At 30.9% G+C, this 144,179-nt stretch overlaps 10 protein-coding genes, 1 long non-coding RNA gene and 1 pseudogene across 44 annotated transcripts in view; 7 read left to right on the forward strand and 5 right to left on the reverse strand.

The window, feature by feature from the left end:
• LOC105153261 (uncharacterized) overlaps positions 1-3,017 on the forward strand; it is a 177,108-nt gene extending 174,091 nt beyond the window's left edge. For 3 of the 4 annotated variants that reach the window (XM_087405007.1, XM_087405029.1, XM_087405022.1), the window contains exon 13: positions 1-3,017. This exon is cut by the window's left edge and continues 2,515 nt beyond it. The gene's annotated coding sequence lies outside the window, so the exon portion shown is untranslated. The other variant, XR_015544707.1, reaches the window with a different exon arrangement.
• Positions 3,018-17,508: 14,491 nt separating this feature from the next.
• chic (profilin chickadee) lies at positions 17,509-41,115 on the reverse strand. The gene is made up of 3 exons (XM_011070945.2): positions 40,833-41,115; positions 32,049-32,318; positions 17,509-22,369 (listed from the first exon to the last, which is right to left on the reverse strand). Exons 1-2 carry the CDS (start codon positions 40,941-40,943, stop codon positions 32,049-32,051), a joined length of 381 nt encoding a protein of 126 aa, XP_011069247.1. The 5' UTR covers positions 40,944-41,115; the 3' UTR covers positions 17,509-22,369.
• A 1,444-nt stretch (positions 41,116-42,559) lies between these two features.
• Positions 42,560-53,206, forward strand: l(2)34Fd (nucleolar protein 10 lethal (2) 34Fd). 6 transcript variants are annotated; one of them, XM_087405037.1, is made up of 14 exons: positions 42,560-42,787; positions 42,869-43,181; positions 43,732-43,909; positions 44,296-44,575; positions 44,658-44,700; positions 45,242-45,456; positions 46,112-46,248; positions 47,919-48,128; positions 50,983-51,211; positions 51,478-51,900; positions 52,031-52,319; positions 52,550-52,790; positions 52,880-52,976; positions 53,059-53,206. In XM_087405037.1, the coding sequence occupies exons 4-14, from the start codon at positions 44,510-44,512 to the stop codon at positions 53,143-53,145; spliced, it is 2,037 nt and encodes a 678-aa protein (XP_087261163.1). In that variant the 5' UTR covers positions 42,560-42,787; positions 42,869-43,181; positions 43,732-43,909; positions 44,296-44,509; the 3' UTR covers positions 53,146-53,206. The 6 variants fall into 6 exon arrangements, with proteins under 6 accessions (XP_087261163.1, XP_087261183.1, XP_011069246.1 ...); XM_087405057.1 differs by lacking the exon at positions 47,919-48,128; XM_011070944.2 differs by lacking the exon at positions 43,732-43,909.
• Positions 53,207-53,311: 105 nt separating this feature from the next.
• Positions 53,312-60,713, forward strand: LOC105155051 (Gustatory receptor-like Holozoa). Of its 4 annotated transcripts, none has more exons than XM_011070940.2 (8): positions 53,312-53,483; positions 53,994-54,113; positions 54,243-54,478; positions 55,716-56,084; positions 56,180-56,360; positions 58,403-58,618; positions 59,295-59,351; positions 60,238-60,713. In XM_011070940.2, exons 1-8 carry the CDS (start codon positions 53,475-53,477, stop codon positions 60,478-60,480), a joined length of 1,431 nt encoding a protein of 476 aa, XP_011069242.1. In that variant the 5' UTR covers positions 53,312-53,474; the 3' UTR covers positions 60,481-60,713. The 4 variants fall into 4 exon arrangements, with proteins under 4 accessions (XP_011069242.1, XP_087261210.1, XP_011069243.1 ...); XM_087405084.1 differs by lacking the exon at positions 60,238-60,713 and adding an exon at positions 59,463-60,231; XM_011070941.2 differs by lacking the exon at positions 59,295-59,351.
• A 386-nt stretch (positions 60,714-61,099) lies between these two features.
• Positions 61,100-72,112, reverse strand: SCCRO4 (DCN1-like protein SCCRO4). 3 transcript variants are annotated; one of them, XM_011070939.2, is made up of 5 exons: positions 71,569-72,112; positions 65,050-65,191; positions 64,476-64,842; positions 64,152-64,359; positions 61,100-64,040 (listed from the first exon to the last, which is right to left on the reverse strand). In XM_011070939.2, the coding sequence occupies exons 2-5, from the start codon at positions 65,178-65,180 to the stop codon at positions 63,955-63,957; spliced, it is 792 nt and encodes a 263-aa protein (XP_011069241.1). In that variant the 5' UTR covers positions 65,181-65,191; positions 71,569-72,112; the 3' UTR covers positions 61,100-63,954. The 3 variants fall into 3 exon arrangements, with proteins under 3 accessions (XP_011069241.1, XP_011069240.1, XP_011069239.1); XM_011070938.2 differs by having other exon boundaries at positions 71,052-72,112; XM_011070937.2 differs by having other exon boundaries at positions 71,751-72,111.
• Positions 72,113-79,528: 7,416 nt separating this feature from the next.
• LOC147910919 (uncharacterized) lies at positions 79,529-85,016 on the forward strand. Of its 3 annotated transcripts, none has more exons than XR_015547445.1 (3): positions 79,529-80,057; positions 84,185-84,234; positions 84,561-85,016. It is a non-coding gene; the product is annotated as an uncharacterized LOC147910919 (long non-coding RNA). The 3 variants fall into 3 exon arrangements; XR_015547424.1 differs by lacking the exon at positions 79,529-80,057 and adding an exon at positions 83,563-83,702; XR_015547408.1 differs by lacking the exon at positions 79,529-80,057 and adding an exon at positions 83,606-83,739.
• On the reverse strand, positions 80,197-86,577 carry Nup133 (nuclear pore complex protein Nup133). Of its 2 annotated transcripts, XM_011070935.2 has the most exons (5): positions 86,055-86,577; positions 85,817-85,914; positions 85,386-85,725; positions 80,892-83,727; positions 80,197-80,397 (listed from the first exon to the last, which is right to left on the reverse strand). In XM_011070935.2, exons 2-5 carry the CDS (start codon positions 85,909-85,911, stop codon positions 80,264-80,266), a joined length of 3,405 nt encoding a protein of 1,134 aa, XP_011069237.2. In that variant the 5' UTR covers positions 85,912-85,914; positions 86,055-86,577; the 3' UTR covers positions 80,197-80,263. The 2 variants fall into 2 exon arrangements, with proteins under 2 accessions (XP_011069237.2, XP_087269158.1); XM_087413032.1 differs by lacking the exon at positions 86,055-86,577 and having other exon boundaries at positions 85,817-86,039.
• Positions 86,578-87,631: 1,054 nt separating this feature from the next.
• On the forward strand, positions 87,632-93,833 carry LOC105155047 (uncharacterized; annotated as a pseudogene). Its single transcript, XR_015547377.1, has 5 exons — positions 87,632-87,796; positions 90,107-90,402; positions 90,718-90,882; positions 91,049-91,830; positions 93,590-93,833. The product of XR_015547377.1 is annotated as an uncharacterized LOC105155047 (transcript).
• Positions 93,834-94,745: 912 nt separating this feature from the next.
• Positions 94,746-109,084, reverse strand: LOC105155046 (uncharacterized). 7 transcript variants are annotated; one of them, XR_015547334.1, is made up of 8 exons: positions 108,794-109,083; positions 107,917-108,006; positions 106,333-106,612; positions 105,815-105,987; positions 104,297-104,479; positions 102,329-104,224; positions 99,045-99,524; positions 94,746-97,309 (listed from the first exon to the last, which is right to left on the reverse strand). XR_015547334.1 is itself a non-coding variant. In XM_087413181.1 (7 exons), the coding sequence occupies exons 2-6, from the start codon at positions 106,586-106,588 to the stop codon at positions 99,180-99,182; spliced, it is 2,853 nt and encodes a 950-aa protein (XP_087269307.1). In that variant the 5' UTR covers positions 106,589-106,615; positions 108,794-109,083; the 3' UTR covers positions 94,746-97,309; positions 99,141-99,179. The 7 variants fall into 7 exon arrangements, 3 of the variants coding, with proteins under 3 accessions (XP_087269307.1, XP_011069235.1, XP_087269398.1); XR_847271.2 differs by having other exon boundaries at positions 106,333-106,615; XR_015547338.1 differs by lacking the exon at positions 107,917-108,006.
• Positions 109,085-113,890: 4,806 nt separating this feature from the next.
• LOC105155044 (uncharacterized) lies at positions 113,891-117,361 on the forward strand. Of its 2 annotated transcripts, none has more exons than XM_011070930.2 (5): positions 113,891-114,041; positions 114,619-114,844; positions 114,956-115,123; positions 116,109-116,945; positions 117,035-117,361. In XM_011070930.2, exons 2-5 carry the CDS (start codon positions 114,656-114,658, stop codon positions 117,209-117,211), a joined length of 1,371 nt encoding a protein of 456 aa, XP_011069232.2. In that variant the 5' UTR covers positions 113,891-114,041; positions 114,619-114,655; the 3' UTR covers positions 117,212-117,361. The 2 variants fall into 2 exon arrangements, with proteins under 2 accessions (XP_011069232.2, XP_087261326.1); XM_087405200.1 differs by lacking the exon at positions 113,891-114,041 and adding an exon at positions 114,368-114,494.
• On the reverse strand, positions 117,279-124,758 carry LOC105155043 (UPF0712 protein C7orf64-like protein). 2 transcript variants are annotated; one of them, XM_011070928.2, is made up of 6 exons: positions 124,603-124,758; positions 124,364-124,498; positions 121,452-121,642; positions 121,169-121,357; positions 118,863-119,354; positions 117,279-117,463 (listed from the first exon to the last, which is right to left on the reverse strand). In XM_011070928.2, exons 2-6 carry the CDS (start codon positions 124,469-124,471, stop codon positions 117,367-117,369), a joined length of 1,077 nt encoding a protein of 358 aa, XP_011069230.1. In that variant the 5' UTR covers positions 124,472-124,498; positions 124,603-124,758; the 3' UTR covers positions 117,279-117,366. The 2 variants fall into 2 exon arrangements, with proteins under 2 accessions (XP_011069230.1, XP_011069231.1); XM_011070929.2 differs by having other exon boundaries at positions 124,590-124,702.
• A 12,979-nt stretch (positions 124,759-137,737) lies between these two features.
• Positions 137,738-144,179, forward strand: part of Wdr62 (WD repeat domain 62) — a 55,133-nt gene continuing 48,691 nt past the window's right edge. For 4 of the 9 annotated variants that reach the window (XM_087408402.1, XM_087408515.1, XM_011070920.2 and 1 more), the window contains exons 1-2: positions 137,739-137,965; positions 144,174-144,179. The exon at positions 144,174-144,179 is cut by the window's right edge and continues 146 nt beyond it. The gene's annotated coding sequence lies outside the window, so the exon portion shown is untranslated. Of the gene's footprint in view, positions 138,079-144,173 lie in introns of all 9 variants that reach the window. The other 5 variants (XM_011070925.2, XM_011070926.2, XM_011070927.2 and 2 more) reach the window with 3 other exon arrangements.

The raw sequence follows: 144,179 nt of genomic DNA on the forward strand, positions 1-144,179 counted from the left end.
TAATAAATTTTGTAAGTGTCCGGACATAGATACATGTCCGGTCACTGGGATATTTACGTCGTATGATAAATTTATCAATTTAATCATTAACTAACTTTTGAAGAACTTTCGAAAAAGGGATTCCTCGATGATTTTGCATATAAAAATCATTTCAGAATTTTCACACAAAATAATGGGACGTCAATTCTATTGTCATTAATCAGCTCAGAGATTTGCTGAATATCAGGGAATCTCCCAATTACTTTCGGGAGAATGTGTCACGGTTAGTAGCTGGAACCAGAATCGTCTCGTATCGAAACGCTTCTTCACGCTATCTTCGTCATGCCATCTGTCACACTGCATTAAGTTTTCTCGCCATTTGTTATTGCGCGCCTAAAGAGACTTTTAAATTTCGTGCTCACGGCGAACGGTGTATAGACATATCGACGGGTTTTTTCGCCAATTGACGAATTTATCCTATTAATCTCGTTTAGATATAATTGTTTTTTACAATACTACGTAATTAATTTCTTAAAAAAATCAAATCTTAAAACTTTTAATAAATAGCTTTAAATCATTTTTGTTGTTTCAGACATTGGAACATTTCCGATAATGAATGCTTTCTTATCATAAGCGGCGACAATAAAATTTTCTTATCGCTGCAAACTGTATTTCATCGATTGGCGAAATCACGTCGCTTTCACAATTTAAATTTGTTTATTACTTTTTTTTTATAATCGAAAAACACACCTTCGCGTATGTAAAGATAAAACGAGAATAATAACAATAAATAATTAAATATGCAGAGTATGTATTTGAATATACTCGACTCTGTGTGTGTGTGTGTGTGTGTGTGTGTGTGTGTGTGTGTGTGTATGCGTGCGTGTGTGTTGTGTGTATTTATGTGTATGTACGTGCATGCATGTATTTGCATATATATGATAAGACAAGTGAGAGTGTAAGAATAAAAAGAAAAAGAGCGAAGATATGCAAGAAAATATAAAAAAGGATCATATTAGCATTATCATATTAGCATTATTATTGATACGATTGTAAGTTCATAGAGTCATTAACACGTTGTAATATTATTATTAATAGGACGATCACGCGCGTGTGCGCAAATGCGACGTACACGTAATAATTACATACGTACAAGCGTACATATACACATACCCACACTCTGACACGCGTTAATGCTAAAAGAAATATAATAATATTAATTGATTAACATTATTGCCAATAATATATGATTGACTTGCGGTTATAGCTGATAATGTAAACGAAGAGACCCGATGATAATGATGATAACTACGATCGTTTGTATTTAATAGAATTTTTAAGTCAATGTTTTACATTCATCCCCTCGGATATCCGACAAAGACGATCACCGGCTATAACAGTCGATCGAATGCCAAAGATTCGGTACATCGAGCTCGAGAGAAACTGTAGGAGAAACGAAAACTATCGATGAATCTTTTAATTGGCGTCGTCTCGTGCCATTCTAAAAAATATAGATGTGGATTTAATACCATTCGGTGTTTATATAAACACAAAATTGTATAATATTAATATCAAATGGTGTTAAATTTATACCATTCACATCCATATTTTTTAGAGTGTATATATTTGTAAAATATTTTCTATCAATTTCAAAATTCTCGCAACAACGATTGCAACATTTATAAGTGAAAATGAATAAAAGTATTGCGTTATTCTTTCCTGAAAATTTACGATCAAATCGTGAAAGAAATATCTTTTTTTGCAAATAATAATATCTGAACGTAAGAAAAAGTAATGGAAAAAACTCTCAGCAAAAGATATTCGATGCCATGGAAAGTTTCACCGAACGCTACCGAAGAATGATATAGCTTTTTATTCTCGGAATATATTCAGCTTATTTTTTGCGGAGAATTTCGTCAGATGTATCTTCTTGCCTCTGACTTCTGATTCTCGATTACTTGTTAAATGTTAGACAAATTGACAGACGCTTGAGAAATATAATTTATACTAAACATGTTCTATTTTATTATTTCTATATTATCTCCAGAGTTTATCGAACCGTTATAAGACAGATTGACTTACGAGCGATTTCTACGAATGAAGGTCGTTCTCGGGATTTCTATTTAATATGTCATTGACAATGATGCATATTCCGTTCTTTATTTTCCATTAAGAGGTTATAGAACTTTACAAATTTTAAAAAATCAAAAAACTTTTTTCATTTTCTAATTTAAAATTATAAAAATGCAGATATATAGAGCAATAATTGCACAAAATTATTAAATTATTTAAAAAATATATAATTTTTAAAATTATTAAAAATTCTAAAATTTACACAGTTAAACGTGTTTTTTTTTAAATATTATTTTTTAAAACGATAACTCAAATATGGTTTATATCAGTACTAGGATTTACTTGCACATTTCGGGCGATTTTCAGCTTGGTTCCTGTTTCTTACTTCACCAACCCGCGCGCAGCCTAAATGCTGATCGGCATTTAAGACTGCGCATGGATTGATGAAGTAAAAGATGGAAATCAAGTTGAAAATCGGCCGAAATGTGTAAGTAAATCCCAGTACTGATTTATATTATCGATTTGAAGTTTTAAAGTAACAGTTTTAGTAATATTCGGTTCTCCCCCCCCCCCCTTCACAGAAGCTTAAATTTCTTTCTACTTTTAACTTTTTTCTTACATTATGACAGAAGAAAAAGAATGAGATTTTTCAAAAAAACCACAATTCTTACATTTAGATGTGTCCTAGCTTCGCAAAAAATAAAATTTTTTTAATTTCTCCCAAAAATGACAAGTGTGAAGCTAAAAAAATGCTTAAACTTTTTTTTATCTCATGGAGCTAACATCTTGGTCACCATGCAGACGCTCGCGGGATAACTATTTAGGACGCCATTATTATTTATTATTTCCATTTTTTTGTTGTAATTTTACATCTTAATTTTGTTATTTAAAATATATTTTCCCAACAAAAAACACTATTTATATCTATCTCTGTAAATAAAAATTTTGTATGGTGTTGAAAAGTATCTTATTTTTTGATTCACTACATTCACTACATACCACAGATTTCTATAACCATATTCCAATATAATCTATATATGTTCCAAAATTGACTGCCTGTCTGAAAATCTATAATTTATGCACCGTTATAACTGTATAATGCACGTGACAAACTGACGATCAAATCGTGCATTTTCAGCGCTGACAGTAAATTTGGAACAGTCATATATGTACTGCTGGAACTGAAAATCTATAGTTCACGTTATGTATACTGTAGATTTTCAGTACTGAGCCTCTATTCTTGAAAAGAAGCGTAAAACTACTAAGGAAATACTGTAATATACGTTTCGTATACTATACAGGGTTGGCCATATTCGACGGAAAGATCTGGCAACACTGTACTAACTTTTGACAGAGATGTTAGATCGAGTAACGACGTTTCCCATGATTGAAAAAAAAAACATCTTTCCGTCGAATATGGCCCTGTAATATAGTATTTACCTATAATTATTCGTATATGTTTCTTTACAAGAATAGGAGCCCTGACAGTATATATCGGATACGGCTTGTATAGCATAGACTTTTATGGCCGGTATTCATAAGCCATATAATTATGTAATTATATAATGTTTCAATACACACTGCTAGTACTCCAAAATGTACAGTATACGTTAACGTAATAAACTGTAGATTTTTAGTATTGGCAGCGTATCTCGAAACACGATCACTAGTCAGTTCTTATATACCGCTTTCTTCTTCTTCTTCTTCTTCTTCTTCTAATTTTTGTGGTCTCGCGCCGTTGAAAAAACGACGATTCTGGCCAAATTCAAGACCATCGTTTTAAATTCAATCTTAAAATGCCATAAACTAATTATTAGAGGGCTGTATTTTAAGACGAAAAAAATATAGACTTAAAATAACAGAATCGACTAGGAATATCGGCCATAAGCTTGTACTAAAGATGCCTTTACATAGGAGCGTCAAGCGTCGAGCGTCAGAGCATGCGCAGTGATATGTTAAATGATTTTACTGAAATACATTGGATCCAATGGATACACTGCTGATGGAGGATCAAATCTTGTAGTTTATGTTATAATATATAAACAATTATAAATTTTCAGTATGTTAAGAGAGTAGTATATATTACAACATAACCTTAATTTACCATTTGCGTTGAGCATCTGCGCAGGAAATTATTATGCATGAATTTGTAACTATAGATTCATGCGCAATAGTTTCTGCGCAGATACTCGACACTCGACGCTTACAATGGCACGCTTGTAATGGCACAGTGGCACCTTAAGGATGAGCAATCTAATAGTATACAAGATGTTCCGAATTTAAATGGCCAAACTTCGGAAACATGTAGGGGACTGATAAATTGAGAAAAAAGTCTTTTAAAAATATATTTCTTTTTGCTTCGTTAGAGAAAATCGGCGTGCATACTTTCGCATCGCTTCTAAAACATTATCACAGAATCGAACACGAAAATAATAATATTCCGCATTAGAAACAATAATATTTTGAAAAATACATTTTATCTTTTTTTTACGTTTTTCTTCAAAATAAAACAAAAATGAGCATATCTAGGGATTTTTTCTTAATTTATTGATTCCTTACACTCTCCGGAAGTTTAGTTATTTAAATTCGGGACATCCTATATACATATAGAAGTCTGTGCTACATAGGCCGTTTTCCAACTAGGACATTACACTGTGTAAAATATTTATTGTTGGAGTTTAGTTTCATATAGTGTAACATCAGAATGCATTAATTGTATAGTCTTCCATTCTTGTTCTTAAAATCTCTCTTCATGTTGACGCTCGACATTCATTTTTAGCATCAAAATAGATCACATGATAAAAATGACGAATATCAAGAGTTAATTTTGATTATGTGACCTGTTTTGAAATGAGCGTCAGCAATGAAGAAGCTACATGGTTTATATATTATATTAACGAATCAATAATAAATTTACGATTTTAATTTAGACTTATAAGTATAAATCTTTCAGAATTGATCGTTTTTGACGGTTTTATTATAAAATAAGTATATGGCTATTAAATAACTTTTTTAAAAGTTGATAATATTGATATGTTTTACACGCTGCTATTATATATTTACCTTTTTACAGTGTAACACTGCGTCATAGTTGGAACACTTTTGTGTAAAACACAGTGTTACACTGTGTCATCTGTGTACATTGTTGGCAAACATCTATACACATTCTTATAATCCTTTAATAGAATAAGAAGAGAAGAAGCGTGATTCATACGGCGTTTCCTCGTGAATAAAATCTCAACCAGTCTCAGAATTTAAAATAATAACAATAGCGAACACAATGCGCGACAGGTTTTGCGATTGACGAAGGATAATGGGCATTTATGGAGCATCTGTCACTGCGAGGTACAAGTGTTAGCTAATATTTTGTCGCTCGTTCGTTACCGATAAGTCGCTTGAAAGATAAAGCCAGTTTTATATAAGATGCAGAACGCGAATCGCAGATCGCAAATGTGTTGCTTTAGCCAATCTCGAAGCATCATTTTTAAAATTGATGCATCGGATTGGTTGACGCAGCAAATGACTTTGCGATCCGCGTTCTGCGTCAGAACTGGCTTAATATAAATAAGCGTACACTGCCGAGCATGAATGCTATTGCCGCGTCTTACAAGTCAGATCAAATTGTATCAAGTTGAGAGTAATGTGTTGAAGGTAAAGTGAGATATAAATATATATACTTTGTAATTTAAGAAGAAGGACAGAATCTAAAAGTAGAATTGACCGATTTCTAATAAAATCGGATAAATTTCAATTGTCAATTCAATACTAAAATATGAATGAGATTAAATTAATTGACCAAAAAGTCTTCTTGGTTTTTGTCATAGACTACATTTACACGGACGTTCTTAATCAGGTTTAATAACAATAATTAGAAACTGGCCAATCATAGTCATTGATTCATTTTTCAGAAGAATAGATAATGATTCATAATTATGGATGTTATTAAATCCAATTAAGGGTGTCGATATAAACATATATAAATCATAGATAGCTTTAGTAATGTAAATATATGTATATATGAATATGCTTATTGTTAATTTAAACTTCAACACGTAGTCGACTTTAAAATTGATATTTCAACGGGTTATATCTAAAACAAGCGCTTTGATGAAGATTGTTTGCTTTTAATCTATTAGCGGGCATAAATTTGAAAATGAAACAAAATAAAACACATTTATTTTCAGCATATCATACTTTATTATTATTGAAAGAGTAAAAACATAGTGCAAAATAAAAAGAAGGTACGTATGTGCAATATATGGTTAAAATATCGTAAACGATTGTGAGCGCCAATTTTAGTTTACAAAATTGTGTGAAAGACATTCAATGCTCTTTAACATTGATAATGATCCCATTAAATCAGTAATTGAAAATAATTACATCAAACAATTAGAGAAATCGGAAAAATATTAAATATATATCAAAATCTTGCGTAACAAGTCATTTGCATAAGCCCGATTATATGAATCATTACAATATTTGAATGCATTGCATAAATTAAACAGAAAGAATTTAATGGACGATTTCTATCTGATAAGATTGATTTGTTATTCAAATGCAACGAAAATGATCATTTTTAAAAATAAATGTTAATAGATGATGAAAAGTCGTCATCAAAAGAAAATCATTACGTGTATCTGGTGAGATTGAAAGAGTATTTTGTATTACGAGCTCTCTTACTAAGCAACTATACGCTTAAGAGTATCCTAAACTGAAGAACAAACTTCAATGGTATCGCTGTTTTATTGATAAAATGCGATTTATACACATATTTATGAATATTGATACACTATTACATTCTTATATATTACTACATCATATATATTGTACACACACAAAAGAATGTATGTATATGAAGATATGCATTACAAAAATTATATGCGTTTAGCGATAAAACAGACGACTTTGCCCTTAATTTTAATAAACATTGCTCGTAATTAAACAAGTCAAAAACAGAAATCATCAAGAAACGTTTAAAATTAGTTAATAAAAAGATCATCGTATTCTGTCAAGACAATACCAGATCTGAAATTTTTTTCGTGAAAAAAATAAATTTTACAGTTTTTTAAGATTTTAGCTAGATATAAATCTAAAAATAATTTTGTTAGACTATCAAAATAATTGTGTAGAACATTCAAACTGATCGCATTCAAATTAATTGCTAGAACATCCAAACTTTTTTCAGCATCGCTCATCATGCTTAAAATTCCTACAGAATTATTTTGATGGTCCAACAAAATTATTTTATTCAGATCGGTATCTAACTAAATTTTTACTTTAATAAAATCGTTCTTTTCGTTAATTTTCTATTAAATTAAAATTATTAGAATTTGGTTGAAATGTTCTATCTCATTAATCATATTCATCGGATCTTTTTATCGTCCGAGTATTTGATTCAATTCTTGCAGAATTTTTTTAGAATGGAAAGAAATGTGAAAATCTAGGCCTCATAAAACTAACTTTAAAAAAAATTTACTCAGAAAAGTAGGAAGTATTTTGAGGAGTAATAAAGTTGTTTGAAAACAACAGAAGATCATCGAATTGAACAAAATGGTCAATATATTATTTAGGTAAGTTTTTATGCATATAAAACTTGACTTTAAATTTTTTGGAAAAAAACGAGAAAGCTTTTTGGCAAATCAAATATAAAAAAATATATAGAAAGTCTTGAATAATGCTAAAGAAAAGAATCCTAATTTCTATAGTCCCTCTCAGACAAGATACATAAAATTAAAAGACATCTTTTAAACATATAGTCTGAATTTTTCAAGATGGCGATTTTCTAAAGATAAAATAATAACTTAATTTATGATATCTAAAAAATTTTTTAATGTTATCCTTTTTTGATCTCAAAATGTTAATATTTAAATGTTAATATTTCAAATAGAGAATCGAATATGGCCGCCCAAATTTCAAAAAATCACTGCGTCAAACTGCATTTCTTTTAACGTTTTTATCACTAAATTCTAATCTAACTTCAAAATGTCAAAATTTAAGATGGTGAATTCAATTTGGCAGATATTAACTTCACTAAATTATGCAATCAACATAAAATTTATTTTTTAAAGTTTAAAGTACTATTGCAAAACAAAAAAAAACAAAATTTTGTAAAATTATAATATAAAAAGTTGTATTTTTTGATACTAGAATACTTTGAATTTTGGAATGTTTAAGTCTGATTCGAATTCACTCAACTAATACTAAATAAATAACTATTTATTACTTTAAGAACATTTCGCATTAGTTAGGCAGAACGATAAACCTTTGAGTACTGTATATCAGCCTATTCACATTATTTTTAAAAAGTATAACACTTTTTCATTTTTTTAAATATTTAGACATCTGTCATATCCATCACTGGGCTTGCCATTTTAAAATTGATAATTTTGATTTTACATTCGAACATCATCAAAAACTTTTAAAATTCAAATTTCATAAAAATCGATTAAGTACTTAATTTAAAAAAAAATAAAGATGCTCCAAATATGTATTATCCGTTCGGAAGAGATTAAATGCTTAATCGTTTTCGATGCCGCTTCTAAAAATTGTATAAGAATAAATCCATGGATTTATATCTTTTTTGCACACTGAATTTATCATGTTATCTTTAATTTATCTATGCATCGAAATTTTATCGAGAAATTAAAAAGACAATTCGGCACCATTAATATAACATCGTACTAATAAAACTATTATGGACAGTGAGCTCTATAATATACTGGAGCAAGCCACCCTTACACACACACACACACACACACACACACACACACACACACACACACAAAACTATCGCGAACGCGAGATACAGATTACTAAAGCCATCTATTGGAAAAATAATGGATTTCTTTTTACTACACCTAATATATATATATATATATATATATATATATAAACTATATATTTAGCGTATGTATGTGTGTAACTATAGAAAATTGCGACCCGATGCAGAAAAGGAAAACAACCAATATTGGTCTTTCTGAGATCTCTACTCTTCTATTTATGGTGATAAAACAACATTTAGCCAATCAGCGAATCCCTGACAAAGAAAACAGTACCAACTTTGCATTAGTGTCCTTATTTGACATTCCCGCCTCATTGGCTCGCTCCAGTATGTTATAGAGTTCACCGATTGTGGAGAATACGTTACGTGATTTCCCCACTATTCGCTGAAAATTCAATGTCATCTGCTAGAAGCTGTCTGACAAGCGCGGATCTCACATTGAAATTATAACTTACAATCATGCTCGCGATGTGATCTCCAACTAAATGAGAGACACGAGTTCGACACACTTCCCATGACATGTCAATATCGAGCAAAAATATCGATGAATATATTCAGATATTTTAAAATTATCTATATTCATTCCGAATGAATAGACATTATATCGAATATATTGCACAGCAAATAGATTAAAAAAAATTCTCAATTTTTTTAAAACTTATAAACAAAGATCTGTGATATTTGATCATTTGATGTAGGAAAGGGGGAGGGGGCTCCGTTTATTTATAGTCCCAATCAATATTACAAACAATAAATGGAACTCCTTCTTTTATGTCTCAATAACTAATCATTAGCCCTTAAATATTAACTCAAATCTAAAATAAAAACAAAAGTTAAGAAATATAATTGGTGAAAAATGTATTTAATGATCATTTTTTTATAAACTCTACACCACTTATACTGAGCGCTCCTGCATTTAATTGGCATATTTTGTTGGATCTAAAAGTAGGGGAGACCAGGATCAGTTAGATATAGGGATAAGTAGAATAATCGAAGCTACATTAAAAACAAAACACGCAAAACACATGCGTAAACGTATCTGAGCACGCAGCAGCGACTGGCGCTAAGTCTGCTATAACATCTGATTGCGAACACATCTATGATAGAAGTTATGCCACAATTTTAAAAAATCGTACACCTAAATAAATATTTTTATTCTTAAAATTTTTGTTTTACTATCGTATGTGATTATCTGAGATATTTGATTTCTACTTAGATAGTAAGTGTAGTTCTTACTTAATAAAGTCCAACAGATTTTTTTTTGTTTATGTGTCTCTGTTATCGTATTGTTAATGTTTTTAAAAAATGAACGGATGGGAATAGTAGCCTAATCACAGCATGGAACTGTATGACTCATTTAGATGACTTTTATAATATTTATTCAAAATTTTATTCCTTTAAAGAGATTTTCCTCAGTGGTAAATGTTTTAAGTTTAGTTCTCTCATATCCAATCTCGAAAACTAGGCTTATTCGACGTGTTTTTGCACGAAATGAACAAATTTTGCAAAAAGAAGTATTGTTTGCTCTGCGAAGCGAATGTTTGTGTTTAAAAAATATTTTTATAAAAGTTTTATTAATATGTAGCCAAAGATGTAGCTTAAAATACATTAATCTTTATTTTAATAATCTTAGTCGAATTATCCCGGACCCGGAGTTAGTTGAATCAAATGGAATGCATTAGAAAAATGCATTTTTTTTATATTAGTTATCAGTTTCCCCTTATTATTAAAATATTATTAGGTAATCAAATGTACGTAGTACCTGGTGTAGAATTCATTTTTTCGATAAGTCTTTTAATTTTGTCTGTAAAAATTCGAAACTGAAAAATGAGTCTATTAGTCCTGGTCTCCTCTACAACCAAACAAATGTAAGAGTTCATTGAGCGCTCAGTCAGGTTCAGTGTAGTACCGACCTACCGACTACACTTAAAACTCCCTGAGACCGGAAATCACAGTCCGTTATCTCAAGCAATGTCTTAAGATGCTAATATGGTTCTCTGATTGGTTCATGCACTAGCTTAAGATCATCTCGAATCTTGAGAATAATAAAAAAATATCTAATCAATATTCTATTCATAATTTTTTATTCGATATTTTTATATTGAGCAGCAAAAAATATCAAATATTTGATATTATTGAATCCCTACTTCCCATGGAATACAATCTGCAAAGGGCAAAAATTCGCATCTGTAAATAATTTTCCGTACGATCTTGTCTTTCAAAGTAATTTGCAAATTATAGAACAAATGCTTTATCCAAAAATATTATTTTACATTCTCATCGACGCGAGTTTATTTCGTAATTCTATATAAAATCGCAAGGCCATTATTCGTAACATCAAGAAACTAGCACGTAGTCATAGATCGTAGTTTTCATGATATAATCGAAGAGGTTTGCTGAATAATAAACAAATTATAATGCGAGAACTAATGTCGCCATTGCGATAATCATTTTTGCCTTTGCTTGGACGCACTCTCGCGTCTAGCGGTTGTTCGTTATGTCGGTCATCATCTTCATTATTTCACACCACGTGACGAATCTGGAAATCGACGACCGTTTAACAGAGTTACAGTTCTCTGTAGACATGGAATCGATGAAGAATGTTCATGCAAAAAGACATGAGAGAAAAGACGGAGAGTCGACCGTCACCGATTAAGGTCCTTTAAAAGAAAGTAGAAAAGAATTCGGTTTTGAGTAATAGTAACTAAGCGCCAACTCGTATGTCTTATATGCAAGGGTCTGTTGTGCTGATATCATTTTCAAAGATGATTTCCCCATCGATATCGATGAAAACGTCCCAATCATTGATTAGAAAAATATTGTGTGCGTGTGCCAGTTAATATTACAAAATTTTTATTAATAAATATAAATAATTTTAATTCGAGCCACAATTACATACGGAACAAAAGGATATGTTATCACAGCAAAACGATACCATTATAACATATTATAAAACTTTACTATTATAATTAATTACTCAACAAAATGTTTCGTTAAACAATTTCTGTCAAAAGAATTGTCTATAAAAATGCAAATTTACTAAAACAGATACATTTTGCAGATTTATTTGTAGCAAAATTATTTATAGCTTAGTAGATAATTAAATTTAATAGCAGTAATTTTTCTTAATTAAATCTTTTCATCGTCATAGAAATTAATAATGTTTATTATGATAGCTTAAAATATGTTGTATTAGTAGATTTTTTTCCGTATAGCAGTTGTTATTAGTTATGGAAGTAAAAGTAAATGCTAAAACATAGTAAAGAAAGAGATCAATATCTTATTCATTCGATAACACTTGAAAACAATACATACATGATTCAGTATACAAGACTATATTTTCCTTCGAATCGTCAAAACATCTACGGCGTTAGAATCATAAAACATATTTGATTCACATATTATGAAAAGTATTATTCGATGAAAATATAAATTCCAATTTGATACACAACTAACGCAAAGAATGCTGAAATATTTCGACAATGTCTCGATGAGGATGAAGTTATGGAATCAGCAGAGAAGAACCTCTTGGAAGCCATTGTAACACCGTACGCCGTCAGCAAAAAGAAACAATTATATATCTCGTGAAAGATTACATCAAGATACAATTGCGCAATTATACAAATTGCACGTGTACACAATGTGGCTTGGTAAGACACGTCCTTCGCGCGTCTTCATTATGTTATATAAATTTTGAGATTCGGCAGGTATAAGGGAAAATCATGTAGTATCAACTGCCCTAAGTTTTTATAGAATTTTTGGGCTAGATTTAATAAAAGGACAGAAATTATTTTACTTAAAATTGGATACAAAGATTGATAATTAGCAAAAAGAAAAAAGCTAGAATACGAATTGGAACAAATTGTCGTGCTAACTATAAATTCAGTTGATGTTTAAGTAAAAATGACTAATAATATAGCGCGAAAAATCATTTAAATTTTATATTATATTTGAGATATTATGTTGTAAATTATTAAGATTTATATTTAACACATATGAAATATGTTTTCCTTGTGAACCAAAAAATTACATGTATACATTATACGTACTATGTACATATGAATGTGAACGTACAGTGGGTCATAGAAAGGTTGCAACACTTTTTTTTCCTTGGATTTTGGAACGATCCTTACTCGTAGAACGGTTGAATGTAAATGGTTAGACCTGTAAGTACGAGAACCAATCTCTCCAGTGATCAGACTATGCATTCTGAAACCCATCGAAAAAGTGTTGTAATCTTTCTGTAACCTATTGTACATACATACGTGATTAAACGTTTTTAAACGTTACAGTTAAAAATCTTACAAGTTATAGCCGATGGTACACGAAAGATGACACGAGATTTTTTACTATCTTGCACTGTTGTATAAAGAAAATGATCATATTAATGCTTTCTTACAGCTAAAATTTTTTTTATCTTTATCAGCTATTAGACTAAATAATATAGTGTACATAATGCAATAAAATTATTTAATTATTTGAGAAACAAGAGATAAGTGAGTTTTGAAATATAACTTCTTTGTTCAACACATATGCTGTCAACAAAAGCTGTTCGCTACGATGCATAGTGGTGTGTTGTTCGTCGAATCTAACTGGACAAAAGTATTTCTACATACTTGTATGCATATATTCTACATTTTTCTTTAGTTTTATGCTTTTTTATATGTTACATACTTATCCAAATGTAAGCATTTAAAAGTGTTACATACTTATCCAAATGTAAGCATTTAAATTTTGTAAAGATATATATATATATATATATATATATATATATATATATATATATATATATACACACACTCTTATATCTCAATAAAACTCCTAATAGAATAATAGATATATTGATTATTTACAATACCTGAATTATACATTATTATATGTACTAATATTAAATTCAAATTAAATTAATATGTATAATTTGTAATAATATAAATAGCCATAAAACTAAATAACAATACAAAATATTAATATAAAACTAAATAGAATATTTTTGTCTCGCTAGATTACTGTACGTACATTAGATTTGGCATGACATAAAATGTTTTGATCATTTTCTTATTTTAAGTTTTTGTCAATGTAAAAAAAAAGAATTTATATAAAATAATAAAGTCAATTTTATAGCTGGGAAACCCTGAGATTCGTTTATAAATATTAATATAAAATATAAATATATGTATATATATCTTAGGTCTTGGTTTTTGTTTAAAATTTTGGAAATACAAATAATAGAAATAAAATTGTATAATTTAGATATTATAAACAATCAATATAAAAAAAAACAATATATCTATTTATTGTTAGAGATTTATTCAGATAAGATATGTGTCCTTATAGAATCCTTCAAATGCTTATATTTGAATTAAAAATGATATATGTAACATAAAAAAGTATAAAAATCTGAAATAATAACCTAGAATGTGTTCATATAAATATGTAGAAATATTTTTGCTAGCAGATTCAGCTAGATTTGGCAAATGGCACATGCGACGTATACGCATGATCACGGATTACGATATACATATAAAACAATAAGACGTATTCTTTCGTGCATGGACATTATCATAACGGGATAAATAAAAATGTTTTCATTTGAAATTTATTGAAGCCACGATATTTTTCAAAATGCAATATTTTGTAAGATTTTATAAAAGAATCGAAGTATAATAAAAAATTTTGAGATCTATTTTTTTTTTACGATGAAAGATTTTCATGAACATTCGATTTTTTAATTCATATTAAAAATTGGAAGGATGTTTTAAATAGAAATGTTCTTATATTTTCAGTTAATACAAAACTTTTCTTTAATTATCTTTTTCATGTATATATTTTGAATAAAATTACTTTCAGTTAATGTTCATGAATATTTATGTACAGAGAAACGAGAACAAAACAGCTAAATAAGAGGAAACAACGTAATCATGATCTAGTTATGATCTTTCGACGAACCACCGTTTCGCACGGAAATGCAGCAATCTTTCGCGGAAGTACCTACCGCAGTTTCCGTCGATGGAATATAGCGATAGATTCATATCTTTAAAATGTTAAAAATAATTATTCCTGTTTACGTTTTAAAGATAGAATATTTGTCAATTTTCTTAAAATGCTACATTTCTTATTATTTTAATAAGCATGTTACTTCGTCAAGAATACTGTAGTTTCTATTCTGTTAGCAATTATAGACAATATTTTACAATCTACATATTATAACATATAATTTTTGCTTAAAAAATATTGAATAATATAAATGATATAAAAAACAAATTTCTTATTTTTTTCATTTATTTATAAGAGGAAATTAAATGTATGTACTTACCTTGATTGCATTTCAATTCATAAAAAATATAATCGCATTGCTCACATTTCGCATCGATTTCGTTAGCACTTCACTAAAATGCCGCATTTAGACGTAAACATCAAACGCCTTGAAGTTTCTTTTCTTTTTTATACCACTTTATACAAATTTATTATTCTCTTAAACATAATTTTTTTTGTTCAATTGTGCGTCTCTAATCGTTGTTATCGACGACGAATGCAAAAAATCTTAAGAAATATATGTATTTCAGCTTTACAAAAGTTACATTTAGTTATCAAGCATGTATGTTCCTTACCCTTTTGTTGGCTCTTTTTTTCCTTCTATCTCATTCGTATGTGTGTGCGTAGAAATATAGATTGAGTAAAGTCCAGAACCGGTGAAATATTTTGAAAACAAAACATTTTTGAAAAAAATTCAGATTCAGATAAAAGTTGCAGGGTTTAAAAAGATCTATTTTTGCTGGTCACACCTGTTTCCCTTTGGATGACGTCATCAAGATCAGGTCAAGGTCATATCGATTTTTTAAGTTGTTCCTCTTATTTTTATTTTTATATTAAAAATTCGTTTTTATATAAAAAGATAAATAAAAAAAACAACCTTCAATGTCCTTAATCTTGAAATGTTATCTAGATTATGATCGTACACAATATTCAATAAACAATATTCAAGAGGTTTTAATCGTCATTCGAACACTTTGAGTATCCTATCTAATGCTAGTGTCAACGGACATTAGATTATTTACGGAGATTAGATTACTAACTGTATAACTTTTAAGTCTGATAATTCAATAAATACTGATTTAAAAAAATATGCTACAACCAAGCTTGACTGATAAGAAACTTATATGCGGAAGTTAATATCAAACCATGCTGCACCAGTTAGAAAGAACTAAGGTAAATTCCTAGTACTAACAAAAGTTCCACTTCGATGAAACGTATACTCCCTCTGTTTTTTTGCCAACCTTCGGTTGGCAGCAGTCGGGAGTAAAAAGACTTTATGAAAGCTTCGATCGTTACGGGCCTTCATTTCCTATTTCCTATTTTCTATTTAAGTGTTTTGAAAAACTCACGAAATCAGCTATTAGATTCTGGAATAAAAAATAGGGCGTTTCGTTTAAAAAAATTGATGTGACCTTGACCTGACCTTGGCGACGCCACCGAAGGTCAAACGGGGATGTAAAATCAATGAATAGATCTTTTTAAATCCTACAACTTTTTTCTAAAACATTTTTCTCAAAATGCTTACTTTCCAAGATATTTAAGGAGTCCTGGACTTTTTGTATACCCTGTATGTATATGTATATATACATATATATATATATTCTTTCGCCTCCCTTTTTGGGATCTTATCAACATCCTTTCTTTTCGACAATAAACGCATCCAATCTCGATCTCAAGATGGGAAAAGATGCAAAAATAAGACACGCGCTGTCCTCATTTATTCATGTATCAAATAAATTATTAATACTATGTTGCATAACATTGTTATAACGATTAGAAAATTTAATGAAGTATTACGAATAATACTTCATTAGCATATCTGTTATAGTAATAAGAGGTCAATATCAACAATTTTTTCATTAAATCATTTCGTCTTTGAAGAATTTTGAAGTAAAAGACCATGTATATCAATAAAATATTCAATGAATAAGAAAAAAGTATATATATATATACTTTTCATATATGTTTTACATTTTCATGCTGTCAAAATCTTAATCTATAAATGGGTTTATTAAAGTTATTCGATAAAGATCCATCTTTATCTCGTTTTGTTTTTACTTTTAAAGGAACAATAAATTAATTGAAGTCAATCGATATCGATAAAAAAATATAATATGTATATGTATATTGCCGAGAAGAAAGGAATATGTATATAATATTAATCCCTTGAATATACGAAGAGGCACTAGAAATGGAATCCGGAAGAGCAAGACAGATACCAATATGCTTGGACAATCGTTTAAAAGTCATTTGGGCCGTCTTTTTTTCTTTTTTATTACAATTATTTCAATATTTATTCCTTCCTTTGTTATCAATAAAAATCGTTACATAGTAGTTTGGGCCGCTGCTTGACGGTCTGACGAATCGACAAGCATCCAATTATAGTAGTAATAGTAGCAGTAGTAGTAATAGTAGAATAGTAATAATTGTGTGTGTGTGTGTGTGTGTGTGTGTGTGTGTGTGTGTGTAACTTCTGAATGTGTGTACCTGTGTTCATGTTCTCCATTGATAAATACGCACGCGCAATTAACGCGGATACACCGGCATGAATTCGCAGGTACACCGTCGCTATATCCTTTTTTTGTTTTCGATGTAAAAGAAATAAACAAAAATCCTCTTCATCTTCTTCATTCTTTTCTATCTTTTTACTTCTCCTTTCAAAAATGAATTTTCGTTATCGCGATTTCGGTTATCTGTCATCAATAAAAAATATCTCATGTGTGTCATACATAACTGCGTTTCAGTCTATTATTCTTTGACTGGTCATATAATTGGAAACCAATTCAAAAGGATGCGGAGGCAGGACACATATCCGAAAGATAAGATGACACGACCACGCGTAAGGTCGACGTCGAGCTGGCAAATGAAGATAAGAGGCAGCAAGCGAATAAAAGCGTTAGAATTAGGAATGATTAGGTGATCCTGGTATCCAATAGATACGATCAACTAGTCACGAATACTACACACCAAGTCATCTAATGCCGCTGGAGACATTCGAAAACATAAATCGGAAACTTCTGCTAATTCGTGCATTTTTCTATGTAATGGAGAAGTCGAACATCACATTTTCCTTCTTTCTTTATCAAGAAAGAGTATGGATATGGTATTGTACATAAGTATATATCAAACTATATCAGAATTTAATATATTTAGTATTAATATGTAATATAAAACAGTAAGATATCTAATAATCGCGAAACGTTAAGTAATATTTAAGTAATATTAATTAATATTTTTTTGTAAAACACATGTCAAAATCAGGCTGACATTTCTGCACAAATATACAAACTAATCAAGAAAAAATTTTATCTCATCACTCATTTATTACACTATTGCTTTCCACTCAAACGTCTCGCGAATCGGTATTAGGCTCATTCAATGGACCCCCTTAAGAAATCCCACTATCGATATACCTGCGAATGCATCTGCCATGTAATCTTCTTTATTCTCACATGCAAATTTGTAAATGAGGCAATATGTGTATATGTAATATGTGTATATGTTTATATATACGCTGATGTGGATGTGTTCTTTTTTGCGTATATCTCTCTCTCTCTCTCTCACACACCGTCTTGTCGATAAAAATCTCAGCAGTTTATGACACATCGTTCGCCATTTTGTTTTATTTTTCTTACACATAGCAATAATAAAGACAGTAAATAGCTAAAAGGACCGTATCGATTCTTGGGAAATGGGGGAGGCGGCCAGGATTGCGGCCAATCCATGCCGTATCACCCGCTGCCGCATACTCACATTGTCATCATTTTATCATTATCATTATCGCCGCCGCTATCGTTATCGCATCATCATATCTCCGTTCTTGCTACCTTGTCACATCTTCTCTCTCCCTCTCACATATTATGCGCGCGCGAATACACACATTTCTATCTGCACCATTTCCTCTCCCTCTTTTTCTCTACATTTTTTCGTTTACTTTTTCTTCCTTTCATTATCTCGCTGTTACTTTTAAAATTCGTGATCATCTCATTTCTCTATGTTTCTCTCACTCTCAATCAATCACGACCCATACAGTACAGAATTTCTAAAAACGTTCATAGAATGTTCTAAAAATGTACAAATATTCATAGAACGTTCATAGACGTTATGGATGTTGTTATACTATCTATATAAGGAGGTTTGTTCGCATCGCATGCTTTAACACGCTCCCTATCATAGCTTCTACTCACTCCAATACGTTTGTGGAGTAAGAGCTATGGTAGGAACAAACCTACGTACACACATACACAACACGCGCGCGTACGTGCTTTGCTTGCGCACGCGTGCTCCCTCTCTCTATCTCACGCACATGTTCATCCTATCGTACTCTACAAAAAGATAATAAGCCTAAACACACAACAGTTTATTATTTATTATCATTATTTCTCTCTCTCTCTCTCTCTCTCTCTCTCTCTCTCTCTCTCTCTCTCTCTCTCTCTCTCTCTCTCCCTCCCTCCCTCCCTCCCTCCCTCTCTCTCTCTCTCTCTCTTTCTGATATTTATCGATCGATCATTGATGTGATGATATTTCTTCATACACGCATAAATGCGTGAAACAAATAAGCAACTGTATACACTTTATGTGTTAAATATATGATACAAGATAAAATCGATTGTTTCCGCATACAACATATTATTTTTAAACAATATTTCATATAATAAACAATATTTCATACATATATATATTCTTCACAAATAAGGACAAAATTATCTCCGAATAAATTCAAGCTTAATGATCCGATTTCTCACAGAAGATACTGATGACTCCTCCTTTTCCGAAAAAAAAAACCCAAACGCGTGTAACGCAAGAAATGAAAGACGATGTGATGTCGCATTTAAAATTGTCATTCATCCCATAGCGAATCACCACCCACATTATGATCCATTGCGATTCGCGCCTTTCAGGCCCGATTACATCAACGTTACTTTGAGCGAAGCTTAAAACTCTCACTTTCTTTCTTTAAGGCCAGATTGCAACGTTACTTCGACTTTAAGCGAAGCTTAAAACTCTCTCTCTCTTTCTCTTTCTCTTTTTAAAGAGAAAGAGACATAAAACGAGAGAATTTTGAGCCTTGTTTAAAGTTAAACTAACGTTGGTGCAATCAAGCCTAAAGCCGAGAGAGAGGGAGAGATAGAAGTAGAGAGTTTCGAGCCTCGCTTAAAGTCAAAATAACGTTGGTCGGGTCTTAATTTTTTGATGACAAAGGCATGCCAGGTTCCAAACCTAATTTGCCCATTTCACCGTTACCATAATAATGAGATCATCACGCAAAAGATCATTATTCGCCACATTTTTTCAATCAAAAAGACCATGCACTCGCATCGCTTACGAATATTTATGATGTACTAAAATATAATACTGAAACGAGCGCGGTTCTATGCCACCTTCATTAATAGCACTTTCCCTTGGCTGCACTATTGCCCATCAGTGCAACACTCAGATAGTGTAGCGTGTTTTCATGTGATAGATAAACTTAGTGTTAACGTACTTCCGTGACTATGATGGTGATGCATGTTTTATGTACAAAATACGATTTTGCTACACCGTCTGAAAAGAATGGCGTAGAGCGAGTGACATTTAAAATTTGAAAATAGAAATCAAACAAGAGCAGGATTTTAGAGCGCAATAATGAAGTAGTATACATCATGGTGTACACTGCTTCAGTACAGTGCAGCGCTTACATACAATCGGTGCGATGCAAGGCTACATCCAGTGCATCCCAAGGGAGAATATTTATAAATGATCCAAGAGTGTTCCAAGTGGTATTTTGGTCCTTTTCTAACCTATACTGCGCAAGTGCAGTAAATAATGTAGAATACATTCTCGTAAAAAAAGTTTAGTAGTATATTTAAAGTAGTATACGTATAAAGTTTAATAGTATACGTTAAGTATATTTCATTGAAGTATAGATTCCTTTAATTTAACCTAATCTTTTGTTTCAATTTGATACGATATACGTCTCTCACCAGAAACAATTCCGCGCCAATTTGTAGTATTGAAACTTTTAGCCAAGTTACATTAAAAAGACAAAGACCACATAGAATCCTCTTTGTCGGTTCGTAAAATGATAACTGTATGCTGATTACAATGAGTCAGTAGTCCTAAGTCTTATTGCTGAAGTTGATCAATAGCCAACTTGTATGACTAATGCTGATTTGGCCAACTCCACCCATTAAGACTAAGACTTTAGACTACCGACTCAATGTAGAATCAGCGTTAAGAATACCCCTGTCGTTTTAAATTGTGATAAAAATACACTTAATCGATGCGTTTTCCCATAAAAATACAGATTTGACAAGAAAAAAGCGTCGCTTTTTTCCTGCGAATTGAGATATTAATCGTTAAAGTTGATGACTATTCAGGAAATGTGCTCGGAAATCTGTCAGTCATAAAATACTGCGATGCGAGCTGGTTTTCATATCAAAATTTGAGATGACTGGGGTATTCTTAGCATTTACCCAAGAAACTAGCGTCAGCGCTCGTTTCAGTATTATGTGCTGCGTTCAGTAGAGAAAATTAATCAGTTAACGCTTAATGATTCTTGAGATATGACTGATTCCTTCATTTAGATCCAGTAAAGAACTAAAAGCAAGAGCCAATCGTATCAAAGAATCACTAAGCGTCAACTGATTTTCTTTATTGAACGTAGTCATTATACTTCAATGCTATGATATCAATGACGTCTTGTAACGTGCGTCACCAGCTCTCGCACGGATAGCGGCGGTTCTCCCACCGATCGATCGTCAAAACCGCCATCGATCCTTGTCATCACTCCTCGCGACGCGTCGGCGTCTCAGATGTGATCTCGCATCTCTCTCGCGCGTCACAGCCGTCGAGACTCGCATTGCTGCGCGATTATTACAGGAGTTGGGAGCAGATAGAGAGCAGATGTGGCAAATGACATCGATATTGGTATCGATATCGATAAGACGCCGAAGTTTCCCCACAATCTCCGACGCTCGTACGCGTCACAGGACATAACACGATGACAGAACACGAGACACGCGTATACCTATTCACACGTATCTACGATGCTTAAGTACGTATACGTGTATGACCGAGAGAAGACAAGAGAACGGAGAACGAAAGGAGAAGAGAGAAACAACACAGATTTGTATGATAAAAAGCATGGGAAAAAGAGGAAGAAGGAGAAGGGTGCGTCGTTGTATACGTATGGTACGTGCGTTTTACTCAGCAATATTCAGTATGAACTCGCGCGTGTCTTCCTTTCCGTTCTCTACGTCGTGTCAAAGAAACAAAAATTGAGAAAAGAATAATGACTGGAGCAGTAATGCGAGGAGTAGATGCGCTGTTCTCGGCTGTATATTTGTTACTGCTGTTGCTGCTGTTGTCGCTGCATTTTCATCGTGAGTCGCGCGGCAGGGCGTGCGGCAATTCCGGGGCAACTCGTGCGGTATGGCGCATGTTCCATTCGCTGTTCATTAAAATAATCGATCGTATCGTTTATTATTAATATTAGATATTTATGTTGGGTCCCAGAGGTTACTGTAACAGAAAGCAAGATTAAGTTGAAGGTTAGTAGACTATGGGACATCATTAAGCTTACACTCGTTTCTGCACTCATTCTTGCTTGCGATAGTAAGATTATAATTATAAAAAAAAACTTTGCAAATTGAACGTATTTTGTCTCGTAGAAGCAATATTTTGTCACAAGACTTTTTTTTTATTTATGTTTATCCGTTATTTTAAATTTCTAAAGAAGTACGCAATATTGAGAATTAAAATTTCGGTCGCAAGTTGCAGGATACGCTATATATTTTTTACAATAAGTTATTTATAGGTTTTAAGATACTATTAGCATTTTGATCAAAGGGCATGATGCTTCTATATATATATTATAGTCTTCTTTACTATTCGGTGAACAACAATGACAAATGATGTACCATACGCTTCATGCGCAATTTGGAACGCATCCCACGATTACGTTGCATTTTCGACAGTAATTTTCGGCGCGCAATAAAAAAAAACTGAAAAGATGTATTCAAAATGTACATAGAAATATTATTAATAAAGTCCGAACGTTCGTACATGATCACAATGCGCGTGTGGAGAACCGCTTCGCGCTTCATTTAGATGTTTGAGTAGACCATGCGCCAGCCAAAATGTTGCTATCTCGCTTTAGCAAGCACCTGACTCATTCGCAGCGGTTCTTTGCGCACGCTCCATAATCGTGCATGAATATATTAAGCACACATTTTTACGTCAATTTGACGGTTTTAATGTGCATTAATGTATATTAAGTGCATTTAATCAAATTCGCTATTAATTTAAATGATAGATTTTTCTAATACGCTATATAACGTATTATTAGGTGTTGGAATTAATTCGTAGCGTTTTTTAATGAAAGAATGTTATTTATTTCACATGAGCATTAAAAAATACATTAATGAAAGTACTTCCCATCACTTGTAAAACGCTACGAATTAATTCCAACACCTAATAGGATATCCGAAAAGTGCTGAAATTTTAAGATATTAAGCATTTCCGAAAGAAATGTTTCATACTATATTTATAGAATTTGAAGTGGCGCATTAAACAAAAATACCAGTGTGACCTTTTAATGATATTAAAGTTATGTAAAAAAATTACCTTCAAATTTTCAAATGGAAATCATTTTACATTGAAATTATCTTATTAACAAGTAGTCGCGTGAGTAAAGAGTGTCTAATTTTTAAAAATATAATAAAAGATAATATAATTAAAAAATGTCGTATTTATATTTTCTTTCACTTCTTTAAGTAATAATTAGAAATTATATCCGCAAAGAAAAAGTTTTGCTGTTACAGCAAACTATAATTGTTACATGTTTGATGTTTGATGAAAACTTTTATTATCAATTATTTGATATTATAGCAAACAATACGAATTACACTGAAAAATGCAATTCATTATTGAATAATTTTGTTATAAGAATGAATCTGCTTCTAAAGCAAATTTAACGTGCTATAAAGTATATAAAAAATAAAAAATATGTTTTGCTATACCAAGTAAAACATTTGTTATTACAATTAAAATAATTTACAGAGACCAGCATAGAATTATTTTCAACAAACAAAATTTATATTCTCAATCAATTTTTACTTCCTATATATAGAGACTAATGACGTAACAGCTGTGTTCTCTAAAATCAAATATTTTTTTCTGTACATAAATCACATAATAGTTAATAAATTTAAAAAATAATTAATAAATTTATGTATTATTCTTAATAACAAAAATTAAGTTACTAGCATTTTGTATTCGTTTTCAATTGATCGTCAAAAACAAATATGCAATGTACACAGACTTGAACAATTATCCATAGCAATTAAGCAATTATCCATGAAAATGTGTAAAGAGACGTCTTGTGCCTCAATCATTCTTAGAAAAAATGTTTATCGTCACCATATTGCTACCTAGCGACCCAAACAAACGCACAAGTGACGTGATTAGTCATCGACGTAAACTGATATCAAGCTAAAACGCTTGCCGAGAATTATCCGTCCGTGAGTCATGCGGAATTCGCGTGTCGTGTTGCGTCGCCTGAAAGTCAAGCGCTGAACTTCATCGCGTGTCATTAAAATCTTTCATTCCTTGTTCCTACGATTGGGAAGATTCTGATAACTCTTTGGTAATACGATATTTAACAATACTTTTCGAAAGTATTCCAAACGCTAAGTATAATGATGAAAAACAAACTGAGCAAATAATTTTTAGAATTATTAACAAAAATGGATTAGTTAAATTTAAACAATAAAATCAAAATTAAATTAATTAATTTAATATTAATTTATTATTATTATTATTAATTGAATGTGTATTTATTACATGGATTTTATTAAAGTTAAATGAACTTGTATCAGAAAAAATTTGTAGTTAAATGTTTAACATAATTTCATAAAAACAAATATTATATAGATATTGTATAGATATTTTTGTATGAAAATTTTATATTTTCTATCATGAAACTAATAGTATTTATAATTCGATAGATTAAACTTATAGAATCATCTAGAATCATTCATATTGTTTTTTATGCAAGATATAATTATACAAATAATTCAACCGATGTCACTAAAATTATCCAAATACTCTTTGATTATACATGAAAAATGAACCAATGATCAGAAAAATTGCGTCCGATGATTTCTATTTGTGAGCCAAAATTTTAATTTTTATTTAGGAAAATGTGATTTAAAGAGTGTTAGTCAAAATATGCCATTGCATTCTTTTTTTAATAACAGATCAATTTGTATTTATCTTTAACCCTTGATTGCATCATGGATCTTTTAGATCCGAAAAAAGTTTTAATTAATTGGCATTTCTGTACAGTTGGCACCGTGAGACTTTCAATTGTAGCTAAATTCACTTTGAACTTTCCCCTAATAATCGCCATATTTTATGGCGGTATTTTACTTGAATGTTCAAACGGGACGCTTGAAAAATCTAGCTTAGATCCGGACGATGTAGAATCCTAAGTTCTTCATCAATATTTGAAATTGAATTTTTATTGAAAGAAAGTTTTATTTATAGAAAATGCTTTTTAAAGATGAAAATGTGAACGATCATTAGCTGTACTTACTTCGTATAGAGTAAAATCGTAAGTAAAAAATGATGAATTTCTTGCAAAATATTTAACCGATATTTTATAAAATTAATATTTTGTTATTTGGAATGCTAAGAATTTGTACTTAACTTTTGTAGTAAAATATAAAGACAAGAGTACGCATTCGAAAAGAAATAGAAATAGTGGCTATTTTCAGAAAACTGGGAAGCATACCATTCGGTGATGATGTCATTCGATGAGTATCTCAAAATACTTCAACTTCATCCATTGAAATAATTATATTTTTTAAAATCAAATGTTATAACGTATTTTTTCTTATAGTTTATGATTTCCTCTTTTTTGGAAAAAAAAACGGTATTGTGTTTTGAATTTTTTCATAAGGATATGATTTTCTTCTTTAGTACTCTGTATTAGTTTATCCCTATAAAAAGTAACATACGAAAAGTAATATGCAAAAAAAGTTAGATTACTTATTTCAACATTTTGCAAGAAAAATTTTAATGTTTGCTTCTGATGTCACAGTTTGTGTACTACATACAAACAAAGGTCCCGGCCGAGCCCAGTTTTTCGTTCCCGAAAAATGTAAAATTACTAACATTCTGCAAACTTCTTTTCGCAAGACTAGATAAGAGAGATTCTCTTTAGATCATTTAATATTAAATAAAGAATATTGTGTCTAACCTAAATTTTTCTATTAAGAAAATTAATTAATTTTATGGGATAGTATTAAGAATATTTTATTCTAGATTTTAGAATTTTTCATCTAAAAATAAAATATTTTTTTCTAAAGAATATGATTGTCTCTATATCGAGGAGTAATAGCATTGAATATAGAAATCTTTTCTGCAGATGTGTCATTTGTAAATAAAGAATGTGGAACAAAATAGTCAGATCGCTTTAAGACACTTGTAAAAATAACCGATAGCTATCCTTACTTGCCCTCCCAGCAAACTATGAACATAAATACTACATAATATAGATGTAAATGATGTATATTTACGTATATGTTAGCAGTTATATCAGTTATAACAATTATATCTATGATTGGGCTGATAGATAACAAATAGTCGTAAAAGGCATGTGAAATAAAAATAGGCTACGCACATTAAGCAAATAATATCGTATGCCTTTTAGGACTATTTATTGTACTATCAGGGCAGATAAAGATAGCTTTTGACCATTTTTACAAATGTCATAAAGTAATCTCTCTTATTTTTTTTTATACAAATTCTCTTTATTTACAAATAGCATGCAACTTCAACATATTATTTCTCGTTTATTACGTTACGATCTAATATGATAGTGGCGACGGGAAAACAATAAAGAAACGGGATCCTCTCTCGAAATCGATAAAAGTTGAAGTATTAAATTTTAAGAGTGGAAATTTATCAATATCTTCCCGTATCTATTCGTAAACGCAAACTTTTTGTGTTTTCATTCTTCTGAATTGCTGTCGATTATAATTTACGTGAATTACAAGAACGTAAATATACATGAATACTTGAAACAATTCGATCAAAGGGAGAACATTTTTTCCCGATTGCAGAAGCATTTTGACGAGCGCGCGGGAAAACGCACATTGGCACAATAGGAGCGTACGCGAATGTCCGCGGGACGAATATTGAGTGACAAACCGATAATGATAAGCGCGTAGCGACGTGGGATGCAAGCTTACTGGTTAAATCGAAGTGATCGTACAAGGGGAATCATGAATAAATGTCGCGTTAATCCAACATGTCGCACAGATAGTGATGGACCTAATGTAAAACACATTGAATCATTTTGAATATACGAAATACTGGAATAACTTCGAATATTTCACAAGTTATATAATAAATAAAAAATTAAAAACTCTTAAATGCATTTGGAATATCAAAAGACTCTTGATATTTTGAAAATACGTCTTTATATATATATATATATATATATATATATATATATATATAATGTAAGAACCCTTTATTATTATTTCGTTCTCTATCTTAAGCATATTCTCACATTCAATTTCAGAGATAAATTTATTTGAATATAGTGTGTCCCGCTACTGTCGCCTTTAAGTACTTTTGAACTAATTTAGAGATGAAAATCCTAATATAAATATCGAAGATATAATAATTATATAATAATTTTTAAATTATAATAGTAACGAGATTATGGGCTTTCTAAAATAAGCCATTACCTAAATTTTAAGAGGTCTTTCATCTTTGACAGCTTCAAAAAATCGATTTTTTACTCATTTTTACATGTGTAGAATATCTCTATAGAAGGATTGTTTGAAACTCGCAATATTAATGAAGCTACATACAAGTTCAATACGTAAGAGCGCACGAGGCCCTCCAAGCGCTAGAGCAGCGTAAATGCTATTCAGATTATTCAGAAGAAACCAATAGATGTTGGTTATAATCTATTCTTTAATGTTTCTAAAGGCTCATAGAAATTGATTGCTATTTTCTGTAGGGTAACTGGTACATACACCACACCTAACAAAAACTTAATTTATTAAGTATTATTTACTATGTTTAAGATAAATACACTAAACCAATGAAAACTTTATACTATCTATTAAAAAATATTAAAAATCCGAAATACTTATTTTTCGTATTAAAAAATTTTTTTTTTAATTCTTACATTTTTGTTATACAAGACATCAAATTGAACAAAGAATGCAAGAGTTAAACACTTGTATTTTGTTATACTCCATTCTTTTTTTTTTAAGTTGTAGCTCTTAGAAACTAGCCTATTCTACTCATCTAATGTCTTATCTTCTCTATCTCTTTAATAAGACTCAATCATTCTCTTTTTAACATACATTCTACAGAAGTAGGTGGTAAGTACTCTTAGACACAATTTTTAATCATACAGATGGAATAATAAATTCCTTTTAAGTAAATTTTTTGCGTATGCATGAGACGCGGATAGAATCGAACCTGGATCCGCGGATTGAGCAACGAGCCACCCGGCGCTCCATTCTTTACTATTCCTTTACACTTATGTAAATAAACATTAAGCCTTTTGCAATCTCTATAATAATCATTCTATGTGAATTATGATATATGATTACGCTATTCATTACATTGACAAATGGATTCAACTGACTGTAACTTTATTAATATTAACAGGAAATTGAAATCATAACACAATAACTATAATAATATATAAATTAATTTTTAAAAAATAAGTTTTTTTTTTACTAAATTAAGTTAAAGTTAATGGCTTATAAAATTAATAAAATTAATTTAAAAATTAAAGGAATAAAGAATGAACTTAATAAAAATCAAGTTAAGATTAAATTAATTTAAGTTTAAAAAAAAAGTTAAAAAAAAGTTAATTTTGAAAAAAATTATTTTTGAGATCAGAATATCTTAATTTTTCTTAAAATGAGATTACTTTAAATAACCCTTACAAATATAGATTATTAGGCAAATTTAATTTTATATCCATATGTAAGTTACTTGTATATAATAAGAGTCACAATATAACATGTTTTTGTCAAAATCTTGCGAGAGAGAAGAATATATGTTTGCATTATTTCTCTTTCTTTAATCTTTATCTAATTTTCTTTAATTTCTGAACCGACTGTTCATGCATGTTTATGACTACATTGACTAGATATTTGTTATAAAAAATAAAACATAAAAATTTAGAAAATGAGTGAATATGCAACTCTGTTCTACAACAATCCTTCATCTAAGGCTCATTTCATATTTATGTTACTGAAATATAATATATAATATAATAAATATACGTTTATGATACCTAAAATTAGTGTGAGTCAAATATAAGAATTGACAAAATCTAGCGAGTCAGTAAAAACTGATTACCATATGGTGTGACTCTTATTATAGATAAAGATCTCTCATCATAAAATCATTGAACTTTTTCTAAATTAATTCTCTAATATTTAAGACTTTATAGAAAAAAAATATTAGCATTAAGAAAAATAGAAAAATTTCCAATTTAAAAAAAGTTAATAAATTAAAGTTTATATAAAAATAACTAAATTAAGTTAAAAATTATTGTATTTAAAATTAACTAAGTAAGTTAAGTTAAAAGTTATTAACTTTTTAATTTTTTTTTTGAGTTTTAACGTTTCAATTAATTACTACCTAACTCTGCACAATATTAATATAAAGGCATATAATAGAATGGTTGTATACACATTACCTCACTCCTATTTTTTTTTTACTTCTGAGAATTCATAAATCCTCACGCGGCGTAAATATCCAGCGTAATTACCCTTATATAGTTTAGAAGAGAGAAAGTAGAAAATCATTAGAACTGCTTGAATTTCGTTCTTTGTCGTGTATAGCGTCAATTGCATAATGTATATTTCAAAATGTTCCGCAATAAAAAAACCTTTAAAACTGTTAATACTTGATCTGAATGTAAAGGATAAATAGCAAAGATATATACCGACTAAAATGACAGGCAGTACATGAAGGTCATAAATCGTGTGTCGCATTTTTTTCTAAAGAAGCTAGAATAATTATTTACAATGACGGACATTTTATCGATTAACTTACACTGTCGATTAACATACACTGTCAAGGTCATGATCCTGAGTGTTATAAACAAAAAAGTTTAAAAAATAACGTCTTATTTCTGTTACATACAATATTAACAACCTTACACTCTCCCTCCTCTTTCGCTTCGCATTGTAAAGTATATGCGTGGGGGCATTATATGCTGTCTCCCCGCAGGAGGGGAGGGGGAGGGGAAATCTCCCCCTCCAAAAAATCTAATCTAACCCATATTTTAATGTGGAATGGCCCTCCCTTTGCGTACACTTTGTAATGCTCGCAAAGCGAGGGCCATGATAGACAACGTTCGAGTAATTCTGAGTGGTAAAATAATTATTTTAATAATTATTTTAATAATTATTTTTGCACGAAACTATTTAACGGCATGTGTATGCAAAGATAAGACAGAAGAGGAACGCCATATCTAGATATATAGTATGTGCAACCAAGTAACAATCGTACGGCACCAGTTGTACTAAACTAAAATTCTCCAATTACTCTGAATAATGGGTGCGTTCAAGTCAACAAAGCGGCTAACCTGTTTGCCAAGCAAATGAATATGATTGGTTATTACTTATAGATCCAACCAATCACATTCAATCGCTCGGCGAGCAGGTTAGCAACTTTGAACGTGCCCAATGACTCATGGTACCTTATGATCCATGTGCCCCGGTCTTCCCTATTTTAATTATTAGAGAATGGTATATCGATTTAGCTTCGTGAATGAGCTTTTAATGATGTATATATATATATATATATATATATATATATATTTTTTTTTTATGTAATCTACGTCAATTTTTATATTCTTAATTTTTTTCAACATTTTAATAGAGTAATTATTGAAAAATGTGCATATCGGTAATTTGATATAAGTGCATTAGAGTTAAATAAGAATTTGACATGTTTAACCTTACTTCAACATATTTAATTCTTTTCATGTCAAAAATAATCTATTTATCTCTAATATTATCACAAAAATATTTATCATACAAGACAAATAAACATATAAGTTATAAATTTATCTCGACAACTGACATATTTCATATTTAATATCTCGCTAATGAATTAATATTTTGTGATATGTTCCAATATAATTAATTATGTATATATAATGTGTACAAATATATTCTATAGAAGTGAAAACAATTTCTTAATAGTAAAAAATATCATTGCATATTGATATTATAATCTTATTGTAGTTAATAGGGCTCCTCATGATAGCATCTTTACTTATTTGTCATATGAGCATGCTTGAGCGAAATGTCAATTCTGTAATTAATAAACTTTAATCGTTAATAATTTTAAAACTACTATAGTCTCGACATTTTTGTATTCAGATTTTCATCTCTAAATTATCTCAAAAATACGCCTTTAGGAGAAAATGCGATGATGGCAAGATATCTCTCGTATATATTGCAATAGATGTATTACTTCAACATCTAACTCTGACAGCAAGTGGCGCTTCTATTACTTAGTTGAATTTACTCATTTCATTTCATTTTTAATAATTTTAAACGTCCAGATATTCAGACATTTTCGATGCAAAAATTATCTAGAGATTCAAAACTTTCAAATTTCCAAAATTTTTAAGAATTTCTGTTTCGAATAATTCGAAGTAATTCGATATTTGGATATATTTAAATTATTTTAAAAGTGTTTAAAAAAATTCGATCGTCTGCAGAGTATATAGCAATATACCAACGGCAATTGATTATTAATAATGAAATAAGATATGTACATACATCTTACTTCAATTCGTTTGTTTTCGGAATTAATTAAATTTTATCGTACGCATAAAAAGAGCAAGAAGTTTATATTTATGAATGATTAAAAAGGGGCTGTTAGGGATAAATTTAAAGGAAATAATGTGCGATTGATCTTTTCGCGCCTTCATGAAAGGCAAAATCAAATTTCTCTATTACATAAAATATATATAAAAATAAATATCTCTCAAAATTTGTAAAAGAGAATTTTCTAACTGATAAGGAATTCCACTCTACACCCGCTTTGAATTCCTATAATAAAACGCTAACTCTTCGCGATGGCGACGATTACTTCAAGCTGAGCAAGCTGAAAGTTGTTGTCACATACTGACCTAATAGCCGCAGGACACGAGGTATTCGCCCAGTTTTTCAACGACAGATGCGGCTTGCTGTGGTTGTATGGGGTCCTCGTACAGAGAGACAACTACGGCTTGCGTCGTCTTCATGCAATGGACGCCGACTTTGCCGAGTTTTGCCCTTATCACACGGTCCGTGCCCGACAAGTAGATGTACCTATTGCCAGCTAAGGTAACCCCGGACGACGTTAGGATGTCTTGCTCTTCGAAACTCTGCACTAATTTCGCCAGTTCTTCTTTACTTACCTAGAAATAAAGAAAAATCTCTTGTACACAGTGACAACGTGATATCATGTTTAAACTACGCGAAAATCGTTTCACATATATGTATCCCGGAAGTCGTCCAGAAAATCTATGGCTTTCCTTATCGTAGAAGAATCGTAATTATTCTAACACAAACAAACAAAAAGACTTTTATTCGGTAAAAGCTGGATCTATGTCTGATATTTCTACATGAATTTATATGTATTTTCTAATTGAGCAAAAAAGTTACGCGACGATTACTTGTTGATCTTGGAACGTAGTCCTAAAGTTGTAACAGCAATATCGCATCGTAATTATAATGGCATTCTGTGTGAATTGTCGTATAATCATTCATTATGGATATAGATATGTAATATAGATACAAGAATTTTAATTTAGACATAATATGTACTTTGTACACATTCATCTTTTTAGAATTATCTATCAAAATTGTAGTATTAAAAGACATTACAAATTAGTATAGTATAAATCTTATCTAATTATGATATAAATGATTTTTGCATGAAAAAAAATTTCATTATATTTTACTGAAATTTATTATACAATAATTATTTGAATCTATTATACAATGAGTACAAGCATCTTAACATGAAATGCTAAAAATGCAGATTCGACTTTTAACTGAGGTAATAATTTTTCGCAATAAATTTATTTACAGATTTTCAATACATTAAGATAATGCTAATTAAGCATCAAATTATTAAATTTCTAAGCAATTTAATTTGTAATATTGCTATGGTAGTTCAGTTGCGTTTATAAGTCCGAAAAATTATTTCAGCGCATAATTCGAAGAGATGTGGAATCTGGAGACATTGGTAGTGTCTTGGCGCTAAGCTACGTGCATAAATTCACATGAAATTATTTAAAGCACTCAAAATCCAGCTTCCGGTATGGGCATTGCTTTTTACTGATTGTTATATTAACATAGACATTAAAAAATTCAATTACTAAAATCCCAGATATAAAATATCATTTTTATATATTATACTATACTTTTTTGTACTATGTTATATTTGTACAATTCTAATAAATTTTTCTAGCCATCTTACAAGTGACAATTTAGATAATATATCGAATAATATAATAAAAATTTTCCCTAAAGAAGTATTAGGTGTTGGAATTAATTCGTAGCGTTTTTTAATGAAAGAATGTTATTTATTTCACATGAGCATTAAAAAATACATTAATGAAAGTACTTCCCATCACTTGTAAAACGCTACGAATTAATTCCAACACCTAATAAAAGAAATTTATTATATTCTAACAATAAATGTGGTACAAAAGAAGGGCAAAGAGCTAGTAATGTAGCAAAGAACTTTAATTTAAATTAACATTAAAAATTCATATAAACAATTACAATTGACAACAAACGTTTCGACTCCGATCGAGTTATTTTCAATGTAGTCGTAATATTTCAATATCGTTCTAAACTAAAAATATGTACATGATATTACAATACTATTACAATTTTTAATTCCGTATTCATCATACCATATAGTACGCTGCGAGTTTTTATCAAAAATCAAAGTAGTCATAAACAAATTCTTGTCAGTAATATCAGTAAATGTGTTGAGAGTCCATTAATAAAAAGAGAGAAATGATGTATATTAAACTTACTTATAAATTTACATTGCAGTTGGTTATTTATAAATATTTAGATTAATAACGATTTTAAAAAAAATTTCCAAATAATTACGGTCAAGAATATTTTTAAATTTCAAAAATGTATTTGAGAAATTGCTATTCAATAGCAAATCCCAAAACGATTTATTACTTTTGGAAATCATAAAAGACAAAAAATATTAAAAGGTTAATAACATTATTTGTATTGTGTTATTATAGATAAATTATTTTAATAATTATAATAACATACTTATTCGCTAACAAGTATTGCGATTTACTAAGCAGTATTTCTTCAATATTATATACATTGGCATCATTGCAGTTTCTATGCACTACGTAATGCTGTACTTATTATTTTCATTATTGGGATATATAAAAAGAACGACTAACTGAGAGCCTAATATTGAATATAGTCGAAGTGTTATTGTACAAGTTAAGGTATATTAATTTTACAAATTGTAACGAATAATGATTAATAATGATTTTAACATCTGAAAAAAAATTTTTCTCATTTTAGATACCTGCTAATATTCCCATTATTATAGAAACTAAAAAGCAAATTGAAAAAATTATATGCACTGAAAGTCCATAGAAAGTATTGACTTCCAGTGCAACCTTTTGTAATCTTCCAAGGACATACTCCGACATAAAAAGACTTTCGTAAATTTCGAAGAGGTATTATACAAACCAGTCACGTTTTTAAAAGCTTTAGATATTTGTTTTCAATTCACGTATTAAATATTAATTATTCACGAATTATATCACGTCTGGTTATTTATTCACATATATATATATATATAAGTATATATAACATGAAAACAATATTCGAAATATTATTAACATTGCATCTAAAGTAAATGCACAAATTAATTAAGAAGTGCAAGAGAGAGTAAATTAATAATAATTACTTACTATTATTATTAATTCATATTTTTCGACGTGACTTGTGGCGTTCATTAGGGCATGCTTTATATATTTTTTCAAAATAATAATAAAATTATGAAAAAAATACCTATTAGATTATTTTAAATCACATTTAAAAATAATATGACAAATTTGGTGGCCATTTACTACCTGGATCATAAGTGATTTTAATAAATAGTAGTATTTTTTAAATCTATGCTCTAATAAAAATGCTCTAATGGAAATGTATTATAAAATAAATGATATAAATTTCAAATTTTTTTTTAATAAGCACATAATATGTTCAAGATATATATTATTTATATATATGTACAGAGTTAGATTGCGATGCATGAAGTTGTCCAATAAATAAACAAAATATTTATTTGTTCTATATATCTTTGTAACTAATTAGTGAATCGCAATGAAACTTAAATTAAAGCATAAATTACTTTGAATATTTAAAGAACTTTATTTTAAAAATTTAGATTTTTGTTATCATTTAAAAAATTTTTATTTTTATTTTTTAGCAATAAAAATAGTAACAAATAAAATAAATAAACGACTAAAATATGTTATTAAATAAAAATATAATCTTATTCACACAACTTTCATATGTATATAGCTTATTTGAAGTGTAAGTATTAAACAATATAATATATTATAGGACCGTATATATGTGATAACACAAACTATAGAAATCGGAGCCTTAAATAGTCTAGCTAGATCTTAATGCTTGTATGATTCTTATGTGAATTTATATACTACCTAAGTAGTCCCTAGAAAGTATTAAACACATTTCTAAATTTAATTTTCTTTCCAGGGACTGTATGTGATACATCCTTAATTACTATCGATCATTCAATAAAAACATTAAAACAGTATTTAAATGATTGTTTCATTAAAAATGAAAAAAATATGAATAAGTTAAAGAAATATGATAAACCAAAACTTGAAACTACTGTTTTCTCTAAAGATGGAATTACAGATAGAGATGGAATTACAGGTACAGATGTTGAAGAACTTGCAGAAATGGTACTATCAGAATAATATGTAGTATCAGGATAAAAATGATATGCTTGTTTTAAATTACATTTCAAAATTTTACAATAACAATTAATGCAATTCCTCATTCTACTATTCAGAATATTATAGAAATATTTTTGAACTAGTTAGAAATTCTGAAAAATGTAAATCTTCTATCAAAACAAAATAATTTAAATGTATCCATATTAAAAAATGATTATAATTATACAGAACCATATAAAATTTTGATACTTGAATATAAAATCTATTTTATAGCCCCCCTAGAAAAATTTCAGTTTCTAATAAAACCAATATCATTTCATATTGGACAAATATTGGACAATGTGAATAATACAAGCTGTGTTGAAATAAAAATGAAAAATTGCAAAAGCCAAATTATCCTTTTATTATCCAAGGAGGTTAATTATCCAAATTAACTTCCTATAGTCCTAGAAGTCTTGATAATAACGGTTACCTTAATGATAGATTTACCGACAGAAATCGCGATAAGCTTCAAAAGTGCAACGCGGAGGGCGCATCAATCATGATATAAGCTTTCACTGAGATTCATCGAACCACAAAATTTTTTTTTTTAATTGTAAAGAATCAAACGAAATTACGACTTGATCGTATTGTTTGCACTTTTTTACATTCAAAATCTCTCTCTCTCTCTCTCTCTCTCTCTCTCTCTCCCCCTCCCTTCCTCCCTCTCTCTCCTCCCTCTCCAACATTCGAACACACACACACACACACACACACACACACACACACACACACACACACACACACACACACACACACACACACACACACACATATCATTTTAAGTGGAAAAATTTATCAGTACTTCAAACAACACGAACAAATCTTATGAAACCCAAGCCACATACCTGAAAACGACACAATATATGTTTTTCCGATATAATTCAATATTACATACTGTATTAATTTCATTGAAAATACAAAAAATCTTCACGTAAATGGTTGGAATTTATACAAAGAAATAAAAAAAAACTTGATTTTAATTAGTGAAATATATTGGAAAAGTTCTCAAATGACTTGCATGAAATATCATTTAAAAATACAAAACGGAGAATAATAGAACATAAATTTTATAAATATGTCTACGCTATATTAAAAAACATGTTTTATGTGAAGATGAGTTTTCTAAGAGATTTACGTCAAAATTATATAATATGATTTAACTTAAATAATTCACAAACTATATAAAATCTTAAACTATCGATTGGATTAATCGTAAGTCAATCATTAATAATGAATAATGAATAATGATTTTGCAATTTGTGTGTGTGTGTGTGTGTGTGTGTGTGTGTGTGTGGGTGGATGGGTGGGTGTGTGCGTGTGCGTGCGTGCATAAATTTGTACGTATACAATTGTTAGAAATTAATGAATTAAAAATCTAAATCCCATTTTTAAGATTAAAATCTATTCTTAATATATTGCTTAAAAACAATCGCTAAAAGTTTTTGGAGTAATTTATTTCTAAATTGCAACACACTAAACAACTGCAAACTCCAATATATAATAAACACAAAATCGAATATTAATGTATATGTATTATATACATATGAGTAATTACATGTATCCACTCTCGCGCACAACTCTGCTTATTAAAAATAAATTATTAAGATTGATAATAAGTATTCATCAAGTTTCATTTATATTATTAAAAAAAAATCATAAAAAATACGCAATATATGTACAACACAGACAAAACGAGTATTCAACTGGTACACGATTAATAATAATGTCAGTATTAACAAACACTGACAATACTACTGATTGTATGTGGCTAATTGATACACATTGACGTAGAATACTGATGTAATGTGGATTTTGATTTCCGAGCATTAGGCCCTGCGCATAATAGAAGGAATAAGGAATTAGGAATAAAAAATGAACGATTTTAATTAACTTATCAGAAATCGAATATATCGGAATACAGGGTTTCTAATAGGATGAAATCGTTTATTAGAGCCTGCACACAATAGAACAAATATTAGGAACAGGAATAAATATTAAGATTTCAACCTATCAGATACCAGTTACACCGAAATACACGATTTCTAGTAGGTTGAAATCTTAATATTTATTCTTATTCCTAATATTTTCTCCATTGTGGGCAGGCCTTAGTATCGCTGTGTAGTGGGGATGTTGACAGTAATACTAAGTGTGTGAAGAGGGCGCGTCAGTATTTTCGTTAGTCTAATTTGTAATCAGGATTGGACATGTATTGAACATAACATGTATTATACATAGTTTTTTACCGTATATGTAATACCATATGTTACACGTACGTTTTGTACGTATTATACATAAGAAACTATTCGCAGTTCTAAATTGCCCAACCTTGTCTGTAATTATTGACAAAATAACCTTGAAAAGTAGATACATTAAACCATCGTTTACGTTTTATTCTTTTTTTGTAAATAATGCTAATATTATAGTAATACATGCTTTTTCTTTATTATTTCATGTCACAGTACATTAGATAACGCAAAACTAAAATATTGTCGATAATATTGATAATGCAAGGTTATAAAAATATTGATACATAGTCAGTATTATTGATTTAATATTACTGATCAGTATTATTGATCGTGTAGGGTCGCTTTAAGAGGATATTGTTCTACAATATTGACGAAATGCGTATTTCGTACTTTTCCATTTTTTAATTTTTTTTACAGAAATTATAGAATAAAAAAGTCCTCCAGAATAAAAGAAAAAAGCAAAAAGCTGCAGAAAATTACAAATCTATATGAAAAAATGTGTATAAATTCACAGATTCCTGCTACCACATAGATTATTTCTTTACATAACATAAATATTTCAAGTATGATATATATATATATATACATAAAGTTTTTGAATAACATAATGAAAATTATGATTTTGAAGCTTATAAGAGAATTAAATGGAAAAGCACAATCTGAGTTTACACATTTGCATTCCATGCAATATATAGAATATATTATAACAAAGCATGAAATGTACATGTTTTACTTAATGTAATGTTTTACTTTAGAATCAGTTTTATCGACATTGATCAAGCTCAATCATCGCTGCAGCACATCTCCTTGAGCTCCAAAATTCAACTGAAATTATAACTCAAAGAAAGAAATTATAACTCAAGTAACTTGAAAAGTAAATAAGCAACTTTAATTTGAAGATGAACAATATTGATAATATCAAAATCAGAAAATTTTTATTAGAATATTTTTTTTATATTCGGATTGAAATATATACACATATCCTATAAAATCACGCATCCTCTCTCATGCCTACTGCCTACGTGACTGTCATTAAAATAACCTAAAAATTCTGTTCATTCATCTATTGAGCCATGGAGAGAAAGGTTCTCCAAAATCTACATCGAGTCGATGTTCCGAATCAAATCGTGTTCAGTTATTAAGAATCCTCATGATTGCTGATGAAAATAATTAATTATACATCACGATGCATTTCTACATCACGATGCAACAACGCGCTGTATAGCCTGTCCGGCGAGTCGATAGAACGCGGCCATGTTAAGCGTCATCATTGCCGTCGTCGAAAAACCATTATAGGTAGGTACGGCTTCTTGAGAAACACAAAGCAGCATTGGACGAAAATGCTAGAATTTCGGAACTCCAATTTCGATGCCACGGACACGTGGGCATAACTCTGTCTCCAACAACGCGAAGCATGATTCACCGTCGTAGAATTCCTGCTAGTTTCCTTCATGCTCGCATGTGCAGATATCAAGAGAACGAATTCATCGTCAAAACCATACAGATTTAAAGATTTTTTTTTTATCGCTAAAAAACAACGGGGACTTCTTATGCGAAAACTGGCTGCCGCTACCGCCACTACACGCCACACCCTTTTCGACGCGTTCGGCATAGAATCGATTCTCAAACCAGCGAGCGAACGCAACTCACGACGCCCGATGTGCCAAAGACATTTTCGTCGCTCGGTCATCCAACGACGACGGACGAGTGTGACAAGGACATTCGCGTGCATTCCGTACGATTCTATTGTCGCGTATTTTCGAGAAAAACGGAGGCGTGGAACATGTCCGCCGCTTCCAAGCAGCTTATCATCGTTTCATGGAATTTCGTGACGGCGAAGATTTGCCGGTAGAACACGATATTATGATAATATTCGCTGATGATGATACAAGAGGTCTCATAGCAACAGGAGCGAGCGAGCGAGCGAGTAAGGAAGCAAGTAACGAACCGATCGACCGATTAACTGACCGACCGTTTGGGGCCGGCCGGCCGGCCGGGGCCGGCCGGCAGTCGTGCACATAGATATATATACGTGGCAATGTGGCATTACATTTCGGGGTTAGAAGCGATGCAAGTCGACATGCATGCCGCACGGCGCATTGCGGCGCTCCACAGTTCGGCTGGCTCACTTATTTGAACCGGTTCGTTTCGTGCTCGAGCCGAATGAGCTCGAACGAAAATCGCGCGGATAATCTCATCGGAGCATCTGTCCTCTCTCTTTCTTTCTTGCGCTCTCACTTCTTCTCGCTCATTTACACTCTGTCTTTCGCACTTCTCTCCCTCGCCTCGCGCCGACAAAGCGTGCTTCATGCTTTATCGGAGGGCTCTTTATTCCGCGCACTTTCCCTTTTATCGAGGGGGCGTGCTACCAAATCTATTTGTCCTGTCTATCCCTCGTTCTCGCTTCACGACTATCACTCACTCATTCCCTCTTTTTCTCCCTCCCCCTTTTCCACACCCTCTCACTCACTCTCTCTTTCTCTCTCATTCACTCTTTCTCTCGCCTTCTCTTTCTCTCTCTCTCTCACACACACATACGCTCTCTCTCTCTCTCTCTCTCTCTCTCTCTCTCTCTCTCTCTCTCTCTCTCTCTCTCTCTCTCTCTCTCTCTCTCTACCATTTCTTGGTACATTCTTTTGGAGCTGCTACTCACTTCGAAGCCTTCAGATTTCGCCCACACATTGCCATCGTGTCCGGCGATCGCCGCTTTGGTAACACACCTAGACGCGAGCAGCTGCTTATCAACGTAATCCTGCCAGCTCATTTTTGAACACAAGGAGGGAAGGAAAAGACGATGAAAACCGTTCACTACGATACACTGGACGACCGCAACCCGTCACCGACTGCCTCGTCTCGCAACTACCGATACGCGCTCTCCGAACTCCGAAACGCCGGTCGTTCCGCCAATCCCCCCTTTACAACACACTACTTCTTTGCCCCTCCCAACGTCTATTGCCGTCATCGCCAAGTCGTCCTTCACAGTTACATTGCTCCCTCTACCTGGTATTTCCATAACCAGCGGCACAAGAATTCTAGAAACATTTAAATGAATAGGTTTGTTTGCTTGAAATCCCCCAAAATTTTTGAACTTAAAATGAGATAGATATATTTTTGAGCGTTGAAAAGAGAGAAAGCAAAAATGTTGAACAAAGTGTAAGCAACGCGACAGACCTAATGTCTAGTTGATAATTTTCCAATAGCAATATTGTTAGACATTTTCAAGCATATGGCGATACAACATGCTTAGGTCTGTTCGCGTTGTTTGAAATTCCAAAAAATTTTTGCACTTGAAACGAGATAAGATCGAGTTCGAAAACATCATCCGAGTGGTCCGTATATCAGCTTAAGATGCGATTTCATGCGACACTAATATGCATTTTCAGTCCGATCGGATTTGCACCAACTTGGGTTAGAAAATGCTTCGCTATTGGTTGACGTTACATGCTCTACCAATAGGAGAGCATTACTTCAACCCAGATTAGTGCAAATTCGATTGGGCCGAAAACGCTATAAAACTCTTGATATGTTATCTCGTTATGTTCATGTTTACACCATGTAATGTAATTTTATCTATGGTTGACGCTAAAAAGTTCATTTCTATTCAACTTTCCAGTGTTGACAGGCTAATTTTGGTAATATAAAATTTATTTTATGCATTTTTGGAAAATTAGAAAATTTTGTTTATTAAAGTTCCAACATGCAAAGCGAAAAAAGAAAGTAAAGTAAATTAATAAACATAAAATAATACTTAGAATATTTGTCTAATATAATACGAGAATATATTATGTGAAATTTCTGTTTAAATTAAATTTACATATTCTGTCATCCATGCGTGATATTTATAATTAAACATATTGAACTTTAAATTCCAGAATAAATAACAAGTGATATACACGACAGAAACCTATTGTCTCTTCGCTACAAAGGTTAGACTGGGTTTTCACTGATACTATTATTTTGACGCTTATTTTCAGTGTCAAAATAAGTCACATGATCAAAATTGACGCTCGATATTCGTCAATTTCTATCACGTGGCTTATTTTGACGCTGAAAATGAGCATTAAGGCAGCATGTAAAGGCACTTTTTAATTTGATTTCTTGATGCTGGAAAAAGAGCGTTTCAATGTTGCATAAAAAGGAACCTTCATAACTCTTGAACCTTACGAACAATCTACAGACAGAGACGGCAAAGATTTAGAATCCTATATATAAAGAAACATTAATGTCCGAATTCCTGTTTGACAATCTGATATGTATTCTGATTGGATATCCCTTTCTAATGACTCCTTTAGAATATCGGTAAAGCTGTACATTCAGTGTAGATATCGCGTGTCGCGCGCGACGAATATCGCGCTGGTGTGCCAGAGGCTAAGGCTACATTCGAAAATTTCCTCTCCGAAGAAAATTTTATTCGAAATATATAGTACACATAACGTATACTATACATAGAATAAATCTTCGGAGATGAAGTTTTTGTAACGTAGCCTAAGTGAAGCAGCCATATGTGACCGCAGCTGATTACACAGGCTGTGTAACACAGCTGACACACTCAATCTCAACCGTTAATACAGAGTAGTGGTCATGTACCTCTTTCGCTAGAGCGAAAACGTGAGTAAAAATTTTTATGTATGTTCGCACATATACACATATACATACAAAGAATTTTCACTTTTCACTTTTCCGCCCTAGGGAAAAAGTTACATGATCGCTATCCTGCTCACTTCGGAATCGACGGAATACATTCTTCTTTTTTAATTTTGGCTCCTGTCTTTAGAAAATCAGGAAAATTAATAGCGCTACAACGAAGTACAGAGTGTCGAAAGTTGGAGCAAGATTGGAATATGTTTATTTTTTACGACACTGGAGCGGTCCAAATATAGAAGTGCAGAAGTGATGGTAGGGATCCGATTTGGTGGTGGGGGTTCGATGTCGGGTCTCTTTATATATAGGACTCTAATTTAGAGAGAGAGAGAGAGACACTGTCCAACTGCACACATCATAGGTCTGTTCGATTTGCTTACACTTTTTTACACTTCATGGAGTAAAAAAAAGATATCAAAAGGTTTGTTCGCATACTATACATGCTTCAACATGCTCCTACTATAGCTCCTACTCACTCTAACGAGCGCGTTTGAATGAATAAGAAGAATATATTGGGTTGGAGGTTGTAAGAGCATGTTGGAGCATGCGACGCGAACAAACCTAAATTCGAGGATAAAAAGTGTTCGAAACACAGTATCCTGAGGGAAAACCCATAGAAAATCGAGACGATGCGATTTTAGAACTGTTGCGGGAAAAGTTGAAAGTATATATCACATGAAAACGCGTACGGAATATACATGTATGCACGTTTAGTACAGAAATTTCAATTTATATAAAATTTATGTTTATTTGATTAAGTAGTAAATGCATTAATATTTATTGAAAAATACATACATTTATACATAGTCATAAATTATCATTAAATTATTGTTCTTTAACTTACTGATATCAAAAAACTTTGAAATTAAAAAGTATAAAAATAGGATTTTAATGACATTTTTTCTTTTCAGAATATATTTTACGCATGAAAATACACAAATTTACAGAATTACAAAATGGGAGGAAAAATATTTATCAAATTTTCTAAATTGATAGTTTTCTCCGACAGAAGCGTTCAAATTTGTTCTTCTGTACAATGTTTTTCCGACATCGTTTTGAACTCATTTTTTTAGGATCGGCCAGATTTGAGTTTAGTCTCCTTCTTTTTATTCTGTATTATACTTTTTATATCTAAAATGAAATAAATATATTGTATTGGGTCATCTAAAAAGTATCCGCGGTACTTTGTCACTAGATATATGACCATCAACACACATTTAGTGACAAAAAACCGCGGATACTTTTTAGATAATCCAATATTACAAACCTATATTTATAACTTCTCTCTTTGCATTTTTTCTCCGACATCAGCTGTAGTTGGAATCCTACAAAGTTACTAGGCCCGTTAAGTTAATTGGAGTTTGGTGAAAGTGGTCCTGACTTTAATATTGTATTGGGTCATCTAAAAAGTATCCGCGGTTTTTTGTCACAATAGTTAAAATTTTCATTTTTTATTTTAGAAATTTTCATTCTAGGGATAAAGTTTCATGATTGGTATCCTGCAGGAAAACAAACATCGTGTGCCGCAGGCTGAAGCAAATCGAACAGACCTCATGTTATCCTTTCTATCATGGTGAAATCTGATAAAATTGCTTCCATGCTTTCATGATGCTCTAGCTGGAAAAACAGATTGTGATAGTTAGATAAAGATTTTTAAAATATTTTTTTATGTAATTACATAAAGCCAGAATGCAGGTTTCCGCACCAAATAATATAAAAATCTATAATCTCAGCTCTGGAAAATCCCTTCCTGAGGTAAAATTTTGTTTATACAAAATTGTGTAAGATCGTGTTAGGTTAAGCATAACATCTCAACGTGTATTTTTATTCTTTATAGTGGTTATCTGAACGAAAACGAAGAAGTTTATCGAAGAATGTCGGTAAGAATTAGATCAATAAACATGCAAATAAATATAAACATTTAGTTTAAATTTTTTATTTAGATTTTAGTGAATTTATATGTACTTGTTTCTTTTTTATATCGAAAATAAGATTTGAAAAATAAAAATCGTCAATCGGTATTAAAATAAATACATGAATACTTAAAAAATATTTGTTTTTGTAATGTTATATAATGTAATTCATTTGTGTCATTAAAGAATATTGTTAACATATAAGAAATAATGAAATATGAATAACAGTTTTAAAAAAATTTTGTTCTGTTTGTACAACAAATAAAACAAGTAGAGGATTTTATTTAGACAGTTATTAAACCTTGCAATTAATTACTTAATTTGAATCTATAATTATATTTTAATAATTACTGTTTTTATATTAATAAGAGATAATAATTTTTTAAATCCGTTTACAAAAAGAAAACAAAGAGAAGTATCTTTATCAAAGTTTAAATAAAAATTTATAAACGAGATAGTTATGGCTCTTACTATTTCCAAATATATCTAATGTTTTATTTATTATCAGATATACGACGACGTATTGAACTTATACAAGATTTTGACATGCCTGGCATAAGCACATCTATTAGAGTTTCTAAAGATGAACAATACATTCTTGCAACAGGAATTTATAAACCACGTGTAAAATGTTTTGATGTACATAATTTGGCATTGAAATTTGAAAGATGTTTTGATTCTGAAATAATTACTTTTGAAACAATATCGGATGACTACAGCAAAGTAAGTATAATTGTTAAAAATCTGCAAAATAATTTATACAAAGTACGTAGATGCATGTGCATGTTCTATTATTTTAAATTTTTAGTTATTAATTTAGTTAATTTAATTAAAATAATGAATGTAATAGTGAGCAAAAATGGTGACTTTATTCATATTGTTGGCCATGTTATTTAATAGCATAATAGATTTTTATGATACGTTGTAATATTAAAAATATTTTAAAGAAATTTTTATAATATAAAGTTGGACATATTTAATATAATTTTTTAAGTTAATATTTTTTCACTGATAAGAACAAAATGATTGATGGCGACACAAAATAGATATCATACTGTAATCAAAATGTACGACTAAATATGTATAATATATTTTTATAACTTCCTTTAGACATAAACAAAGAAAAGAAAATTAATAAAATATGATTTTCATAAAAAATTTTTTTTATAACTTGTATTTTATGCTTGACAATTAAATCTTCTAGTATGTATTCTGTGATTGTGTGTTTTTGAATAACATTAAAAAACTACATCCATAACTATACTAGAAAATAAAGTAAAATGAAGAATTTAAGTCACTCATTTTTTTTGCTCGCTACTAATATAAAGATTGACTTGAATCAAAATAATTTCATTGATTTTATCATGGTCTTTTTTAGATAGTATTTCTGCAATGCGATCGTAGCATTGAGTTTCATGCTGCTCATGGAAAGTATTATAAGCTCAGAGTACCAAACTTTGGAAGAGATCTAAAATATCATTATCCATCATGTGATGTTTTCATAGTAGGCGACAGGTCAGTTTTAGAAATCTTAAGCAATTACATAATATTATGATCATTATTTAATTAAATTTACGATATAAAGATGCGTGCATGCGTACGTACGTACGTACATACGTACAGTGTTCAAAAAAGGGGATTTGATTGATATTGAATCGGAACTATATTTATCTGGATGTCATTCATTAAATATTCTTGCAACTGCATATTTTCTACATTTACTAAAAGTTATTCACAATTTGTAGATTACTGTAATTAGTCATTATGCTCATTATTACGAATTTTACACTGAGTAGCAACACTTCTCTATTGAGGCTATTTTATTTTACTATGAATTTGTGATCAAGTTTAACCTTGAATATCTTTGTGTAATATATCCCGGATTTACTCCGGAAATTCACGCTCACACTATAAGCATCATTTCATTCTTGTTGTCTATCAAATATTAAGCAAAGACAAATGATGCTTACAGCGCTGTAAACATTGATATGCATCTATAATGTGAAAAAAGGTTTTTTCTTATGTGTAATATACTAAATTGTGTTGTGCTCAAGATATAATCCATAATATTGAATCGGAACTATATTTATCTGGATGTCATTCATTAAATATTCTTGCAACTGCATATTTTCTACATTCACTAAAAGTTATTCACAATTTGTAGATTACTGTAATTAGTCATTATGCTCATTATTACGAATTTTACACTGAGTAGCAACACTTCTCTATTGAGGCTATTTTATTTTACTATGAATTTGTGATCAAGTTTAACTTTGAATATCTTTGTGTAATATATCCACGAACTTATCTTAAAAAGGGTTGTCAAACAATGAAATAAAAAATTTTATTTCATTAAAAAGAATGAAGTCGACTTTGAAATGTCCCCAACGCCTTTACTCATAAAATAATTATTTCCACTATATGATGTCTCCTTTTGTACTGAACACATTGGTACTATTTTTTCATATATCTTCTTTCGCTAATAATTAAATCAGTCGCTTTATACAATCACCCTGTGTACATCTAACAGGGGATATTTCGTAACAGTTTGGAATCAATTTGATTCTCCTTGAAATGGATCCTATATTGTTAAACATAAAAATTTAAAAGACACATATTTTTTATATATGCAAGATCTCATGTTTAAGGGATAAAACACTCCTTCGAAAAAAAACGATTTTTCTTTTTTGGGATAAATATCGTTGGAAGTATAAAAAACAAAAAAATTTTTTAAGCAAAAGTTGTGTGGTTTTAGAAGTACTTTAAAATGGTAAAGAAATAAATATTTTGTTTAAAAAAAAAATTTTTTTTTTCTTATATTTTTGATGATATTTGTCTTGAAAGAGAAAAGCAGATTTTTTTTCAAAGGAGTGGTTTCACCCTTTAAACATGAATTTCCAAACGTATTAGGTGTTGGAATTAATTCGTAGCGTTTTTTAATGAAAGAATGTTATTTATTTCACATGAGCATTAAAAAATACATTAATGAAAGTACTTCCCATCACTTGTAAAACGCTACGAATTAATTCCAACACCTAATATAAAAAATATAATATGTATAAAATACATATCTTTTACATTTTTGTGTTTAGCAATATGTTTCAAGATGAATTAAATCGGTTCTGAACAATTGTGAAACATCTCTTGTAAGATGAAAAAAATTATTATGGAATCTGTTTTTGCAGTAATAAGATATATAGGATAAATCTCGAACGTGGTCAATTTTTGCAATCGTTTGAAACGGAAGCTACATCGATAAATAAGTGCGAGATAAATCCGTTGCATCATTTACTCACAGTTGGCACTCAGGAAGGAAAAATAGAAGCTTGGGATCCGAGAGTGAGGAATAAAGTGGGCATACTTGATTGTGCCCTACATTGCATTACTCAAGAGAAGTAAGATATAACAATAGAATTTACTAATCTTCTTGATGCTTCCATGGGTGCTTTCTATATAACTAATCTGTGCTTCGCGGGTTTTCTCCATGTCTTGGTCCATTCTTGATGTGCCAACGTTTCGTGGGCCTTGCAGTCCACTTCATCAGGGCGAGGAGCAGCCTGATACTGAGCTGTTTCTCCAGGTCCTTCCTTTTTTATGTTACGCTACTTGTTGAGGTGGGAGATTTTGGTGGAGGGGGGGGGGGTTAGAGTGATGGGGGAGACAGATAGTGGAATCTTGGTCGGTCTTTGCTGGTCGGGAGGATGGTCTTCCATATCTTACTTATGTTATAGCCATTATCCCTGTTTAAATTGTTAGGGTGTTTTTGTATTTCTATGGCTTCTCTGTATTTTCTTGGGAAGTATGATGTAGTGTTGGTTATCGTGGTTGCTTGGTCAAACAGTATTTGATGTCCTGTTTCGACGTTATGTTCTGATAGTGCCGACTGTGTGATGTGTTTCAGTCTGACGTCTCGTTGGTGTTCTTTTATCCGTAGGTTTACCATTCTCCCGGTTTCCCCGATGTATACTTGTCCGCAGGAACACGGTATTCTGTATATCCCTGCGGAACTGAGTGGCGGTCTTGGATCTTTGGGGTTTCTTAAGATTTGTCCTATCTTCTTGGGTGGTTTGTAGATAGTTCGGATATTGTGTTTGTTCAATATCCTGCCGATCCGGTCTGTAGTTCCTTTGACGTAAGGGAGAATGGTTAGGGTCCTGTCGTCTGTTTGTGTGTTCGGAGCCGTTGTCTTGTTTGTGTGTTTGTTGATTATTTTGGTTATGTCTTTTTTGTCGTGTCCGTTATTTTGTAGGGTCTGTTTTAGATGGTTTATTTCTGTCCGTAGATGTCCTCTGTCGGAGATGGCGAAGGCTCTGTGTACCAGTGAGTTTATTACTGATTGTTTTTGTGCTGGTGGTGTGATTCAGCATGTAAGTATCTGTCCGTGTGTGTTGTTTTTCTGTACACTTGATGCCCTAGGGTGCCGTTGGCCTCCTTTGACACCAGCACATCTAGGAATGGGAGTTTCCCGTTTTCCTCTATGTCTATGGTGAAACGGATATTGGGGTGTTGTTTGTTGAGGTGGATGAGGAATTTTCGGAGTTCAGATCTGCCGTGTCTCCATATTACAAATGTGTCGTCTACGTACCGGAACCAGACTTCTGGTTTCTTTGGGGCTTTCCTGAGAGCCTCTTTCTCGAAGTGTTCCATGAAGATGTTAGCAATTACAGGAGAAATCGGAGAGCCCATAGCTGCTCCTGATGTTTGTTCGTAGAAATGGTTGTCGTAGGAGAAGTACGTGGTCGTTAGGCAGTGCTCTATTAGTGGGATGAAGTCGGAGGAGACTTTTTGTGAGGTTTTTATTATGTTAATCGTATCTTTTATTGGGACTTGTGTAAACAGGGATTCTACGTCGAAGCTAACGAGTAGATCTGTGGACTGTAGTCGGATTTTTTGGATTTTATGTATGAAGTCCGTTGAGTTGGCTATGTGTGATTCTGTTTTTCCAGTCAGAGGTTGTAGTGTTTTTGCTAGGAAGCGGGATAGGTTAAATGTCGGGGACTTTATGACGCTAACAATTGGTCTGAGGGGGACGTTGGGTTTGTGTATTTTTGGTAGTCCGTATAGTCTCGGTGGGAGAGGGTTTATGGGTTTTAATGTTTTTTTGGTTTCGTTTGGGATGTTGCTTTTTTCCACAAGGTCCCTGGTATTCTGTGTGATTGTGTTGGTTGGATCCTTGTCAAGCTTTCTATACGTTTTATCCGAGAGCAGACCTTTCATCTTTTTCTTGTAGTCTGATGTGTTTATGACTACTGTCATGTTGCCCTTGTCGGCTGGCAGCACGATGATGTCTGTGTCCCTGTTTAGGTCTTGTAGGGCCAATCGCTCGTCTGGTGATGTTTGATGACGGGGGTTTGGCTTTGGACAGGACGTTGGCTACCTGTCTGCGGATATCATCTGCCTGCTCTGGAGGAAGCCGATAAATGGTTGACTCTATTTGGCTGATTATTCCTCTTTTGGAACCTTCTTAGGTGCCACCGCGAAATTAGGGCCTTTGGCCAGCGCGGATATAGTGTCCTGGGACAGGTTTTTGTTCGATAGGTTCTTGACGTAATGTAGGGGGGGGTTTGGTTTTTTGTGAGGGGCGAGGTTCATATATTTCTGTTTCTGTCTTTCAGAGGATTGGGTAAAAGTTAGTCTGGCTTGTTCATATGTAATGCGGTCCAGGGTTTGCCAGATGTCATGTCGTAGCGTGGCGGATAGGAACAGGTGCAGTTTAAAGATGTTGTGGGAGATCTGGGCTATTCGTGACTTAGTGAAATGGATACGTTCTTTGGTAAGGATAAGGCTGGTTTTTTGGAGGATGTTTTTGGTTTTTTGAGTTCCTAGATGGTTCTTGAGTTGTAGGAACTTTGGGATGATATTATTATCCCTGCAGCGTTTTAGGAATGCTAGATCTGATAGTTTCTTGGATAGGGAGGTCCTGAGTTTACTAAAAATGTTTATTTTAGCAATGATTCTCTCCCCGTAGAGGTATCACTCTAACCCATCACTCTAACCCCCCCCCCCCTCCACCAAAATCTCCCACCTCAACAAGTAGCGTAACATAAAAAAGGAAGGACCTGGAGGAACAGCTCAGTATCAGGCTGCTCCTCGCCCTGATGAAGTGGACTGCAAGGCCCACGAAACGTTGGCACATCAAGAATGGACCAAGACATGGAGAAAACCCGCGAAGCACAGATTAGTTAATAGAATTTACTCTTTATTGGAATCTAATTTATAGATTGATACAATTAATCTTTTTTAAATCAGGTTGGAAACAGTTCCCTCAATTACTACCTTGAAATTTCAAGGAGGATTGAATTTAGGAGTTGGTACATCAACTGGACATGTATTGATATATGATATAAGATCTAATAAACCATTTTTAGTTAAAGATCATATGTATGGATTACCAATCAAATGTATAGATTTCCACCAAAAGATGGATCTTGTTTATTCGATGGACAGTTCCATTGTAAAAATATGGAAGAAGGATAGTGTGAGTAAAATTTACTTTATTTAAAGTTGAGCTTTACAGAGCCAAAATATGCGATATAATCATGAAATCGTGATTCTATAATTTAGAATAAATTAAAATGATAAACTTTTTAAAGCTTCGTTTTCGAGAAAAAGAATTTTGAAGGAATTTTGAAATTATTCTTAAATTAAAAGAATTAGAATCACGTATTTCGTCTCTGTAAGTCAAAATGTAAAATATTTTTTTATTGTACAATAGGAATCTCAAAATTATTTTTCTTTTTTTAGGGTAAACTTTATACTTCTATAGAAGCTTCTCAACATAATTTCAATGATTTATCTGTCATACCGAACAGTGGTATGTTGCTGACAGCTAATGAAAGTGTGAAAATGCAAGTATATTACATTCCCAGTCTTGGCCCTGCCCCATACTGGTGCAGTTTCCTTGACAATCTTACGGAGGAATTGGAGGAACTGAATTATGATATCATCTATGATGATTACAAATTTGTAACTGATAAAGAATTGGACGAATTAAATCTTTCACATTTGAAGGGCACTAATTTACTCAGAGCTTATATGCACGGCTACTTTATGGATATCCGATTATATAAGAAAGCAAGGGATGTAATGAAACCATTTGAATTCGAAGAATACAAAAAGAAGAGAATTCGTGACAAGATTAAAGAGGAGGCCGTCAACAGAGTACAAGTATTTTTTAATTTTATTTTATTTTTGTATAGCTACTTAATATATCAAATTCTATTTTTAATTCGTATATTTCAAAAATCAATATTGATTTTATTAATTTACATAATCTATTTTTTAAAATAAAAAACAGATACAAAAGTTACCAAATGTGAATCAGGAGTTGGCGTTGAAACTGATGGAGAATACAAATATTAAAAATAAAAAGAAACAAACGTCTTCTAATCTGCTGAAAGACGAACGATTTAAAGCTCTCTTTAACAATCCTGATTTCCAAGTAGATAAAAACTCCGAAGAATACGCTTTATTAAATCCTGTTGTCTCTCAACTTATTAAAAATAAAGCTAAAAAATTGAAACGACAATTGCCAAATGAAGAAGAAGATGAACAAGAAGATAAAATTTATGAGGATAAATCAAAAGGTAAATAAATAATTCAAAGTAATGTTTTTTTCTTTGGGGTACACACACACACACACACACACACACACACACACACACACACACACACCATTATTGTATATATGCGCGTATGTGTGCATGTACATATATTATATATATATATATATATATATATATATATATATATATATACACGCACACGCATGTATGCATATATACAAATTTTTTTATATTGTGGTTTTTCTTTTAAGGCAATAGTTCTGATGAGAGCTTTATCCATGACAGTTCTGACAATGATAGCTCAGATGATGAGAAACAGTGGGTTAAAGAAGTTCAAAAAAATTATCGATTAATAAAGAAAAACGAAAGAGAAAGAGAACAGCAGAATGAAGATAATATTAACCTGATTCCAAAGTATGAATTGAAGATAGATAAAATTAAGAATCAAGTCAAGTTCGAAGATGGTGGTCCGCAAAAGAAAAAACAGAATAAGTACAGAACAATACTGATCTTGTCTTGATTTGTCAAGTATTATGCATTTGGATTTCGAATCATTTAAAATTATGTTATGTTCTGTGTAGAGCAACGTTCGGTGCAAGATTGGAAAATGAAGAAACGCACAATATAAAAGTCTCCGGTTCGCGTGGTAGTAAAGAGATGACTTTTGTTATTAGAAAAGTATATCCACTAACATTCAATTTAATTACAGATCGAAACATACTTTATGATATTGTCATTTATTTTCTTTTTTGTATTATAGAAAAAACAACATCCGGAAGTAAAACGTCGCAGAATAGAATACAATGTGTTACGACCCGCAGGAAGTATTTTAAGGAAGAAATGCTAATGTATTTACATTTATGTATTTACAAATGTTAATATTAAAAATAAAAATGTTAATTTATTAATATCTTGTATTAAAATACTCTAAATATAAAAAATTTTAAATTTATTTTTATTTGTTCGCTTTATAATGCGCGCCGTGTTCTTACAAACGTAGTGACTTGGTTAACCGTGATGCACGTGAATATCTCTGAGCAAAGGTGAAATGTCATCTTGGCAAACTGATATAATTTATATTCATATGTAGAGTGAGCCACATGTCAAACTATTGATATAAATATTTTCTTTCCAAGTTCGAAAACAGTGGTCAACTACTTGGCCAAAGATATTCAAATGGCGTCGGTGAGTTATTATATTAATTGATTAAACTGATTTTTCCATAAATCCAATTAATAGATTGTACAATCTTAAAACTTTGCCCATGAGATGTTACAGTAGATCGAAATGTAACCTTCCCTAATGTATCAACTTGTTAATCTTCATGCTTAATATGTTTAGCAGAATCTTGTTTTGATTTCAATAATAGGTATTATATATTAAGCAATTAAATTTATTTCTTGTATTTTCTTTAGAACAAAGTCGATATAATTTCAAAATTATTTAGAAAGTCATATATGAAAAATTAATTTCTCGTCACATTATAATTTTATTTTATAAAACTATTATATAATATATCGATGAGATAATTTTCTCGTGAAATTTTGATAAAACATTATATTTCAGTACGTGCGTGCATCATATGCAAATGCGTGCACACGTACGCATGTACACATCTTCACTATTTTTAGGAAATTTTTTCTTAAGATATTTTATAACAATTATTGAAATAAATACAATGAATACCATTCATAGGTAGACTGTAATAATAAATATAAGAATGATACAAATCTACCTCAACAAAATCGTGAAGAATATACGGAGATCTTCGTACCATCTATATTAACAAGTATAACAACTTTTCAAAGCACAGATGTAAGTAGTATTGTTAGAATAATAATTTTTATAATAAACAACAATTCTTTGTCTTATTATGTAAGTTTTAAAGTATATAATATAGAAATTTATTGAGTCTTAAATTAATACGATTTGTCTGTTGTACAGCAAGTAGATGAAATTACGGAAGATTATGAGAACTTCATTAGTACATCAGCTGTACTTCATTATTGTAAACATAAAATATTAAGACCTTATCTGAGGTTATTAGGAGTGATGGGATTGAGACCAACTAACAGTGATGATCATTTTCTGCGATGTTCGATTTTATCGAATCTTCATACAATTCAAGTTACTATATTTATATGTATTGGATATATTTTACAATACATGGCTTGTTTCAGGTAATTTATTATCCTATTTTTACACGTATTATCAATAAAGTAAAAATTATAAGTGAATATATATATATATATATATATATATATATATATATTTATATATATTTATATATATTTATAATTTTCCATTATGTGCATTTATTATAATATATATAACACATAAAACATGTAAATAATTTACATGTTTTATGTGTTATATATATTATAATAAATGCACATAATGAAAAAAAATACATAGTTGCTTTTTAAAAAACTATGTAGTTTCATATTATAAATTGCATAATTTTTTTACAAGCAACTGTCTTTTTTATATAAAGTGATTTATCTTATTATTCTATATATAATAGCAATATGTAATATAAATAAATTATATAAGGTATAAAATACTATTATAAAGTAAAAATACATAAAAAATAAATATTTTTGCGAAATATTTTATATTTTATATTAAAATGTATCAGAATGAGATATAAATTCGTGAACTATTTTGATTTTGTGATAACTGTACCTTAATAGTTTTATATGCAGAATAATTAGAAGAACATCACGTAAATAAATCATATCGTAATATTTAAAAAATTGAGATAATCTTTATAAGATCTTGAATCGATTTTTTCGAAAATTCATTTCACCATTATTTGTCGCTCTTCGGATAATGCAACTTTTGTTTGGAATATTTTTTTCTAAAATACCTTTTCTTTTCAAGATATTTAAATCTCAATTTAAATACCTCACTCTGTATATGTAATTATATCATGCGTGTATATATGTGTATATATGTAACTATATCATAAGATTTTTTTTATCTCTTCTACATTTCAAATTTATTATTAACTTGTTTAATTCACAATTAAAAACAATTAAAATTAAATAATATGGACTTCTCGAAATTTAAGCAATATGAATTAAAAATAAAAATTAAAAGGAATCAACAAAAATGATGTGCAAATTTTCTTAAAAATCTTTTATTTACATTAGTTAATATCCAACAAATAATCACAAATTTAAATTAAATAAATAAAAACAGCTCAAGTTCGAGCCATTTAGTTACGTACGTAATTTTGTAGATATTTGTTTGAAATTGACTAATGTGAATTAAAGATTTTTAATAAAAAAATTTGTGCATTTTTCGTGTTGACTCCTAAAGCCTTTGTAATTATATTGTTTAATTCACTTTTTATTTCCGATTTTTAAGTGCTATAACAAAATGAATGATGAAATAAAATTTTATCGTTTTCAGACGAGATCGAGGATTCTGTTACAAAATATTCCTGGAACAAAATGGACCAGACAATGAGCAACAAACGCAGGAACCGTCCTGTTATGGAAATGTGATATTCAGCTATTTAATCCCAAGTATATTACATTTAGTAGCGTATTTATATACGATATATTTATTTCGCGTCAAGGAAAACGAGCAACTACAGAATCTAATGGAGAGAGCGTTTCTGCTCTCCTCGAATCCGATAAATCATGGCAATCAAAAGCGTCTTGTACACATATTATGGTTATTCATAGCATTAAGTATAGTATGGATAATCATGGCACTGGTCACAGTAAATATTCAGATGGCAGAAAGAAATATTGTGTTTCAATGGATGGAAAATAGGTGATTACTCATAATAGTTACAATCCATGCTGAACGGAATGTTGCTTCGAAGGGTAATTAAATTGAAATATTCATATTTTGTCTTCTCTCTACAGTCCATATCAAGTAAAAATAATGTTAAAAGTATTCCTAATCATCTGCACTTTATGGCACGATATGGTCCAAGGAACCATTATAACAAGTTACTGTCTGCAAGGGCAGCTATTGATGTCACATCTTTACTTTTTGCGCGGAAAATTGCTCCAACATGTTCTACTGCCTATTGATTGGATGAGGGTCTGCGATTTATTGCATGCAATATAATCTTTTATTTTACATTTGAAGAAAAAAATGAATAAATATCATAATTTCAAGGCCAGTAGGAAATATTTCAAGCACAAATTGTTTCACTACATTATTATGTAAACGTACGTGTGATAAAATGATTATCTTTTTTTTCTTTATGCACAAATTAAGAAATCCCACGTTTGACTCTTTATGCATATAAAAGATTCTTCAGTTTGAAATCAATTTTAACTCGATGTTCTATATTATGATATTTTATATTTTATTGTAATTTATAATGTAATTTCTAATGTTTCTACACATTTATCCGTTCACATAAAAATTTGAAATTAAAAAAAAAATTTATATAATTCATTAGAACTACTGTATAAAGTATAAATTTTTTATCATTTTTGTATTTTATGACTTTTTAGAAAATTTTTTTAAATTTTTATATGAATTGAAACATTTTTAAGAATGGTGAAAAATCTACATCTTTTCTAGAATTCTTTACATATGTGAAATATAAAGTATGTGCATGCGTGCGTGTGTGTGTGTGTGTGTGTGTGTGTGTGTGTGTGTGTGTGTGTGTGTGTGTGTGTGTGTGTGTATAATAAGATTTATTTTATAATTTTTGGCGAAAAATTATAAGATTTGAAAAAGTTTAATTTTTTTTTATTTTTGATATAAATGTAAAATTCTTAAAAATATGAGAATTCTTTTTATCAGGGCAACGAACTAAATTAATTAAATATTCATTTAAAGCAATAATTGAAAGTAAATTTCAAAATATTAACTGATGAATCTTTTGCACAAGGAATCAAATTGGAGATCGTTAAAAGAAAAAATAATAATAATTTTATTATTCGTATTTTTGATTTATTGTCGCCTTGAATTGACTTTTGTAATTTGAATAAATCAACTAAATATAAAGAAGCGCCAATTACTTATTAAGTTAAAAAGTTAGATACTGTTAGATTAATACACACATATATACGCGTACATATATTTATATATATATATATATATATATATATATATATATATATATGTGTGTTTTTAATAAATTTATTTATCTTAATTTATATATCTTAGAAATGATTGCGCGCCGATTACTTTCGGTCTTTTAACACTCAATCTGAAACATAAATATTTATTTAATTAGATTTTTTATTTGACGCTACTAACGTTGGCTGCGTTCGCTTTGGCATTCACGGCGCTTGTGAGTATCAATTGTCCTTGTTTAATATTTAAAAACAACAAAGGAAACGACGCTTAAAGCATTGTGAGCGCGAACACAGCTATAATCTCAAAGCCTGTAAAGAATTTATTGCGAAAAATATTACCTCTCTGTAATTATTAATATTTCAAATTGATTGAAAAACCGAAAATAATCGGCACACAGTCGTTTCTGAGAAAAATTTATTTAAAATACACATATATTAATCTAGAGTGAGAGCGTGGCGTAACGGCAGCGCACAAGACCGCTATTATGCCAAAGATCCCGGGTTCGATTCCAGGCTGCGTTCCGCATGATGCATCATTTATCCTTGTTTAATATTCGATTGAAACAAGGATAAATGATACATTATACGCATGCATGAAACGAAACGTAGCTCCAGGCAGAATCGAAAAATTTTTCGAACACTCGTAACTTCTCTCGGCTCTCGGCAAGGCAATGGCAAACCTCCAAGGGTATCTTTGCCAAGAGAACTTCTCTAACAAAAATCGTCGTTCGGAATCGACGTTAAACAGTAGGTCTGATGTAGTAGGCCATATGACTGTACAATCAGTGTTCGCACCAGGCATATATGAAGAGAAGTTCCACCAAGTACCACGCTCGGCCACGAGCAATAGGATTGAGATGATGATATTAGTCTAATTTTGACTGTAATTGGCGTTTTTTTATATTTAATTAATTTATTCAAATAAACGGTCCTGTTTTTAATCTTAATATTGTTTTTATAGTTTGCTTATAGAATCAATTATTATTCGGCTTAATCGATTTATTCATTTATTCTATCAATATGTTTCTCTTTGTTTGTGACTTACAGGATATCGATGAATTCAAGAAACTGTTAAAATACTTTAATGACGAATTAGGTCCAGCTGTCTGCATTTATACTATAGTTAATCTGTCATGGGCAGTCGCAGGAATCATATGGTTATTTCAATATTATGTCAACAATGGAGACAGTAATCATGTTACATATGTTAGTGCAATGAATGTTGTATTATGGATTTTGATTTCAATCGCACCATTTATACAGGTATAAACAACACTACCGTGTTACATTTCTCCTATTTTCAATAATATATTAAAATTGTATTATGTGGATAGTAATTCAAACAACACATATCCATAATCGAGATATAAGATGTTTTTTAGTAAATATTTTATGTCCTGTTTTGAACATGTGCTATTTGAGAACTAGTAACTTGTAACTTAATTGTTTTTCATTTGGCTTCTTTATTTATTTGATTTATTCATGTGTTTATTATAACTTTAAGTTTATTATAACTTTAATATTGTTTATACGTAATTACAATTATTTTTATATTATTGTTATAAATAATTTTAAAATACATTTCTTCTAAACTCTATTTCTTTTTATTATTATTATGTAAACTTCATTCACAAGTATTAAAGACCTTTGCTCATTTTATGTACAGATTTCATTCGCTCAATCTCTCCCATCCGCATAGAGATGAATCGTATGTCAAATTGTAGAGTATGAAAAAAAATAAAGAATAGATTATAATTACATAAGTACCAACAGCTAAAACAGTTGTAGATTTATTAGGACCTCATCAATGAGATACGTAATTTTGCTATTTATGCCTACAGGATGCTTTTAATTGATTAATAACCTTCTATTATATAATTAAAAATATTTAAATTCTTTTTGTCCATCTCCAACCTATAAGATTTATTTCTATGTTCAGGACATCTTGCCTAGTGATGGTATATCAGTATATGTAAGAATGAGGTACTCTTGCACTGTAAGTACTGTGTCCACTCATTTAATATCTAGAATATATCAACTATTTTGCTGAAAACATATCTTCTATAGAGAAAGAAGAGTTACAATATTTATTTTTCAATTTCGATAGTTCTAATGATGAACTGTGATATCTTGAAAAGATTATATGACTGCTTTCTACAGAAGTTAGAGGACAACTACATAATTATATTATACAATCATTTTATATGTAATTATAATAAAAATTGTAATAAAAAAATCTTAATTATTTGAATAAATTAACTATAATCAATTATAATTATAATCATAGGATTTTCAAAACAAAATTAATCTGCATAGAAAGACAATACAAGTGCGCGCTCTTTAAAAATATTGTGCTACAAAAAATGTTGTCATAGTACTTATTTATCTTTATTTTACGATTGTCGCTAAGATTCAAGCTTTTATTCGAGCTATCCGATTTTTTTAAAACAATTTCAAATATGCATTTTTTTTACTTTTAACCCCATCAGCACATCATTTTTCTCAAAAAATGATGTGCTGATGTGCTGGAGCATTTTTAATTTGTAGTCTATGAGAAAATCTGATATTAAAATCACCTGCTATGTCGTGAAACAAAATCCTTGTTATATGTTATAGTATGTAATAATTAATATCTGTATACGATTGAAATGGGTGAAGTTCTTTGTACGTTCCATATTGCAATTATTTTTAATAAATTTTTAAACTTAATTATTAATTTAAATTATTTAATTTTTAACGAAATTTGTTTATGTAACTTAGCATAACCAAATTAATTTTATAGGATATTAACGTAACTTTTAAGACACAAAAATAAATTTACCTAATATATGTATACATAAATTTTATACATACATCTCCTATATTACATATTTTGTTTATAGGCTGCTCGTTTAACGAATGCCTGCTCCATGATTCGAGCTGTAGGACACGAAATACGTATACGGCCATTCGTGTATCAAACCACTCCAGGCGAAGATCTCGATAGTATACTCTTGTATACGTCTTCTTTAAAAATGTGCGCCAAGTTGTTCAAGATCCCTATCAAGAGTAGATATTTATGTCTTCTGCTAACTATTGGCAGTATTTCTATTCTCACTTTAGGACAGTGCGAGTTTTTTTCGTAATTATGTAATATTTCAATTGAAAAGCTGTGCTGTGTAAATACATCATATAATCGTTTACGCGTATAAAATGTATTATCTATAATTATATAAAATTATTTAAGTTTGACAGCTTTTTACGAACTTTTATAATACAATATAATAGCCACTGTATAGATGTGATAACGCATTAGAAAATGCGTAATATACGTTACCTATTAAGAAATAAAATTTGAATAAAAATTTTGTTAATAAAATATCTTGTATATTTTCATTTCTATTTCTACACTAACATTCATATGTAATGTCGTAGCACAGACTTTTGCACAATGCATAATGGCATAAGAGAATCAACCAATCAAAGTTTCTCTTTTCCGTGAAATAAAAGGAAAAGGATTCTGATTGAATGATTCTCTCATACATTGTACGTTACGAGTATACAAAAATTTGTGCTGCGTCCTTTAATAAAAATGATAGTCGAGAACGATAAATGAAATATTGAAAAAGGTACATATTTTATTCACTCATTATCATCCAATACATTATACGCTTCAGTAATGGCAGTAATATTGCAACATCCTGTAATTGTAATTCGCATTAACTTATTTGCAGTATGTAAATGTACAAATATTCAATAAGCAAATTTTTTTTCACGGAAATTCTTTATTCATTGTATTCAGAAGCTATAAATATAAATGCAAAAATCACATTGTTAATGTAGTACTGATATCGTATTCTGTATAAAGAGAAATCAAATATATAGAAAAAAATGCAGATATTTACGACTTTAATTAAAGAAGTCTGCTACAATTAATCCATAATTAATGTTGTGTTCATTTTGAGTTCATTTTGTTATATCAAATTGATTTACGGCTCGACTTCAGTGATGTATGTACAAATTTAAATTTTGTTTACTATATTAAGTCAGTTTTGTAAAATTTATTAAATAAAAATAGCGCTTTATCAAATAACATATTTTGCATATAATTCTTTTATATAATTATACCGTATAAACAAGTTTCAAAAATGTTGCAAAAGTTCTAGATGATGTTTTAAAGTTTTAAAATATTAAAATCTCGAAATTTGGGGTGCGAAGCTATCACAAAAATTATAAATAAGATAACATTCAATTTTAACATAAATTAAAATTATTGAACAAAATATCAAAGACATATTAATAGGGAAGCTTTTGTAAATAAATAATTATAAAACAGATCATTTGTTATTGAATTTTCCTTATTAATTAAATATAGTCTGTGACATTAGTAAATTTGAAAGATATCGGGAAATACTTAATAAATATTATTGTATTTTAATAAGAGAGTTCGTTATTCTAATATACATTCACATAATTTTAGCATTTACAGGAATTACTTAATTTTGACTAAATAGTGCATGATATTAACACTTTATGGTACTATTTTTTTTTAGAGTATTAAACGTTGTAGTAGTACCTGCATAGTGTTTCGCTTCACCAATGAGTCTACTTACAATTAGTGATATTCGCGTATTTTTTAAATGTCTTACATTGACAATATTATACATATCTAAATTTTGTAAAAAGTTTGTTACAAGGTTTATGGACGAAGGAATACCACGGAAAATTAAAAACATCAACAGAATTTGTTACGAAAACTATATATATATATATATATATGTACATACACACATACATACGTGTGTGTGTGTGTACCATACATACATACATACATATATATATATGTGTGTGTATATATATATATATATGTATACACATAATATAAATTTCAAAAACTTACAAACTTTCGATATTAATTCAGTGACATGGAATGTGAAAGTTTTACATAGCTTTCTATTAATTTAACATATCCAATAACGTATCAAAACTCTGGTGAAAAAAATTTCTCATAACTCACATTATTTAGGAATATTTTATACATTTAAAATTTTTGAATTTGACGATTTCTGTAAAGTATCCCCTAATCCGGAAAAAAATGTTTCATATATAATTATATATAATTACATAAAATTATATATAATAAATTTATAAAATAAATTTATATAATAAAAATTATATATAATAATTATATATATTATATAACATATACATAACCGGAGTTTTTTCAAATTATAAATTTTTCCGGAAATATAGAATGAGAGATCTTATTGTTAGAACATTTCAGAATTTCCATATATTGAGCATTTCATTTTAACTAACGTACTAAAATATCTCGAAAATGAAACATGTGCGGGATTGAAACAAGTTTTAGATGAAAATAGTACGGTTTCAAGGGGAATATATGTATTTTTGCTACGTCGTTTTTTTCTAAATAAAGGTGCCAGAAAGATATAAAGATTATCGCTCATCTTTCAAATGGAATTATAATTTTTTGATATCGCTATCTTTACATGCAGAATAATTAAAGGAATATCATATTATATAAAAAAATTATATATTCCAAATTTTAAAAAGTGGAGGTGACCTTCATATATCTTTGATATCTCTACCTAGAAAATAACTTTGCCACGAGCATATGGCCTACAGTTTTAATGCCGGTTCTGAGAATGCCGCAGATTTTTCTAGAGATGTTTCTGTGAACTCTCGGGAGATTGCCGGCTTTTTCCGAGAGGAGACATGAGCGTAAATATTTTGGTTCCTACTGGGATCGAACCCGGGACCTCTGGCATGATAGACTAGTGCGCTGTCTTCTATGCTATGCTCGCGCTCCTAGAAAATAACATGATCTAAATACAAAACCCTCTCAAAATCATGCTGTTTCCATCTGAAACTTTTTAATCTCACACACACATATCTCATTCTCGAAATATTTTTATATCAATTAAAATGAAACACCCATATAAAGATTTCTTCAAAAGATATGAATTTCCTCTTTCAATATTTCTGAAAAGTGTACCAATTCTTATAAAAAAAAATCCGAGTTCTTCAAAATATTACAAAATTATATAGGAATTTTGAAAAAAAAAAAGAAATTTTTATATGAAGAATTCTAAGAAAAATTTTCACCAAAGAAAGTAAATTTCTGCAATGACACACAAAATGTATAGTTTACAATCATTGGAAGTCAACGGCAATTATTATCTGAAATATTATTCAATTTGGAAAATGCTATATTACCAGTTCAACTCATTTATTTTTATATCAAATTATTTTTGTAAATTGCACAAGTAAATCTTATATCAAAATAGTTTTATTTCTAATCACAAGAGTTTCTGCGACAAACCCTGGGTTAATTGCAAGAGGCGATAAGAAAACAGATTAAATAAAAATTTTCAGCCAAATTTGTATAGAAGATATTCTAAATCATAGTAATAAATCAAGATAAGCTACTTACAATACATTACTACCATTTAATCGTAATAAAAAAAATAGTATGAGATGGTAATGGAAATATTGCGAGATTATGATATTTATAAACAGAAATTTGTCGTTAATTACAGAATATTATATGATAAAAGAAACGAATTGTTTTTAGTTCAACGGACTATTCTTATGATGTTTCAGCTGCCTCTAGCTTCTGTTGAAGATGATCCTTCGTCTCGTTGAATTTTTAACCATTCAACAAATTCATCAAGCATTACTGGCCCTAAAAGAATCATATATTATATGTACAATAACGTATGAATTCTGTAAATGTAAGATAATCTACTATGTTTTTATTAAAATCAATATAAACAGTCTTCTCTTATGCACTTACACGCTCCATCTAAATCATAATTAGATAAGTCATGATTGATTGTACGTGAAAATTCTAATATGTTGCACCATTGATCTTTATTAATCACTTTGTACTTTGATTGATCTAGGAACTGAGCAAACTGTGTAAACAGTGGCCAATGTTTTCCCAAAAGCAATTGTAACATTACTCTTGCTGTGTCCATGTCCATGCTACGTTGATCTTTGTCCTATAAAAAATTCGAGCAAAATAATCAGAAGCAACGGACAAATTTGATGCTCGTTACATTCGTACACGTAAATCTGAATATTATAATATAGATGATATAGATAATATCGCACATACTCTAGCGAAATCGTAAGCATATCTATAAATTCCCTTAAATGTGTATGGGTCGTTTAGTTGATTCCTTAGGTACTCGAGTTTCTGTTGTATTTTACTAATCGAGTCGCATTGAAGCTCCGAGAAACCTTTAAGCCATTCACTCAATGTGAAGAAGCCCATTTGGCGAGCATTCATTCTATATGCAAGAACGAGCATTACTACATTTTCAGGTTCTACACCAATATCTTCACAAAACTTTTCCATCCCCTCGGGTCCGAGAGTGTCTGTATCATCTGGCGAGGTATATTCTCTAAACCAGGTGATACAACGTTTTTGGGAGAACATTGATGCATTGGATACATCATCAGATTTTGTGTATCGTCTCGCACTGCAACAATATGATTCATATATTAGAAAAAAAAATTAAAAATTCTTTTTATTTAATTCAATAATATTGTATGTGATAATTAAAAAAGTATATTATATCAAAAAGGACTTTTAATATTAATTTTTCTTATTTTACAATGTAACGATATTATTATAATTTAATAATATTTATATTTATATACTGTTATAATAAAATATGATTTCAAACCTAGAGGTATGCCTTAACCGTTTTGAAGGATGCCTAGGTAAACTCTCTTCATGTGCACCAGATACTGACATATCAATAGGAGTATGATTGTGATTTGTGCTGGAAGGTCCTCTTCGCTTGCTACGTGGCATCCCTCTCTTCACTAAAATAAAAGTTTATATTTTTACATAAGTCACGTTCTTTTTTTAAATTAATGTTTAAGAAAGTGAAGCCTCATTATTTGTAAGAAAAAATTTCAGAACGAACATATTCTCAGGAAAATTTTCGAAATAGTACATGTAACGTATACTATTATATCAAATAAAATTTTCCTCGGAGAAAACGCTGTGAAATGTAATCTAAATACTTCTTGATAACAATATATCTGCTTATAAAGTTAACAAATATTTTAACACAACGAAATTATTCTTGTGTGTATGCGCGCGCGCGTGTGCGTGCGTGTGCGTGTGTGTGTGTGTGTGTGTGTGTGGGTGGTACGGAGTGTCCTGCAACTACCGAATCACCTTTTAAAAGCGTGTTCCTAAGATAATTTTAAATCTAAAATTCTTATACTAAATGTTAAGATTATAATAGTTTTTAAATTAATAGCGATTAAAGTTCTCTAATCAAATAACTGAACATTTTGCGGGTATGATATTTCAGGGCATGATGATATGACAAGTGATGGAGGTGTACTCCGTTGGAGCCCTTTTAGCAACTTTAAGATTACCATATAAATATGCATGATACTTTTATTAAAAAATTATTCTTGTTTCTATACGGAATCTATTTGTACATTACGTATGCATAATTAATATCGGAATGTATCACAAAATATCAATTTAGTAGAGATATTACAAGTAGAGAAGTGTCAAAATAAATTCATAATCAAGTTCATTTATATGGTAATTTTTGTAATAATATCAGTAGATAAACTTTACTAACTATAATATTTTTGTCTTAAAGTTATTTACTACAAGTGGCCTTGGCAATGCATGAGCAGTGCAAGAAAATACCTCTTTGATCTGGGCAGTTTCATACTGGGCAGTATTATACTGCGCGCTTACATTTGGTGATAGGTCGGACGGATATATACTTATTCGGCGATTTTTAGAAATGAATATCTCGTTAACTGTTGCAAAAATTGCAAAATGATACAAAACTTGTCGATTTAATTTAGTTCACTCTACCTATCCATGAATGATGCTACACCTAACATTAAATACTCTGTATATATTAAAAATAATTTTGTTATATACACTAAAAAATATATTACATATATTTAATAAATATCTATTCTATACATACACACACACACACACACACACACACACATACACACACACACACACACACACATTAGGTGTAGTAAAAAGAAATCCATTATTTTTCCAATAGATGGCTTTAGTAATCTGTATCTCGTCTACGCGTGATACAGATTACTAAAGCCATCTATTGGAAAAATAATGGATTTCTTTTTACTACACCTAATTATATATATATATATATATATATACACATATTAAATACATACAATATATTATATTTACCAAGTAAACAAATTGTTGGCATCATGCAAATTGGAAGAAACGATCTAGCTTAACGATTGAAAAGAATTTAGCAATTGATTATCATCAATCATATCTGCATTAAGTTCGCTAATGAAGTCGATATAAACTAATAGAAATGTATATAGAGCAAAATCTGCATTCGATAAATCCTATGCAGTATCGGTCATAAATCTGCATCGAATTATGTAGCAAATATATCGAAGTCTGCTCGATTTCTGTCATTAATATGCTGTTAGTCTAGGGTTTACAACCTTTTACAACTTTGCTTTAAGAAGTAAAACGATGTAAAATCATAAGAATTGATCACAGTCGATTATTTTTTTCATATTTGACTAATTGGTAATTGGTCAATTTTTTAGCAATATTGTGATGTAGATCACATATTTCATAGTTTTATAATAAGAGTCAAGAGACAATCGTGCCATGTACAGCCAATAACGTATACAACCAATATACGTTGATGTATGTATATCACTGGTTGTTATATAACCAATCAAAAATCGTTATTTATTGTTTTATCTTTAATATTTTGTTGACAAATGTTGCTACATTATTATTTGCGTTTTATTAAACCAGCACATTAGGTCTGTTTTTTAAAATAAATATATTAGTATGTACTGTTTTGAAATAAAAAATATATGTTTGAAATTTAGCGAAAACGATAAGAGAAGTTCTAATACACAGTTCAGACTTAATAATTTTTTTAAGGATTCTTCATAAAATTTTTCAGGATTTTTATGTAAATTTTAAAATTTTTCAAAATTTCTATATAATTTTATAACTTTTTAGAAATGTTCTCAGATTTTTTTATACGAATTGCAATACTTTTCAGAAGTACTGAGAAAATTTACATTTTTTCTAGACTTAATTTATGTAAATTTTGAAATATTCTCATACTAATTTAAAAAAAAAACTTATAAAATCCAGAAAAGTTTAAGGCTCTTAAGTAATTACAGCCGTATTGAATCATGAAGACGTCAGAAGCGAAAAATGACAAGTTCATTTTTATTACGAAGCCATTTGTAAATGAAGACAATTTGGATAAAACAAAATGATGAAATCGTTTTAAAACATTTATAAAAATAGACCAAAACTATCCCGCATATATCCCATATATCCCGCATGACAATCAGTCAAATAATCATAAAAAGTGATAAAAGGCTCATATAAGTAAAAAAATAGGTTACGCATGCGCATTGAATAAAATCATTTCACATGTCTTTTATCACTTTTTTTTATTCACGATTATTTAGTGACTGTCAGAGAGGATAAACATAACTTTCGTCCATTTTTACAATTGCTTTAAAGTGTCTTGATTTACAACTGGCATAATAAAAATTAACGTGTCATTGCTCGTTTCGTTTCTGACGTCACGATTCAATATGGTTGTGATGACTACTCAGGCGCCTTAAGAAATCTTCATAAACTTAAAATATTACAAATTCTTAACACTGAGATATTATAAGAATTTTTTTTCATTAAGAAATGCAACAATAAAACAAACCTATTACACATACCAGACATCGAATCAGTAATCTTTTTATAAGGGGGTAGGTTCATGTTGTTTTAAAACTAAGTTAAGTTAAAATTAAATTAATGGCTATAAAATTAATTTAGTTAAGTTAAAAGTTGAATAAACAAAAAACCCAAAGTTATGTTAAGATTTTTTTTAATGTAATTGAAGTCAAGTAAAGTTAATTTTGAAAAACATTTTTATTAAATAAAAGTATTTTAACCTTTTTAAAATCAGATTACTTTAAATAACAAAACAATTACAAAACAATTATAGATAATTGAATATATTTAATATTTTATTCGTGAATTATATGGAATAACAAAGATATTTCTCTTACATAATAAAAATTGATTTTTAATACCTTAAAATAGGTAATTTCATATTTTAATATTTATGTAACAAAAGAAAAATAAATATAATTTTTTAAAATATAAACAATCTTGTTGACCATGGTTGCACAGTTTTTGAAAATTATACATGAATAAACAGTTTTTATTCTATCACTCATTAGATGTAAAGAAAATAATAGCATGATGTAATAGCATTGATAGCGTTTTCTAAATGTAGATCCAACTCACGTTTATCCTTGGACATTAGGAATGATGTGTCTATCACATAATTACTGAGCTTTTTTAAACTAATTTTTTAATATTTAAGATTTTATTTTAAAAAATACTGGCTTTAAAAAATTCTAAAGATACTAATTTATACAGATAAAGAAATTTAAGTTAAAAAGTAAAAAATTAATAAATTAAAATTAAAAAATAACTAAATTAAATTAAAAATTAATTCATTTGAAATTAAATTATTTTAACTTTTCATTTAATTTTTAACTTATTAATTAGTTACTATTCAACCTTGCTTTTTATCGACAAAGAATAGATGAAATGGGTTGATTTTTATTTAAAAAATATAACATAAATTTTATATATATATATATAAAGAGAGAGAGAGAGAGAGTTTTATAAATTTGAATCGTAAATATTCTAGTTTTATTTGTCTAAAGCCATGAAAAAATATTCAGTGTATCTTAAAAAAATCGAAATAAGTTTTTTCTTATAACAACAAACAGAAATTTACTTATTTTACCTCCATCCTTTCACCTTTGTAGCAGACACTTTACAAAATCTATTTTTAACAACTATGACTGTTTTGTGTGTGTACATATATATATATATATATATATATATATATATATGTATATGTATGTCGCACAGAAAGTTTAAAATGAAGGCCAATCGCTCAGGATTTCAGGAGGTGATTCAGGAATAAGAATAAAAAAGTTGATATAAAGAATAAAAATTGATATAGGCCTATGCGTTAATCTGAAAGATCCTGAGATCTCTTCCAAGAGATATTAAGCAAGCTGCTACTTTCACGTGGGAGGTAGAGTTCCATGTAGAAACATTAGTGAAGAGGGCTGGATATTGCTAAGCAAGACAATAACCCGCAACTTTTGACTCTTTAATCATGTTAAAATCCCCATAAAAACTATCTTTCCTTGAATTTGAAATTGCTTTACTTTTAAATTTTTAACAAAAAAATTTAAAAGTAAAGCAATTTCAAATTTTAACACATAGGTAATGATAATTAAAAAACAAACGTATTTCCGGATTTATGTTCATATCAACTTTTTTCTTTTTTTTTCTTTTTTTCTTTTCTGGGATTTCCAATTATCTCCTGAGCGCCTTTTTATTTTTTAAACACCTCTGCGTATGTATGCACACGTGTATATATAATAAATCAGCTATTTAGAAAATATGTATGTATGTGCTACAATAACGATATAATTCAAAAAACAAAGTTTTCAGAAAATAAGTTTTAATGCTTTGAATCAGCAAAATTTTTTGTAATATTAATTTTGAATTGTTCATTTTACTTGAATGATCAATTTTAGTATAACAATTAATTTTAATGTAGCAATATAATAAACTCTTACCATACAAGATACAATTTGATGCCTTATTCAAACATGGGTCACTAGAATCCATCCGTTTTTTCACTTATTCAAAATGATTAAAAAAAATCTCTAAACATTCACCAACATACTTTCAATCTTCTAGAATAAATATTGAAACTTTAGAAAATAATAAAATGTAGTACAATTTTCAATTACTGAAAGACTCAAAGAAACATACACGAACAAGAATCGCTTGGTTATTAATGACCAGACCTTGTACGATAAGGGTTATAGAAGAATAAAAATATATTCTTTCTTTTTTCTTATATTTCCATAATTTTTTTGTAAGCAAATATAAAAATAAAAATTAATTTTTTAATTATGTCGATATTATAGCGATGTACACATATATATATTTTTTTAATAGTTGATTTATTATATAAATCTTACCAATAAGTAAGTATACTTGTTTAATACAAGTGTTTAAGCTAGAAAAAAATATAAATCTATTTAGAGAGCTTTCATGTCAACATGATAAGATCGTGGACTTAAAGCTTGTTTGACTTTGTTGACTGTAAAAACAAATTTATGAGACTCGTGGACTATAGATTCCAAATTGATAAAATGTAATACTCAAAAAGTTTGCATATTATATATTACTTACGAATGGGAGTTGTAGAATAATAACAAATTTACGCGAAGCAGAAGCCACCGAGAAGAGAACGTGTTAAAAAGAACGTGACAATGAGAACGCGCGCGCGTCTGTGTGATGTTGCATGCGCACGTAGGCGTATTTATGTGTATATGTAATATCTCATCGTATTGCAAATGTATATATCCGCATATTTCGCAAATAATAAACGAGTAATAACAAGAAAGTCGATGCCTGCAATAAAAGACGTCGACATTTCAAGAAGCGATAAGCGTGACAGAAAATGCAATACGAAAGATCGACATCGATGTGCGAGGTGCATGAGACCAGGGTACCGCGAAAACGAGCATCCCGCGACCGAGAAAATTAATAGATAACGCTTACCACGCGGCGAGGACGTTCGTTATCAGACGACTCAGCCCTGTCTTCACAATCTATGGTTACCTAAAGATTAAAGGTTACCGACAAATTCATGAATGAATTTCATTGACGAATCTCTTGGTAATCTTTAATCTTTAGATAATATTGTGAAAACGGACCTTGGGATTTCGAAGCAGAAGGTAGCCGCGAGAACAACGTAACTGGACTTTTTTTTTCGACGTCGTTAAACTGACATGAACTGCACGCGCGCGCGCGCGCGCGGGCGTACACATACATAACATACACACTTTTTTCTTCTTTTTCTCGATGCTTGAGACAGAGAAAGAGAGCGTGTAATCGAGTGAGTTATGATATGATCGAGTGAGCGATTAAGATGTGAGGTTAAGATCGCCAATTAAAATCACGCCAATCATGGGTTCTACCCGAGGAAATTCGGCGTGACGGCATAGTCAAGAAAAATACGCGTGCATCATTCTATTAACGCTCGCTCAATTGGGATCTCAAAAGACACAGAACTTGCCAAACACGAAAATAAGAACTGCCCTCTCAATCTTGCGTTGCGTGTGAGCGAATCGTATTGAGTCACATCGTAATATTAGATGTAAAATTTTTTCGTCTCACGTCGGCGACTTCGGTCGTTCTTTCGAATGACGATCGCAAGGTGTCGCAAAACGACCTGCGAGTCACACGCGTCGTCCTTACCTTCCTCGACAAATCACTAGAAAAGTTATTCTCCGGAGAAGTTTCGCTCCGTCGTGTCACTTCGTTACTAATGAGACACCACGCTAACCACGCATCAAGATCATCGAAATTTTACGTCCGAACTGTCGTGGGATGTGCGAACGGTATCGATCATAGTGCCATTGACAGTATATACGCTCGATTCATCGATTGATTTGAATCAAGTCTTGATATTATACTTCAAATATCACACGTTGTGAAATCTTCTTGAACACACAGTCGGTTTTATTTCATTTCAATACCATTTTCATACTTCATAGACGGCATGCCTTTCCCCCACCTTTCTTACCTTAACAGGGGTGCCAATCATGCAAAAACCTTTTTCACTAGGTTAAAGGCCATACATAGAAAACTTAAGACGTAATATTCATGGCGTGGTCCCATGGTGCGGAATTGGCGGAACATTCGATTAGTCATAGCCACAGATGTCTATACTAGTACTATATTGCTAACTTCGATTAATGGCTTTTATACACAGAACGCAATAAAGCTTGTCGCGCGACGAAAGTTGTCCGCATTAATCTAACCGCAATAATTCTATGTTTTAAAGTTGGCTTCACCTTGCAAAATTTCTAGAAATGATGTAATATTACTTCTGCCGCGCGGTAAAAGTTGGATTAAGTTCAACTTTTATCACACGGTGAAAATTATATATTGAGTCATCTAAAAAGTATCCGCGGTTTTTTATCACTAAATGTGTGTTGATGGTCATATATCTAGTGACAAAGTACCGATACTTTTTAGATGACCCAATACTTATTACTTCCAAACAAACGAGACGCTGATTGGCTATCGCGCCAACGCTTGCCGCGCGACGGAAGTTGACGTGATAGTCAATCAACGTCTCGCTTGCTCAGAAATAATAGATATATAATTTCACCGCGTGACGGAAATAGTATTGCATCATTAGGTGCGTTCGGCAATGTAAATCTGAGATGCGAGCTAGCAGATTTGGCGAGCTTGATCACGTGATCATCGAGCAATCAGAGTGCCAAAAATTAATTCCGAACGCTATAAAACTGTAAACTATCCTTTAATATTAGATTAAAAAATAAAATTAGTTATTTTTATGAATAAATAAAAAATACTCTATTAATTGAAAATGTCTTTCGCTCTACTAGAAACTGATAATAGTTACAGTGCAATATGGCATCGCTTAAAGAAGCACAACGCGTCGAAATATTCGATCCAGGAAATAAAAAAATATATTGTACACTTGTAAGATTGTTTGGAGAATGCGAGTAGTTTGAAATCTCGCGGGAAAATGAAAATCGAGGTAACGAGGGAAACTTCCTTAAAGAAAAGTCTCTAGAGTGTTCTCGTTATTTTCTCCACGTCGTCAAGGTGTATGTGTCACGTCCAGGTGGAGGATAAACAGTACTGACATTCGTTCTAGATGAATTCTACACTTTATTTCCATCTACAAGGAACGTCTTGTCCATTGCTTGAAATACTTTTCTTCCACAAATAGCCCGTATGAGCACGCTGGGGGGGAGATAGGGCAATCAACCACACAGTTGGTTACATTATTATTCGCGGTTCTTACAACTAACGCCATCGTCGGATTATAGCCAAACTAGCCAACTTACAAGAGCAAGCTCTAGTCGCTTTCCTTCATATCGGGTCATCTAAAAAGTATCCGCGATTTTTTGTCACTAGATGTGTGTTGATAGTCATATATCTAGTGACGAAATACTGCGGATACTTTTTAGATGACCCAATATTTAACTGCAAAAGATGTACATATTCATTTTACCGAAACTTAAATTCCATATCTGAATATTCATTAACTAATGTGTTTATACAGTATTTAACACGAAATCAAACTGCTTGAATTGGTGATCCCATTGTAAGAAATTCACTAGATATACACACAACAGAGATATCAACAGCGTCAGGGCTGTGTGGCTCAATGGCAGAACGAAAGTCTACTAACTCGGAGGAGAGAACAGGCCTGAGAGAAGCGTCCTGATTTTTCTCTCTTGTCGTCAATCGTTTATACCATAATTAGTTCATCTTCTTCAGAAGAAAGACTATCGCTGCTGTTTTCGTTCGAAATTTATTGACAATTTAGTAGTTTATTCATGTCTGTTTACAGTCTACTGCCAGTCTGCTACAAAGCCGTTCCGAAATATGACGTTACAATAGTGCTGACAGTACCCCAGTAATTTTGGAACGGCTGTGGCACTGTTGTGATGTCATGATGGTTGCACTGCCAGTAAAAAGGGAAAACACACCCATTGATGTTGCTTTCTAGCGGTAAAATAATAAAGTAACTGCGGCTGTGTTATGTTTCACGCATGCTGCATTATTTATCCTTGTTATTCACCGAATATTAAACGAGGCTAAATGATACATTATGCGTGGAACATTATGCAGCCTGTGTGTAATATTGCTGCTGGATACCGTGACGAGAATAATAGTTGCTTTCTATTTACATCGATTCTCAGATAATTCTCACTTGTGATATCATAACTCAGTTGAATGCGTGTTCCTTTTACATTCTGACAAGTGAGATTTAATTGAGTTTTTGCCTATAATCTGCACAAGATCGTATGTTTTAGTGAATTTCGTAAACTCACTTTAAAAGTCAGGTTCAAACCTGTGTTGTCTGTGATAACTTTTTATCAAAGCAAATAATGTGACATCATTAATCTGAATATGAAATATTCAACTCATTTTAAACTCAGTTTCACTCGTGTGCAAATGGAAAGCAACTAATATTGCACATACGAAATTTTATATTTTTCTAAAATAAAACATCAACAATACTACATTATGTTGCAATCGGTTGTAGCAATAAAAGCTATATAAAAAACTAAGGAACAAATTAATCAAGAGCAAAATGTCGAAATAAGTTTTCATCGGTACATATTTATAACATACCTGTATACAATCCAAATAAAGATTCAATATAAAATAAATAATAAAAAAGAGGCAACGAACCAATAAGTCACTTTAATGCTAACTCGGAAATAATGTGAAATTAAATTTCATATAATTGAATAAATGACCTACACAAGATCATTATCAATGTCACCGATAATTACGAATAAAATTAAAATCGTATAAAAATTAAAATTCTAATAATATCTAAAGCCATGTTAAAATAGTATTATTAATATAAAATTCGTATTATATATTTTATATTGAAAATGTTTAACATGATTTTGGATTTTATTAGAATTTTTATACGACCTTAATTGTTACTACCTGCAATTACTAGTTCTTTGTAATTATGATCTTGTATACAGGTCAAAATGTTTATTCAATTATATAAAATTTAATTTAATTATTTCTGGTTTAGCATTAAAATAACTTGGCTCATATCTCCTTTTTTAATTACTTGATTTGTAAACATTTAACGGCTGTGTGCAATTGAAATTAATTTTCGATTTATATTAAAAGAAGTAATTAAAAAATATATATATTCATTATTTCTTTTAATATAAATAGAAAATTATTTTTAATGTTGTACATAACCGTTGAATTAATTTTGCTTTACACAAAATTCTATTTTTATGCACTGGAAATACAAATGATATCGTAATAAATACAGGGTCCATTATGAAAGTAATGCGCATGATTTTATTGTGACGCGAATATCCATCGCAGCGGGGTAAAATGGGTCGGGAAATGTGGTGGGGGGTCTGCCCTTCCAAGGCAGCCGATCGCCAGTTTGCTCCGAGCAGTCTGAGTGGAAAGACGTGCCTCTGCGAGAAGTGTGTTTTTCGACTTTGTAACACGGCGCGATGGAGCGTTCGCTTGAACAGCGATACGCCATTTAGTTTTGCGTGCGACTTGGAAAGAATGCAACCGAAACATTCCAGATGCTTCAAGAGGCCTTCAAGAACGACTGCATTTCAAGGTCACAGTCCGGGAGGTGGCACAAGGCGTTCAAGGAAGGCCGGGAGGAGGTCGCCGACGAACCCCGTTCTGGACGCCCAACAACGACCAGAACCGACGAAAACGTGAATCGTGTGTGCGAAATTTTGCGTTCCGACCATCGATTGAGCATCCAGTACATCGCTGACATCCTAAACATGTTCACATTTGCGATACATGGGATAGTGACGGAGAATCTGCAAATGCGCAAGGTCTGCGCGAAGCTTGTGCCGAAAATGTTGAAGACTAGAAAGAACTTCGAGTTTCGCGCTGTCAAGAATTGTTGGATTTGATTCAAAATGAACCGGACTTTCTTAACTCTGTCGTAACCGGAGACGAATCTTGGATGTTCGAGTACGACCCAGAATCGAAAAGGCAGAGCAGCAAGTGGCATCATCACTCAAAATCATCCCCCCGCCCCCAAAAAGCGCGAATGAGCAAGTCTCGCATCAAAACGATGCTCATTGTCTTTTTTGACGTCCGAGGAATCGTCCATTTTGAGTTTGTACCGCAGGGAGAAATTGTCAACTCAGCTTTCTACCTGGAGGTGCTCAAGAGATTGAAACGTCGGGTCGCGCACGTGAGGGCTGACATCAAAGACGCGATCAAGCTCCACCATGACAATGCCCCCAGCCACACGGCCTTCATCGTTGCCAACTACCTGGCCCGGAGCAACACCCCGGTGGTCCCCCCAGCTTCCTTACAGTCCCGACTTGGCTCCGTGCGACTTTTTTTTGTTTCCCCGTCTGAAGAGAGAGCTGAAAGGAAAGCATTGGGAGTCCGTGGAAAACATCCAAAAGCATGTTACGTTCCTAAGAGACATTCCCGTCGAAGAGTTTCAGCGTGCCTTCCAAACGTGGCAGACACGTCTCCGCAAGTGTATTGATTCAGGGGGAGAGTATTTTGAAGAATTTTTAGCATTTGTACCGCTACGATCAATAAATATATTTTTCCCAGAAAATGCGCATTACTTTTATAATGGACCCTGTATATCGATTTTCAAATAAAGCGCTAAAATATCGCCAGACAAGATGACTGACCTCCTCCCGCCGTACGGATCTCAGTCCCCTGGCCCATAAGCTTTACGTTCCGTCCAAAGAATTCTGTATCTTGAAACAAGGAAAAAATTACAAAAGTGAACGTGTTTGAGATCGGTAATTCGAAAGAAAAGCAAGAATTCTTTCAGTCGACCGACATTAATTGTCATTGAACGCATGCATAAATTGAGCTCGTGATTTCATCTCGAGCATGATCTTAATCCTCGTTAAAATCATCGAATTCGTCGTTCTTTGTTCTTTTTAAAAACAATTCGTTACACGCAAACAAGTTGTCGTTACCGGCAACGGACAATCGAAAGTTCTAGAACGATTCAATTCGCGCACGCGAGCGCCGCGCTCCGACGAATACGTCACGCGCTGTCACCAATCCCACGCACGGATTTTCTGTCGCGCATCACTGTTACGTTGAACGTCGCTAGAAAAGAATCCAAAGCGCCAATCAATTTTGTACACCTAATGCCACGTAATAATTACGATTGTGGCAAATTTTTATTGGATTTTTCCCAAAAAAGAAAGCTCAGGCCAAAAGCAATAAATGCTTCGATCTCGCCGTCTTCCTTCTTACTTCGAAAAAGTTCTTAGAGTTCTTAGAGTTATAATCTCGCTTCGTAAAATCGCCGTGCTAACCGCTTAGTGAAATCGCTATAAAACGAATCTTTCGAGAAGTGCCGAGAAAATCGCCGAGAATTTTCATCACCGTGATTCCAAATTGTATTGGAAAAGGTGACCGCATTTAATATTCTGTTAATCTAATATTTAATTAATTATATTTTTTGACTTTGTGACTGTGCATATTAAAGAAAATTCTTTTGTTAAATTACAAAGAAACGAAGTTCTCTTTACTGTCGCTTATCATATCAACCGTGTGCCTTTTTCTCACTCGAATCTTTCGCGCGGTGCGCTCTCGCACAGAACGAATTTACTAAAATATTGATAATTTCATTGGTCAACACCTAGTAAATTTGCATACTTTTATAATTTTCACCTTATTTGAAGATACAGAATCGACGCTCAGATATTCATACATCCATGATTTGATATTTGTTTAAAGCGAGAAAAAGAGTTCTAGAACAGTCTAGTGCAAGAAACAGAACAGATCACATAACATAGAATTATTGGCCGCCGTGCGGTAAGCATTACCGCATTTTGTGTGCAGGAGCCATATACAATAAATACTGTCCCTAGATTTATAAGAGAAGCTGGAGAGAGGCTTGCTCACAATCCAATTACGCACAAGCAATCTAATCACAGCACTCACAGCAATCTAATCACAGCACTCGAAAAAAATAAAAAAAATTTTCTAGGCAGAAGTCACGGTGACTGGCGGTGGGCAATTGTTACAGTGAATCACTCCCGAATCGCGACTAGTGTTAAGTGTTTGATTGGTCATTGCAATCACATAACTTAGTAACTAATCATGAACTGATTTGTGTATTAAAAATGGCTGCTTAATGGATTTGGTGGATTTCATAGTCCGTCTTACAAACGACGCCATTTTTAATACTTCTTCTAATACTTTTTAATACTTTCACAATAAGTCAACCACACTTCTCTGATAAATCTAGGACTCTAATATAAGCCGTGTTCCGATATGCACTGCCAAGGTCTATATCATAGTATAAGTACATACAATATGGACACTCAGCGTCGGCATCTTTGATGTAGTTGATTCCAGGTGTCATTCACATGACTCACTGCCATGTCGTAGGTTGGAAAGACGCTTATAAATTTAAGTTTTTACAAAGCTACAGAATGATTTTTCTAAAAAAAGACATAATTCAGTCGTGTCATGAAAATTGTTTAATTAAGCGAGTATATTTTTAAATCAGAATTATATAATAATATAATGTTAACGAACTCATTAAATAAAAATAATATTCACATTAATAATAATATTAAACAGTAATAAGTAAATTAAAAATAATAATTGATTAAATACTACATGAAAATTGTAATTGATTAATTATGTATAAAAAATAATATATTGTATGAAAATTGTAATTAAATGTAAAGTTATAATTTAATAATATACGTACATGCACGCACATACTTTATTACGAGAATATTTTATCGTATACAAATGTAACAATCTATACAATATAGCGCTTGATTTAATTTGATTTAATTTTTTAGTAAAACTTAATTTTATTTTTTTTACCCTTTGCCATACTTTTCTCTTTCAAATTAAAACAAAATTAAGCTTTGTACATACTACGGTTCTTGTGTTATTCATGTTTGGCCCGATTTCCTTACCACGAGTCTCACACGATATTATAGGCGAAAGGGTTAATTATATTTTATAAGGAGATCCACCTAATCTAATCTAACGTGTAATTTCAACTTGCTGAAAGAAGCCACATTCCTGGTTGGAAATCGACGCATGCACATTAAAAATTGGGGACCACATAAAAAGTTCAGTGTCTATACTGTATGTATTTATATTGTACTATGCCTATATTCTGTAACTATTTACATGCTTACCGACAGTTGTCGGTATCGTTGCGCAAATATTTTATATGATGAAAAAGCTGGACCCCTATTTTTGAAAAAAGTGTAGCATACGAAAAATTAAGCAAATATTGTACTATAGTATGCATTACTATAGCATTTCCCTAGTTTTGCGTACGCGATACTTTTCAAGAATAGGGGGCCCAGGGTACCTATTATGGAACATGTCAGAATGAATTCCGATCGGAATTATTCCGTTTTCCTTAGAAAACACAATAGAGATCTAGGAAATAATTGAATAATTCCGATCGGAATCCATTCCGATCTTGGGATCGATTCTGTATCTTCAAACAAGGTAAAAATTACAAACGAGCAAACTTACTAGGTATTAACCAATGAAATTATCAGTATTCTAGTAAATTCGCTCACTTTTGTAATTTTCACCTCGTTTCAAGGAGGTCAATCCTCTGTATTTTCAAAAACAAAGTGAAAATTATAAGTGAGCAAATTTACTAAGTGTTAGCCAATGAAATTATCAGGGGATCGATTTTGTATTTTGAAACGAGATGAAAATTACAAAGTGAGCAAATTACTAGAATACTGATAATTTCGTTGGTCAACATCTAATACAATACATTTGCTCGCTTTTGTAATTTTCACCTTGTTTCAGAATTGAAGAAACAGAATTGATTTCCTTGTTCCGTGATAGGTCCAGTACTGAAATCTATAGTTCACGTTACATATACTGTAGATTTTCACTATTAGCAGTGTATACTCCTTTAAACTAGGCTAATGTTAAATGTAGTCATAAACCTGAACTTAAAGGTGCATTTTCATGAGCTGCTCAAATTGGTCGTTTCACCGACAAAAAGGTCATGTGAGTACTTCTTATTTTTTTCAGACGTGCCAAAAGGTTTGCTGCAAACCTTTTAGCACCTCTGAAGAAAATACTCGTGAAAGCTTCAAAAATGTCAAAAAAAAAAAAAAATTGTTATTATATAAATCTCTCATAAATCTTTCCTTTTGTACAAAAATATAATCGCAACTATACTCGTGAATATTTTATACATCAATATAAATGCATTAATAACTTCGATAAGCATATTCATATATTAATTTTATAAGAAACTGAAAGTTACTGGAAGTAGCAAGTTCCCCAAGCTCTGGTTCCTTCAGAAGCATATCAATGTGTGGCAAAAATTCATCTACTTTTCCACCTAAAAATAGTAAAAATGCATTAATTTAAATTAAAAATCTCATTCTTTCAATGAATTGGGGAGCGTTTATATTAGCCGTAACCGCACGCCGCATGCCGTAATCTGTAAGAGTTGATCAATCACAATCAAGTATTCCTCTCTCATCCGATAAAAAAGGGAACAATGGGAAGATGATTGGTCAATTTTTACAGATTACGGCATATGATTACAGCCAATATAAACGCTCCCTTAAATGTCTACAATGGACAGTAGCAGTAGTAGTAAGACACATCAGGAGTAAGCTGATTTTCCAATATAATATGGCGTAAAATAAATTCGTAAGTGACTGAAATCCATTTCCTACATTCTACTCTCTTGTTGCGTACGAATTTACTCTGACTCCTATTATACCGAAAAATCAGCTTACCCCTGACGTGTCTTACAGCATTATCACTACTGCTACTGCTCATTGTAGACGACGCTTTACTTCTTAATGTTTCTTTGAATATACTTACCCATAAAGTACGTAAGATCCATTAACTTGAAAAGTAGCGTCTCCTGAACTTGTTGCTCAGGATTCTTTTCCACGTTGTCCCACTGATTTCGCCGAGCTGCGCGCGCCCATATTTGTAATCTCAGCGATGATTTATCCTCTTCATGTTCTACATAGTCAAGCAAATCGAAGGCCTTCTTGAAATCGTACTCATTGGCGATAACGTTGTCATTCGAGGTGTACAGCATAATTAATTCTCGTGGTGTGAGCACCCGCAGCTTCTTAATATCATAGCCATATGTTGTGAGTACTTGTGTCGGCAGATCTTCCTGGTAAGCTATGAGCATTAATTCGTTGTCAATTGTTTTCACGCAGTCCACTACTTTATCTTCAGATTCGTCTGATGCGAGTAGAGCCAATTTGGCCAACGATAGCATCGACTTTTTACGAGTGACTAGTTCGGATTCTTGAACCGCCAAGGTATGAAGCGTGTTGGCAGCAAATCGCAGCTCGTCAGTCAACGCAGCTTGCACCCAGGACAGAGTAGGATGCTCTGACAGCTTTTCTGTTAGCTCTGCAGTAGCCCCGCGTCTGCATCTCTCAACCAGTTGACCCTGACGTCCGTCTTTCACATACCAAGAGAATAAGAAGCCAGCGAAATCTTGAACCGCAAATTTTTCGATGTATCCATCTAGTCGATTCTTATTGTCGGTTAATTCGCAAATCTGTACGAGCGAAGGAAAGTCACAATATTTCTCAGCAAGCATTGCAGCATTATCATATTGTTCTTCTTTTATCAGCGGTTGTATCAAATTAGCGCGCTCTGTCTCATATTGCTTTAGAAGAACCTCGAATTTTTCTGTGCCACGAATGCTCTCTAAATGACATTTTCTTCCATCCAATATTAAATCAATCAGACTAACCAATTGCTCATACAGTTCGTTCCTCACAGTGGAGTCGCCGGTTCCTGTTATACCGTGTTTGATGGTGATACTCTGTATTGTATTAAGACAGCTTCTCAAGCCATCCTTACCCGGCGCAGCCGTCCAAGGGAGATATTCTGTTATTTCGTTGGAAAACTTGGCAGGGACAAAGCGTTCAGCATTGTACTGACGATACTTTACTACCTCGTATAATACAGTCAATAAAATAGTATTGACTTGCATGATGTATTGTCCAACTTGTTGCAAAGGTCTTTCAGACTGCGTAACTTCATACGCCTTCTCTACCAATATTGGTAGGAATAGATGCACTGTGCTTACCTCACGATAGAATACATCGCACACTGTCAGCTCATCAGACACATACGCTTCTTTCTCATTCAACGTTTGGTTCACAACAGCGTCTATAATCTCTGCATATCTATTTTGTAGGCTGTATAATGTCACTGCCGCTACTATTTTCTCTGCGTATTCACCGAGCACATGGGATGTGGACATAATAGTACCCCTACACGTAACCGCACAAAACCTATTCCATAAGTTGTGCTCTTTCAAGAACATTATAAAGAGATCTAACGCTTTTTGCTTACCCTCCAGCTGATGTGGTATTTGCATAGAAGTGACCGCGTTCATCGTTATTGACAGATCTCTATGGTGAGCCCATCTCGGATCATTAGCTGGATAATCGTCGATTAGATCCTTCGCGACCTTTAAAATGAGCGTGTCAAGAGTAGCATCGATGTCCATTACCGGATCCTCCTGCAGAGGAAACAGTTGGGAGAGAATCTCATTACATTGTGCCTTATTCTGTCGAAGACTGAGGAGAAAGGCGGCACGTAATTGTGTGACTGTATCAGAACTGCAGTACATATCTTGCAACTCATCGTTACTTATAAGAGTGGAAAAGTTTTGGGCCGTTTGATTTACTTTATAGGTGTAATCCATACTCATGGTAGTGTCTGTGTATCCGGTGTTGAAATCTTGCACTGCAAAGTCCACCGGTACAATGGACACAAGACCGATACTTTTTGTGAACAATACCGGAGTCGCTGAACATATGGCACCGCCGAGTATACCGTCCTCGCTGCCTCTCACCAGATCGATCTTATCTTGCTCGACCTCAGACGCGGTGTTAACCACGAGTACATTATGCCGATTGTATATAATTGCTTCCCAACCGCACAATATAAAATGATAAGAAACTAGTCTCGACTCTATATCATTGTGATAAAATATCGGATCGATTTTCACTGGTATAAACCATTTAAATGAGTTGGCTAGTGTGGTGCCGACTAAAGGTAATAGGCCGAGTGCAAAATGAATTTGTATAGAAATATCAGCGCAATGGGCTGCCATTAAAAGGACTATTCCTTCTTCACACGTTTGCATATCAACGAACCATGTGCTCATGTTTTGAGGGCTTGATTCCCAAATTTTTCTTTGGAATGCCTGCTGAACGATATCAGTGATGTCTTCGTCAAATTCCATTTTCTCCTGTTCATTATGAGAAAAGAACCAATATTGCAAAGAAGATCCGGCAAGAATGAGAACTCTTGATCCTCTCTCGTTCAGTAATGTGCACGTAACTTTTACCAATTTCGTTTCTGTAATAGGCGACTGTGGTATCGCTCCAAAAATGAGGGAGGTCATTTTGCGACCTATACCACCAAGCCATCCTTGACTTGTTCGAAGCACTTGGCATGTAATATTGTTCTTTCCATTGTTGAATTGCGGCTGTAAGAGCGCCACTGTACATGTGGTAGTGGCTAGAATACACCCATGGCCTGGAACATGTATAAGACAATCGACTTCTTGTCCTGCAAGCTCAGCACTTGTCTCTACAGAAGATCCTTCATGTGCCACACTTGCCCAGAAACGTACCACTCCTTCTGGTGAGACTGCCATGCAACTAGGAACCTATGAACAAACGTAAATTTCATATACATATGTATAAAAGAATTGAGAAGTAATGCTTTACGATTTTCAAGATATACGTTATAAAAAATAAATAAACAGCAAACTTTATTTTTATTCAATGTAATATTCAGATTAAATTTATTATTGCTTTTAAATAATTAACTTTCGTTATTTTTTATTTTCATTAATTATTATTTTCATTTTTATACTTTTTCTCGATTCAGCAATGCTAAGTATTTTTATCTAAAAGATTTTTCTATTTAAATTAAATTTTTTCATTTTTGCTATTATCTCTTTGTGGTAACACTTGAATTGAGATAACTCAATTTCGTAATATAACATTTTGAAGAATTAAATAACTACTATTACTACTACTACTACTATTATTACTATTACTACTTTGATTAGAAGAGAAAATATCTTTGAATGGATTATAATGTAATAATTTCTTTTAAAGAAAATTAAAGCTACTTGGAATGGAAAGAAAGATCCTTCAAGAATACAAAGGTATTTAGATTTCATTGTATAAAAATTAAAGATATCACGGATTATATATTCTTTATTTAATTTACTGTGGATTTAACTTGGCGATTAACTTTAAGTTGTTGCTATCAAATCTTTTATATAAATGATAGCGTCTTTCTTTTATCACAATAACAGTTTCGAATTCAGCTGTTATTTTTATCGTTACTTTAATTCCTTATTACTATGTAACTATTAAATAAATTGCATTATTTTTATATAATTGACTAGAAATACTTTATAATAAAAATTTTTGCTTAAAAATATTTTATAATAGAAATTTAAATATTGAAAAATGTTTTGTATTTTAGGTTGCATTGCCATAGTCATTGCCAATATTGAAAATCTAGTACATATTAGTACATATGTGCAATGTAAATTCAAGAGGATAACCGCTCAGAAAATAGGTGTACACCTGGGCTTTGGGACTTCAAGACTTCATCGGACTTTACTGGATTTCACGGACTGTCACGAACTTCACCGGGATTTTCCATACTTCGATGGACTTTGCTGAATTTTATTGAACTTCCAGGAATTCATGCTTTACTTCATCGGACTTCGACGGACTTTGCCAGACTTCATTGAACTTCGAACAAATTAACGGACTTCTAACAAGTTGTACACCAGAATTTAAGAGTGGTTACCCTCTCGCATAAACTATAAAGTTTTAGTATTTGCAGTGAATATTTAGAATTCGCTGTTAATAACGTCATTAATGTTTAAAAACAATGTTTAATAAAGATTTTTTTTTACTCTATGTTCCTAAATTACAATCTGAATTCTTAAAGCATATCTTAAAAAATACAAATATTAATATAAAGAATTATAAAAGATTTATTAAGTTTAAGATGATGCTAGAGGTACCAATGGAACACAACATTTTTTTGTATTTTTTATTATTATGTCTGATATGCAATATATACAGGATTTAAAAAAGTTAAAACCTTTAAAAAAAAAAACATAATTGACATAAAAAAATAACATAATTGGTATATAGTAATTATATATTGGTATAATTAAATATTAACATAAAAAATTGACATAATTGGTATAATATACTGAAACAATCTACTATCTATGTTGATAATGCATGAATACATTATAAATAAAATTAGAATAGTTTGATCTTTCATTACCTGATGACCAGGCAGCACCCAGACTGCTATACAGTCTGCTTTATGAGCTAGATCGCTTTGAGGCAGCAACAATTCACGACATTGGCTTTTAAAGGCTCTTCTCTGTTTGGAATCATGAATATTAGCTTTACATTGCCATACAAGTAATTTACGGCCATAAACAAGCCAGGCCCAACCATCCTCAGATATATTAACACTAACAGCTGTATTCCGATCTACAAATGTCAGTGCCTCTGTAACTAATACTGGCAATGGAGAACCAAAATTTTCCACTACATGATTTTGTGTCCTGCATATTACTTGTATAGATTGATTTGTACGTCCAGCTACACTAGTTGTGCTAAAGATGAAATAAAACACTATTGTATAAATGTGACATAAAGAAGCTTCCTTAAGTGCATGATTGTAATATCATATGCAAAGAAACTTACGAGCTATTTTTCTTTAGCGATTGAATGATCGACAATCGTTTTCTAGGAGAGGCTACTGTTTTTCCCAACGGACTTGTCATATTCGTACGATCCATTTTCTTAAATCAAATTTTCTTAAATCAATATTTCTATTTCAAGCTATAACTTAATCCTTTATTAAATATACGATAGAATCTTATGCTTTTATAAAACATGCAAATTTCTCTCACTATATTCGATTTAAACTAATTTACATTACTTATTTCATAGTTTTGAAACATGTGGTCTGTTTTCTATCCCTGCATTCTTGAACTCTGTTTCTTGCTTTAAACAAATATATTCAAACGTATATTTATCTCACTTTAAGTTCCAAAAGTGTACACTAGTTCAGCCACAAAAAACAAATCTTAAATTAAGTGACATAAATTAAGCCGGCAACACACACGGCTTGTTTTCCTGCTGGATTTAAAATCTTGTCACTGTATTGGCTGCCTGGAGAAGGTATATAACTTCCACCATGTTAGGCTGCGATGACAGCCATGATGTAAAGCCCGATGTCCACGATGCTAAAAATCGGTCTGAGATTTCGGACAAAGAAAAAATTAACAAATCACATTTAAATATGAATAATATGATAATATCATATGTGTCATGTCTCAGGGTCCGGCCAATTCACGATTTAACCTGAGACTATAGGTGAGATACAGAACTCGCGATTTCGCGCGCTGGAGGAGAAAGCGGCCGAGAATGTCCTCTACTGATTGGTTAGACGCGGACGTTGAATATGACGATTATAGTGGATTTAGACTCGTTCCACGGTTGCTCTTCTGTCGCTCCCAGGAATAGAGAAATACGAGAAATCTTTCTAATACTCTGGGGCACTCGGAACAGATTGTAACCGCGCGAAGCGTAATATCAAGCATGCGTTACAGGTCTTGAGCCGTTCGGAGTAGCCAAAGGATGTAATGACGCAGAATCTCGTAATAATTCTTCTTTTCGAAAGGCGATAACGCGGTGTAACGTTTGATGCATTTAATTATTCCGCTCTCTTTATGTTGATGGAACAAGGCGGACGCACAATGGCCGCGATATACGGATCAGAGGATAAAAATCGAGCATCGATAAAAGTGCGCGAAGGATAGGACACATGCTCTATGATTTATTTATGGCGAGTTTTGATTAGCGAGGTGTAGAGATTTCATTACCTTGAGATACCTCGGATGGATACTCTGCGATGTTCCCAAATACAGAGATGTGCGTCTAGGTTTCTATTGCTCCTTGGAAGGATTTGGCTGCCGATTCAAGTCACACTAAAGGATGTGCGCGCGTCACCTTTTGTTAATATTCGATAACGGTCATATTATTATTAGCGTTAGAATGAATTAATTAAGAGTATGGAGATGTCCATGGAATACACGTTCTAATAAGATTAATTAAATGTATATTTAATAATGATTCTCTTACACTAATTAAACTTTTAATAACTAATTTTACACTAGGACAGCTTTACTTCTCTAAGTTAACATAGAGATTATCTCTTATAATTAGGACTTATGATTTAAAAATTAGATTGACATTTTGAGTTAAGACGAGATTGAAATTCCTAAAAATTGAAATTGCGAGGATATCGCGTTTTACTTAGCATTATGTTTGCACACGGTATTTTTAGTAAATTAGAATGAAAGGAGACTCAATTTTCGCGCGTTCACCTTGTACGATGCGTGCTACTACTCTGCTCTTTCTTAGCTTTGCCCCGTGGACATTCCTAAAACCCCTTCCATAATCGTATTGCTAGTTCGCTCGTGGTGGATGAGATGTCAGGTGTAAATGGCTCGACGTGTTCGTGTCTTGTGCCGGTGATTCTATTAGAAATTATTCTTAGACAAAATTAAAGTTATTGCGGACATTTTAGCATCGTAGATACAAGGTCGAAGAATATCAGCCGGTATTTATTAGGTGCGCAACTAAGTTCCCGCTGTTTGTCAACAGATGGCTCCAGCAGTAAGTAAACAGTTTTATCGTGATGGTATACGAGCTCTGCCAGAAAGATGGGAAAAAATAGTAGCTAGCGATAGGCAATACTTTCAATGATTCATTTGTAACCATTTTTTCACAATAAAATTGCATTTTCATCAAAATAACAGCGAGAACTTAGTTGCGCACCTAATATATTGGATTATCTAAAAAGTATCCACGGTTTTTTGTCACTAGATGTGTGTTGATGGTCATATATCTAGTGACAAAGTACCGCGGATACTTTTTAGATGACCAAATAGTTAGATCTTACATTCGAGATTGTCTTAAGTACGGTCTTAAGAAGTCACAAGCCAATCAGAAGATAGAGCCGTATTAGCGTCTTAAGACATTGGCCGTGTTCCAAAATTTACTGCCAGTATTGAAAATTTATAGTTTACGTCATGTACACTAAAGATTTTCAGTACTGGCAATAAATTTTGGAACACAGCCATTATTTAAAACAGTCTTGAAACAAGAACGGACTATGAATATCACCAGGTGCATCATTCCCGAGGATACGCAGTAGGAGAGTAAACTATGGTCAAAATTTGATTGGTTATTTCAATACGACAGCGCTATTATACGCAGAAAAGTGCATTGAGGCCAAAATTTGATTAGCTGTTTTCAGTATTGCTGTCGCTATTATGCACAACGGCTGCGTTCAACGAACTCAACAGCTGAATGAGCTCTCGTTGTTATTGGTGTATTTTTTTGGATCATCCAATCAGCATTTTAAATCTGAAAGAATACATCAATAGCAGCGAGCGCTCACTTAACTGTTGTGTTCGTTGAACGCAGTTAATGATGCACCAAGATAGCGATCATATGACTTTTTTGCTAGAATGAAAACGTAAAAAGTGAAAATTTTTATGTATGTTCGTACATATGTACACATACGTACAAAGAATTTCCGCCCTAGGGAAAAAATTACGTGATCACTACTCAGGAAGATCAATTCTGTATCTTGAAATGAGATGAAAATTACAAAAGTGAGCGAATTTACTACAGTACTAATAATTTCATTGGTCAAATCTAGTAAATTTGCTCACTTTTGTAATTTTCATCTTGTTTGAAAATACAGAATCGATTCCAGGGTATAGGATACTTTTTAAGAATAGAAGCCCTGGGCTCAGTATATACAGTAACGCAATTCTTTGTCGGCATCTTTGATGTTAGTATTGGCCAAAATGGAGTACGTATGCGTGAAATAAATAGGTTATCTAATGCCACGGTTACAATCTAAACTTCTTTCTCTTTTCATCCTTTTTTCACTCTATCAAAATTCCTTGCAAAAACACTCACATTTATTCGCATCATAATCCAACAAATTGAAGTGAGTACGTGCTATTGTAGGAACATATTGAAGCATATTAGATATGCGACGCGAATAAACCTAATATTGCAATAAAATAATTTAAACTTATAAAAATTAATAAAAATAAATTGTAAATATTGGGTCATCTAAAAAGTATCCGCGGTTTTTTGTCACTAGATGTGTTGACCATCAACACCATCTAGTGACAAAAAACCGCGGATACTTTTTAGATGACCCAATATATTAAAAAATAAAAAAAAATATAGAAAAATTAGGAAAAATATTAAATTAACTTAAAAATGTATATTAGTGTAAAGAAATATTATGTAATATATATATATGAAAATATTATGAGAAAGCTGATATAAAAGAAATTTATATACATATATGTCCAAAAAATAAGTTTAAAATACAATAAATAAAAAGAAATCTTTTTTGCTCAGTTTTCTATATTACTTTTGTTCACTTTTTTACTTTATCACTTTTTCACAAAAATTAAACCAATTTCTCGAGATTTTTCACACAACATTTCACCAAATGGACAATACACGTAATATTGGGTCATCTAAAAAGTATCCGCGGTTTTTTGTCACTAGATGTGTGGATCATCTAGTGACAAAAAACCGCGGATACTTTTTAGATGACCCAATACTTCCCTCTAAATTTCTACTCTGAACCATGTATGCTTAAAAGACAAATGTTTAAGTGGAACATTGAAATTATTAATGGAGAGAGAAAGCAATAAAAAAAGGAGGAAAAAAGACGGAGCAACTTATTTATTTCACGCATACGCATTCCATTTTGGTCAACATAAAATCAGGAATTACGCTACTGTATATTGGGTCATCTAAAAAGTATCCGCGGTTTTTTGTCACTAGATGTGTGTTGATGGTCATATATCTAGTGACAAAATACCGCGGATACTTTTTAGATGACCCAATATATACTGTATCCTATATTCTATAACTGTTTTACACTAGAGATACTATAACAGAGATTCGACAACGCGTTAACGATTTCTGATTGGCTCCCGTCGCTTGGGGTATAACCGGAAGTGAGAGAGAAAGATATATATATAACTAAGAAAGAAAGCTTAGCCGACCTAACCTGTCACCTGTCGAAAGAAAACAGCGTGCCTACTGCCTAAATAATCAACATTGAACTAAACTGGTTAAAAGTACATTAATCATATAACGAAAAAAAAAGAAAATAGCCTCGGTTGATCGATTATAAAGTGAAAATATATAAAAGTGTCAACACTTGTGCAATTTATAAGGTATGTGTATTTTATTTCAGACTATGTGATATCAGGGTTGGGAAGTTACTTATAAGTTACTTTTTAGATTACCTTATAGGCGTTTGTTATAGAACTTAAGTACAAATAATAATAAAAATTTGTAGCAAATGATAAAATATAACATAAAAAACAAAATACTCGAACTTATTGTACTCAATTTCTATAAATATTTCTAAAAGTAACTTATAAGTAACTTGTAAAGTAACTTCCCAACCCTGTCAGTGATATATATAATGTACCGTATTTCCAATGTAGTCTCAAAAATAATTTTTTTTTTTTTTTCAAATAAAATAGGTGAATAAAAAATGCCTAATAGCTGCTGTGCCGGCTATTGTACTAATACAAATATAAAAGGATATCAGATGTGTCGATTTCCAAAAGATTCGGAAAGAAAAAGAATATGGATCCAGAATATGAATCGTACATTGGATTCCAACTTCAGATGCAAGATTATGTGATGTAAGTTACAATCAAAAGCTAACTGTTTTAATTTTTGCTAAAAGTTTGTAAAAATATTATAATACTTAGAAAAAAGTATTCAAAACCGTTTAAATATACTAAATGAAGACTGAGAAAAATATAATTGCACATTCAAAAAGTTATAAAAATTATATTTTCTGTGCAGGTCCATTTTGTCCTTCATATGTGGATGATGAGAAAAGATGGCTCACGCAAATTAAAATCTGATGCAGTTGCAACAATATTCGGTGAGAATTTTCCAACGTCTATAACAAGGCAGAGCACAATGACCGAAGCAGCAGAGATTGATATGTTTGAAAATGCTGCAAATGAAATGGAAGAAGAAATAGAAATCAATGAAGAAGATATCACCGTGGAAGAAAAAAATGATGTATTAGGCATTCTATCTAATAGAACAGAAACTTCAGATCCATGTGTTTGGAGAAATTGGAAATGCTTTGGAAAAAAAATGAACGCTTAAGACTGCAAATGAAGAAAAAATTACAGCAGGCGAAAAGAAAAATCAAGAGGCTTCAAACTGAAGTACGTAATAAGAAAATAACTTCAAATATAAATAAGATTTTCAATGAAGATCAATTATGCTTGCTGTCTGCAAAGTACAAAAAAATACCAAAATGGTGCAATAGTACATTGATTAAAGCTTGCAGATTAAAATTTGCATGTGGTTACTGCAGGTTACGAGGAATTGTTAAAAGCAAATTTCCCTCTTCCTTCTCTTCGCACTTTAAATAGGAAGAAAATCTTAAATTCGAAAGTGGGACAATTAACGAAATTTTTGAATTTATGAAAATTAAAATTTCTGGGTTCGAGAAAGAAATTGATAAAGATTGTACATTAGTGCTCGATGAGATGAGTATTTCCGCTGGTACTTTTTATGATGCAGCAACAAACACGATCATTGGCAACGTTACATTGCCAGATCATGATGCAAGTATTTTTGCTACCCATAGCCTCGTTTTTATGTTAGCCGGAATTGCTTCGAGATGGAAACAAGTGGTTGCATATTATTTTACTGGTAATAAAATTAACGGTGAAAAATTAAAACCTATAGTTGAAGCGATTATAAAAAAAGCTGAGGAAATTGGTTTAATTGTTCATAATGTCACTTCGGATATGGGACCAACAATCAAGCAATGTGGAGAGCGTTTGGAATACAAGTTTCAAATGTTATAATTCAAAATAGTTGTAAGCATCCTTGCTCTAATGATAGGCTTTTGTACTTTTATTCGGACGTACCTCATGCTTTAAAAAATATTAAAACTGGCTTTATAAATAATGAAACAATAACCATTCCAGATTATTTTGTTAATAAGTTTGCATTACCTACAAATGTAGCTAATTGTAGTCATTTAAACGCTATTCTTATTGCTGATGAAAATTGTGATATAAAGTTAGCTCCTAAGTTGCGATCTGAATATTTATCTGGAAAAAATCATTTTAAAAAAATGAAAGTTAATACTGCTACAACAGTATTCAGCGATCAAGTAGGGACAGCTCTTGAATTGTTAGCAAACTCAACGATGCCATGATAACGACTGCTTGGTTTTTTAAATTTATTGTTCGATGGTTTCGAACAATGAGCGGAAGAAATTTGTATTTAGCTTTAGGATTGAGTTGCATGGAAAAATTTGAAGAAACAATTGCTTTTCTAAATGAAGTAATTGAACTTTTCAAAGGCTTAAAAGTAGGAAAGAATGGAAATTGGAAGCCTTTTCAAACAGCTGTGATAATGTCTACAACGACCATCCTTCAATTAACTTTGGTTTTACTGCGTGACAGAGGTTTTAATTATTTTTTACCTTCGCGTCTTTCGCAAGACTGCATCGAGAACTTATTTTCTGTAATAAGATTAAAAAACGTAATTCCGAATGCATTTCAATTTAAAAACAATTTAAAATTGATAAGTATTTCTCAGTTCATGAAGAGTATATCCAATAGTAATTACGAAACTGATGATAGAGAATTTTTTTCAGAATTTTTAGATATTTTAATGGAAAACAGCAAGTCTGTAAGCAAATCTGAACAAGTACAAGTATTTAATATAATGCCAGAAAAAATTGTTTTCGGTAAATTAGAATTAAACAAAATTTATTATGTTGCCGGATATTTAATGGCGAATATTATGAAAAATCAAATTATATGCAATACTTGTATAAATGCAACAGGATCAATACAGTCAAATAATTATTATTACAGTGCCTTAACACGTCTCAGATGTAAAAACGTAAATACTTTATTTTTTGTAAATCCTGTCACGTTCAACTTTTTTCTTCAAATGACAAAAATATTTAAGACTTTTTATCCTCGTATTAGAGTACAAAAACATGTAAATCTGAAATTCTTTGTAAAATTATATAACCAAAGTACTTTTTCTCTATCTGCATGCCATAATTTGAAAGAAAAAATTATTAAAAGGTTTATAGCATTTCAATTGAAAAATTGTTCACGTGCGATAACTCCGTGTAATAAAAATGCAATACGTGCGAGCAAAAGCATGGTAATGCATACATACATTAAATAAAATACATGAATTTTCTTATAAAAAAGTTTAACATTCCTTTTTTATTCTTATTTCTTGTTATTCGCATGCTACTTTCACTTTCATTGCTTACGTACTTTCTCTGATAAATATTTCTGAGAAATTTATGTTGTTTAGATTTAGATCTCTAATGAATCTTTCTTTTAGATCGTACCATCGTCTAATATACATCCAGCTATTAAAGGAATTGAATTTCATCCTTACACATAGGATATGGGACACAACTGCAATTAAAATGACAAATTTTAGCCTCGAACAATCAGATCAACTCTATATACATTTTTTCCAATCAAGTTATACAAAATTGCACAGAAGTAAATAAACGACAAGAAATAAATAATAAACAATTGTATTAAAAAATTAATGAGAAATAAACGAAATTGTTCACAAATTTTTAGGAATATTGCAACGTATTATTCTATATAATTTGCTTATATTTTTCTACGAGTCTAAATACAATACTTAAATTATATTTATAATAATACATAATGTATATATTTATATATATATAAAACGTAACATGTGTATTTATACATATAATAATAATATATAATTCCTTAATAATCTCAATTTATATTACCTTACATGGGAAAACTAATGAATAAGCCTTTTTTAAATATATTGTTTTAATATTCATTATTCACATTCCTAAATAAAAAACATCAATAACTTCAAATAAAACTATATATATCGTATTCTTGCATTTATTCAACATTCAAAATAAACCGTCATCAAAAACGTCATATCCGACATCCGGTTTTACCCCACGATGGCTCGTTGTCGAATCTCTGTTATAGTATCTCTATTTTACACGCCTATCGATAATTGTCGGTGCCGTTCATGAATTCATGAATTCACAAATTAGAACCAATCGTTTGGTGAGTAAGTTGCATTCCGAAACCCATCGAAAAAAAAGAGAGGTGTCGCAATCTCATTGCTTGATAGCTTCTGCACACTGAAAATGTGATGCAGTAGCAATAAGCTTACAGCTCCTAATGTGTTTATTAGTTACCGCGTCTCGTTTTGCCGCGCGGCTAGCATTTCCACGTCCAGTGTGCAAAGCCATGACTGTACATTGACCAATAAAGGCTGTGGTCAAAGTCTCGCTATAAGTGCTTTGAAGCGTTTGATGGACCAATTATAAGAAAAAATTTTACAAATTGACCAATTAAAAAACGCTTCAAAGCATTTGCAACATCGCGTTGACCATACCCAGAAATGTCTTTATCCATTCAAGATGCGTTTCGGACCATGTAAAGGCATTTCTGTCGGCCAGTGTACACAAAGAAGAAGACAGTTTGAGAATTGTTTTAAATATTTATTAAAAAAATGGATAAAATAAAGAAAAATTATGTGCAGTATTATAACCAATGTGACAATAACAATAAAAATATACAATGCACTTTTTTCCGTTATTCTAAAGATATCAAAAGGTAAGTTAACAAAAATGTTTTATTTAGAATTATTATTTAGTTTAAATAAGTTTGATACTTGACCCATTCTTAGTTTTTGTTATTTTCGAATTAATTTTGTTTATTTTTTTATGTTTCTGTATAATTTTTTAAATTACATTATTACTTATAGAACATTATATTCTCTATTTGGTCCTGGATTTTTGAACTGTTATAGCGTTTTCTCTTGGGATACACTGAGTGTAACCTCGCACTACACCAGTTGCATGTAAGTGCTGCATTAGTGCTGCACTACACAAGTGGTGTACACTACTTCATGCTATCGTGTTTAATTCTGCTGCCGGTTGACTTCCATTTTCAAATTTTTAATGTCACACTAACTTTACACCGTCTCTTTGAGATGATATAGCAAAATCCCACTTCGTGCATAAAATTTGCATTAACTATAGCTACAGAAACACATTACACTGAATGAGTTCGCCTACCACCATCCAAGGAAATACGCTACATTGTCTGAGTATTGCACTGGTGGGCGATAGTGCAGCCAAGAGAAAACGTTATTAATGTGGCGGATGTTCACGTGACTTTCGACACAGAGATCAAAGATGTCGATACGAAGTGTTCCTACAGCCTATTGGTTATATTGTGCTTTTATACTCAGCAACTTTGCTTTCTTTCTTTTCTATGTCCAAATATACAAGATGTTTGGAAATTAGTGATAAGTCTTTCACAGAATGGACTGAGAAGAAAAGTCTCTACCATTTTATAATTGTCGCAATGGTTAACGAGTTATTAATTTATGAAAATAAATTCGCCTAGCTCAGCGTCAAATGCAAGCGCGTAGTTGGATAGGGACTGCCCAGCGCGGTGAGGCGCGCGGGGCGAGTACTATTCTGTCGCGCGCTTGAATTGACTTGCATTTAGCAGTAAGCTAAGCGAATTTGGTTATTTTCACAAGTTAATAACTTGTTAATCACTGCGACAATTGTAAAATGGTAGAGGATTTTTCTTCTCAGTTTAATCCAATCTGCCCCTTTTGTGCGAAAGACTTATCACTATTTTCGAACACCCTGTATAACTCCTCATTTTGGCTGTGTTTGCTTTGGCGCTCACAACGCTTTTGGAAGCGTTTATATTGGCCGTAACCGTAATTTATAAGAATTAACTAATCACAGTCGAGTATTCCCCTCTTATTTAACTGTAAAAAAGGAAATTCGAAAGTGATTGGTCAATTTTTACAGATTACGACATACGATTATGGCCAATATAAACACTCTCTTAAGCGTTGCTTCATTCTTAGCTGTTTCTAAAATTTGCTGCCAATACTGAAATCTATGACAAACTATAGATTTTCAGTATTGAAAGTAAATTTTGAAACATAAGCCTTGCTGTTTATTAAATATTAAACAAAGATAATTGATGCTCATAAGCGCTACAAACGCCAAAACGAACGCAGCTTTTAAGTTCAAAATTTTTTGGGGATTTTAAGTAACGATTCAGGTTTAAGTTCACTCAGACTGTCAAAGTTTCGCTACAAATGCTTTGGAGAATTTGATAGAGTTAGAAGAAAGAATTTTACAAACTGGTCAATTAAAAAACGCTTCAAAACATTTGCATTGACCGTATTCTGACTCAAAGAACACATATTAGGCTTTTGTTTTTTTTAGCTGAACTTTTGCACCAATTTATTTTTCTTGCTTTTCTCTCCTTTCTTTCTTTTCTTTTTATTTGTTCTATATTCTTTGTAAGTAATCAGTAAATTGCAATATTTTTTTGTAAAATTATTTTGAATATTTAAAATACTTATAAAAGAAAAATATAAATTTTTTAATCATTTTTTAAATTTTAATTTTTAGCAATAAAAATATTAACAAATAAAATTAATAAATTACAAAAATATGTTATTAAAAATATAATCAATATACAAAAATATAATCTTATTCACACAATTTTCATATGTGTATAATTTATTTGAAGTGTAAATATTAAACATAATTCCAAATTTAATTTTCTTTGCAGAGACTGTATACGTCTAATACATCCTTAATTTGATTTAAATGAATTTATTCTTTCATTACAGTATTATTAAACAAAATTTTCAGTATGCCTTTTAAATCTACTTTTAACTAAAACGCTTATGAAATAATAGATTAACATCACATTGGTTCAGCACAAATCTTACATTTAAATTCTTACAATATATGTAAAAAAATAATTTCATAAAATACATTATGACATAAAAAATAAAAATAAACGTGCAAAACAAAATTATTTCATAAATCTTATTTGCTTAATCTGTCACACTTGAGGTTAATAATTGCAATTTGAAAAAGGAGAATTTGTTTTGGCAACTATTGCATGTTTTCATAATTGAAGTTCATAAAATTCATAGCGACTTCCAATCCAGTAACCATATATTCATTCCAATAATAGAAGATTGATAATTTCGATAATCCTGTGGACAAAAATCAAATTGATCTCGTAGTTTTTAAACATTTATAGAATTGTTTGAATAAAGAATTTTTTGAATGAAACTCCTCATTCTTTTATTACATATTTCGTAGCTTGCCTCGAAAGATTTTCAAAACATATAATAAAATAATAAGATTGGAAACAAGATCGTTTATGTTAAATAACATTACTTTAAATACGAAGCGCCATTACGGTCTGAATGTTAAGATATTGAACTATTATATATATTCATATAAATGAATCATTTCTGAAATTAATTCATTTATATTAATATATATAATAGTTCAACATCTTAACATTCAGACCGTAGTGACGCTTCGTATTTAAAGTAATGTTATATAATAAAATATTTTTTTCAGTACTTTTCGAGTTATACGGCTTGAAAGTTATAGTATCGCTGGTATTAGAGCATTACCTAAGGTGTTCAATCAACGGCTAAACATCTTGAATATTGCTCAGAGTCTGATTGAACGAGCCGCCCGCTGAGACCTATACCTTGCTATATACCTTGATAATATTTGTCAAGATGAAGACCAAGTGGAGAGTGATTCTCTAATTCTTCTTTTTATGTAAAAATGAAAATAAAAAAAAGCAATCTTTTGAAAGTGCTTAATGAAAAAATATTTTATTGTAGGTTTGAAAAGCTCTCAAAACTAAGCTAAGTTACAAGAATATGCAATAAAAAATGGGGAGTCCCATTAAAAAAATTCTATGTGATCTTGCTTTGACCTTGATAACGCCACTCAAGGTCAAACTAATGACATCACCTCATATCCCCTTGGAAGGCACAAAGTTTTTGTATGAAACGTTTTTTTTTAATGCTTTGTTTCCAAAATGATAATTAGTGACGTTTTATTTTGAATACTTGATATATTATACGGTTTCCAGAATTTAAATGGCCAAACTTCTAGAGCGTATAGAGGAAAAAGATCCTCTAAAGACTTTTTTTCTTAATTTAAAATAAAAATTCGGGATAAACATACATGCCGGCCTAATCGTAAAATGCATTCGAAGTTCAATTTTCGCGAAGGTTTAATTTAATTTGCGACCGATTACACAGAAGCCATTTTCATCATAAAATTTGCTTGTTGAATAGTTTAAATTGCGAAGTTATTCAATTTGACAACCCTGTCAATTGCGTAAACACACGTAAACACATGTTGTATTGTGTATAGACTTACTGAAATGTTTCTTTTTACGTGTGATTTCCAATCGCCGAATATTAATCAATTGTTTGTGATTGTTAGTAACTAATCACAAATAGCACATAGCATCTACAAAGCATTAAAAAAAAAAAATTTATGATTTAATGATTTATGTGTAAATAATAGTTTTATAATGCTTATCATATGTAATTATTTGTCTAATTTCTCTCTTTTGATCAAATTTGTCTAACAATTTTATCATAGTAATTAAAAAACAAATTGATACTCGAAGGATTCAATACTTATTTCAATTTCATCATTTTAATTTATAACTTAATAAAATTAGCATATTTAAAGTGTAACAAACAGAGAAATAGAAAAAGAGGAATGTATTCTTATAAACGTGTGAACGCATCTAATCAGTAAACATCTACGTTCAATTGTGAGATGTACTGCTCCTGCTCGTCTTCTCTACGCAGCCCGTGATACGCTAAATATTTCTTCATATAATTTCAAAACTAAACTTCGGATGAAATTTTTGGATGAAATTTGTAAAAAAAAAAATCGTCTTACAATTAAGTCAGGAATACGTCTTTTCAAGGCCATCCGAGTTGTTCTGGATCATCCCGTATATATCCACTACTTTTTTCCACTCCAAATGAAACATACCGCCTTTTATATTTATTTCATAAGTATCATATCCATGTCTCATAGTGTCGCTAATGCAATAGGATCGTCTTCATCGATCTGGTAATCCAAAAAATCCATCCGAATTTGCTGATGCTTCTGCTTATGTGCTTTTAGCGAACTGGGCTGTGTAAAAGTTCTTTGACAAATATCGCACACATATGGTCGTTCGTCTGAATGCGTACGCTCGTGACGAATAATATGGCTCTGATGATGAAATCTTTTGCCGCAAACACGACATACATACGGACGTTCGTTCGTATGCGTTCTACTGTGAGTCTTCAGGTCGAATCTTTTAAAGAAAGACTTGCCGCAGTGCAGACAAATATGATTCCGCTGCTTTAAATGATCCCTTTTTACATGCTCCTATATGAGACATATGTCATATTTATAATATGTACATACAAAAATGATCCATCTTATATGTCAAGCTTAAAAATTATATAAGAACAATACATTTAAATAAAAATTCAAATAAAAATTATTTAGTTTTCGAAAGAATTATTTTAGGATTAACATAATTTGTTTCAGATAGAAGTATTTCCAAAATTCAAGATCCTTATCTCATAGAATTATGTACTTGTTTCTTCTTATATAATCAATTCTGTTCATTATTCTGCATATAAAAAATAAAGATCTTTACAAACTGAATCATGTGTTTTATATTTTAAATACATTACATTTCAAAATATAAAATATCTTGTGAAATGTTTTTTGAAGATCTTATCTTAACATCTTAATGCTCGGAAAACATTTGGAGGATTGTGGCTGGGTTACTTTTAATTTATACTTTTATTGAATAATCAAGAAATAAAAAATATTGGTAGTAAGGCTGCATAAACGAAAATTTGTGCCCACAGACTTGTGATCTTCGAGCGCTCCCTTCTCGTTCCAATAATGGGTGCATTCAGTATTACAATCGCTCACTGAGCGCTCAGTGAGCTCTTGCATCCAATTGGTATATTCCGTTATAATTAAAAATATAGACCAAACAGATGCAAGAGTGTTCAGTGAGTGGTCAATAGTACTCAATCAATAGTACTCAATCAATAGTACTCAATGCACCCAATGGCTGCATTCAGCGGACTCAACAATTAAGTGAGCGCTTGCTGTTATTGGTATATTCTTTTAGACCATCCAATTAGCATCTGGAAGAATACATCAATAGCAGCGAGCGCTCAACTTTTAAGTCCGCTGAACATAGCTAATAGCAGTTAACGACCTTTTTTTTCAGTAATAGTTTTATTTTAGCCATACTTGCATCTTATCCCTATTTTCATTACCAGTATTTACATTACATATTTCATGTTTAATGAAAAAGTATTTCTTATTAATATACTCAATACATCACTTACAAAGATGTTAAAATACTAATACATGTATATGTCTTAAATGAATTTATCTCAGAAATATGACTGCGCTGATTATTTTTGGACTTTAACATAATTAATCTGAAATATTAAAATTCCTCCAAATTTGATTAAAAACATTTTAAAACCTATAAAGAATTTACTGCACAAAATATGACCTCAGCCGAAATGTATTTCTCAAAATAAATTGATGTAAAATATCAATTTATGATTCAGAATAATCTAAGTGTCCTTAAAAAAAACGCATTCTTAATTCAATTCTAAGATTTTTTTCTTTTACGAAAATTTCGTCTGAAGCTGAGTTTTCAAATTATAAGGAGAAATACTTAGCGTATCACGAACCGCGTAGAGGAGACGGGCAGGAACGGCGCATCTCACGATCGAACGCGGGCACTAACGCATATATAAGGACGCATACTGATGTGTTCACACGTTTATAAGAACATGTTTGTTCTCGAATTGATACTCAAAGATACGACAATAATTGCACTCGATAAGAATTGTAACACCTATTGACATATAATTAAGAAATGCTCTTAAAATTAGAATATTAGACGTACTAAAATACTTGTATGATTTGTCAACCATAGAATGCTTATCGCACGTAATTATTGTCTAATCTCTCTCTTTTATAAAATTTCTCTAACAACTTTATCAAAATAATTAAAAAACATATCGATACTCAAAAAATTCAATATTTATTTTAATTTAATCATTTCAATTTATAAATTAACCAAATTAGCATATTTGAAGTGTATGAAAAACAGAAAGATAGTGTGATAGAGGCGATATATTTATTTTGAGAAATATATTCCGGGTGAGACAATTGTTTGCAATAAGTTTTTTACAGGTTTTCCTAATAAATGAAAAGGGATTGAAATGGACTGAAATTTTATCCGAATGCATATTTTAAATAGCGAAAACTTTTTTATTTAATTGAATTCAATCCAAATTCAATTGGATTCAATTGGATACAATTAGATTCAAATGCTAATGCCAATGGATCACGACGCATCAATAACCCGCAAACCCATTGGTACCTCTGAAGAAAACGCTCGTGAAAGTCTTAAAAGCATTATTAATTAGATTCAATTGAATGCAACTGGATTGAAAAACTGCATTTCCTATTCAGAATTTCGAATTGAGCAGTATTCACAGAAAAAGCTGATATTATTTTTGAAGGCATAGAAATATGCTTCATGCAATTCCTATAAATGATTAAAAATGTATTCCGGATTGAAAAGGATTCATTTTAACGTTTGCGAATGCATATTTCTGAAAATCTGAATCCATTTCAATCTATTCTCGATTACAGGACGTTATAATCAAATACCGATTTGATTGCACAGATCTAATTGCGCATGAATCCGATTGCGCACGGAATCAATCGCGTACAAAATTGGATGTGATAATATACGAGATGAAAATCTATATTATTTCGAATAAATGTTTAACTCATGTAAAATGGTGCCATCATGAACCTTATTTTGCACCGGATAATGTGGGATGAATCTCACTAAGCCCATGTACAACTTTGAGTTGCACGGGAAATTACAACTTATGTGAAATTGTATAATTATGAATCTTATTTTGCACTGTAGAATCGAGCAATATGAAGTCTATTTTGCTAATTCCATATAGAATCTATGTACAATCTATATCCGATTATAATGCTATGTCTATGTATCATCAGTATTAATAATGATTGTAATCCGTAAGTAATGAATTCTTAACTGTAATAACATAAGGCCAATGTAACTATATACTTAATAAACATACTTAATAAACTAATAGACTTACGTTTACTTGTGATAAGGTGCTATAGACTTTCGGACAAATCTCACAAACAAACTTTTGCGGACCATCTGAGGTATGATTGTTTGCGATATGTTTGTTCAAAGTAGATTTCCAAGCGAAGGACACTCCACAATCTTTACAATGAAATTTTTGCTGATCGGTAAAATGTATTCCAATGTGTTGTTTATAATTATATGTTGTTGAAAATGCCTTTTTGCATACTAAGCATTGGAACTTTCTTGAAATTATTTTTGATTTTTTCAATTCTTCTGATGTTCTAATGTTTTTAGTACTTGCACTTTTAGTAGTCGTTACATCTGTAGGCATATGGTTGCTATTGTCTGTATATTCTTTAATATTATTTATACCTCGGTTGTTATTCATATTTTCTTCTTGTATCGAAGATAATGGTACATTATCCTCGATACATGCGAAGAAGTCTGATTTATTTTTAGGACAATCAGTTCTTTTATTACTATTTTGCAAAATGTTTGAACAGTCTTTAAAATTATTAGCTTGTATGAAATCTTGATTTGCTTCTTGCTCAGCTTGAGAATCTTGCAATAGTTCTAACAGCTGTTCACCATCATTTTGAATCAAACGTACCATCGAAAGTTCTTTGTATCCTGAGGATTCTATGCCAATATCAGCAACCTCCACAAATTCCAAAAATTTTTCATTACAATTTTCATAATTCAATCTTTCAAATGCTTCAAGATTAATTTCGACGTATTTATCAAAATCTACATGTGTTTCATTTTCCAGTAATTCCAAGTTCCCAGAATTGTGGATCTGATTTTTCTTTTGCATATTATTTACACATTCATTTTCTTTTGAATTTTGTTTGAAATGTTCAGATACGTCATGACTTAAGATAGCATAATTTTTTTCCTCTCTATAAAAATCCAATTGTGTACAATTAAATTCGTTATTTATATCAACAAGATCATCCAGAGCTTGTTGATGCTCTATTTGATCGACTTTCTCACTTCCTTTTAGATTTGAATTGATTTTTTGACTGTCTTTACAAATATTTGAAGGATATCCTATTGTATCTTCCGCATCTTTTGTGCACGAAGTATCCTGCATTTTTTCTACCAAGTTGCTTATTATAAATTCATAAAATTGCTCACCAGTTTCGGTTTGTACTAAATGCAACATTGGTTCTTCATTATTTAATATGGTATTATTGGCATTACTAAAATTTTCTAAATTTTCTTCATTGCGTGACAAGCCTTCCTGATTCTGCATAGCGGATTTCGAAGCACATATTATTTCATTAGCAGCATTGTTTTCAGAATGATAGGACTTCATGGAATGATTAAAATTCAGACTGGTTAAGCTGATATTATTACAGTATCTAGGCTCATCAAATTTTAACATTCCTGAATTAGAGAGTTCTATATACAATTGATTGTCATCATCATTTAATGGTTTATTACATTTTTTATTTTCACTAATAATTCCTTTGTTTATTTGTTTATGCAGAAATTTTTGATCCATCAAAACTTCATTGGAATTATAAATAGGAAAATTTGTTTCTATATTTAATGAATTTTTTATGTTATTTATGGAAGATTCTTTATAAGTTCCTCGGGATATATATATATCTGAATCGCTTGATCTCACAATGTATTCATTATTTTGAATTTCTGATTCAGTATTAGATTCTCTATCTTGAGATAGGACGGTAAAATTATTCTTATCTAATTGATGTAAATAAGTTATACTGTCTTTAAATGGTATTTGTTCATGATTATTAACTATATCTTGAGAAGAATTTGAAATAGTATTATTCATCGACAAGTTAGTAGATCCAAGTCTTTCCTCAATCTTGACAAAATGATCTTGCGGTAATCGATTTGTACTCTCATTTTCGGCTAAATTACTTTCACCAAACTTTTCATACATTTTATATTAGATATTTATATTTATATTATAATGACTAAATCTAAAAGATCAGGTATTTACCTGCTTAGACGTGACATAAATAATAGTCTCGAATAAACACGCTTTGCTGCCCATATCAATGTTGCGTTGATCGGAAATCATCTCACTTTTTGCATCTGAATCTCTAGTAGTACTCTGGCTAATATATTTTGGTTTTATATAAGATGTTTCATGAATTCTATTTCTTATATTATTATCTATTGTCTGAAAAATCCAATAATAATACATAAGTAACATATAAACATTGGATTATTTAATGAAAAAATTATAAATTTACAGTTTTTTAAATATATATAAATTTAATTATTATTTCTTGTAACTATGCTGACAATACAATTAATGCTCTCGGAATAATACTTTTTATATTTTGCAAAAAAAAAAATACTTTTAAAGACACAGTCAAAAAATATAATCAAAATTTCTCTAATAAACAATAAGATTGAAAATTTCTCTAATAAGTTTTGCAATAAGCATTGCTACTTAGTAATCAATTATTATTTTCTTAACTCTTTATTGTATAAATTTTTTTTAATATATTTTATTGAATTTTAATAAAAAATTGATTAAATCCTTTATATGGGAGTTGTTGAAATCTGTTGATTTTGTAAAATAAAAATTTTTAAAATCAAAATATCTCAATACCGCAATCAAAAATTAAAAAATTTAACTATGGCTTATACGTAATTAAAATTGTTTAGACATGGTTCCTTTAAATTTCAAATTTCAAAGGAAAATATTAAAAAGGGATCGATTTTTTTTTCAAAAGGATATAAGTAAAAGGAATTTTTTTGTAGATTCTGATACGTCCTAGATACGTAAAAATATTAAAAAGTTTAGTGTTTAAAGAACACTTCGAAAATTGAACAGGAACATGGTGGATTTATTTAAATTTCAATATTCTTGCTTAATTTTCGAGATGTTTCTCAAATGCTACAAACTTTTTAATAACTTCATCATATCCAGGAAATCAAAATCTACAAAAAACATTATTCTTTTTACTTACCTTTTTGAATAGAAATCCTTCTTTTTTTAACATCCTCTTTTAAAATCAAAATTTGAAAATTTAAAGTGATGTATTTAATATTGAAATAGTTTTTGTTATTTTTTAACGAAAAAGTCTCGAGTTTGAGGAAATCACATTACTCCATGATTTCACTGAATTTTTGCAAGGTCAACTAATTGAAAAAAAATCAATACATATTTTTTTGTTTGTTCAAATATTCGACAAGAAGTTTAAGTGATATTAAATTATAAAATTGACTAGAAACGTCTTATGACCTGATTTTAAATACTTTTTGTATTGTCTGGGAGTATTATCTTTACATCCACAATTTATGAATGTTGTATGAACTCACTTTATATCAATTTTCGATTTAGCATGGATTGACGTTACATCAATTTCCGACACTTTATTTTGCACTTTATTAGCAGTGTCGATAATGTGATATGTAGTTCACATCATTTTATAAAAATGATATTAGTGCTGTTAGTGTACGAAAGCTTTTGAACATATTATTAAATGTAATAATGATTCATCACCTTGTTTTCTTTCAATCCACGACTGTTGATTTGTGGTTTATCGCTGATAAGACTAGGATTATAATACTGCATGACTTCCTTTGATATTCCATGTATCATTTGTTTGTGCCTTGCTAATGAAGACATTTGTGTGAAATTCTTATCACAAATTGAACATGAATACGGTTTAATTCCTGCATATGAAATAAACAAAAAAATACTTGAGTCTATTAATTGAGTCTATTAATATATTGTTTTTTTTAATTTGATAATTATTCAATTTAGTCAAACTTGATGAAATTAGACTCATTTGACGCGTTTTGCATGAAATGAAAGAAGTCTGGCAGAAAATAGTCTTAATATCTCGATTCGTAGGGCAGAACAACACTTTTTTCTGCTAATCAATCGTTTCGCGCAAAAATGTATCAAATGAATCTAATTTCGTCAAGATTGAAAATGAAGGACTAAATTGAATAATTATCTTTACTTAAATTTAAATATATTTATTATATTATTTTATAAATGTATCAATATCTTACCTGTATGCATTCTACAGTGTCTTATAAGATTCGATATATGACTAAACTTCCTCCCACAGATCTCACAAATATAAAAATTTGTTCCTAAATGAATGTTTAAATGAGTGCGCAAATCTGCTTTGCGAAAGAAACCCTTTCCACATATCTGACATATTTGGGATCTTTCTCCTAGATGTAAACTCCGATGATGATAATCCAATTGTGAAGCACGATCGAAGGTTGAATTGCATTGGAGGCACGTGAATGTTTTCAGCATTTTGTGATACACACTTCTGCAATTCTGCTGTTAATTAAGCGAATGAAATTCCGTATTATTTTCCAATAACCAAGTGTAGTTTTTAGAAAGATGTATAAAGTATCGTAATTAAACATTTAGTTAGATATATGTTGACTTTTTTTTTATTCAATATATATCCAAGTAAATGCAGTCGCAACAAAGAAAGCAGCTTTACAACTGTCATAACATTTTTTAATCATTTGTGTCATGAATTTCAGTATTAGACCCATATTTTTGAAATTTTGTACACGGAAATTGTTTGGGTCAATGATTATAAATCAGAAGTTAAAATTTTAAAATTCAAAACAACCATTACAATATGACGGACTAATAATTTTTAGTAAAATATTCATTATTTATAAAAATAAATTATTTAGTGAAGAAGCGAAGAAGTTCAGCGAATAACGAGAGAATTATTCGAGAGAATAACGAGAGAAAAGATCGAAAGAGAAAGTATCAAGATGTTGTTAACAAATTTAGATATACAGGTCAAGAGATTCGGTACTTCTTTGTAAATTCAAAATTCTATTTTTGTTTATGTATATACAACATCTCTCATCAATTTTTTGTAGATATTTTTTTCTTAAAATTTTAGCATGCTCCCAATCAAAATCATGAGTCATTGAGAGCCTAGATATGTTCAATAATAACTGAATGTTGACTAGTGTTTCTATTTATTCTGCAATCGACCCAAATTTAAGATCGAAACGTTTATATGTATTTTGTATTCATGTAATAAATTAAATAAACACATAAATAGCTAGTGCATTGTCTTTATACGATTATATTCTGATTGTTTTATACATTAGAATCTTCTCGTAAATTTGATTTAAAAGTATTCAGGTACAATTACCAAAAATGAATAGTTTAGTAGATACTATACTTTTAAAGATACTTTACAGTCTAATTAGACTCAAAATAGTAACTAAAATGGCGCTAGAGCATATCTGTCAATTTTTTTATGGTTTTGTTTAAGAAATCTTTGAGCTCATAATTTATAGAATATCAATTATAGCCAATTCAATTGAAATTATTTTTTTCATATGATTAGTACAAGATCTTTTGACTTTTATATCTTTTATCAAAAACACAGAGTATGGATCCTTTTTCCTCCTGGTAGTCTTTGCATCTACTTCATTTCAAGAAACATATAATCAATTCCCATTGCAGTTAAACGCACTAATAATATACACAGATGTATATTAAAGCCGTTGCACACTAATTTAACATGTATAAAAATGAAATATCTCAAATAATAAAACCTAAATTTATAATGTGTTCTTTGCTTCATGTTTTTTGCTTTTTACCTCATGCCTTTTTCCTTTTTTGCGACTGTTTTATCAACGGTCACATTACTTTTCATGTGTTCCTTATTTCTTCCGAGGTTCAACTTTTATCTAGAGCGAAAATAAAAAATTAAAAAGTAAAAGTTAAAAAGGTAAGAAAAAGTGGTAAAAAGAAAAAAAACAAGGAGCATATTTTGGATTAGATTTAAAATATCCTATATATATATATATATATATATATATATATTGTATTACCAAATAATAAGTGCATTGAGAATTTTTAATCCGTTTACATATTTTCATATTTATATTAAATATATACATCTTTATGTTAAATTGCATATGACGTTTTTAATGTGTATTAATACACATTAGTTCAACTGAATTAACTGCAGTTATTAGTTATTTTTCATTTACACCAAAATTCGAGTAATTCTCATTATGATGTTATTACACTCACAAAGAAACTTCCTCATTCCAATTTTTATTTTATTTATCAGTAAAGTAATGTTTAAGTTCATTTTTAAGGGCAAAAAAAGTTCCTATTTGAAGATAGTATATCAAAGAACAATAATTTTGACTGCTTGCGACTGTGATTGCAAGACATTCTTTGTGATATTTGGTACATATGTTAATGTACCAAATTTCATCAGTTTATTATTATTAGTAATGAAAAATGCAGATTTTGCACATAAAAAGATCACTTCTCTCCACCATTAATATCTCTAAAACGGTTGAGATGGAGGATTTGTCCCGAAACATAAATATACTTTACTGATGAAAGCGAAATCAAAATCTCAGTTTTATTCCGAAATCAAAAACACTTGGGAAAATTTCTTTATCAGTTGAATGCACATTCCTCTTCATTCTGACAAGCAAAATTGAAGTTTTTACTTACAATCACTCACAAGCTCGAGACCGTGTGCTTGCGTATGCTTTAAGCCTTGTGTCCACGATGTTAAGTCGGTCTAAATTTTCGATCCGAGTTCTCGAATAGAAATAATTGTATACATATACTCTGATAATTCTAAATAGAGTATGGTTGTAACGTTAAAGGTTATTTAAAAATACATTCAATAGTCGCGTTCCATGGTGGAATAGTCCTGAATAGTTCATATGAAGGGAATAAAATAGTCAGCACTCTTCTATTTTGTGGATGTAGTACAGACACGAACCACATACACTTTCGACGATATGATTTTATCGACAGTGTGAGAAAACGGATATAATCACATTTCACGTTATATACAATACAATAGTTCCCAAATCGAAAATGAATGTGGCGGGCGATTTCGAATATGTAACAGGAAAATCGGTAAGAGGCTCTGCACAATAAAAAGAACAGAGAACAGAGAATAAGAATTTCAACCTATCAAATTTAATCATGTATTGTGGAATACACAGTTTCTGATAGATTGAAATTCTTATTCTCTGTTCCTTGTTCCTTTTATTGTGCGGAGCCCCCTAACAGGAAAAAGGTTGGCATGATCTTTCTCAGGCCGCTGTTCCATGAGTAGAAATTTACAGTGAAACGGAATAACGAGACTAAACACAATTACAGAAAAGAAAGCAGGAGGTCGATTTTATATTTTCAAACAAGGTAAAAACTACAAAAGTGAGCAAATTTACTAAATGTTGACCAACGAAATTATCAGTATTCTAGTAAATTCGTACACTTTTATAATTTTCACCTCGTTTCAAGATACAGAATCGATTCCCAGAGTAATGACTTCCCAATAACTGCAGAGTTGTGATTGGCCTCGCTGTTCCATTCCGCTCTAAATTTCATGGGAGCGGTCTCATGGTTCCTGCACATTGGAAACGCTTGCCGCGCGACAAAATGAGACGCGGTAACCAATGAACACATTAGGAGCTATAAGCTTATTGGCTATCGCACATTTTGCCGTGCGGCAAATTCATATGTACATGACCGGACAAAACTTCCGGTTGTAAAAATTATCATTTTAAATCGTTTGTATTTCGTATAAAGAGTTTTGAAGTGCAAATAAAAAGGTTTGTGAATTATTCTATTAGGTGTTGGAATTAATTCGTAGCGTTTTACAAGTGATGGGAAGTACTTTCATTAATGTATTTTTTAATGCTCATGTGAAATAAATAACATTCTTTCATTAAAAAACGCTACGAATTAATTCCAACACCTAATATTAATTACAACTAATCATTCTTTTTTGGACCATGTACTATTGTACTTGACCAAAATAACCGGAGAGACTTACGCTATAATATACTTTAATATATAAAAATATAATTAAAACTATACAGCATTACCTATTCCTATTTCTGTATTGTTTTTTATTAGACATATTGCATGGTTATCTTGATTATTGCATTTTTTAATTAATGGCGAACATAGTTGCATACGTATCATCTCGTAATCATGCTTAATGATATCTTCTTTATCTGATGTCAGTTTTGTTAAATTATATATAAAATTGCAATAACTTAACTTAGGTTCAGATACTTCACAATACTTTGAAGGAGTGACGGTTAAAACCTACAATAAAACAATTTCTAATTTTTGTATTATGTTTCAAAATCTGATACAATTAAATCCTATGACAATAGCATTTGAGGTCTATTACAGAGAATGATGCAAAGAATTTTGTCTTGCAGTATTAGTTACTCATTCATCTTGTTGATCGAATAACAACCAGAAAACGTATAACGGAATTATTCGAATGGATTTCGATCAAAATAATTAAATTATTTCCTACATTTCTATTGTATTTTTAAAGAAACTGTAGGAAAACTAAATAATTCCGATCGGAACTCATTCCAAGCAATTTCATAATATTGGGTCATCTAAAAAGTATCCGCGGTTTTTTGTCACTAGATGGTGTTGACCATCAATATTATCTAGTGACAAAAAACCGCGGATACTTTATAGATGACCCAATACATTCTGGAATATCAAAATACTAGACTACCTATCGTGTCTAATGGAATTTCTGTGACCGTAGCGCCTCAAAAAATTGTTATGAGATTGTAAATATTAATTGTAAAACATTAAATACTACAACAGTGATAATTTTTACAATTTTAAAAATTATATTTCATTTTAATAAGCAAATTATTAATATGAAGTTAGTAGTTTTTAAATTGTATTCATACTGGATACATCGTTAACGCATTATGTGAACAGCACACAAAACTTGCGTGATGGAAAAGTGCGGTGTCACGTCAGCGGTACTTATAAAACTTGTCCAGGAATGTCCCTGGCCAAATTACAAATTTTTCCTTACTTCAATAACCGACGAGGCACTAGAACTGCAGGGACCGCCCCTGACATCTTCTCCCCACCTCACGCGCCCTACCAGCATGGAGGGGCACCTTTTTCCTGAAAGCGTTCTAAAAACGGGACTTGCTCTCTCTCGCGAGCAGCGAGTGTTTTAAGGAGTTAGTTCAAAACCTCCCGGGGTCAGGTCTGGTCGAAGAGAAACGGTCTCTTCCAGAGTATCGTGATTTCTAGTTTAATTCCTAAATTCTACTCGCGTGATCAATCCAATCTAATTATAGGTACATCTTATTTAACCTTCCTAGTTAACCGCATCTAATTATTAGTTATAACATAAGTCTGGATATGTGTGTAGCAACTGCAGAAGTTATAAAATACACTAATTACTTTTGAGCAATTATAAGTACGTATATATAATAATATTTGACGAAACCTCTCCTTTTACAATAAACGCCGCCGCGCGTATACGTTTATCGTTTAACTTGGAGATCGTGTGTGTGAACGAGCGGAATCAGCGCCGGCCAATCATCGAGCACCTACAAGGAGGCTGATCAACCGGAGTCCAGACTGAGCAGCGTGTCCCGCACCACGGACCGAACCACCGGCAAGATTCATGAAGGGATTACCGTAGGTTTCTTCTTAACCGAAAGGACGCGCAACTCTCGATTTGTTACCCGCCATTGGTTCCCGGTTTGTCCAGGTATCAATTACCAACGGTTGGACCTTGGGACGTAACAGCGGAATAGCGTTGATTGGTTGCTTCAATGACACATTCTGTATTCTGCAATCCTATTCCGGACCATGTGATTTCACCCTAACGCAACTTTTTTGATTTTATGTTGACCAAAATGGAGTGCATGAAATAAGTAAATTGCACTGTCTCTTTTCCTCCTTTTTTATTGCTCTCTCTCTCTCTCTCTCTCTTTCTCTCTCTATTTAAGTGTTTCAATGTTTTACTTAAGCATTTGTCTTTCAAGCATACATGAGGTCGATTTTGTATCTTCAAACAAGGTGAAAATTACAAACGCGAGCAAATTTATTAGGTTGACCAATGAAATAATCAGAATTCTAATAAATTCGCTCACTTTTATAATTTTCACCTCATTTCAAGATACAGAATTGATCCCATGGTTCAGAGTAGAAATTCAGAGGGAAGTATTGGGTCATCTAAAAAGTATCCGCGGTTTTTTGTCACTAGATGTGTGTTGATGGTCATATATCTAGTGACAAAATACCGCGGATACTTTTTAGATGACCCAATATATAAATTTTTTTTATATCAGCTTTCTCACAATATTTTCATAGATATATAATCATATAATATTTCTTTATACAAATATACATTTTTATGAGCCGGTTGTTCCACCTTTTGGTAAATTTTACTTGTGAGGTAAATCTGGTAATCCACGCATGTGATTGGTTAATCTTGCTACTTACCCAACAGGTAAAATTTACCAAAAGCTGGAACAATCGGCTCTAAGTTAATTTATGATTTTTCCTAATTTTTCTATATATATTTTCTTTATTTTTCAATAATTTACAATTTATTTTTATTAATTTTTATAAAGTTTAAATTATTTCATTGCAAAATTAGGTTTATTCGCGTCGCATGTTCTAATATGCTCCAATATGTTCCTACGAGCACTTACTCACTTCAACGAATTCATTGGATTGCGATGTGAATAAATCTAATGAGTTCTGCGAGGAATATTGACAGAGTAAAAAAAGATGAAAAGAGAAAGAAATTTATATGGTAACCGTGGCAACGCTAGGTAATTTACTTATTTCACGCATGAGCACTCCATTTTGGTCAATATTAATATCAAAAGTACCGACAGAAAGTTGCGTTAATGTATATACTGTGGCCTCAGGCTGGGTTCGAAGAGACATTATTAGAGCTATTTGTGTCATTCTATCTTCATCCATTAAACGTGAAACAAAGTATTGATATGACACAAATAGCGTTGATAGCGCGCTCCCCGAACGCACTCTCTCTGATTATAGTTAATGGCAGTTAAGCCCCAGACACAATGCAAAGGAATAGCGATAGCAATAGAAATAATACGATTTCAACCTATTAAAAATTAGATACACTGGAATATGTATTGGGTCATCTAAAAAGTATCCGAAGTACTTTGTCACTAGATATATGACCATCAACACACATCTAGTGACAAAAAACCGCGGATACTTTTTAGATGACCCAATAGTTTCTGAAGGTTGAAATCGTGTTATTTCTATCGCTATCGCTATTCCTTTGCATTGTATCTGGAGTTTTAAGGGCATTCTACAATGCGTTGCAAACACCCGTTGATGTCGTGACAATCAATTAGAAGCGTTAATGATATTATTTATGCTTCTGATTGGTTGTCGCGACAAACGTTTCAACTGGCAACAGTTGTTTGCAACACATTGTAGAATGCCTTTTAATCTAGATCTACAATAGATGTTTTAGGCCCGGTTGCACCAATGCTATTTTGATTTTAAGGGAAACTTAAAACTCTCTCTATCTCGTTTTAAAACCAAAAGAGATAGGGACAAAAAGAATTTTAAATCTTGCTTAAAATTAAAGTTGGTGCAACTGGGCCTAAGCCTTAAGCCGTAAGAAATTGACCAATTACAGTCGAATGCGAGGAAAATAATCGATTGCGATTCGTCCAATGGCTTAAGTTTCTTATGGCTTAAGGCTTAAAAATCTGTTGTAGACCGGGCTTAAAGATATGGGAGTTTTCGATCTTTGGTTTTATAGGTTGGTACTATTTGAACGTTTGTCAGTTTTGATTTTGAAAGTAAACAACGATTTAAAATCCGCTACTAGGATCTGTAGGTCTAACGTATGATCGTCTTGCGTGTATCTAACGTTGTCTAACGTTTTGAGAGTTCTGTTTACGTAAGTATTGCTGCTTATTTGAAATAATTATTGCCTTACGTTATTTATTAAGTAGTAAACACAATAAGGAAAAATAATTATTAACAGAATCAATGTAATAAGTTCAATTTTTGAGAACGAGGATAGAAATTGTTTCTACGTGCTAATCTAAGCCTAATTGCATTTGATATGGGTACTAACTAATAACTTTCTATTGAATTGTCTTAAATTTGATAATATGTGTAAACACATATACATGTATTTAATTGATCATTTTGGTGATATATATCAATTCACATATATCAATTTAGTATGTCATTCTTTAAATACATTGCTGAAATTAAGATAATTTAATAGAAAGTTACTAGTATTTATAGTAGTTACACATAGTAGTTACACATATCAAATGTTCAGTATGAACTAAGTTAACATATCATGTTTCTGTATAATTATTTTGAAAAATAACTTGAAATTGTATGTTATATCTACAGTTTATTGAATATTCTTAAGTTTTTTTCTTAATAAAATTATATGACCTCTTTATGAAATATAAATAACCTGAAATTTTGCATTTATACTCCTTGATTTTCATTTGCAGGAGTTTTTTATAATAATTAGTTGTGATCATTAATATCATGGGCAATTATGCGAATAAATTGTTATTTTATACTAACGAAAGTCAAAAGGAATGTAATGAACATCAAATGGTTGTGCAACAAGCAACTATAGAAGATAACAACATATGTACACCAATATTATCTGAAAAAAGAGTGCTGGGTGATCCACGTTCAGTCTCAGCAGGAATTAGAAGAACTCCTATTGAAGTAAAATTTTATTAATAATTTGATTGTAGAAAAAATTTATGAATTATTTATATGTTTTTCTAATTTATATATTCTTTTCGACATTTAATATATAACTTAATATTTTAATAGATTAAATATATTTCAAGTGGAGAAAATAAAAAGACACCAAGCACCATGTCAAAATATTTGCAGAAAAAACAGTATCTTGAAACAGATATGTATGTAGTGATGCCACCACTAACACCTAAAAAACATTATATATCAAAATCGATGGACAGCGATAAACAGTCAGATTTTGTATGTTATTTAATATTTAACTCCTTTACAAATTTTTCTTATATATATTGAATAATTGGATTTATAATATGTTTTGTTTAAATGTATGTATTCTGATATCTTTTTTAAATAACTAAGTTATCAAGATCTATATGACTTAAACAAAAGTGTTCTAAGTTATTTTTTTAATGTTTTATCTTTTTAAATAGAATAATATATTTCATTATAGTTTTGTAAGATATGACCGTTAAAAATTACACTTATTGACACTTACACATTATTGAATTTCTCAAGACATCTTACAAAACTAATAAAATATATATATATATATATAATTTAAAAGATAAAAAGATTATTTAAAAAGATTAAAATAAAATAATTAAAATATTCTTGAGGTTTCCACGGGTGCTTTCTATAAAGATTATGCGTTTCGCGGGTTTCCTCCGTGTCCGGATCTATTCTTGGAATGCCAACAGCTCAGTATCAAGCTGCTCCTCGCCCTGATGAAGTGGACTGCAAGGTTCACGAAACGTTGGCATCCCAAGAATGGATCTGAACATGGAGAAAACCCGCAAAACGCATAATCTTTATATAAAATAATTAAAACTTTTATCTATTTAATTGTACATTATTATATAGATTAAAAAATTTTTTTTATCTCTTTTTTTTAATTCAACTTTAAAAAAACTGAGTACTCTTAAATACTATTAGGTGTTGGAATTAATTCGTAGCGTTTTACAAGTGATGGGAAGTACTTTCATTAATGTATTTTTTAATGCTCATGTGAAATAAATAACATTCTTTCATTAAAAAACGCTACGAATTAATTCCAACACCTAATATATGATTGGCCTTTCAGATTCTAAGATTTCTATAATGTTTAATAAGCAAAATAAGAATCTTATGCATATCTTATACAAATAAAGTGTTTTAAATCTTATAAACATACTTTATTTGTCCATTGTTTAAAAAGAAAAAATTTAATTTATAATATGGATTTTTATAGATTGATGTGCAGGATTCGACACCAAATGTTAATGTAGCAAAGAGTTCAAAAATAATTACGCCAATAGATAAGGAACGCTTTATAATTTTGGGATTAGATCCTAGATCTCCAGCTGCAGATTTTGACAGAACTCCTATCTTAATGCCAAAATCTCTTGCGTTGATAAAAGCACGATCACAAGAAAATTTGAGTCATAAAGGTAGTTACGAAGTGGATATTTACAATCCGAAAAATTCTTGTCAGAAGATCGATACAGCAATCCCAATTAATATCCCAGAAACACGATTATCCGATACAGCTTCAGAAAATCTGAAAGCATTAGATACAGAGGAACAGGATGAAGTATCTAGGACAACTCTGGATAATTCTGATTTAAATATCTCCAAAAGTGAAAAGGAAATTACAGTTATTAGAAATCCGAAATATATTAGTGAAAAGAGAAGATCGTTGATCTCGGACAAACAGATAGTTGCTATTGATAATGAAGAAGACAAAAATGAGACAGAAAAACAGGATGAGTGTGAAAATATTGAATCTAATACAAAGACAAGAGATGACGATAAGATTAAATTGTGGCATGATTCATTATCTTCGGAGAAAAGCGTATCAGGTAAGAAGGATGAGAAAGAATTATTGCGGAAAAAAATTTCGAGAGACGATATAATTATAACGTTTGATAAATATACCACGATTAGTACCTCTTTAAAGCCAATGAAGACAGATTTTCGAAAAAAAGGAGACACAAAAGGAAAAAAAAAGAACACTAAAGTAAATGTTAAACTTAATGAAGAAAAAATTTTTACTCTTGAGAACAAACAGGAAATCGAAATATATGAGGTAATTTATACACTATTATAGTACTATATACGTATATACAAAATTATATATGTATATATATATTTGCAAATAATTAATAATTTTTTTAGAATCGAATACCTCTTGGCAATCGATCTAATAACAATCAAATACAAAAAAAATCGCAACAATTGTTGAAAAACAAGACTGCTATTGGAACACAGGAGAATACGCCACCATCTAAGACGTATAGTAGGAAGACTAGAAATGGAACTCAATGGGATCCGAATTCCACGGTCCTCATTTGATTAAAGTGTTTAGATTAGCTGATTTATCTTATGCTTAAGAATAGAATAAAAGTGACAATAAGTGAACTTGTTATTAATAAAATAGTTTAATACACTCATTTCGAAATAAATTGTAAAATAAATTATCTAAATAAACATTTCATATCAGTATTTATTTAAGTATCATGTTTCTGCATTATCGTACGAATTTGAGTTTTTACCGCTTGAATTGAAGACTGAAGATCTTTGCTGGATTGTATCAAAGATATTACACTGAAAAGTACATTTGAAGTAAATTAGAATCGTATATATGTTTAAAATATCACAAACTAAGAAGTTTGCAATGTATAAGATATACAGAATATTTCAAAAAGTATTTGTTAATTTACAGATTGATTTACTATATTTTAATTATTTAATTGCATTAAACTTCATGTACCAACAAGCTTGTTTGCATTACACAGGGTTGTCACAAATTCCTTATCTTAAAATTCCATAACTTTTCCCTGATTTCCAAACAAAATTTTATGATTTTCCTTGATTTCAATAATATTTTGAATTTATGTATTTCCTGATTTGGAAACCGTTAAATATTTTGTTAAGAGATCAATTTAACATAGCAATGTAAATTACTATTCATGTTACTGACACTGCTTGCATTTTTAATTGTGTTAGTAGTTCCAAAATTTAAGCCTCTAATAACCCCTTTTACATCGAGTAAAATTGATATGCGTATTAACTTTTTATTAAATTATCTTAATTTTAGTAATATACTTAAAGAATGATCTAAATTGATACAATACACATCAAAATGATAAATACGCATATCATGTATATGTTTGCATGTATCGCCAAAATAAAGATAATTCAAAGAAAGATACTCGTAGTATCCATATCAAGTGCACGATGTAGAGTGCGTTCCGAAATATACATGAAGCACATGAGATATTATTTTATTTTTCGATGAAGAACAATCCATCATGCGCTTTGTGTGTAATTCGGAATGCACCCAATATCTATCTTGAAAAGAAACGCAAAGCTTATGTGTTGCTTACGTCACAATTTAAATTTAAGTAAGCGTTACGTCAATTCTTGTGTTCAAACTCATACTTATGGATCTAATTATTTACGTTCAACCTCTGTACGAGTAAGTTTTATGCCTAAATTCTAAGCCGAATCATAAGGTTTGTAACATATTCTTGTAAAAATTTTTAAGTGCTTATACCTTTATACAATATTTTTACAGACAGCTTACTAGCCATAAAATTTACTACAAGAAATTTTAAATATTTACGAATAATCATACGTCCTACGATAAATATGCATAAAATTAAAATACTAGTCATAAGTTCTTATAAATTTTACGAAAACACGTTACAAGTTTTACGATTCTGCTTAGAATTGATCCATTAATTCCGAAATTCATCGAAAAGAAAATGTTGCACCTTTTAATTACTTTTTAATTATTGTACATATTTACTTTTTAATTGGTTGTATTATATATATATTAAACTTCTTTAAAGCCAAAAATTTTTTTCTAATTTCCCTGGCTAATTTCCTTTTCAATTTTCTTGATAATTTCCTGCTCTCTAATTTTGTGGCAACCCTCTTACATTTCAAAGTCGCAAAACGTTTTGAAATTTTCTGTATATGCGTGCAAAGGCATCTATACCTTGGATTTTTTATGACTATTTTCTTTTTTTCATTATTAGGCTTTTCCATTAACTTGATTGTGATTTTACTTTCCACTTTCTTTACATTGCAGAATACATTCGTTTTCTCGGAGAAATTTAATCGCGTGATATTTCTAGTATCTATCAATCGTGGTCGAACAACTTTAACTTTGTCAATACAGCGTACTCTGTAATTTTTCTGTTTTTGCACATTTGAATCTAGATTTCTATTTGCTTGTTGACTCCCTGTCTGCATCAATGCCTCAGTCGATTGATACGGCATTGGATACGATTCTGCACTAGACACGGTGCTGCTATTACAACCACTCTTCCAATTTATTGATAAACGAGGTTCGGACACAGGTTGTAGATCTCTGGTTGGAAGTATCCCATTACAAATAGAAGACAATGTTTCTCCAGGATAGAAATATTTAATCCGTTCCTCGGTGAGGGGCAAAGTAGGAGTTTTCTTTTTTCTATGATACTGTTCTCTGCAAATAAATATTTAATATATCTATCTGTTTAACATTAAGATTGTGTCTAATATGTAAGTACCCAGATAACAAAATGTTCCTTGGTATAGAAAGAAAATAGGTGCTTAGCAACATAAGTTTCCCTTCAATTGGCATTATGTTGCAGACATTAGGGTATCTATCATGGAATATGTCAGAATGAATTCCGATCGGAATTATTCCGGTTTCCCTAGAAAATATTAGGTCATTTAAAAAGTATCCGCGGTTTTTTGTTCAATTTTTGAATGAAAAAACCGCGGATACTTTTTAAATGACCCAATACAATAAGAACTCTAGAGAACAATTGAATAATTTTGATTGGAATTCCATTTCGATTTGTTTCCATGATATATGCCCAAAACAATAATAATTTTATTTAGGACAACCTGAAGGCATTATGCAGACAACGATTACTTGTGCAAACGAACAGAAACTATTGCGAAAATTGCAAAATAGTACAGGATACTCAGTTTAATCTGTTCCATTTGTCTACGAAAGATTATGCGTTCATTACCGAATACACCTTATACATGCATTAATCTAACATCTAACTTTAACCGTAATATTTTTTAGTGTTCAACTGTTAGTTTTATTGTTATTTTAATCCTTTATTATTTTCATATTTAATAAAAGTTCTTAATAAAATCTGTATTCGTTAATCACAATCTAAATTCTTAAAGACAAAGCATATATTAAAAAATAAAAATAATGTTAGTAGAAAAAGAATTATAGAAATTTATTAGATAAGTTCAGTATACAGAGAACAGCTTGCTGTTTAGGAAAAAAAAAAAAAATATATATATATATATATATATTAGGTGTTGGAATTAATTCGTAGCGTTTTACAAGTGATGGGAAGTACTTTCATTAATGTATTTTTTAATGCTCATGTGAAATAAATAACATTCTTTCATTAAAAAACGCTACGAATTAATTCCAACACCTAATATATATATATATACAGGGTTGGCCATATTCGACGGAAAGATCTGGCAATACTGTAACTTTTGACAGAGATGTTAGATCGACGTTTCCCATGATTGAAAAAAAAAAAACATCTTTCCGTCGAATATGGCCAACCCTGTATATAACTTAGAGTTTTAAATTTCAATAATCACACTGTTACAATTAATAATGATTATTGAATACTATAATTTTTATATTACAAAAAAGTAATGAATCATCACTTTTCAAGAAATATGGTAATGCGTTACTTTTAAAAATTAATAACGAATAATCATAACACTTATAACTATTATTAATAATGATTTTTCTCAATCTTGAAATACCCAGCAAGTAAAATATTAATCATATACTATACTTGAGCAGAACATTGCTAGCATTAACTTTGTATTAAATAAGCATTAAACAAGAATTAAGATAATTACAACAAATCTGTACATTTTCAACAGCTTTCATTTTGTAATTGTTTGAATGAAATATATTGTTTGAATGATCATAAAACAAAGATTTTGTTATATTTTTGCTAACAAAATTTTTAATAGATACTTGGCAAAAATCTATTAACATGTTTGGCTTTCTAGATAATCTTTAAATTTTTTTATTGTGAATTCTAGTAAATAAATTTAAATTTGTACAAATAAGTAAAATATAATCTAATTTCTATAATAGTAAGAACTCGTTAAAGTTTTTATTATACAAATATGTAAGAATTTTTTCAGACTTTTATACAGTTCGCAATAATATAGAAATGTGCACTGAAATTCGAAGACTTAGGACGAAGGGTGAAAATTTAATATTGCCGGAGAATTAATAATAATATTTAGACATACCTTGGAATAAATTTATCTACTCCTGGATTCATCAACTCCTGTTGAATTCTTTTTATTTGCGTCGCTACATCTTTACGGCGTTGTATAAGTTTTGATTTTGTCTCGTCTAAAGTTTCTAATTCAGGAGCATAACAAACATGCAGAAATCCGCCGAAGAAATTTTTATTATCAATTAAACGCTTTGCTATTCTGTGGAAGAAATGATTTAAATAATTAGATTTTATTCTGTAATTCGTAGATTTTTGTGTAATAAATGTCATTTTTTTAAAACAAAAATATATACCTCGCACTCTGAATACGTGTGTAATGTACATGGTACGTTTCTGTAAATTCTTCTGAAGGATATTCAGTTACCAACTGAATTGCTTTCACATTTCCATAGGAATAAATGAGTTTTCTCACCTCTTGTGCTAATTGCAGTTGTGGTACTCCATGTATTAACAAATGCTGTGATTCATCATTAATTGTGTAAACCTGTTACACAGAGCTAATTTGTTAAGGAAATATGCGAGCAATCGTTTTTTTATATGTGGCTCTTCAAATTAAGATAAGTAAAAATAAGATAAGTAAAAATATAATTTAGAATATAATAAAATTATAAAATTTTTTTTAAGTAAAAACATTTAAAGCAATTGAAATCGTTATAAGATGTACAAATTAAATATAACATCAATGCTTCGTATTAATTATTAATTTCAAAGAATAATTGCTGGAAATATTAATGTGTGCTTTTTTCTGGCATAATTAGATTTTCCAGCAAGAATTGACAGTATTACTAATATGTAACTAATATGTATCACTATAATGAATCATTTCATCTTTATTACAATATATACCAATGTTAAACAATAAAGTAATGCTTTGCTAATGTTATATTATGTCATCTGCATCTCTTGTTGGAAAATATTCATTGTAAATGATAATAAAAATATATCATAACACAATTGAAGCTAAATTAAATATGAAATGCTAATGCCAAAAACGAGTCAACATTGGATGTATATTAAAGTGACCAACTCTTTAAGACAAAGAGGGACATTTAAAAAAATTCAATATTAATTATCATAATTAAATTTTAATAAACATTTTTTTAATAATCGTTAACAAAACACACAAACAATATTATACAGGGTGTCCGATAATTGTTCTGACGGAGTTCGTGTAGAGCGGAGTAAAGTGAGATGGAAAGTCCTCTATCATTTTGCAATATTCACAATAGTTAACAAGATATTAATTGCTAAAAATTGCCGAAAATTGGTCTTCAATAATTTTTTACTCAAATACTATCAACTTTACAGAAAAACTGCAAGAGATAAAAATTGTTTATTTTCTTCTCATAGAGCTCTTTTTTTAGAATTTTTTCAGAACTATTTAATATCATATTTTCTCATGTTGAGAAAATGCAGTACTAAAAAGTTGATAAAAAATTCTGAAAAAAATCATAGATTTCTATGAGAAAAAAATAAACAATTTTTATCTCTTGCAGTTTTTTGTAAAGTTAATAGTATTTGAGTAAAAAATTATTGAAAACCAATTTTCGACAATTTTTAGCAATTAATATCTGTCAACTATTATGAAAATTGCAAAATGGTAAAGAATTTTCTGTCTCAGTTTAGTCCACTCTGACATGTCCACAAACTCCGTCAGAACAATTATCGGACACTCTGTATTATATTTGTAAATAACTAATAACATTTAATGTATAATATGAGATCACAACAAATATTACATCAAGTTACGAGATCATATTTTATTTTTAAAAATTATACTTTTGTACTGAAAGTATTTTATGAATAACATCTAGGTTTGAAAATAAAAAATTATAAAATTTTTCACACATCATTTTTCACAGTAAAAAATTAGATCTCACGCTTACTATTTTACATTTATTATTTTGATATTTAAAAGAAAGACAAATTGTAAGACGTTTAAGTTGAAAGACGCGCTATAGAGGAACAAAGAGTTAAAATTTGAGACTGTTCCTTCTGATTTTGAACAATTGATCACTAAGATGTAAATAAATGTAAATAAATTTTAAATTTATGAAAATCTGAGAATACATATATGTACATACACATTTCCTTAAAAATAAACCTAAATAGTAATAGTTTATGTGATGGAAATAATTATTGTTCTAACTGTAGTTATTAATATAGATAAATATCTCAAAATGTTAACAATATGCTACTGGTTTAACAAATTTAAGCAGAATATTGCAGTAGATTACATCAATTACATTAGCATCAAGTTCATGTTTCAGCAGCAAAGTCTGCCAACATAATTTGATACTTGACAGTAGATTGTTAGCGAAACCTGGTATTATCAGTCCCATTTTGTAACTATTAACTCATTGAAACAGCAATTTTGATTTCTTTTTGGTTTTTATAGTCAACAAATTTGTTTGCATGCGCGCTTGAAATTTTAAAAAATTTTGCATTTAAAATGAAATAGACACATACTTGAGCGTCAAAAAGAAAGAAAGCAAAGATGTTGAGTACAAAATATGTAAACCAGGGATGAAAAGTTATTTTACCGTTATTTTTTAAAACAATTTGATGATGACATTACAATTTTTTATGGCGATAACAACTAACTGAAAACTAAGGTTGGGAACATCACTTTTGAAAAGTAACATTTCCAATCTTAACATTTAATTACGATAACTGTCGTTATCGTCATAAAAAATTGCAATGTCATTATCAAATCGTTGTTTTAAAAAGTAATAATAGTAAAAGTAACTTCCATCCCTGCAAGCAACGCAAAAAAAACCTAATTATATTCTATAATAACAAATTGTATTATGTTAATATCCTACTAACAAAGGCTGCGTTCCGTTTCATGTATGATGTGCACGTTACATTATTTATCCTTGTTATTTACCGAATATTAAACAAGGGTAAATGATGCATCATGCGCATCATACGTGAAACGGAACGCAGCCAAGATTTATAGAAAGTACTTTGCAGAGTCTGTTGAAAACTAAGGCTGGGAACATCACTTTTGAAAAGTAACATTTCCAATCTTAACATTTAATTAACTGTCGTTATCGTCATAAAAAATTGCAATGTCATTATCAAATCGATTATTTAGATATATTATATTTCCTTAATCTCTGTCAAACAGCAAATTAATCCTAATTAAAAATAAGTAAAATAAAATTTGATTTTATTGTAGGATACAAGTCTCCAATACTACCTTGACTGCTGTTAATTTTTTTCCTTGTCTGTAAAGTGGTCTACTTTGACATAATTTTTGTTGCGTATGATGCGGCATATGTACCACTGTATACTTTTCCTCTGACATAATACAACAATATTCCTTTGTCACTTTCTGTAACGATAAAAATGATAGCAAAAGATAAAAGAATTTTAAAAATATTAAAAATTGACATTCAACACAATTTAACATTAATATTAAAGACCTCTAATATTAACCTCTTTCACCAACTCCGATTAATCATGATTTAATCACGATGATACAATCAACGTTAAGGCTGACTACAGTCCCTAGAACTACCAGAGCTGGCCATCCCTCCAGCCTCTCTTGTGATTGGCGTGCCCCACAATGGCAGTATCAATTGAGAATGCACATACATTCATATCACCAATTGAGAGCAAACACACATTTCAGACACGTACACCATTTTTAGGACATGACCAAACTCTGGTGCCTACTGCACACTGGACGCGATAAGCGATGAGCGACGAGTGATATCCAATAAGAGCTTTGCTTTGTGTCGTCACGTGAGCAAAATCACAGCTTTTATTGGATATCGCTCGTCGTTTATCGACGCGTCGTCCATCGCGTCCAGTGTGAACTAGGCATGGTAGTTCTAAACATGCGATTACATGGAGCGCGATACGCGGAACGCGATATAGTAACTAATAGTAACTAACTAGGCAACTAGAAAACCGTATCATGTACCGCCTATTTCTTTCGCTGATATTATTAGGTCATCTAAAAAGTATCCGCGGTTTTTTGTCACTAGAGTGTTGGTCATATATCTAGTGACAAAGTACCGCGGATACTTTTTAGATGACCCAATACATGGAGCGCGACATTACATTTTGCATGCGATTTGCGACATGAGCTAGTGACAAACTCACATCAGTATAAATTTTTTAAAAAATAACTTATTTTTATGCACACTTTATCGATACTCTTATTTTTTTAACAGATTTACTTAATAATCGCATTTAAATCAATTAATTCCATTAAAAAGTGCATAGCAGTGTATAATAATGTGAGTTTGTTATTAGCCCGTGCCGCAAACCGCGCACAAACCGTAATGTAATATCAGCGAAAGAAATAGACGGTACGTGATACGCGATTTCTTATAGCGTTTTCGGCCCAACCGAGTTTGCACTAATCTGGATTGAAGTAATGATGTTTCGTGCTCTCCTATTGGTAGAGCGTGTAATGTCAACCAATAGCGAAACATTTTCTAACCCAAGTTGATGCAAACCTGGTCGGGCCAAAAATGCTTTTAGTTGCCTAGTTAATTATTATTAGTTATTGTATCGCCCTCCATGTAATCGCACTCTAAGGACTCTAGAGCTGATTATCTCTAGGGCTGATATCCAAGGTCCTAAAGTCATTTAACAAAGTACCGCGATGAGAAAATTCATTGAATTAGTATTTGGAGCCAAAATGGCGTCGAAGTGCTATCCTAACCTGATTCTGTTAAAAGATCGGAAATTCATACAAGGATCTGGAAGAAGAAGAAGAATGTGATTTTGTTATTATTAAAAATTTCCGGTTGCTATGTTGAAAATAGGGGGTTTGCATGAAAAAATAATACATTTTTTTGTTTATTATGGAAATATATATTATTATAAATTTATGTATAAAATTTATAATTTTAGCAATAGATAAGTACTAAAAAACTAAAATAAAGTTTAATAATATTGGGTCATCTAAAAAGTATCCGCGGTATTTTGTCACTAGATATATAATCATCAACACACATCTAGTGACAAAAAACCGCGGATACTTTTTAGATGACCCAATATTTGAAATTTGAGAAAACAATTTTGATTGGCTAACAAGTGCACGACGTCACACTAATAAATCGTCTGCAACCGTCTGCTTATGCTGAAAGGCGAAATCTTAAAATTCTCTTCTTAAAAATCTCTTCATAAATTAAGAACATTAAAATAAAATGTCAAACCAACTGGATCCACAATTCATTAAAGTCGATTTAACGAATTTATCACAAATAACTGTATTTATGGTTTGGAAGTATATTGTTAGTGATGAGTGATATAATGCTCCAGAAGTTCGAGGAATAAAACCAACTTTGTAAATATATTTGTATTATTACAATGGTAATTTTTTTCAATTTTATTCTAAGTAGCATAAATAAATATCATAATTAATGCATCTATCATAGATCATCAAGAGAAAAGTACACTGATTCTCTGCTATAGCAGAGTATAATTATGTTAGCGTGAAATGGGAAAATTCTATTTGTACAGTAAAAGGAAAAATCTGTTCCGAACACAGAGTTCGACAAAAAGATTATACTGTAATCTGTATTGTCGACGAAGAAAAAGAAATTGTTCAACGTGAATGCCTGAATGATCAGAAGATTAAAATATTTGAGAGCAATAGTTTAAAAAACAACTAAATTTTTATTTCATAAAAGTAATAATTCAATAAATAGTCGTTTAAATATCTTTATAGAAGTCATTTGCTTTAAAAATATAAAGTAAAAATAAATTCAAGATAAAAATTTATATACGTATAATATATATACATATTATATTATATACATATATTAGGTGTTGGAATTAATTCGTAGCGTTTTACAAGTGATGGGAAGTACTTTCATTAATGTATTTTTTAATGCTCATGTGAAATAAATAACATTCTTTCATTAAAAAACGCTACGAATTAATTCCAACACCTAATAATATATATATAATATATATATATAGTAATACATATTTGTAATAATATAAATATATTGTTATGTGTACAAGTAATTAAGTTTCTATAAATAGAATTCAATTATAGGAGAATGTAAGCATGGTATAGCATTTTTAATATGAATTAATAGAACATATGAGTCTGTATCTCCACAATTGAATTAAATATTATTGGAGAAAATCAGTCTAATACAACTTCAAAAAAATTTACAATTGATAAGATAAATTTTGAATCTGTGACTGAAAATTTAGGTGACAACTCTAATTTTATAAAGTAATCAAACAAGCCAAAGTAAAACAATTAGATAATCAGTTGTCGAAACATACATTATTAGACATAAAGAAGAAAGAACAGTTTATACATTATCAGTAGAGAAGAACAGTTTATACATTATCAACTTATCAGTTAATATTTAACTTTTATAAAAAATATTCATTGCCAGTTAATCATTTCATGTAACATTTGTAAACGAAAAAATGTTTGAAAATTAAAAAAGCGAGTTATTCTAATAAATTCTATTAATTTAAGATTATAAATATTTAAAACATGGCATTTATAAATTGAAAATATATTTTTTTTAATCATGGAATATAATTTTAAAATAATTTTAGATGTAAAATAATTTTACAAATTCCCAAAATACTTTTATATATTTGATATTCAATGTTTTAGCTTACATTTTAAATTATGTTGGATATTTTTACATGAACATGATTAATATTTTTATAATTGTTATAATTAAAAAGAATAAAAAACATATTTTATATAAACAATAAGATAGGAAACAAGACCGTTTATATTAAATAACATTACAATCCGAAGCGCCACTACGGTCTAAGTATTAAGATGTTGAACTAATATATATATTATTCAAACGAATGAATTAATTTCAGAAATAATAATTACGTGTCGATATGGTTGTCGACATTAACGCAATTAATCTGAAATGTAATAATCCCCCCAAAATTCCCCAAATTAATCTTAAAAAACTGTAATAAACTTATTGCGAAAAAATATTGCCTCGGCCGGGAGTCGAACCCGGATCTCTTGCATTCCGTGCGAGCGTCCTGAGCCTTTAGACTACCGAGACCTTAGCAATAATTTTTCGCAATAACCGATATGTATCGAGAGTAACGCATTATTTCAGCGCGCGTTTATAAACAATAAGATAGGAAACAAGACCGTTTATATTAAATAACATTACAATCCGAAGCGCCACTACGGTCTAAGTATTAAGATGTTGAACTAATATATATATTATTCAAACGAATGAATTAATTTCAGAAATAATAATTACGTGTCGATATGGTTGTCGACATTAACGCAATTAATCTGAAATGTAATAATCCCCCCAAAATTCCCCAAATTAATCTTAAAAAACTGTAATAAACTTATTGCGAAAAAATATTGCCTCGGCCGGGAGTCGAACCCGGATCTCTTGCATTCCGTGCGAGCGTCCTGAGCCTTTAGACTACCGAGACCTTAGCAATAATTTTTCGCAATAACCGATATGTATCGAGAGTAACGCATTATTTCAGCGCGCGTTTATAAACAATAAGATAGGAAACAAGACCGTTTATATTAAATAACATTACAATCCGAAGCGCCACTACGGTCTAAGTATTAAGATGTTGAACTAATATATATTATTCAAACGAATGAATTAATTTCAGAAATAATAATTACGTGTCGATATGGTTGTCGACATTAACGCAATTAATCTGAAATGTAATAATCCCCCCAAAATTCCCCAAATTAATCTTAAAAAACTTTTTTAAGATTACGACACGTAATTATTATTTCTGAAATTAATTCATTCATTTGAATAATATATATATTAATTCAACATCTTAATACTTAGACCGTAGTGGCGCTTCGGATTGTAATGTTATATTTTATATAATACGTACATTTGATTATATATAATATTTTATATAATCGAAATGATCTTTACAACAAAAATAATTCCATTTTCCTGATTCATCAACACGATGTACACTTTTTTCTCACATTTTCAGCTTAAAGCATATAAAATAGCAATTTTTCCAATGTTTTAATTGTTGTGCTTTTACACAAAAGTACAAAAAGTTTTTTGTACATATTTCCTTTGTTTATTTTAAAAATAAATTAATTTTTTAATAAATAATTGTGGTTTCATTGTTGTATAATGTCACAGCACATTTGGGAAGGCTCGGTCGTATTTGGAACGTCTTTGGCATTTTAAATAATGCAATTCTTTATTATTTATTTTTTTGCACAATTTGTGTTAAAAAATTATTTAAAGATTGCATTTAAATATATAAATATATATATAAATTATAAAATGCAATATTTTTTTAAAATTATGCAAACTCCCTATTGCAAAAACGTAGCAAAAGAGGCTAAAGTTTTGAATAATCGCGCGTCAAGGAACCAAAATGGCGGCAGTTCGCGATACTTTGTTAATCTAATGACTTTACATAGTCCGTTCTTTAGTCACACAGCACATTCTGTACTATGACACAGTATAGGCACCGATGAGATATTATTAAAGCCGACATCCTTACGGAAGTTCGCGTCCTTGAGAATATTGAAATGATTAATATCCGTATTCATAGTCCTTCCTTGAAGAATGAGGATTTATTATTCCTCATTTCACGTTTCATAAACTTTCCTTGATCAAGAAGCTTTATTAATTTCCTTTTCTCAAAGGAAGTTACGAGTTTCCTTGAAGAGGAGATGCAGTAACCAAGGTTTTCATAACCAAGCAAACCTTCAAATTTATTTTGTTATATCTTTTTACTTTCGATAGCTTTTAATTTAGATCAATCGCATCGACAATTATTTTCGATAGCTTTTTTTCGGAAATAAACTGTGCCAAAAGCATTTTCTCCTTCGTATAATAAGCATTATGGCGAATTCGACTGGAAGCACTGATACATATTAAAGCCGTTGTACACTGATTTAATTTTAGTAGAAAAATAAAATGCAAATATTTTGAATTATGAAATACATATTTTACCTAATAATGGAATGAAATGTATTGAGTATTTCACGTTTTAATCGATTTTTATGTTTATTTAAACATATATTTATGTTATTTTATGTATGTACGGTTGTAATTTTATGTATGGAGGTTTTAATGTGCATTAGTGCATACTTAGTGCATCCAATCGAATTCGCTATTAGTTTTATTTTTGTCCATTATTGTTGTAAAATGCTTAATCACGATTTTATTTAATCGACAATGCCTTTATAATCTTTATTATTCATAATTCATGATATTAGGTTTGCATATATTGGGTCATCTAAAAAGTATTCGCGGTTTTTTGTCACTAGATGGTATTGATGGTCAACACCATCTAGTGACAAAAAACCGCGGATACTTTTTAGATGACCCAATATTATGATATGCAGCTTTCCAGGTTACTAAAATCCCTAAAATATTCCTTCTTTCGGGAAAATAGATTTGTGATCAGTTTATGACTCAAAGAGGCCTTGAAGAATCGAGGAATCCTTCATATATGAAGGCTTCTTCCACCCTTAAAATAAGGAAGAACTATGAATACGGGTGTTAGAGTTAAAAACTGATAATATTATATTAATTTTTTGATTTATTAATTTAGTAGACTAGTAATTTAGTAGAATAGTATTTATGCATTTAGAACTAAATAATATTTGATTTTTCTTTAAAATTGTGATTTCAATGTTATCGTCAAAATTTGATTATTAACAGAGATAATAACTGCAGAGAAAAAAATTGTAATTTTTCTGTAATATATTGTATTGTATTGTATATTGGATTGTAAGAAATTCATTAGATATACACACAACAGAGATACAAACAGCGTGAGGGCTGTGTGGCTCAGTGGCAGAGCGAAAGTCTGTCAACTCGGAGGGAGAGAATAGGCCTAGGATCGAGACGAGGAGCGCTCTGATATTTTTCTCTGTTGTCAATTGTTTATAGAATATTACAAGTATTTATTTATGGAACATTTATATAATTAAAAATCATGAATTTAATAATGCATGAGCCAAATATTTATATTATTAATAGCAAATTTATGTCAATTGTCGATATAATTGTCAACGTTCTTCAATTATCCCTCTGGGCCCTCGGGACTTTTTTATACCGCCGAAAATTTGACGGTCTTTAAAAGGCTGCGTTCGGAAACATCGCTCATTGATGTGCTTCGGTGATTTCAGTGGAGAAGTAGTGGGAGTATCGTGTGCCTTTGTGTGGTGAGTGTTCTCGAACGGCTTCTGTGTGGCGTGTGTGTCATCTCAATTCCATCTCCCCGCTCACATTTAACCCTAACTTCGAGCTAAACAATTCACCGGTGAAGAAAGGCAATGGAATGATTATAAAGAAGAACGATGGCGGTATATGATTGTAAAAAAAAAGTAATATAAGTCATTCCTTCCAAATTTCGAATTTCGATTTGTCGATTCCCTTATGCACTATGCATTATGCGTTATGCAAGTCTGTGCTGCGGCCATAACACACCGGCTCCCCTTGCTTTTCGCATGGGTGGTTTAGTGGCACTCGGTGTGACTCTCTCGAGGTTCCGAATGATCTTACACTAGTGCACACCGAATACACACGAGTATTTCTGAACGGCTGGCGTGTATTAGTGGCACACCAGTGAGTGTTTTCAAACGCAGCCATAGTATCTTGTCGGTGGTATAGATAAGAATAGTAGTTTTAGTGTTCCTTCCAACAAGCGACACGATGCGACACAGTGGTCATGTCATCTTTATTTAATATTGGCAAACAACAAGAATGTAATGATCCATTGTGTCATTTGTGTCGCTTGTTGGAAGGCTTAGTTAAGGGCTCTGCATAATAAAAGGAACAGAGAATAAAAATTTTAACCTATTAGAAATCATGTATTGTGGAATACACAATTTCTGATAGGTTGAAATTCTTATTCTCTGTTCTTTGTTCCTTGTTCCTTTTATTGTGCGGAGTCCCTTATTCCAAAAATAGGGGCAACAGTTTTGCGCAATTTTCAACATGGTACTGTAGGACATAAAGGTCAAAGATACCGACGCAGAGTGAAACTATTGTTCTTATTGGGTCATCTAAAAAGTATCCGCGGTTTTTTGTCACTAGATGTGTGTTGATGGTCATATATCTAGTGACAAAGTACCGCGGATACTTTTTAGATGACCCAATATTTATACTGTGACTATAACTGCTCGTTGACCGCTCAGTAAGCTCTTGTATCTGTTTAGTCTATATTATTAAATTTAATAGAATATGCCACTCAGATGCAATAATTCACTGAGCGCTCAGTGAGCAGTTGTAGTATTGAGAGTGCATTCGGGGAGACACTATTCGCGAATATGGATGCAAATGCTAGCAACGCTGTTCGTGGAGTCAATAGCGCAATAGCAAGCTCCATGAACGATTCTATCGTAGCGTTGGTAGAGTTTAACCAAAGAGATATACTCGTCGAGATTAAGTTAATATAGAGGATTCTGTTTTCAATCACCAATCAAACTTTTTTCTGTAATTTAAATTTTTAAGGTTTTGTAAAGTACGTATTTGTAATGTAAATTTTTAATTTTTTTGTAGTGAATAACAGAACGCAATCTCAATTGCAATTTCTATGATGGCTTGTCATTAGGCTGGAGTGAACAATGTAAATTAGATCAAAAAATTAATAGTTACACCGAGTAAATTAATCAGATAAAAGAATCCTTGAGCATTCATTATCGATTTAAGAAGAAGCATCTATATCTAATAAGAACCTTAAGCATCTACAGTGGAATACTTTGCCACGCTATGCCGCAATAGTAACTTTTTTCTGTACATGGGAATTAAAAATCGTCAGTAATAAGATACTACTCTGACTTTCAAAATTGTAATAAAATCAAATACACAAGTTGAACTTCGTAGAACCTTTGAAAAGTTAAAGATGATACACAAGCAAGAATTATGTTTACTCCAGCGTAGTGCAAGCTATCAATTGCAAAGATTAAAATTGAGATGCATTCACTATGAAATTTGAAATTCACACATTATGTACAGGGTTGGCCATATTCGACGGAAAGATGTTTTTTTTTTCAATCATGGGAAACGTCGTTACTCGATCTAACATCTCTGTCAAAAGTTGCCAGATCTTTCCGTCGAATATGGCCAACCCTGTACACCCAAGGACTTCGATTCTTTCCCTCGATTATTTTTTTAGAACTTCCAAAAATTCAAATTATTTTGTCTTTATGTCAGATTTATTTGCAAACATACATAAGATTTAATTATGTCGTTATTTGTGCACAGACTATAAGCATTAATGTAAAAAGGTGATCATTTCTCAGTTTGTGAAAATTTCCGAGGGAAAGAATCGAAGTCCTTGAATGTTTACTCTACAAAATTCTAAAGAGAGAAAAGTTTGGTGCACTTCTCAGCAAACGAGAATGGATTAAAATGGATTAAATCTTTTTTAATGCGAATTTTAAATCCATGAAAGTGGATTGAATGGATTGAAATGGATTGAATCCCAGCTGATACTAGTTTAATATTTGAAAAAAAAATCATCATTTTTAAGGGTTACAAATTTTATTCCTAAGATATTTATAATAATTATACCTAAAATTAATTACTTCAAATTGATTAAAAAATGCATCTTAGTAGGACCTGGGATCTCTGGGTTATATGTGAATCTTCTACGTTATCCACTACATCACTTCTTCAATTCGTAAATGTGTTATTCATTCTCTACTTCAATTACAGGGTGGGCCATCTATTGGTACGTTTTTGAATTTCGTCGTATGGCAACACCGAACGAGCTACAGACCCGAAATTTTGACAGTTTATTAGTCATACCGTCCGCGGCACGAAACAACATGTTTTCTCTTGAAGAGCGTTTTGAAATTTTAAAAACTTATTTTCAAAGTCAGTGCTGTGTCGCCGAAACTGTACGAATTTTGAAAAGAAATATGGGTCGTGATAGAGCACCCACCGAAGGAGCTATACGCAAATTGGTGAGGAAAGTTCGTGAGAAAGGGATGTTAGTGGATGACATTATATTACGACTGTTTTGAGTGAAATTGGCGCCGAGGTAGTCCAAAATGTCATTAATAATTGGGGTGACCGAATGGCATACTGTAAGGCCAGTAGAGGGAGCCACATGAACGAAATCGTTTTTCATTCTTGACGCGGATACTTTTAGCTTCACAACAAAAAAAAAATTAATAAAAAATATCAATGTATGCTCATTTGATCGCATTTTTAAAAACGTACCAATAGATGGCCCACCCTGTACAACCAGCTAAACTAGTAACGAAATTATACATATATAATAAAAATATCATCATTTAACAGATATAATAAAATATAAACAATTTATATTACTATGAGACAACATTGGGTAAGTGTCGGATAATCTAATCTTGCTTGGCCGATGTCGCGCGCCATGATTAGCTTAATATTCGGGTTGTGTTTGACTTAGTTTGAGAGTGTTCACATCAATCATTCATTTTACTTCTAATCAAAGATAAATAAAGAACATAGCTCAATTATTTTTACGTTACAATTTTTTTGAACTTGATTGGATTAAAATGAAAAATTTCGTACTTATAATTTTAAATAATTTAAATAGCATTTCATTTATGGTCCATTTTTAAATAAAAACTTTTTTTATTCAATTACATTGAAAAATTGCATTTCATATTCACAATTCTGAATTGAATAGTATTCACGATGCACAGAAAATGCTAATATTATTTTTGGATTGAAAGGCATACAGATATGCTCTATGCAATTCATATAAATGAATAAAAATGCATTCAGGATTGAAAAAGATTTATTTTAACATTCATGAATGTATATTTCTGAAAATCTGAATCCATTTTAATCCATTTCAATCCATTCTTATTTGCTGGGTTAAGAACAGAATTCCCTCAAACATTAATCAAACTATGACGAATGTTAAATGCTAGCCACGTTACGCTAAGATCGGATCTGTAAACGCTAATGCTACCAATACACTACCTCGGAAGGAACAATGTTGATAGTGCGCAGTTGTGACATAACACGCTACCATTAGTGGCCTAGTTTCCATCGAGGATCAGAATATAAAAATTAACCAACTACAATCGAGCATTCCCCTGTCACTCGACTATAACAGGGGAATACTCGACTGTAGTTGGTTGGTTTTTACATTCTGATCTGGATTCCTTGGTGGAAACTAGACCACTGACGTCATGATCATGTTTGTTAGCGCTATCTGCAGCTCCACGAACAGGGAATCGATTCTGTACTTGAAATGAGGTAAAAATTATAAAAGTGAGCGAATTTACTAGAATATTGATAATTTCATTGGTCAACATTGAATATACAGAATCGACCTCCAGTAGCGCTAAATAGCACGAATAACGTCTCCCCGAACGCACCCTGAGTGCATCCAGTAGACTTGCTAAAAATACATTTTCATGTACTGCAAGGTTGCCAAGTCAAAAAATAATTTCTGTATAATTTGTAATAAAATTTTCCGAGAAATTTTTGAAAAAAATGTGAGAAATTTTCGAGAAATTTCTGAAAAAAAAAATTTTGTAAAAATCTAGGGAAAAATAAAAAATTAGGTTGCGTTCGGAAACCTATTCCTCAAGGTAGGATTTGCTTAAATCCATTCGTAAACATCATTTTGTCATTATTCCTCGTTCCCAACAACGTTCCCAAAAATTCCCAGAATGTACTCTGCGTGCCTCACTCGGGAAAGATTACTTGCACAGTGCATCAAATTACATCAAGTACGATATATTTTTCAAGCGTGTATTCACATGTATTGGGTCATTGATGGGTTGACCATCAACATCATCTAGTGACAAAAAACCACGGATACTTTTTAGACGACCCAATACAATATAATGAATAAAATAATTAAAATAAATAAATTGTCATACTATGTTGTAGAAAATGTGAAGAAAACACCGATTTTTGACACGAAAAAAGAAAAAGGTCTTCTATAAAACAAAACAAGTAAATGCAATTATTTAAATTGTTTAATCCCTTTTATTAACGCATGTATTTTTATTTATACGTTAGTTATTTTGACATAATTTATAGATATTTATATCTGTAGCAAGTTTTAGTCTGTTTATTTACTATTAACTTTTCTGGAATATACATGTAAATATGTGTGTAAATGAAGATATTTTATGTATTATTGAGATTATGTCATTGTTATCAGTTTTTTCCTCAGTCTTTGCTCTAACTGTTCGGGAGGTTTTTGTTTCTTATCGTCACATTTACCGAGATAGTCACGTGACGTTTCCTCGATAAGTTAACAAAAATTTTTTGTACTATCGACAACTGTCGGTCACTAGTGATCGCTAACGGTTATGATTAAAAATAATTGAAAAAGAGTAGTAGTAGTATCCATACAACACAGAAGATTGAAACAATATTGTTGCAATGTTGCAATATTGCAGATTAGAATGTAACATTCCAGAGATATTACAGACATGTAAATTAACAATATGCCTGCAAAATGTCAGTAATATGCTTGTAATATTTCACAAAGATTGCAAAACTATAATTCTTTAATTGTTACAATAATAATAATATAAAAATATAAGTTTTTACAATAATGTAGTACAGTTTTTTAGATTAACAGTCGTTTTTATGATGTAATAATTAATATAATTCATTTTATATTTAAATAAAAAATTTATTGATATATTATTTGACGGCCATTTCATTAGCTAAGTTTTATATAATTATTTTAAATATGAAATTAAAAGATTCTATAATACCTTATGACATAAACAGTAACCGATGTCGATCTCGCAGTGAACATAAAGGGATGATTGATCTTATCGAGCGCTAACTAAAATCTATCGCTGAGGCTTACAAAAGATCCGCACGCAAAACGCTATGACATCAGAGAAAGGGAGAGAGAGAGAGAAAAGAAAAAAGAACTGATTCAAGCGCCGCAACTAACGCTTGCAACACTACAGTACTCCCCTCCTAGTGTAGACGTTAAGGAAAGAAATACTGATTAAATTATCGCTAGAACGAAAATAACAGAAAATAAAATTAATGAAACAAACAGAACTTATCCTTATTGATAGCTTAATGTAATATTGCGTGAATTAATCCTTAAATCTAATAGTCTTCTGTTTGGTTGCTGGTTTAGATATGTCTTTGCTTCACAGAGAGAGACAGAGAGAGAGAGAGAGAGAGAGAGAGAGAGACAGACAGAGAGAGAGAAAGAGAGAGGAAAATCGGGAAAAAGAACTGACTTGAGCGTTGCAACTAACGCTTGCGACGCCATAAATCGATGGGTTCGGAACATTTCTCGGTTTAGTTCCGGAACTGCCAATATCTAAAAAATAAGCTAAGTTAATCTGTTCGGAATACACTCACAAGTGTCCTATAAATAAAACATTAATGTCCATTTCCATCAATGTAGATTAAATTTAATCTCGGTTTAACTTACTCTTTGTCTTTTTCTAGTTCTAAAGATTAGAAAAAGACAAAGAATAAATTGAACCGAAATTAAAGTTAATCTACGTTGATGTAAATAGGCATAGATGTTAAACAAGGACACAGATGATGAATCCATAGCATCGGTGGCATCCGAGCGACATTTTCGAACGCAGGCAATGAACGTCGAGTATCAACATGAAAATGCACCTTCACATGATTACCACCTGATGAATTTTGGTGAATTTGGGATCAGAAATCTGGTGATTAAATTTTTAAATCCGCGACAATACTGAAACTGGTTCAGTCTGTTTTGTGATTTATATACGTGGTTCTTCATGGGTTTATTGTGTCGTTAAATTCCTGTCGCTTTATTGGCTCTTTTCTGCGATTCTGTCATCCGGTATACTGTTGCGGAACACGGTGCTTGTATTTCATTAAGAAATCGATAGGTGAGCTATCCGCTTATAGCAGTATTCATTATTCGTAAAATGTAACCTTAAGCAAGTGGTACGTTAATACCTCGTTAGATGACATTCTCGCGGATCTTTCTCTTTCCTTCTCTGTACGTATACATAATATATTCAATTGACATTCGATATCATTCGTATCTTGTTCTCTCATTGAATCATATTTCGAATTTTCGAGTCACGAAGCATCAGTTACACATTGCGCTCTATCGTTTCTACGACGACGAAGCAAAAGTGTTTGATCGATTAGACTTAGATGAAGAGACATATTTGATGAATAAATAGAAGCACCAACAATTTACAAAGAATATTTTTCGATAAAGGAGATTAATGAAAATGTATAATTTTAAATTTGGCTTTAATCATCGCGCGCGCGCACGCGCGCGCGGTCACACACACACACACACACACACACAAAGGTAGGGGTGTGTGTGTGTGTGTGTGTGTGTGCGTGCGTGCGTGCGTGCGTGCGTGCGCGCGCGCGCGTGTGAGTGTGTGTATATTAGACTGCAAGGAAAAAATATTTTTTTTTTAATCGATCTCTTAGTTCAAAAGCTTCCATTTCGTGCCAAAAGAACATTTCTAAATTTTTATCAAAAAAATATTGAGATACAGACTAGTGAACGATTTTTAAATCAGTTTCGATTTTCCTAAATATATGTTTGATTTGATGCAAAAATAACTTAATCCAGATTTTAAATGTGATATTGTATGTTTGTTGGTCGCTGAACATGATGCAATAATTTATTTAACCCTACAAAATACATCTTAAGAAGTACAGCCCGATTATTGAAAAAATGATCAAATTTCGAATTCAAAGTCGATTTTAACAAGGTTCCAAGCGTTCAAATATGTCGTTACTCCCCTGAAATTGTAGGTCTGTTCACCTAGACCAAGATCTAGTTGGAATTTTCTACAAGGCAAAAAGTTGTATTTAATTGAATTTGTAAAAAAATTGTTTCTCTTTTTAAAAATGTTTTATAATCCAGTTAAATGCAATTTTTAAAGATCTTGTAGGAAGGAAAATTCCAACTGGATCTTGTTCTGGGTGAACAGACCTACAATTTAAAGGGAGTAATAACTCATTTGAATGCTTGGAATGTTGCTAAAATCAATCTTAACTCAAAGGTCATTTTTTGATTTTTTATATTAATAAAATCATAAAATTGTAAAAAATAAAAGGGGCATTAGGAGTCAGCGCCAGAAATCAATTGCACAAAAATCAATAGAAATAACAAAATTTAGCACGTTTCGACTCTGTTTTGAGCCACCATCAGCACAATGAATAATAATAAATAATAAATTAAATATCATGAAAATGCATTCCTGTTGTGCGATTATGACTGCAATGTGGTGAGAAGTTCCATCATCATCTTGAATGTTGTGTCAATCAGTTGCATCGCTGAGTGGAAGTATGATAGTCAATCTCAAATTGAGGAATTGCAAAGATTTGAACGTGGCAACATATTATAATGGATAGACGCATTAAATTTTGACGATACTTGATCTACGGTTATGGCGGCTATGTGGTGACTATTGTTTTTTTTCAAAATTCTCCATCTATTATAATATGTTGCCACATTAAAATCTTTGTAATTGGCAACTGATTGGCACAATACTCAAGATGTTGATGATGGAGCCCTCCTCACCACATTGCAGTTATAATCACGTAAGGGGAATGCGTTTCCATGATATGGTTTAATTTATTATTTATTATTATTCATTGTGCTGATGATGGTTCAAAACGATGTCGAAACGTATTAAATTTTCATTATCTCTATTGTTTTTTTGCGCAATTGATTTTCAGCGCAGACTCCTAATGCCCCTTTTGTTTTTCGTATATTTTTATGATTTTATTATATTATATTATATTTTAAGTAAAGAAGTCTTTATTAATTGATTCAGTGTAATCATTGTATTTAATTATAATATTATATTTTTCATATTAATCGGGCTATATTTTTTAAGACGTATATCGTAAAGCTAAATGAATTATTACATTGTGTTTAGCGACTAAAAAAACATACTGTACCATATTTAAAATTTGGATTATGCCATTTTTCATAAAATCAAACATGTGTTAAGGAAAATCGAAACTTTGATTTAAGAATTGTTTACTAGCGATTTCTAAATCTTAATATTTTTTGATAAAAATTTAGGAGTGTTCTTTTGACATTAAAATAACTTGTTACTTGTAACAAATTTATAGTTTTACAAATTATTATAGTATTACAAGTTATATTTTTTTGCCTTTTTTTGCCTCATTGGTAACTGCGTTACTCTCTATATATATATATATATTTTTTTTTTTGGTAATGGAAGTTTTGGGCTGAGAGGCCGATTAAAAAAAAAATCTTTTTTTCCTTGTCTGTCTAATATGTATATACATATAGGAAATTAAAGTAACTTGTTACTTGTAACAAATTTATAGTTTTACAAATTATTATAGTATTACAAGTTACATTTTTTTGCCTTTTTTTGCCTCATTGGTAACTGCGTTACTCTATATATATATATTTTTTTTTTGGTAAGTTAACGAATTTTACAATTACTTTTTGTATTTTTAACCTATTTGTGACATAATTTTTGTTTATTCAAGTCATTAAATAGTATTCATGATTTGTTCTGATTTCAAGACTGTTTTAATGTCGTAAGATGTTAGTACGCCTCTGTGATTAGTTTATTTCTTATTAAATTTTTAAGATAACCTATTGTTTTTAAAAAGAAAATTTTTGATTGGAGTTTGATATTTATGCATAATAATATGTTAAAGTAAATTCGTATATAAATAAAATTGTCCAAACTGCGTGCCAATTAAAATTTATCTTATAACATAATCCTGATTAAAACTAGAATAATAATATAACAAATTAAACTGATAAGTAATTTAATGATGTGTATACGTTGATAAGCGTCTTAAAGTATTATGAAAAATTTATTCTGAAAAATATCAGCCGCTTAGCAGTTCAAGATTGAAAATTTAGGCGTGTATAGATCATATAATTGCATGTATATTGTATTCACTTAAATATTAAGATTTGGCTCTCTCGGAATGATATGAGGGAAGTTACATATAATAAATTACTTGATATATAAAGCTTTATTTTTTTTTTCAAATAAGTACGATCATGTAAATGATATACATAAATATGATAGACGTCAATAATCGATCAAAGTTAGATGTTATGAATACAATATATATTCTTAATTTAAATTTAATTATCTCAGATATGACTGTGCGCTGAAATGTTCGAACATTAACCACAATCGATCTGAGACGTTAATAATATAAATATGATAAGGCGAAACATCCCTATATATGAAATAATCCCCCCTAAATTAACAATCTGAGATAATTAAAGATAATTAAATTTATATTAAGAATATATATTGTGTTCATAATATCTAACTTTGACCGATTATTGGCATTCTCTATCATATTTATGTATTTCATTTTTTTAGTTTTTCCTTGAAAACCCAATGTTTCTGTAATCTTGAAATCTGTAAAATATGTGATAAATTGAGATATCTATCGCATGTAGAAGTATAAAATAATTCCTAAAATGCTTAGCTGTCAACTGTTGCAGTGCTCTTGCAGCGATTTTTGACAGCTGAGGAATATATCATTATTTTAGGAATTATTTTACACTTCTACGTAATATATCAGAATTTGCTAATATCTCAATTTGCCACATATTTTATCTCAGAATATACGAAATTATGTTTTTAAGGAAATACTACAAAGTAAAGCTAGTGTCATTGGTGTTATATTTTGGGGGGTTCCATTTACAAATAAAAAAGAAAAAAATTAAATAATAATAAACAATTTATTAAGACTGTCTAAAGGTACTTTTTTAATACTGATATTCTACGCTCATTTTTAGTGTTAAAAGAGGTCACGTGATTAAAATTAATGCTTGATATTCATTAATTTTTATTACGTGATCTGTTTTGATGCTGAAAATGTCGAGCATCAGCATGAAAAAGCTTAATGTGAATACACAATAAGAGATAAAGCCTATAACGGTCGAAGCTGGATCTTGGAAGTGTTTTATTTCCATGTGAACTTATATACTATATGTAGTCATTTGAATTGCACCGAATTGATTTTTTGGAGGGACTTAAAAACAACTGAACTACTGTAATAATGTCACAAATTAAATTGACAAACATTATATGTATGGTCTCAGGAAATTGTTTATTATTATTTTCATGCTATTACTATATGGATTAGACAAGAACAAACAATTAAAATTGATTCACTTTTGTCTAACTCATGTAATAATATGGAAGAGAATCACATACGGACATCACCTGATGAGGTTTGGTATACGAAAAAAATCGAGATGACCATTTAAATTTCTTTCTGCTCTTATTTTCGCTTAAGTCATGTATGATTTATTATAACGATACTATTGAGATTTGATTTACGTGAATCTAAGAAATCCAGAATATCTATTTGTCATATGTTGATTTTGTAGCAATGTGAATTCCATTGTTGTCATAACTTTCTAACAAATGTACTTTTTAGAAATATACGAAGCGCTTATACAGGATGAGAAAGAAGTCCTGGATCGGTAAAATATCTCAAAAACGAAGCATTTTTGAAAAAAATGTTTCATACAAAAGTTGTAAGGTTTAAAATGATCTATTTATTGATTTGATCATATGAATTGATACAGTTTAACTTTGTAGTATAACCAAGGTCAGATTAAGATCACATTGATTTTTTAAAATGGAACACTAATTTTTTATTCCAGAATCTAATAAATGGTGTCAAGAGCTTTTTAAAACACTACAATAAAGTTTATTTTCATTAAGTACTTTTCGAGTTGAATGAGGCTTGAAGATTATAGTATTACCGGCATTTGTATTACTCAAGGTATTCGTTCGATGACTAAAATCTCCTGAATATTGTTCAGGATCATGATCTTGATAACGTTTGTCAAGATTAAGGCCATTGCAGGTTATTTATTTTCATTTTTACATAAAAACCAAAAATTATTACAATAGTTTTGATCTTAATAAATGATATCAACACCCCATGATTTTAAGCAACATTTAAAAGGTTTTAGTTGTTGGCCCTATACTTCGTGTAATACTAATGCCAGCGATACTGTAACTTTCAAACTTCATAACTCGAAAAGTACTTAATAAAAATGAATTTATTATAGTGTTTTAAAAAGAGTTCCTGATACCGGCTATTACATTTTCGAATAAAAAAATAGGGTGTTTCATAATAAAAAAAAATCGATGTGACCTTGACTTGATCTTGTGATGCCACCCAAGATCAAATTGACCAGAACAGTAAATAAATAATTTGAAATCCTACAATTTTTGTGTATGAAACATTTTTATCAAAAATGTTTTGTTTTTGATGAATTAGATATTCCACCGGAACTTTTTCCTCATTCTGTATATATAATAATCCATTTTAAGCAATACAGTCAATTTTCTCTGAAATTATTAATGATACGAAAAAATATTTTAGATGAAAATAGAACGTTTTTGAGGGGGACATATTTTGATGTTATTTTTCTTCTAAATGCAGGCAGCAAAAAGATATGAAAGTCATTTCTGCTTTTTCAAATGGAATTATATGATGTTTTTACATAGTATGATTCCTTTTAATTATTTTGCATATAAAAGTATTACAGTAAAAATATCAGAAAATATCGTTTACGAAATATTTAATGTTTTATGTCAAAATGTGCCAGAATAAAGTATAAAATTTCGCAAATCTTGATTTTTTAAATATCTCTATCTTGACTTTCAAATGCAGAATAAAAAAATCATATTGTTTCATTTGAAAAAATGAAGGAGACCTTCATATTTTTTTGGCATCTTTATCTAGAAGAAAAATAACATGACCAAAATACGTTCCTCTTAAAATCGGTCAATTTTTATCTAAAATACTTTTTTATATTAATAATTTCGGAGGAATTATTAACTGTATTGATTGAAATGGACTATCCTATATATCATTGTTGCATTCTAAGTTGAAATAAATACTCATACAGAATAAATATGTGAACATAATATAAGGTAATTTATCTTTGTGAATCTAATTGTAATCTGATAAAGAGAGAGAGGAGTACTACAGCAAAGGAATTATTTATTTTTTAAAATTATAAACAAAATATTTATCCAATTTTTTGTTAAAGTTATATGAAAATAATTTTTGTTGCAGAGAAAT

The sequence above is a fragment of the Acromyrmex echinatior genome, chromosome 1, assembly GCF_024713525.1.
Source record: "Acromyrmex echinatior isolate Ae372 chromosome 1, ASM2471352v2, whole genome shotgun sequence".
NCBI classification, from domain to species: domain Eukaryota; kingdom Metazoa; phylum Arthropoda; class Insecta; order Hymenoptera; family Formicidae; genus Acromyrmex; species Acromyrmex echinatior.

Bases quoted from the DNA above. Each gene is read 5' to 3' on its own strand.
- chic (XM_011070945.2), bottom strand. From the start codon at position 40,943: ATGAGCTGGCAGGATTACGTTGATAAGCAGCTGCTCGCGTCTAGGTGT. The intron at 32,319-40,832 runs GTGAGTAGCAGC...CTTTATTTCTAG, and splicing joins CGAAATCTGAAGGCTTCGAA to GTAAGTAAAGAAGAACTGGC.
- LOC105155051 (XM_011070940.2), top strand. The intron at 54,114-54,242 runs GTAAGTAGTATT...TCTGTTGTACAG, and splicing joins CAACTTTTCAAAGCACAGAT to CAAGTAGATGAAATTACGGA. The intron at 59,352-60,237 runs GTAAGTACTGTG...TTTTGTTTATAG, and splicing joins GAATGAGGTACTCTTGCACT to GCTGCTCGTTTAACGAATGC.
- SCCRO4 (XM_011070939.2), bottom strand. From the start codon at position 65,180: ATGCCACGTAGCAAGCGAAGAGGACCTTCCAGCACAAATCACAATCAT. The intron at 64,843-65,049 runs GTTTGAAATCAT...ATATTGTTGCAG, and splicing joins CGGTTAAGGCATACCTCTAG to TGCGAGACGATACACAAAAT. The intron at 64,360-64,475 runs GTATGTGCGATA...AATTTTTTATAG, and splicing joins ATGCTTACGATTTCGCTAGA to GACAAAGATCAACGTAGCAT.
- Nup133 (XM_011070935.2), bottom strand. From the start codon at position 85,911: ATGGATCGTACGAATATGACAAGTCCGTTGGGAAAAACAGTAGCCTCT. The intron at 83,728-85,385 runs GTAATGAAAGAT...GTTTGTTCATAG, and splicing joins GGGTGCTGCCTGGTCATCAG to GTTCCTAGTTGCATGGCAGT. The intron at 80,398-80,891 runs GTAAGTATATTC...TACTATTTTTAG, and splicing joins GGATCTTACGTACTTTATGG to GTGGAAAAGTAGATGAATTT.
- LOC105155046 (XM_087413181.1), bottom strand. From the start codon at position 106,588: ATGCTGAAAACATTCACGTGCCTCCAATGCAATTCAACCTTCGATCGT. The intron at 104,480-105,814 runs GTGATGAATCAT...TGGATTTTTCAG, and splicing joins GTGGATTGAAAGAAAACAAG to ACAATAGATAATAATATAAG. The intron at 104,225-104,296 runs GTAAATACCTGA...ATGTATGAAAAG, and splicing joins TTTATGTCACGTCTAAGCAG to TTTGGTGAAAGTAATTTAGC.
- LOC105155044 (XM_011070930.2), top strand. From the start codon at position 114,656: ATGGGCAATTATGCGAATAAATTGTTATTTTATACTAACGAAAGTCAA. The intron at 114,845-114,955 runs GTAAAATTTTAT...ATATTTTAATAG, and splicing joins TTAGAAGAACTCCTATTGAA to ATTAAATATATTTCAAGTGG. The intron at 116,946-117,034 runs GTAATTTATACA...TAATTTTTTTAG, and splicing joins AGGAAATCGAAATATATGAG to AATCGAATACCTCTTGGCAA.
- LOC105155043 (XM_011070928.2), bottom strand. From the start codon at position 124,471: ATGTCAGAGGAAAAGTATACAGTGGTACATATGCCGCATCATACGCAA. The intron at 121,358-121,451 runs GTATATATTTTT...TTTCTTCCACAG, and splicing joins ACACGTATTCAGAGTGCGAG to AATAGCAAAGCGTTTAATTG. The intron at 117,464-118,862 runs GTATAGATGCCT...TGTACTTTTCAG, and splicing joins ATAGTCATAAAAAATCCAAG to TGTAATATCTTTGATACAAT.